This window comes from Pezoporus occidentalis, unplaced genomic scaffold (genome assembly GCF_034315485.1).
Source record: "Pezoporus occidentalis ecotype Australia unplaced genomic scaffold, CSIRO_AGI_Poc_V1 ctg108, whole genome shotgun sequence".
Lineage (NCBI taxonomy): Eukaryota > Metazoa > Chordata > Aves > Psittaciformes > Psittacidae > Pezoporus > Pezoporus occidentalis.
This window is the reverse complement of record NW_026912865.1, coordinates 4,038,617-4,153,448: the sequence shown is the minus strand read 5'-3', so window position 1 is coordinate 4,153,448 and position 114,832 is coordinate 4,038,617. Positions and strand designations below refer to the sequence as shown.

Here is a 114,832-nt window from a genome sequence, read left to right as displayed (position 1 = left end):
GAAGGAGCAGCTACTTAGGGCTGCCTTGTGCTTCAGTAGCTGAAGTGTGAGGTTGCCTCAAGATGAGATAGTGCTGCTTACGGCAGGGGATGAAGAAGCACAAGGAAATACAGTTCTCTACAGTTCTCTGCAGTCCTCTTGGAGGATGATGAAACCAACTCCGGGGTTTCGCGTTTGTCTGGAGAAGCTGTTTGCTGTGTAGAGGCTAGCTCAAATTTGCAGAGGCCTTTATTACTGGTGTGGAACAGACTCAGGCTCCTACTGAGGGAAAACTGGCAGCCCTTTTCCTTGTCTGTGACTAGGGCAGTCAGCAGCAGTATGCAGCCTTGCCTCTCCTAGGCCCTTTTATACAGGGAACAACACACAGTAGACTGGTAGTGATTGTAGTCATTGCTGAAACTAAGGTTTACAGTACAAGAATGTCACCTAGGTATCTTCTAGTAAGACACTGAACTATTGTCTTTGCACTGTTTCCTCACCCATTAAGAGCATCTTGCCAACTGCGATCTCTTAGGCTGATCAGTATTGCCTTGTTTCCTTCTGCTCGCTCCCTTCCTGTTCATCTTCTGTCCTTTCTCTTAATCTCATTCCCATTCCAAAGAGCAGACAGTCTCTCTGTGTCCGGATGTTGTATAGCTCCTTGCACAATGGGGCCCTGTTTCAAGATGGGGGGGGGGGTCTTAGTGTTACACAGTATTGCTATTAAAATTGAGGGCCTAGTTGTTGATAGCCATAAGGCTGTCAAGTTGGAGGGACTCAGCAAATGCTGGCTGTTCTGGTAATAATGGATCATAGAATGGTTTGGGTTAGAAGGGACCTTAAAGGGACCTATCTAGTTCCAGCCTCCTGCCACAAGCAGGGACACCTTCCAGCAGACCAGGTTGTTCCAAGCCCTGTCCAGCCTGGCCTTGAACACTGCCAGGGATGGGGTATCCACAGCTTCTCAAGGCAACTTGTTCCACTGTTTAAAGTCATTCCCCCTTGTCCTATCACCACCTGCCCTTGTAAAAATCTTTCTTTGCAATGAATCTTTTCCTTTTTAGAAGACTTTCATGGCATCTGCCCTGGTACCCAGGTCTGCCTTGCTTATAGACAGCTCCGTGGCTGAAGCCGTGCGATCCGTAAGTCCTCGGAGCAGAGCCGTGCTGCCCGGGCTCAGGGATGCTGCGGGTGTAGGGGCGGGCAGCATTGCGGCAGCTCTGTTATGCTGACGAGCGGTGACTGCGGCTGGTTGGCCACGAGAGGGGGGCCTATAGTCGAGCTGCTCAGGTTTAAGAGTGCCTCTCTGGAAACCCTGCAGTTTGGGTCCCTGATGGCTGCGTGTTGAGGTGCCTTATTTGTTTCGTTCAGCAGGCCCCTTAGTCTAGCAGACGAGTTGGCTGGCAGATTCCCTTCCTGTGCTTATAATTCCCAAACCGGGGCATACGAGAAGTGAGCATCTAGGGAGCATACCCTGGTTCCGCACAAGTCCCTGTTGTGCTGCTCCTGCTTGCCCTTTTGTTTTCCAACAGGCAACACATTTAAAATGCATGAGAGGAAGTTGGATTTACAAATGTATGATTAACCTGCAGCACTCTTTCTCGGGAGACTGAGGACAGAATATGTGTTTAATATGAGCAAACAACAGCATTAACACTAACCAGATTAAATATGTTCTCTTAGGCTTTGAGCCACAGATTAGACATCGGTCTGTGAGAGAAGAGGGAGTTTTAAAGTATGGACCAAGAAAGCAGAATTGAGCTGATATGCAGAGGGAACTGATGTTCTGTCTTTAATGCTTATTATAACAAAATGGACTCCTTTTATTAACTGCAGACACCACTGGCCTTTCCATAGATCCTGGAGGGATGGAAATTGGCATGAGTTTGGCTGAGTTGCAGTAGGTGACTGGAGCAGTGCAGCGGTTCCAGGGACAAGAGGGCAAAAGGACCATGATGCCACCCTTAGGGGGCAATTGTCCTGAAGTGGTCCCTGCACAGGTGATGGCTGCCTTGGGCACTGTCTTCATCAGGTTGTTTTTGAGTAGAGGTGGCAGTTGGCAGTGTCAGTAGCCTATTGGAAGTATCTTTGAAAGGTGCCCTGGGAATGTCTTTCTAGGAGCTGGCTTTACTGTCCCTCAGCCCCTCTGGTTCCTATTCCTGAGCATGGCAGAGCTGCGATTTAAGTGCAAAGTGGCAGGATTTCAGAGGAGCCACATACCAAACACATTAGTGAGGTGTAATGCACTTGATGCTGCTGAGCCAGCTCAGGCCTGAGACTGACCTTGACAGATCTGCTACGCAGCAGTGTAGGGAGCAGAGAGGAGGGCATCAGGTCAAACATTGACAGCAGAGGGGAGGGGGGTGATAAAGAGTCATGGGGCTAGTGCTGGTGGACCCAAAAGGCATTTTTAGATTCTAGTGCAGAAATGCTCATGGATCAGAAGGCATTTCTCAGAAGGACTCCCACTACTGAAGTGCTTGGTTCCATGCTGGAGTTTCAGGGTTGTGTGATGAGGTCGCCTATGGAGATAGATAGAGGATCAGAATCTGATGAGTTTGTGGTGTTGAAGTAGAAGTTTATAAGAGGCTGAAGGGTGCTGAGGAAACGCACAGCTCCTCCTGATCCCTTTGTCTAGTTGAACAAGGTCAAAGTGACAGGCAGCTGGGATTGAAAGGCAACAGGCACGTGCTCTGCAGATGGACTGAGGAAAGCAAGAGCTTTTCTCCTTGTCCTCCTAAGGGTACATAAGAGTGTGACATGGATGTAAATAATGAAAACATCCATGGTTAAATAAGATTTAAAGCAAACAAACCTTCCTGCTTCAAGGCCAAATCCTGCCTCTGACAGAGAGAGTTAGAAAGGAGCTTGCTTGCTGCTTCTCTTGAAGCTAGCCACTGTCCTGTGCAGGATGCTGACCTGGAGGAGTGTTTGGCAGCTGGTGGCCCTAGGCAGGAAGAGGAATGCTGAATCTGCTTTAATCCTGTCATAGATGTCATGCTAATTAGGGCTGAGCTAATTTAATACTAGAATAGGAAACAGACAGATCCTTCACAGAACTGGGTGTTAACAGCTTTTCTAGAAGCCCTCTCCCATTTAGGAGAAGGCCACCCTCAGCATCCTGCTGTGCCTGTAAGAGGTGCACAGAGAAGGGGCTCTCCCTTGTGCCCTGTGGTTCCAGTGCAGCACCTACCATGTTCCCCATGGGTGTACCACTGGGTATAGAGCCCTGCCAAATATGGTAGAAATCTTTCATGTGCTTCCAGAACTTCTAGGTGTCTGCTATTAGCCAAATTTTGGTAGTGTTGTTTTGTTCCCTGGATAGCTTATTTCCTTTGTACTCTGAGCTGTTGGATGGATGTGAGGTGATGACAAAGCCTGAGCCTGGAAGGGAACTGTGTTGTAGTGCTGGGCCAGGGCGCCCCATATCTGTGTTCTTACATGTCCTAGAGCTGGCAGGCTCATGGCAGGGAGTGTGTGCTGCTCTGCCCTGCCAACATCTGCCCTATGCCCTTTTCAAACATGAACCTTGCTTGTAGATACAAGAGCACCTTTTTCCCCTCTGTGGCCTCAGCATAGCACAGACTCAGAGGAGGAAGAGAAGGGTTGTATCCCAAAGTCCATCTTTGGTGAGCCCCATGGAGAGGTGGATGCAGCCCTGGTTTCTTTTCTGCCTTCTCACCTTCATCCCTCTCCCTGCATCTCATCCCCTGCCCTGTTTTCTTCCACTATCACTCAGTTTGCCCATGTGGCAGTGGAAAAGACGAAGTGCTCTGGTGCACTCTGGCTTGGCCTTCTCCCTTCATTAGAAACCTTCACAGGGAGAGCTCCCTCCTCAGTTTTCTCTGGCTGCCTTTTGCCTTTCTAATCAGTCATGGTAATTTACCCTGGCACTGTTTGGCAGGGGCCGTACCTTGGCATCATGAGAAGCCAGGGTCAGCTGTCAGCCTCTGAGCCATGAGCCTAATGCAACAGAACAGATGTAGGTATTTTTTCCAAGTTTTCCCTGGGCAGCAGGATTAAAATCTCTGTTCTCAGCTGGGGTCCCCGGTGTAGTCACTTCCCTCTGTGTTACACAACACCCTATTAAGAAGAACAGCACAAACATGTTCATTGGGATCCCTTCCCCCAACCCTGGAAGGCCAAGGCACAAAGGCAAGGGAGGTTTCCAAAACCTGAAGAGCTTATTTGGTCTTGAAGCTCTGGGATCCTCCTGCCTGGGTTTTCCCCTGTGAAAGGACCCTGCCACTCTCCACTGTTCTCCATTCTTGTGCTGCCGGGGTTAAGAGGAAACATGGAGGGGAGATGGATAAAAGAGCAGTGGGGTGATGTTCGTACATCCCTCTGACTGTGCGCAAACCTGAGCGAGTACCAATGGGGGAAGAAACCATGCGTGCAAACATACAAACAAAAGGGAGTGAGGAGACACCCCATGGGGTGTCTCAGTGTCACGAAGGGAGACAGATGTGGTTAGGGTGCAGTCTGTGGTTCAGACAAACTTTCTTGCTTGAATTCAAAGGAGTTATGCCCTTAGAAGACCCTGATGTCCTGTGATGGCCACAGAGGTACTGGGGGAGCTTGCTGGAAACAAGGAGGCAGCATTCTCTGTAGGTGATCCTGGAGCAGCTGGCTGCAGCAGGGGCTGAGGGCTTCCCCAGTACACCAAAGGAGCAGTCAGGTCCATGTGAATACACATAAGGACCTGCTGCTTCTGTGCACCAATTACGTGCTTTAGTGACAAGAGACCATAAATGAACAAGGGAGTTAATTAGGTGTGCAGCAGTCCAGGTTGGAGGCCTGCAGGGCTGAGAAGTCTGGAGCTGGTTCAAAGGTGCAGGGGGAGGAAGAGGCCCCAGAGCTTTGTGTAGCAAAGGTGCTGCTGGTTCTCCCCCTCGGGGAGGGCTGTGAAAACCCTCTCTGACCAGAAAGATGGTCCCAGGAGGGGGGAGACCAGCTCCTGGCAGCATCTGTTTGTTCAGGCGTCTGATGAAGGACTTCAGCAGCTTGTTAATTCTCTCCTTTGCCCAGCTGCAGACCCTTGGTCATTGCATGCAAGCCTCCAATGCAGCGTGTGGAGTTGTGAGCCAGCTCCTGCGGTCCTGGTACTCTCTGTGTGCTGGATGATCCATGAGCCGTCAGCAGGGCTGAGGGGCATGTTGCAGCTGTCTGGCCATCTCTAGTAAAACACTTGCAGCAGGTCCTTTCCATCTGCTCTGGCCCAAGAGTGACCCTTGCAAACCTCTTCTCCCTTGTAGTCGCCTCAGCAGGTGGTGGGAAGGCAGATGGGAAAATCTCCAAAGCTGTAGCAATAGAAATGCCATGGTACCTCTCACTCCAGCACCCAAAGGTACTGGGTTCTTCCACTGCCACCCTAACCCTTGGCTTCCCTGTCTCTGCTCCCACCCCTTGGAGCACCTCCTACTCCCTTCTCTGGACCTTGGTGGAGGCTCTGGATGGCATCCAGCTGGAAGAGAGCCTGCCCAGCTCTGCAAGCAAAGTAGGAAGGGGCACCGGTGTTATGAGGGGAGCTCACAGCACAGCGAGAGCTGAGAAGCACTTGTGCTCTAGATGTTGTGCTATTGGGGTCTTGGGGCCTATGAGTTTGGGGGTGGGAGGGTGTCTGTTGTGGTGAATCACTGCAAACCACTTTTGGGCTTTCTTGACTCCACCTCCACTTGCACCGTGGGTTCATAAAGTCTGCTTTGGGGGGGTGTGGGGATGTGGGCAGAGGGTCCTCCACTCACCTGTAACTTTACCAGACTTCAGGAATTTGGCAAGCTTGGCCCACACTGGAGTAAGTTTCAGCTCAGGAGAATGGTTGGTATAGCTGAGCTGTGCATCGCCTGCAAGGCTGTACCAGCTGCTCTGGAGTCAGGACTCAAACCATGACCAGACCTGGTCCCTGTTCCAGACATTTCCTTCACCTCATTTGTTAGCAGCTTCGGATGCAGATTTGGTGGCCAGTATGCAGAGGCCTCGCTGGCTTGTAGGGCTCCTGTCCAGCTGCCCTCATTCAAGCCTCCTACCCAGCAGGCCTGCTTGGATGCAAGCACTGCAAAGGTCTCGGAGGGAATGTGTGAGGTATCCAGGTTATAGCACTGTCACCCTTCCCCTTCAGGTGACAGCAGTGGTTGACTTGGGCAAAAGACAGGCACCAGCAAAACAGATGTGTCCAAGTACAACACAGAGGTGCAAGGTTTGCCTTGCAGAGGTGGTTCACCCTGTCTGGCGTTAGGTATGATGCAGATGGCTTATGAGAGATGACCCTTCCTCCTGCAAAATAGCTTGTGCAGGCAGTGTGGGCAAAGAACAAGAAGCAGCCTGAAATGAAATAGGAGGATGGTGGAGAGAAGCTTGGAAAGGTCGCCAGGCCTGCAAATGCAAAGATGTCTAGGGGCCATGTAGAGGGGCTCCACTGTAATGTTTGGTACTATGCCCAGCCTGACGCTCTAGCACCATTTAGTAGGTTGGACCAGCCTTGGCCTCGGTCGTGTTTGGCTAGATGGAAGCAGTTGTCATTGTGTCCCAAGTACAGTATCATTGTCACTCTTTAATTCCTCCAATGAGGTGTTGTGAACAGATACACATGTGTTATAGCTGTACTTTGGATTCGGATTGCCTCGTGGGACAGGCAGCGATAAGTGTTAATAGCTGTTTAGATCCCAAACTGTTGTGTTTCTGAACTGGTTTCTATCAAGAGCAGAAGACGGGAGGCTAGGGAAGAGGCCGCTTTCCCTGCCAGAAGCATCCCGCTGGCCTGGGGAGGGACCCTGAGCTGCTGATGCCCTCCATGCAGCTGGGGTTAATGATCAGGCTAAGGTTATTGGGGGCGTTACCTTACAACTGCTAATTTGGTTTGCCCTTGTTCGGTGCCTGCCCCTGGGACTTCCCCTGGCAGCTGCAGGGGCAGGTCTGGGTCTGTGGAGGCAGGTCCCTTGGGGAAAGAGGCTGCTGTGATTAATGATCAGCGATGAATGAGAGGAAAAGGGATAGGAGGAGCAAGCTGCTAAGGCTTTAACTCTGGTGGGTGCAGAGGTGCAATCTGGTTCAGATCTGCTGGCAGGTGGGGAAGTGTCCTTGGCCAGCCAGGGTGTCAACAAGCCAGAGGTGAGCATGGGTGACCAGGGCAGCCATGGCTGTGTTGCATAAATCAGATTTAACACACCAGAAAAAGCCTCCAGGGAGATGAAATGTCTCAGAGTCATCAGCTCTGCAGAGATAATGAGAACCAGAAAAGCACCGGGAGGTAAAACAGCACAGATCTGTGAAAACAGGCTTGTGGGTCCAGGATCCTCATGGATCCACGCTGACTGCACACCTGGTGGTGGGGGTGGCCATGGGGGAGCCTGGTGTTTATGGAGGGTCTGCAGGGTTAATCCTCCTCAATCTCAGAAGCAATAGACTCAGAGAAGAAAGCCTTCCTGCCAAGTGATGCTCCCCACCTCCCCCCCCCCATACTTCTTCAGTTGTCTTGAACAGAATGGAAGGAAATGGCAAAGGCTGGATCCACTAGTGGTGTGTTTGCATGGTGAATGTGAGTGAGGGGGACACCCCACTTTTGTTCCAGGCTTAGCTTCTGGAACATGGCCCTGTAACATGGGGCTTGAAAGCCTCCCCTTGGGGACTGGAGCCAGGAAGCACAGCCAAGAATGTTGTGCAGGTCCATAGCTGTCATGTCCCCAAGAGAGGCATCCCCCACCTCCTCTGGTAGTGACCGAATACATTGCATCAAAGGTGGCTGATGGCCACCTGTGCTAGAGGCATGATCAAGGTGAATGATGATGGAGCAGGCTGCTCAGGAAGGCTGTGGAGCCTCCATCCTCGGAGGGGTTCAAACACCCAAGCAGCAGCATCAGGCATCCTGGCCTGAGCAGGGGTCTGGACAGGACCATCTCCAGAGGTCCTATCCCACCTTAGCCAGTCTGTGATGTGTGGGAGAGCACCAGTGGATGCTCTTCACTGTCAGTGCCACCTGCTTGCTTGGCCATAGCCAGGAGGCTCATGGCTGGCTGAGACAAGGACAATAGGAGCCTGTTTCCTCCTCACATCCAGTGCGAAACCAGTGATGGGGTCCTTCACTGTTCCCTTTCCCGCACTGCTCCTTGGAGGGCTGTGACTGAGCCCTGCAGAGTGCCTCCTGGGCACAGCAGAATGCTGTTGGAAACCATCTGAGCTGCTGCCTCTGGACACTGTGGTGGTGAAGCGGGTTTGCTTCCACTGCACCCTAAAGGAGGCAGAGCTGTAAATGGAAGTTAGGCACCACCAGCCGCTTGGCCGACTTTGGCATTAGGCCTCAACTACTGGGTACAAGGCAGGGTTATTTCACAAAACAGGGATGAAGTATGTGGTGGGGGGTTGTTTTCCTGGCTGCCTCCTTGCTGGTGCCCCAGGGCTTGTGGCAAAGGGCATATGTTTGGTCTTTCCCCTTGTATCTGTGCCCCAGGCGCGCTCCTCATCTGCCTGCAAAAGGCTGTGTTCCCAGCCTCGGGAGCAGCTCTGTGCCGGCTGTGAGATCTCAGCCTGGATTAAGTGGCAAAGGCAAATCCTCAGCTTTGAGAAGAGTACACTTGACCTTTGCCTCTGTGGAGTTACATGCTCCCTCGGGAGGAAGTGTTGGCTCAGCCGCCGAACAAAGCACTGGCTGTCATGGGCAGGACCTGCCTGCCTCGGGGAAGGAGGGCCTGGGGTGGGGGTCAGATTTATGTGCCAGGGGGAGGAAGAGACAGCAGACCCGCTGACCTAGAAACTTAGAGGTGACCGGCTCAATTTACTGAGAAATGCAAAGCTACGCTGCCTCCTCTGTCAGTAAAAATACACCATCTGGGATGGCCGGGGCAGATGGTCCCACTGGCACATCCAAATGCAAGAGGGGACTTTGCTTGATCCAAATGAAGTTGTGAATCTCCTTTCCTTACTTTCCAACCTGTTTTCCTTTGTCATGTCTTGCAGTGCCTCTCACCCTGAATTGCTGCTAACACCTTTGCAGGTTCTCCAGATCCCATGGAAGATGTATCCAGTAGCAAACTTGGTCCTGGCACTGACTTCAGACAATATGTACGTGCTCAGTGATGTTAGGTGAAGCTAAACATGTTTTCCCTAGCAGCGGCATGTGTACAGCCCTCACATCAATTCAGATGTTTTCTCCTGCAGCACGTTCTCTGTTTTATGCATTGTGGCTAACTCTAGTGCCAGAGGGCCCAGCAAGGGATATGGGCAAACACAGAGTGGGTGTGTGGAGAGGTCTCTTTTCCACTTTGTAATTGAGAGCTGAAGATAGGTGGTTCATCTGAGATCACAGAAGCTTGTGTCAGTGCTAGGTCTGAACTGGGGGTCCGGCACCAGCACTGTGAGGCAGTGCCCTGGTTCTGTTGTCCTGGGCTCTGTTTACAAGTTATCAAGTGTCTCTGTGCTGATGCTCTTCCCTATGTTCACCTAGGTAAGGTTGCTCTTACTTTGAGGACATTTTGGGCAGCTCTGCAACACCAGCACCACAGTTTTGAAGCAGACACATAAGGATGAAGAATCTGGCCAAGTGCAAAGTGCCATAGAAATGCATTTGCATCTCCATCACTGCAGGTACAGTGTTTGAAGGTTTGGTGTTACCCCAGGCCTCCATATCTTCCTCTCTCCCCAGCCTCCTCCACTGAAATACTCTAAGCTTGGAATCCCTTTGAATTAGTGTGAATGTGTCTCTAAAGAGGTAGCTCAGTATTCCTGAGAACACATGGATTAGATAGGGAAGAGATTGACCCAGGTGGAACTGATGAAAAATCCAGGTGCGCCAGGCCTCCAAAGGGCTGAGAAGTATAAATACATTTATAGCCTACTGCATTGCAGAGAAATTAAGAGATTGATCTGTCTTGAGAGCAAATCGTCTCCTTTTGTGCCTCCTTCGCTGTAGATATTTGTGCAGTGCTCAGCCACTTGATTAGAGTGGTTTCTCCTTCAGTGGTTTTGGCTGGGATAGAGTTGTTTTTATTTCTAGTAGCTGGTACAGTGCTGTGTTTTGTCTTTAGGGTGATGAGAGCACAGCATGACAATCAGTACTGCAGGACAGGAGCACTGCCTTCACCTGTAGGTGGACCAGCAAAATGGAAGGAGGTGAAAGGAGACTGGCAGCTGCCAGCCAGGCTGTTGCGGGGTAAGAATGAGAGGAGGAGCAGTTTGGAGAGCCCATCTGTATCTAGCACTGCTTTGCTTGACTATCAGGAAGACTGTTAATCAGCTGCTCTGAACTTAGACCGTCTGAAGATCTTGTGGGAAGCAGCCACCACCATGTTACCAAAGCTCTCCTGCACGCTGGAGGCAGTTACCTCCTGCTCCATCAGCTTTATAGGTCTTCTGTATCTCTTGCCTCTGTGTCACTCACACCCATAAGCATCAGCTGTGTTTCTGTTGGCGGAGGATGGCTGGGAAGAGACCAAAATCAGAGTATGTTACTGAAGGCTTATGTGGGAGGTCTGTTGTTAGCACGGGCGTGAGAGCTGCAGATCTGAGAAACTAATACGATGAGAAGGGCTGCGCACGTGAAACAGCTCAGGGCAACAAGCCATGTTCCTCCTTTAGATCTGCTTGGTGCTGACAAATCCATTAGAGGCAGCTTGATGCTGCTGCTGATCAGGACTTTGCTGAGAGCAAAAGCCCTGGAGGCTGCTGGCGGCTGAGCTCTGCACAAGACCAAGCTGATGGAGTCAGTTATTCCCTCTCAGCACATATGGAGCAGATTCCTGACCAATTCTGTGAGCAGGCAGTGTTTCTGGAGATGTTTGGCTGAAGCGTAGGCTTGGTGCAGCTGTGTCAGCGGGTTCTGGGGTGGGAAGGGCACCGCATTTCATTTCCACATTTCCCTTCTAGAGCCTTGCTGACACAGCTTCCTGGACCACTAGCATCAGGAAAAGGCAGCTCAGGTTCTGGGGTGTGCGCGTGTGCATGGGGCTCAGCCCAGCCCGCACAGGGCGTGAGAAGGGCACCAAACTGGCCTTCCAGCCCAGCTGCTTCCTCCACTAAAGCATCGAGACAGAGCCTCTGCCATACCCGGACTGCTTGGAAACATGTTGATAAACTTCCAAATATCTATTTTACAATCCAGATGTGCTAGCCTTGGCCATAAACCCTCATCTGAAGAACAGGTGTGCTGTAATGCTTCTAGCAGCGGCCCCAAAGCCAGCTGGAGGCTTGAGCTGAGCAGGGGCCAAGGGGCTGGTGCCATATAGGATATGGATACTGGGGTAGGGACAGGTGAGGCAGGGAGCTGTAGGTCAGCTGTAGTTCACTGCAACACAGAGTCAGACTGTGAGGGAGGAAAGGGGCAAGCCAGAACATCCCTCAGCCCCCAGCCTCTGCTTAGCAGCACTGGAGGCTATCCTGGTTATATGGGGTGCTCCTCAGCCTTGGTTGGATCTGTCCTGGTGAGGAAGCCCAGGGCTAGGGCTGGCCACCAGCCTCTGCGGTGTTTCCTGTAGCTGCCTTTGACCTTCCCAGCAGCTCTGTGGCACTGCAGGTCACAGCAATTCCCCACCGGCATTGCCAGGGGAATGGAAATGGGGCAGCTGCTTCCTTGAGCCAAACTCCATGTGTGCCTTTGGCTCAAGGAAGCAGCTGCACCCTCTGCCCCAGGCAGAGGAAGGTATCCTGCTGCTGGGCCTGCATCTGGCTCCCCAAGGCTGTGCTGGGGAGAAGCGCAGGCCCGGTGGGAGAGGCAGGCACCAGCCCTCTGGTGCAAGGAGGACAGACAACCCTGGATGCAGGCTGGCAAGAAGCCTGGGGATGAGGCAGGACACGAGGTGCTGGTACCACACTGCCTTAGCAGTGCTTGCAGGCTCAGAGGTGAGCACTACGCTGATGGTCTACTCTCCTACCCCCCTGAAACTTACTCATATAGAATTTAAGCTCCACTGGTACCACTGGGTGATTTGTGTACCCTAAAAGCTTTGTTGGTGATTTTCATACCCTCCAGAAGCCCCACGGAGCTGGACAAGCTTGCAAGGAAGCAGGGTCTGACTGGGCGCAACGAGATAGACAAAACATGCCATAGGGGCAGCCACCTTTGCTGAAAGTGGGCAGCAAGGCAGAGGTAACTCCGGCCAGGGACAGCACAAAGGATAGCCAAGGGCCCTGTTGCTGCCATCCCCTCACAGTGAAGAAGACCAAAGTGATGCTGAGGGGAGTCCCCAATCAGGGGCCACTTCCTCCTATATCTGGGGTGGCTCTGGCCATGTATTCAGCATCCCCTTGTCCCTTCTTGTGGGCATAAGGCAAGCTGGTGCTGTTGCTTCATTTTCACCTGCTCCCAGATTGCACTCCTGGCTGTGCAAGTACCCTTCCTGGTCCCTACCCCATCTGCCTGCCTTTCTCCTGCTTATCTGTGGCAGGAGCTGCTTGTAGACCAGCCTAGCCAGCACAGCCTCAGAGCGGGTAGTTCTGGCCTAATGTTGCTGCTCCTGTGGGGATATTCCCCAGGGACAATGGGAGATCCCTACTTCCTACAGCCCTGCCACCCTCCAGGATGTGCTTCCCTTGGCTCAGGGATGCACAGGGCCAGGCTCTGGGAAGGAGGGAGGAAGGAGAGGGTCTCTGTGATGCCAGCTGCCTTCTCAGCCACCACCCCTGCTGTGAGGGCTCATCAGCCCCAGGGGAGCACATGCAAGCACTTGGGCTGTTGGCAGTTCTGTGCACTTGGGCTGTGTGAGGCTGCCTTGCCTGCTCAGCTCGGCTGAGAGAGAAGGGGAAAAGGAGAGAAGGCAGAGGCATGGTCTGAAAGTGCATGCCAGAGCTCAGCATGGAGCCAGAGGTAATCACTGCAAAGAGGGCAGCTTACGTTGTCCTTACTGCTGCTCTGAGCTCCAAACCCGGTGCTGGGAGAGGCAGGAAAATCATGAGTGCCACCTCTATAATCCTGTTCTGGATTTCTGTTCTGCACCTGGCATGGCCCCTGTCCGGGTGGGAAGTGTATGCTTCCCCATCCCAAGCTCCTTGCTCTTCTCAGAAGATGATGACCTGATGCAGTGAGGCATGGAAAGGGGCTTTGCTCATCTCCTCTGCAGTTGTCTTGTGTTTATGTCCTCGTTAAGCTCTCATTTCTCGTTATTCTTACTTCCTGTAAGAGTGGAAGCCCTCTCTTAAAGCTGTGTGTCACACCTATGTGTAGAGTGGGTGACAGCAGAGTCAATGTGGCTGAGGGAGACTGCTGGAGCTGTGATGTCACCAGAGAGCTGCATTCCCAGCCTGTGAAGTCATAGGTGGGAAATTGGGTACTCAGCCTAATCCCAGTAATTACCCAATGGGACTGTAAAGTGTCAATGAACTAGTCTATTGCTTGATGACTACTTTAGCTCTAACACACGCCACCTAGTAATAGCCACTTCTTTGCAGTTCCCTAAGATTCACTTTTATTAATAAGCTATTAAACATCCACTTGAAATCACTGCATTGTAATGAGCTGAGGTCACTGCTCACACAGCCATTCCAGGGCCAAAAGTGGTAGGAAAACACCTAAAATCCTGTGATGGGGAATGGGCCTGCAATTTCAGGATGGCAGAGTAACCAAACTAAAATACAGATATAACATCAACCCCACCGATCATTCCCAAACAGGATCTATGTGGCCATCAGTTTTCCTCTGACATGCAAAGCTGATGGATAGGCTGAAGGACTTCCAGTCCAAATTCCCCATGCCCCAGGCAGCCAATGTGAGGGTCTTAAGGAAGCAACAGCAGCTTGAAGGAAATTACAGTTGTTGCTTTTTAGGAAGACTGCTTTGGAATCAGAAATTCAATTGCTTTAATCCCAAATGCTCTGCAGAATTCAAAGGTTGATTCAGGGTTGTTTTTTTCTGTTTTTTTTGCTGTTTAAGAAAAGGCAAAGGAGATGGGGTCCTTTGAGAAGTTCAGTGTGGGAGGGATTCCTCGGGAAAAGCTGCTTTGGCAGTCCTGGTTTCTTCTGCCCTTGTATTGGGTCATCTTGCCTAGATCTTTCTCTTCTGCAGGTTGTGGGGTCCTTGGGAAGTGCTGCCTGTGAAGTGGTACCAGACACCAGGAGAGGAGACCTTCCACTGAGGAGAGCGCCTCCACTCCCTCTGTATCCTCAAGCTATTGCTCCTGCTTCCCTTCCAGGCTGTGACAAGCTGTTGTTCAATGGCCACTTTGGGGAAAAGCCTCCCGGTGTCAAGACACCAGTAGAAAAGGGAATAGAAAGTTATGGAAATTCACACTATCAGGGCCCTTTCTACACTCAACAGTACCCCATCACGTGGGAGAGTGTTCCCTCTTTGTGGGTCATTGCCCTTAAAAATGGCAAGAAGCTGTGCTTCCTTCTTTCCTTTCCTCCCTTAGCGAGGACAGCTGACGAATGAGTGCTTCAGTTGAAGGCCCCCCATCAAGTTTAGGCCCTGGGCAGGCTTGGTCCTACAGGGAATGTGTGATGGAATGGGTTTCTTGGTCAGGGCAGCCTTTGTGCTCCTCAGGGACGCTTGGGCTTTCCTGGTTTCCAGGCCCATCTCCCCGCCACGTGCAGTTCCAGCCGCAGGTATCAAAGCAGCAGCAAGGCCAGATCAGCCTCCTGGGGAGAGGGGAGATTGCAGTCAGATCACTGCAAGCAGGACTTCATTAATTACAAATGGACAGGTTCCCCTGAGCTGCTGGAGCTCTGCATGAGCCACATCCTAGCTGAGGTTTTTTGTTCTGATTTGTTTTCCTCCTGAAGATTTGCTGAAGGGGCTTGAAATAATGTGATGGATAAATAAGGAACCAGCTGTGCTCTGCAGCCAGCCCCACCAGAGCCTCTCTGCAGCAGTAGCCCACAGCAACCCCCTCTCTGCCTCACTCTGCACTCGCATCCCTTGGGTTCTGACATCTGGTCTTGCTCTCCAGGTTTCTTCTTCCTAGTGGCATGTTTTCGTCTCCTGTTGAAACCTATTTTCCAGCATGTGGTCTCAGCCCTTGGTGGTGCACAGACATACGCTTAGAGAACAGCACGACCAAGGAGTCCAACTGTGGGACACCCACTTGGATATTCTGTGCCTCCCTCCTCCATCTTAGAGATGATCCTGGTTAAATGGAAGACGAAGGAACAATAAAACCAGCAAACCTTGGCTTTGGACTAGGAGCTGCTGGACGGTTTCTCTTCTGTTTTCTGACAACAATTTGTCACTTCCATGGCTCTTGGCTGCCTGCTGCTGGCCACCTCATAGGGAGGGCCAGGATGGACCCCAGGGCTCGGAGGGACACACCAAGAGTGGGTGGAGGTGGCTGGAGGGCCAGGCTCTGCGTCTGTTTGGAGCAGCTCATCTGTCCAGTGGGAACGTCCGCTTCCCTGGGTGCTATGAGTGTGCCGAGCTGCGTGTACCTCATAGCAAAGGCAGGGGGTGGGAATGCTGTCCATGGGGGATTTGTTGGCTGTGTTCACAAATTCAGAAACTGCTTTTCCTGCCTCTCTGGTGCCCATGGTTACAGAGGTCCTCTCCAGAGGTTTCTCTGCACTGTTCCTCCAAGTTTCTCCCTCCAGACCCCCAGGGCTGCTGTGTCCTCCCTCCTGGTGCAAGATGGCCGTTTCCTGGGAAGCTGTGACTTGTACCTCTAAAAGGCTGGTTCCACACCCTGATTTTGTAAGTCAGTGGGGCTGGCCAACCTTCTCTTGCCCTTCAGCCCCAAGCAGGGGGGGGAGTACTCCTTCTTCCTCTGCGGGAGCTATAGGCAGCTTCTGAATCTATGGAATGTGTTCCATCTGCAGCGCGTTAGGGATCTGCTCATAGCAGAGGAAGAAGCACATGTGGGTTGTGAACCCTTCTGAAGAGGAAGAAAAGGGGCTAATTAATCTAAGGGATACAGTGCCAGCAGCCACATCTGCGGGCCAACTGGCCCTGGAAATGTGGCTCCCAGGTGCTACAACCCCAAGGGGGTCTTACAGAGCTCGTGTGGACCCAACACGTAGGAGAATGATGGTGTGAGAGGTCCTGGTGCAGAGGGACCTCCATCAGCACAGTCCTGAAGAGCCCTTTCTCCCTGGCCTTTGAGAGGACTCAAGAGAGATGAGAGATGACTTGTGATTATCTCTCCAGAGCAGAGCTCACCTTCAACCCTCTGTCTCTGGCCCCAGGGCTTCAATCCTCAGCTGCCCAAGCACCCCTCCTTCTCTTCTGTAGTGGTGGCAAGTGAGAAGTACCACACCATCAGCACAGCGTACCCTTACTCCTAGTCTCTTCAAGGTCTGTCAAGTCCTTTGCTTTCTGTGCTGGCTCCCAGGTCTGCCTCACGCATGTTGGTGCCCTGACCCTGGAAAGCATGGACTGGGAGAGGTGCCGCAGCTGTGTCTGCCCTGTCTCTTCTCTGATACCATTGCTGCTGCCTGAAAGTTTGTGTGGTGAATTAAGGGGAAGTGAAGGCAGCAAGGAGCACTTTGAGCTGCCCATCTGCAGTTCACTGCCTGGGAGGAGCCCTGTGCTCCCTGCTGATGGGGGCCAGGCTGTTGAACCCCACTTGTCAGCTTTCTGCCTCCTCTTCCCTCCACTGCTGATCCCTCTTTCCAGGTGCAGGTTTGCTCTTGGTGACAAGCAGCCTGACTGTGCTGTGCCTGTGTGAGTTCCTGAGACTGAGATATTTCATGTTTTCCTGCTGAGCCCCACTGAGCAGCACACTGAAACCCAACCTGTGCTATGACTCCCCATGCACCCCCTGCTTCTTTTCTGACAGGCCTGGTTTTGAGATGGGAGGCAGTGAGCCCAGGAACAAGAACCTGCACATCACTCACCTGCACTGGGATGCAACCATTCCCCCAGCAGGATACACACACTCTGCTTCCAGGAGTCTAAGCCTACAGCCCCTTTTGCCAGGCAGCCCTGAAGTGGCAAGGCTGGAGCTCATAGAGCGACTGCTCTTACATGGGTCAAACGTTGCTGCACACCCCTGCAAAAACAGAGGAGTGTTTGCATGTGTGAGCCTGGAAGGAGTTCAGTGTCCAGCTCCAGTAAACAAGTTGCAAAGCTGATTGGAGAGGAGATGACAGCTCTCTGGGCCGGGCTCCAGAGAAGCCAGGGGCGGGTGGAGAGGTACTGAAGGGCTGCCGATGGCGCTGTTGGATTTGCGCATCTCTTTCCCCAGCCCTGCGAGGGGCTGCACAGGCTCCTGCAGTCCCACCGCCGCTGGGGCTCGAGTACAGGCTGCTGTGGAGGTGCGGTCCCCTGGGGATGTCAAGATCACGCTTCTTCCCTGGGGTGACCTAGCACCTCAAGGGAAGAGGAATGCGCTGTGCCCCAGGGTTGCCTGCTCTAGCTTTGAGTACTGCCCAGGCTCTCAGCTGCTTTGTTTATAGCTTTGTTTATGGCATTGCCAATTTTCTTGTGTCAGGTTTAGGCACAAGCATTCTTTCCACTGCTGCATAAGAAAATAATTAGGTGAGGATGGAAAGGACATTCCTCTTTTTCAGAACAAAGGAGTGAGCCATGGCTGTTATCAGGCACTGCTCACAGCATCCAGAGCCATGCTCCTGCCCAAGCAGTGGCTCTCCCTCAGCAGGGCAGGCAGGCAAGCTGGTGGTGTCACAGGAAGTGCCAAAGCACCTGCTGGTGTTTCCTCTGACACTGCTGCCCCATACGCCAGCTGCCAGCGCCAAGGTCAAAGCCTGAAAGCACTGAGCTCCGGTGCTCCGGTAGCACTTGCTCACCTGTCAGGTTACCTTCCCTCTCCCCTGGTTGCAGGACCCCAGCTGGACGGGGTGTGCTGGGGTCCTGCTCCACTCCAGATCCAGTGTGCTTTAGGGAGATTAATTCCCTGTGCTTCTGCGCCTTTCCCGGCTTTTTTGCACCCTGGAGGGTGAGTAGCAGGGCTTCCATCCCGAGGAGGGGGGAGCCGTGATCTGAGAGGCCTGAAAGTCAAAGGGCAGGAGCCACTGGTTTCAAATGGGAGAGACTTCAGGAGTGCAGAGACAAGGTACTGGGGGAGCTGGACTCCTCTGCCACGAAGCTTTTGGGAAGCAGATGGTTTGGTGAGGGCCTGGGGACACAGCACCTGCAGTGGGAGAGGCTGAAAGAAGAGGAACATCAGTGGGACAGGGTGCCGTAAGGGCCTGGGGAGCAGCAGGAACAGGAGGAGAGCTAGTGCTCTATGTAGGAGCCACCCCATGCATCAAAAGGGGCAAAAGAAATTAGACAAATTCATGAGCTGATATGACAATTTGCCTTTTCAACCCAGCGGCTGAGCTGCAGCATCTGGCTGAAGGTGCCCCTACCCTGCGGGCTGCTGAAGACGTGAGGGCACACCCAAAGGATCACTCTTTGTTCACACTGAGTTCCTCATGTTCTCCCGCAGGCATCCAGGCACAGCGCTCAGGGCTGGGATGTTGAGTGAGGTGCACCTTTCATCCGCCTGAGCTTGGCATGATGAAAACAGGCTGACAGATGTTACTGGCTGTACGACCCGCGGCAGGGACATATGCCAGTGTACATCTGCTTCCTGTGAGTACCTGCAGTGCTCTCCTCTGCCTCCTGGCCCGCAGAGGTGCAGCGAGAGGTCTTTAGCCACCCATCAAGCTCACAGATGCTGGAGTAGGCCAGAAAGAACCCACCCCAGGTAGACCCTGTTTCTGGACTGACACAGCCTGCACTCCTCTGGGAGGCTTCGCTCCCTGATGGAGATGGCCAAGAGCAGCAGACAGCAGCAGAGATGTGGCAGAGCTGAGCTGATGTGTGTGGCTGAAATGAGATTTGGGTTCCCTACTCTCCCTTGCCCTATTCTTCCCTCATAATTTCTCAGTGTGTATAGAGCAGTCATTTGAAGTTATCCCTCAACCTCCAGGTGCCCATGAAGAGACAGATAGGGGGAAGGATGAACATCCACTCTAAGTTGGTGGGATGTCTCCTAAAAGATCTCTCTTAGCTGAAGGACCTGAAGCTTTTAGGTGGGTCCTTCTCTAGCCTGGACCTATACAAGGAAGAGTCTAAAGCCAGAGTTGGGTTTAAGAGCATCCGAGAGCTCTGTAGCCAGGGTGGGATGGCAAATAAGGCTCTTCCCATTGCTGTGCCCTTCTCCTGTGAGATGCGAGCAAGAGCAGCGAGACGGCTTAGTAGTGGTGATGGAGCTCCACAAGTCCCCAGATGCTGGGGGGCGGCGGGGTATTCCTCCGGTATCCGCGTGTCCTCCTCCGTGCACCGCACACCCGGGGCTGCTCCACCTTCCCCGAGCGCTTCCAGATGCTGCGGGAGCCGGCGGCAGGCCAGGCAGCATGGAGGGCTCCGGGACCGCACGCCGGCATTCGGGCAGGCGGCGGACGGTCTCCCCGGCCAGGCAGGGGTTAAGGCTTCTCTGTTGTAGTTTGTTTCCCTTTGCCAAAGTGGGTGTTGCTGGAATGTCTCCTCTCCTAAGGAGGGGGGGCGAGCCGTGTCCTCTGGAGAGGGGGGATGTCAGCATCAAAAAGAAACAAAAGGGGGAGGTTTCCAAAAATAAAACCCTCCATCCCCTCCAGGCGCTGCCAGTGCCAGAGGCAGGCGCGAAGGTGCTCGGAGCTGCCTGCGGAGCGCGGGAGCTCTCTGGGAGCCCGGCAAGCGGGGCCGGCTGCTTTCCCGTTCTTCCTCCTCCTCCGGTCCGCCCGGCAGCCCGCGCCCCTGCCTCGGCACCGCTGTCAGCGCCCCGGGCCCCGGTGGGCGGCAGGTCCCGGCTGAGCCCCGGCGCGGGATGGGGCGGTGAGCGGAGAGCCAGCGGTGCCCTCTGCCCCGCAGCCACCGCACGATGCCGGTCGGGCGCTGAGCGCTCCGCGCAGCCCGTCTGCCCCCGCTACCGGCTGACACCATGCGGGGCGCCGCCGCCAGCCTCCTCCCGCTCACCTTCGCCGTCCTCCTGGGCTTCGCCGAGTGCCGGTCGGACTCCGCGGCCGGGCTGGAGCCGGAGCGCGGGCGAGCCGCGCGGCCGCGGGGTCGTGGGGCTGCTGTAGGGATGGCGGGCGCGGCGCACAGCCTGGCCCCGGCGCACGGAGCGCCCCCGTCGGCGCGGCCCCTCCCCGCCGCCCTCCACGTGGATCGCGGCTCCGCGGCCGCCGCGGGGAGCCCGAGCGGAGGTGACGGCCAGAGGCAGCGTCCACACCGCCGGCTGCCCGCGTCCCTGGGCCAGGCGGGCGACGAGGGGCTCGGTCCCGGCCCGGAGCAGAGGAACAGGCAGGACCCGTCCCGCCAGCGGCAGGGCGGCGGGCTGAAAGCTCGGGTCGTGCCCCGCTCGAAGGAGCCAAGCGGCAGAGGGAGGATGGTGGGGTAAGTGCTGCGGCCGGACCCTGCCGTGGGTGCGCGGCGTGAGCCGCGGCTCTCCCCGTGCATCATCCCCCGTCCCATCCCCGCGGGCGCTGCGGGGCGGAGCTGGACCCGCGCTCGTGCCGCGCGTCTGACCCGCACGTGAGGCCGGCCGCCCGTCGCGGCGGGCCGAAGGGATGCGGGGCCACGGGAGGTGGGAGAGGACGGAGCGGCCTCGCTGGGCGCTGCGGGACGGAGCGCGGCCGCCTCTGCTCCGCTCTGTCCAGGTACCTGGCCTCTTGGCGCTTTCCTCCCATTGCGGGCCCCTCGCACGCAATCCGTGCCGCCGCTTCCCATGGCTGCAGCTGGCTCGGCCGGGGGAGGCTTCCTATGACTTGCCTGGCAGGACCGCTTCCAGCTCCAGCCTCTGGCTGCTGGACGTGGAGGGGAGATCGTATGGCAAGGCCAGCTGCTGTGAGGGCAGCCTGCGAGCGGGATGTCTGGTGCAGTCTGACGTACCCTTCAGCCCCGTGTCCTCTCCTCTGGGCGGTAGTGCCCTCTCTGCTCTGCCGTGGGTGATGCCCCTTGTGATGAGCTCCTTTGACAGCTCGGAAGGGCCACCAAAGCCATGGTGCAGGCAGTTTGACCCACACATGTGTCAAAGTGTGTCCACTCTCCCTGTGAGCCCTGCCAGTGGGGTACTGAGGGTAGGCTCTGGGCTTACTACTCACTGACGCTGGCAGAAATGCCCTCTGCTAGCATAGGGTGGGGAGCTTCACTACAACACAAAATGCAGCTCAGTCTCTGAGGTTTATCTCTTCTGTAATCACTTCCTTGCAAAATTTCACGATAAGAGATGTTCCCTGTGCCACTCTGTGTACTTTCCTTCAACAAATCCACAGAAGCACCAAACTTGCTCCTCCTCCATTATGTTTGATACATGAAGTATTTATCACCAACAGATAACCAGTGGAAGGTAGGTCTTGAGCAATTTGAGCTTACCCAGTCCATTAGCCTGGGTTTGTCAGCTGCTCAGAGCGAGAGTCTTGGGAAGATCCAGCCCTGCGCAGTCAGGGTTAGGCTTTTTGGGGCTCAGAAGGATTTTACCCTTTCTGCAGTCAGAGTGTTAGCATTGCTTTGGGGTCACAAGGCAGTTCAGTTGGATTTGAGTCGTGTGTGATGTAGCCCGTTTCCTTCTATGACTACTCTTGAATGGTCTCCACCAGGTTTTCAGGCTGCAGCTGCCTCCATTGTCAACAGCCACCCTGTACTACTGTCAGAAGGGGCGGGCAGCCCAAAGGCTCAGGCTATGTTCAGAAGAGTGCTGAACCTCTTTGCAAGTAGCTTTCTTTCAGCCCTTAATCAAGGGTGTAACCAATGTTTGGTCCAGGTGTTACCGACGTGATTCGGCTTCCTGGGGTATTGGAGAGTGCTGTTGCCTCCAAGCTTAGAGGCAGGAAGAGCTGTGCCTCAGTGCTGTGTTCCCCACACAGGCTGTGCTGCGCTCTGCCTCTGCCCTGCCCTGGAAGATGAGGGCTGGGGGATACGGAGCTTGCTCCAGTCCCCACAAACTTGAACTCTGGAAAAGTGCATATAATGGCTTGTCATCAGTGGCTTTCCATCTCTTCTGGAGTCCAAATCGGCACTTTTAAACTTTTCTATGACCTACTGTCTTTGGAGTGTATGAGAAAACCTAGCTGCAATAATTGTCCGTGAGTAACCACATGGCATTACTCCTCATGGAAAGCTAGCGGCTGCTGCCTCCATCCATTCAGTGAGACTCCGTCCTTCCACCTCATCCATCTTCTTACGCCCCTTGCTGCACTGGACACATTTCCATCCAGGAAACTCAGGGCCCCTAATAAACATAATTTCATGATGTTTCATTTTTCTGCCAGGTGGGATATTTTCTGTTCTGCTATTTACACTGAACTCCTACTACTCTCTAGTACGGCAACCTTCATTTTCCCTTACTCAGGTAGCTTTGCAGGCTGCATTAAACCCTGCTGCTATTTATTTATACAGTAACTTTGGCTTAAAATCTCAACTTCTGTGTGGGTTGCCCTCCCTGATTCCCCAATCAGACCTCTCTGCTGGTACTTCCAGGGGGTCTGCACAGTCCTGGGGATGAAAACCCCATTTATTAGCGCTACATCCTTTTCTGGATAATTATTTTTTTCTCTTTGTTTGACAGTGGCATACCCAAGATTGAGTTTCTTTCCTGGGGACTGTTTGGATGTGTCTGCCATCCGGCTCACATCTGACCTTGTTGCAGATGGGACTTGCTCGCACCTTTCCATGAGTGCGTCCAACAGCAAGACTTGTGAGAGATGGGTTTTAGTGTTTCCTCCTGGAGCCTCATGTGAGGTGACTTCTGACACTACAGCAAATACTGCAGAAAATTACTGTCTTCTGAGTGAGGAAAACAATCCAGCCCAGGGAGCATCTCTGCTGTGCTGTGCTCTGCTTAGCACACCTGTTTCTCAACACCTCACAACTAGAAAGATTTTCCTTCCATGTGTCATGGGGTAGGGAGCTCCCATGCCCTAATGTGTGCCAGCTACAGTTGTACTTGTGTGCCAGATGCATCCTAGTTAGGGCTGTCCAGTCCTGCTGGGAGAATACTGTATGTGTCTCCCTCCACCTCTGTGTTCCCTGGGACGTGACACCCTCGTTCCTCTGCCTTGTGGCTGGGAGGGTGAGTCCCAGTGATGATCCTCAGGTGATGTATTCAAAATCAGAGGAAGGTGGGTAACAGGGGAGCAGTCTGGGGAAGCCTACGTGCCTGGGTAATTTTCAGGGGCATATGAGGCTGCCCAGGTAACAGGATAGGAGTCCCACACTCTCTCTTCCTCCCACCTTCTTTTTGTGTATTCTGTCCCCCAGTTCTTGTTTAATTGCCGTTGTAGACACCATCTGTGGCTATTTAGTCCTGCTTTACCCAGGCATTGTGGGATGTAGGTTCTTGCTGCAGTATGTGCATGTTGCTGCTCAGGAGCAGAGGCAGTTAACGCTGATGTGGACTTGGCAGAGGATTTTCAGTGGCTTATCGATGCCAGCACCCTTTTGCTAATGTTCTTCATAGGGTCCGACTGCAAATGTTTCATACACAGTTGGATAAAGTTCACTGTCCTGCAGTAGAAAGGCAGACCTGATGATCTAATGGTCCCCTGGCCTTCTGTTAAGATGCTGAAAATGACCTGAATGGAGCCAGCATATCTGGCAGCACAGAGTGCTGCGTGAAGTTGGAAGATGATGCATATATTGCCTTTAAAATAAGTAGTGAAAAAAATAGTTCTACTGCATGGTTCAGAAACAGTATGTGATCATTGCTGAGGCTGTGCACATGTTGAAACTATGTGAAGCCACAGTCTTACTACTGTTTTCTTGTTTTCCTTCCCCCTAGCACTTGTTAAAGTTGTTTGGCTCTGGTTACAGATAACCCCGCAAGCTCCTGCAGGCTTTTCTCATCCTGGGTACCACTTTGCATAGTGGGGGCCTGATCCTTATGGTATTGGTCTTTGGCTGCTGCAGCAAAGCCGGTGATGAAGGACTGGCTTGTTACAGCTCCTCTGCCCAAGCTGCAGGTTGGGCTGGAGCATGCAGTCAGGGCTGTGAATGGTACTTCTGGATGTAGGGAGAAGCTACATGGCTATAGCTGTGAGGAGTGTCAGGGAGATGTCTGTCCCAGAACAGGAGCAGGCAAGTGAGTAACGCCTGACATCCACCTCCTGTGCACCAAGCTCTCACAAGGTGCCAGGGACTATACCTGGGTGTGGATGGTACATCCTAGCAGCAGAGTGAGAAGTGAGCTTGGTCTGCAGTTGCTTACTGCTGCCTGTGCTGTTTGGAGACCTCAGGGTGTACCTGGCCCTTGAGGGGCTGAAATGCGGATCCAGTGCCTCACCCTGCATTTTGCCAGAAAGGCAGTCCCAAAGACCCATGTCTGCACTAGTGAGCTGTACCTCAGGGCTTTCTCTGGCACTGGGGCTATTCAGCTGCCTGAGCTCTCCAAAAAGGGGAATCAGACTATTGGAAATGGTCTCTGTCTGCTCCAGTCTGAGCTGAGCTGGGAACTATTTTGGAAGGTGCTAAGTGGCCCATGAGCCCTATAGCAGCCCAGTGTTACAGGCAATCAAGCCCCAGTGCCTGAGAATGTCCCCAGCAACATTTTCTTTCCTAGGAAAGATGTGAGCTAGCTGGCTTGGCCCTTAGGAAGGTAAATACAGTAACCTATTCCACTGGTACGAGACAGATAGGAAAGACAGATGGTTTTCCCAAGGCTTGTTTTGGCATCAGTGGTAGGGCTGGGAATAAGGCATCCCTGTGGAGCGTGACCTAGTTGGGTGTGGTCAGTGGGACTTCAGTTTAGGACACCTGTGTGAGGACATGTCTTCTCTTTTGCACTGATCTAAGGCTGTGTTGAGCTTCTTTCCACCTGGGAGAGTTGCTGACCCCTTCATGTGCCCACCAATCCTCTCGTCGTTTTGCATCCCAGGCTGCAGGGTGAGAGTCCTCCCCTCACTGCTGCCAGGCTCCCAGTTTCACATGGTGGGTAAGAAGGAGGCAGCCTGGGTGCTCAGCCTTGCACAGCTGCTGAGGGCTTCAGAGTTAGGAGCATGGCTTTGGCTCATGTCATTGTTAGGTCTGCCAGGGGCTTAGTGCATCATGGTACCAGCTGGTCTCCTTGCTGGGCAGCTCCACCTGCTGCCTTGGAAACCCCCATCTCCTGTGCAATGCAGAGTGATCAGGGGCTGCTGAGGGTGTACAGGTAGCTCCACAACAGCCACCCTTGGGACAATGACACCAGACCTGGAGGGACCCTGCCACTTGTTTTGCAATCCAAAAGCAGTGCTGGATGGAGAGACCCGGGGTTGGATGCGCCCTGCATGTGGCTTACTCCTGATCCATGTCTTTACCCAAAGTGTTGGTGATGGCACGTGCAGGAAGACAAGCACATCTGGGGTCCATTACTCTCAAGCACCATCCTTCCATGCTGTAAACATGCTGTGCTCCTTAAACCTCCCGGGATTCATTCTGAGTTCTTTGTAAGACAGTGAAAACCACATGGCTTTCAAGCCATGCAATTGTCAACTAAAAGCTTTAAATAGAACCAGACCTGCTCATGACTGCGTCCCATGCAGCAGAGGCCCCATAGCTATTTTCCCACTGCTGATGCTCTTGCTTTACCTGGGGCCCCATGCTCTGTGAGGTCCTGTGCACTGGGCTTTCATCATGAAATAATTGTGGTCCTTCTCTGCACTCCAGTACCACATGCTGCTCCTCCCAAGTGCCCACTTCCAGGCCTGGAGATCCTCCCTGCCTCTGTCTCTGATAACCTCTCATCCAGGAGGTTGTGGAAGGAAGGGGCACTCCTGTCCAAGTACTCCCTCTGCCCCTGCCTCTGAGGGCATCCCTGCCTGGTTGCTCCCTTCTCCACATGCTGGGCTGTCCTCCCTCCAGGAGCATCACCCTGGTGCTTAGCATCTCCCTTCACCTCGGGTTGGCAATTCATTTCTGGAGTTGGCAGTAACACAGAGCAACTCTGTTAATGAGAGGTTTGTGCTGAGCCCAGCAGGGGTTTCATGCCATCAAGAGTGATCTTGTCTGCTCAAGCTTGGGCCCCTGTCTCTTTTAGTCTCATACCTTTCTTCCTACAATCTCTGGCTCACTGTTGGTGTTGATGAGCACCTAGAAGTATGCTCCCTCCAGCATGCATGTGAGACATGCAGATAAAACTTGAACTTTAATCCCACAAAGGAATTAAAAGAGTGTGATTCAAGGCCAAAACAGCTTCTCTGGGGAAAGCAAAGATGTTTATGCTGCTGCTTGGAGTGGAGTCCCTCAGTAGACCTTAATTACCTGAAGATCAGCTCCAGCCCGGTAGTTTTCTCTCTTTACTGATCTAGATGTCTTTAAAAAGTTTAAGGCCTTTCATGGGCTCTTATGCAGTAAGTAAAGGAAAGTTTGGTTTCCTTGGATACTTTCTGGGAATGCCTTAAAGATGAGACCCATGGATCTATTTGGGTTGACAGACAAAAAGTTGGAAATTGGTACTTTAGCCCAGCCAGAGCAGATGTGAGTGGATGCAGGAATTACTTTGGCTTGTTCTGTTTGCAGGAAGTCACACCAAGGGAATCTAAGTGCTTTCTGCCTGTAAAAATCTACCCAGGTTAGTAAAACGTTGATTCTGAAGGTCTGGATAACACTTTACAAGTGATGTGGCTTCTCAGACCACTTCCCCTTCCCCTTCTCTACAGGCAGCTTCATTCATGAACACCAGAACAATCCTTGGCACACCTGCTACCCACTGTCTTTGGCTCTCCTAAAGCATGCGCCCCACAGCTTGAGCTCTGGCACTTCTGGAGTCTCATCTCATACCATGTGGGTGCAGCAGTCACAGGGATACAATTTCAGAGCAGGATCATCTTCTGACCCTGCTGTGTTCATGTTAAAGCCAATCCAGAAGACTAATATGCATGTTTCCTTGGTTTCTGTAAATTCTGTCAGCAGCTCTGACTGCCTTGTCCAGAATTAGAAATAAACCATACTCCTCACTTCATTTCCAGAGCCTTTCCAGAGCTTTCAGCCTGCCTATTTCTAACTCTCTACCTTTTGATGACTATACTCTTCCATCTACCTAGGCATGGAAAAGTTACATATTCCTAAAACTTTCCCTCCAAGGTGAGTAAATATGCTTGGAGACCACCCTGCAACTTGTTATTCCTTCTCATTTAGACATATGAGGTGTGATAGAGGAAGCAAGATTAGCTGCCTGCTTGGGCATGGCAGAGCACCTCTTGGAAGCACAGCACTGCCTCTGATAGCTGTATGTTGGCAGTGATCAGTACCTGAAAACACGTAAGGGAAGAGGTGGGGAGGACATCATTTATGTAAAGGTAGTCAAAAAGTTGCTGCAGCAAAGTGCTGGAGTTAACAACCATGAGATGAGATGAGATGAGCATCTTGGAATTAGTGTAGTACTGTGCATGTCAGGTAGAGACAAACTTCATAGCACTGGAGAGTCCCCAGGTCCTGGGGTCATGGCACCAGAGGCAGATAACAAATGCAGGACTGGGGTGCTTGCAAAGGGAGAGCAAGCCAGGAGTGGCTGGTGTGGCTGCTGGAGGGCTGTCCCTCTTGGGGTAATGATCAATGAACAGCACCAGGCAGCAGCACTTAGGTGGAGAATGAAACACTGTCTTTGGCCGAAGCAGATCCGGACATTTGAGGAGGCGAGATGCTATGACCAAAGTTGGAGTCAGGCCTGACTTACACCCCAGTGCCATGAAGTGCTATGAGATCTTTAATGGTCCCAGGCTACTGGCCTCCAATTGCTCCCGGGAGAAAAATGGTTTCTCTGAGCACTGTGCCAGGAGCCCAGCATAATGCCAGTTGGGCATTATACTCCCAGAGGGATCACTCACACTGCAGCATTCACATAGCCCTTGGGGGTTTCTTTCCCAGGCACTTAAACAACTCGGCCCTTGTCCCATTGGTTTTGATCTCAGCTGCTGGTCCATTTGGAAGGAAATATCACATGCTGCAGGAAATAATTTTACGGGTGACTCAGAGGTGCTGGCTGCAGAGAGACCTCAGCTTCCCCTTCTCCTAACCACACTGCTTTGTCTCTCTGCTCAGGCCAAATGTTTGTGGCAGACAGTGTTGCCCAGGATGGACCACGGCTCTCGGCACAAACCGCTGCATCAAACGTGAGTATGACAGTCTCAGCTGGTGTGCATCTCCTGATGCACCCCTACAAAATGCTCGGGTATGGCTGCAATCCCGAACATGCCCCCTGCGCTGTGCCAGGGCAGGTGGATTGTGGGGTCCCTGCACGCAGTCCTCCAGCCTCCCCATGGGGCTGCCAGGCTGTGGGTCAGCTCTCCCCACCTGCTGGTTAAGTCTGAGCATGCTGAGTAATTATGGCTTTACTTTATTATCATTATTAGTGTCCATCCCTAGCAGGGTCTTGTTGGGGCAGGGCATTGCAACGGCATGTTCATGGATGAGTTTCAAGCCCTGGGCTCTCATCTTCCTGTTTGGAGCAAAAGGCAGGTCTGTGAAAGTCCCAGCAGGTGGGAGCCAGCAGTGTGGGGTTGTGCTCATGTGGGCGAGCAGTGCTGATGCTGAGGGGCAGATCAGGGCTGCAAATTACCTGGGTGCTATTAAGGAAAGCACTTAATGGAGCTGGCACAAGGGCTGGGCTGGGTAGGGCTGGAGGGTGGTGCAGCATGTGGATATGTGAAATGGCAGGAGGTGCAGAGTGGGAACTGCTGGGGCAGGGCCCTCCTGCCTCTCACAGAGGGGTTAATAAGGGTTCTGTTTTTCTGAGGGCCCTGTCACAGCCCTGGGGCTGAGATCATTTTGGGCTCCCTGACACAGCACTGAAAGGGAAGGGGTTTGGGCAGGCACAAGTGCCGTGCATGCCAGGGGCAGCTGCACTGTCATCTCCAACCCAATAGCTCTGCAACCACCGCCCAGCCCCTGCTGGGATCCCTGTCCCTAATAATGGGGCTACACCATCCAGCTCACCCATGGTCCTCTCCAATGCACCTGCCTGGTCCCAGGGAGGCGAGAGGCTGCATGCAGTGCCTGGGCAGCTCAGAGGACAGGCAGCACACAGGCACTGGGCAGGCTTTCCGGATGGGAACGCCCTGCCCGGGATCGCGAAGAGCATCTGTGTTCACTCTAGTGGCAGCAGCTGCCCAGATGTTTAGCAGGGAAAGAAGCTCAGCTTTGTTTGCTGCGGGATCTCATGGACCTTCGGCAGCGCTGGGATAATTGCATTAGCGATCGCTGCTCGGGAGCTAGGGGCCAAGGGCTGACTCACCTCCCTTCTCCCTCTCCCCCCTGCCGACAGAAGCCAAACGGTAGAGAGCGTTCTGTGCTGCCAGACAGTGTCTGTAAACAGAGCGCGGGGCCAGCAATGGCAGCATCTTTCTCTCGTTAGGGATTTTCATAGGAGCAGTAGATCTGGGCTCACAGCCATGCAGGCTGTCTAGCAGTTGCTCAGGTGCTGGGCCCTTGTCCCCATGGATTCATTAAAAGGTCCCCGTCAACATGATTGGGCCTAACAGTGTCCCTCTGACAGGAGATGGTAAATCTCAGGCAGGATTTAGGGGGGGACTGGTGATGTGTAAACATCGTTTCATTCCCAGCTACCTCCCTCGCAGGGCTTTTCTGCTGGAGTTCAAGCTGCTGGAGATGTTCCTCTGTTTTTAAGGCTGCCGAGGCATGCTGGACAGCCTGTCCCAGTTAGTTTTTGCACTGTAATGCTGTTTAGTGTCTGATCCCATGGTTTTTTATATGGGCATTTCAGGGAAGTTATCAGGGTAGAAATGCAGCCAGAGGGAACCTCTTAGAGTGATGGAGCAGAGAAGAAGTTGGCATTTGGGTCTTGGGCAGGACCTTGGTTTTCATATATTTGAGCTTGGGTACAAGAGAGACAGTAGGCCAAATTCTTATCTCCTTCCTATCATCTACCAAGCATGGTGATTTCTTCCTTCTTCACCCATGCTTCTCCAGGGACTTTTCTCTTGCAATATCTCTTGCATATGACTGAACTCAAGCTGTGGGCAGGTGTCTCTAGCCTTTTGGCTTGTTCTAGCTTTGAGGACCAAAGTGCAGTGTGAACTTGGGGAGTTATCAGAGTATCAGTGGCTGGGAGGGTGAAAAAGAGTAATCTTTCTCTTTGGGACACCAACATTTCTTGGGAAAGTGGAAATGAGCTGAGGGGGTTTAGCAGGAAGACCTCACCCGCTTGCAATGGGCTTGCTTTCTACCCACATGCTGCCAGCTCATCATGCGAAACTGCATACAGGGCATCCCGCAGGAGGGGACATTAGGGATAATGAGCTACATTTGTATTTGGGTCTGAGGAGTTCATCCAACCTCCTGCCTGTTTAACTTAGAATCATAGAATCAATTAGGTTGGAAAAGAGCTTTAAGATCATCAAATCCAACTGCTACCCCAGGACTGCCAAGACCACCACTAATCTGTGTCCCTGAGGGCCTCATCTACACAGTTTCTGACCACTTAAATCCTGGGGTGAGACTCAGGCCTTTATGTCCTGGGTTTGGTGGAGAAGAAACCCGTACGCACAAGCTGGCCAGAAGCCGCCTTGCGCTCTTCATATTTCAGGGACTGCAGGGGCTGTGGTGTGCACTTGTCAATAACTTAGCTGCTGCCTATTAGCTCATCATCCTTCCCTTCTGCTTAAGAGCAAAGGAATCCTTTTGCTCAGCCTCCCGACATTAGTTCATCCGCCTTTACTTTCATCAGCATTATTCACTATGGTTATTTGTTACTTCCCAACACAGCAGCCTGGGCTGGTAATGTAGGGTGAGATTTTTTCCTGACATGGATATTTTAAAGTTTAAAAGAAACATTTTAATCAGCATGTTGGGAAGGAATAAACCTATTAATGTGCTTTCTAATCTCATACAGATGGTCTTGCAGTTAAGATACAGGATGAAGGCACAGGGACTCCAGAATGAGTCGCTAGCTCTACTGTGGTCTCACAGTGTGTCTTCAGACAGACACATTAGCATCTGGGGCTTTTACACATCTGCAGAATTAAGGTGACATTCACATGGTCTCTCCTGTTGGGTTTCTTCTGTACAGTGACTGTACTGTACAGTCACTCAGACTGACTGTACTGTCTTTTGAGCTCAGACTGGTTTTCATTGAAGTTCTGTTTTCCCTTTATTATTCCTTCATCGCTGTTGTTATCCCTGCCTGTCAGCCTGCACAGATCTCTCGCTTGTGTTAAATTATCCTCCCCTTCTGGGTGTGCTGACATGATCAGAGCTTTAAGTTAGACTGAGATTACATCTCACTCTGCATCAATAAGCAAGCTTTTCCATGAGAAAGTGGACTAAATCACCCCAGTGGTACAAGCCCTTCAGCATCTTCCCAGTTTTCCTGTTGATGCCTAGCTGAATGGACAGGTTCCCCTGCATTTAAATGGGACTGAGCAGGCGCTGCTTACAGTGAAGATCTACACCACTCTCCTTGGCCTAGAGCATGTGCAAAGCAACAGGGGCACAGTAGTTGAATGTCACCTTGCAAAGTCATTGCTCAATCCTGGGCGAAGTGTGCCTGCAAGGTGATGGAGATTGCACTTGGTGGCCTTCCCCTCTGAGGGTCCTGACTGCCTGGCCTAAGTGAGTGGTCAGAGTCATGCCACAGTCATCCTTGCAGTGTGAACTTGCAGGGCTAGACAGCACCAGACTTGATCTGTGAGGGTATTGCTAGATGCTCTTGAACAAACTGTCATTGCTACTAATGATAATTCAGCAGTGCTCCAAAACTTATCCTCTTATTAAGAGTTTTGATATGACTCTTTTTGCTTTCCCTAAAGCCACAGGTCCTGGAACAGGTGATTACATGGGACTACAGTGAGAAGACATGAGTGGCTGTTATCTTAACAGAAACTGTTCATAGCCCCCACAGCTGGGGATTAACATCTCAGAGTAACCCTTGGGCTCAGAAACCAGAAAGCAAAGAGAAAGATTCCAAACAAACTGTCTTGTTTCTTCTGTCATTGTTATGGTTTTGGGGATCTGACTCATGATTTTACACACTTGGCTTTGGCAGTACTTCCACTGAACAATCTGCTCTCCCTACATTGTGGAGCTGGACTGAGTGAAAACCAGTGACTTTTTAAAGCTCTTTCAAGTGCTGCCTGAGTCTGCAAAGGCAACTGGGAAGGGGATTAATCCTAGAGCTGGAATATTTCTCTTCTCTGTGTCAGTTGCCTTAAGGGCTTTTTAGAGTGCCTGGTCACTTATCACTGCCATCCTGCTGAAGGGCACAGCCTAACACGACTATGAATGTTGTTAGTGGGAGAGGCTGTGAGAACTGCTGTAGTCCCAGGTCCTGGCGTCGCGGCTCTGCAGTATTTCAGCACGTGAAGCAGTTGTTTTCAGTGGCAGGCTTCCTGGGCTGGTGGTGTTTGTTAAAACAGGAATTTATTGCGAGATAATAGTGGGGACTGGCAGCCTATTTATATCACAGCTGAGTTTTATATTATAAATTACATCAACTTTTGGAGTGCCAGACTTCCCAGAGACACGGTTAATTCCTGCCTGACTAGGACCCTGTCTCTGTTCCAGAGTCTGCAGTGGTGGCTGATTTATTTTGCTGGGGGATTTCATCAAAACCTCTGGCTTTAACCTATACAGCTCTACGTGACTTGGGTTCTCCCTTGTCTTGAGATCTTTCTCTCTTCCTGAGTGTTAACATGGTAATAACAGTCAAATGAAGTATTCCAGCCAACATATCCCTGATCTAGTTAGGAAAAGCTGATGGCAGTCCAGTTTTGGGGTGAGGGAAGGGTTGTGGTGGTGATACGGCTGTGAAAGGACCTCAGAGTCTGAACAAGGACTTCCTTTGCTTGGTGACAACAGGATGGCACATGAGGCTAGAGCTCTCTGTGTGTTTGTTGTCTAGAAGCAGTGTTTCTCACAGGTGTGCTTGGATCCCATGGGGATGGAGAGCACAGCCAGAGAGGGAGGAATGTGCTAGGAAAGCCCAGCAGCCGCATGCGAAGATGGTGGGATGTTGGATGCTCCTGCAGCCTCCTGGGGCTGTCCTGAGGAAGGGGTCCTCAGCAGAAGTGATGGATGCATGTTTCAACCCATCCACAGGGTTCCCATGCAGCTGGAGTTTAATGTCCACCTTGTGTTGTCGAACAAGTTTTCATTACTCTTTGGCCAGACGGCCCTTTCCTTCTTTGAAGGATGATACTGTTTTCCAGTGTGTTTCCTATTAGTCTTGCTCGGAGCAGTGAGCCTGGTCCTACCTGGGCAGGCTGTGGTCTCCTGGCTCTTGCTGTCTGGGCTATAAACAGTAATTGGCATTTGTTGACTTGAGAAGTGTTAGGGTCCAGCATATAATTAACAGCACTTTCCTCCCAGGGTGCAAACTGAAGCTGGTGTGCTGTAATTAGGAACACACACAGGCTCAGAGTGTGATTTGGGCATGAAGTTAATGAACTGTAAGTCCCCATAGCTGTGGAGGAATTTGAGTGCAGTGACTCCAAAATCAGCTGTGGAGGGAGAGCTGGAAAGCTCTGGGGGGGGACAGGCCGCAGTGGGGGAGAGGAGGATCATGCAAATCAGACCCCGAAACAGAGGTAACCCAAAAAAAGGTAACGCTCGATCCCTTACTTTGGGGTTGACGTCCTGTCCTTGCCCGGAGTGGTGTGGGCAGGGATAGGCCATACGTGCTCTACAGACCATGCTACTTATTTCTGAGCTTTCTGAAATGAGTATTGTTGGAGAAGAGCTCTGCAGAGGCCAGTGAAGAGAAGTGGGAGCAGAAGCAAGTCTCTGATGGAGGTGGCCTTGTGTTAGGGACCCATGGCAGCAGTAAGTATGTGACTTTGAAGGTCATCTGCCTGCAGAGGAGAGATGGAACCACTCTTGTGCTGCCCCAGACGGGTGCCACCACCATGAGGCTGAGCCCCATGACCACTAACTGCCTTTCTGTGTCTCCTCAGCTGTCTGTGACCCGCCGTGCCAGAACAAGGGCTCCTGCAGCCGGCCCCAGGTCTGTACCTGTCGCTCAGGCTTCCAGGGCTCCCGGTGTGAAGAAGTTGTTCCCGAGCAGGAGTACCACCCACCTGATGCCGCTGCCGCCTTCCAGCCCTCCGTGAGCTCCCTGCGGAGGAGGACCAGCACGGCAGGGAGGGATACATCCGTGCAAGGGGCTCAGGCACCCGTCCCACGGCACATCCCGACTGTGTAAGTTAAACCCAGTTCCTGGCAGGATGCTCCTCCAAGCCCACAGCAGATAATGCCATGCTCAGTCAGGCCACAGCCTCTGCTTCGTGAGACCAGGCACTTTGGCTCCTGAGGGAGGCTCCTTCCTACCCTATGAGAGCTGATGTAAGGGGATCGGGTCTTGATGTCCCTCCAAGGGACCTGGTTTGTCCCCAGCACTGTGTTATGGTCCCCAGGCACATGCTGAAATGGGACAGGCTCACAATGGTCCCATGCGGAAAGAGTACTGTGAAGTTCAGCAACTTTCCCATGTCCAGTTGGTGAAGAGCCTCCATTTGGTAGCAGCAGGGTGGATGGACGAGTGCGGGTTATATCTCTTTCCCAAGAGGATGTGTTTAGAGCAATAGTAGTACCTGCAGAAGGGTACATATATCTGAGGTGCTGTTAATCTGTGCTATAAGCGCTGGTATGAACAAAGCGATGATATTCAGAGATGTCTCCTGGCAGACTCTAGCTGTTATTGAACCATTCATTCCGTATTTCTGTGCCATATTTCAGTGCCACCTTGGCAGATGCCTGTTTATTGGGTACAAAAACAAAGATGCAGCTGATGGAGGTTGCAGAGGCCCATGCAGGAGGTCCGAGGTGTCTGTTAAACTCAGGATGACAGTGGTGACATCAGCCGGTCATTTGGGTGAGGAAGAGCTTATGGTTTCAGCTCAGCTGCCTCAGATCAGTGCTGAGGTGCTCTTGTACCCAAGCTGCAACTCCTCCACGCTTTGGGTTTTGTGGAGTCCTGCTGGAGCTGTGGGTATTCTGCTGAGAAAGGCAGTAAAGGTGGGAAAGGTGCCTTTCTGTGCAAGCACTGCCAAGCACTGCTGCTTTGCTGACGGCTCAGTGGAGATGGAGAGGTGGGAATGGTGCCTGCTGCTATACAACAACCCACACATGGTGATTGGTTTTGGCTTTGTTTTGGTCGGTTTTTTTCCTACATCATCTCTGCTGTTCCGTAAGGGTCCACGGCTACGGGAGCGAAGTGTTAGGATGCACCACCCCTAAAGGCCCATGTCTTTCTTGCTGCTGCTTGCACAGTTGCTGGGCCAGAATGACTGGTTTTGTTGGTAGCCACCATAGCAGGGAACTTATATGTGGCTTCCAGCAGAAGTCCCTCAGTCATAGTCAAGAAAACATTACAGCAAATTCCAGGTGCCTAACCAGGAGATAACTTCCATTCTTCCTTCTGTTTTCTGAGCTGTTTTGACTTTCTCTGTCAGTGCCACTTAGAACTGCCTGAGGAGAGAACAATTTGGCCTTTGTTTTTCTCTGTTCCTGAAGTTGATTTTAACATGCCTGTTGCACCTAAAGTAGCTGTTGCCTTTCTGTCTCTTCTGAAGCAGAGGCAATTCGTGTGCTGGAGACATTTCTAGACACTTACTTTCAGCCATCTACAATTTTGGAGGGGCTCAAATGACTGATGGGGAATTGACTGACACGAGGTAGTTCACTGAAGCTGGCATACCTCAGTGCCCAAATGAAAGATAATCTGATGGGAACCAAATTCAGTCAAGGCAGAGGTGATGCTGATGGGGAGAGGTGGCCAGGCCCCTGTCATCACTGCCCTGAGAGGGGCTTGGTGCCCGAGCAAGCACGCAGCCCTAGCACATGCCTGCAATCCCAGCCATTGCTGACGAGTTTCCCCACAGTGGTGACCTCCTCCTACCCCTGTGTGCCATGGTGTGTGGAGGGGCTGCAGGGGACGGAGAGCGGTGCCCTTCGAGATAGAGCACCTGTTGAAGGCTTTCCCAGTAAGGAACATGACCTCAGGCTCTGCACAGAGGACAGCGGGCTGTGCCCGCACTGGCAGAGCATTCCTGTCCGCACAGTCAGACGCGGTGTCTAGCAGTCACTGAGCTGGGATTGCTGAATGCCCAGCTGCCTGCGGTACCTTAAATCCTCTGGCGCTGTCCCAGGGAAATAGGACTCCATTAAGGACTGTGCCGTGCTTTTCCTCCTTCCCTCCCCATGGAAGCCATAGAACATTGCCTTATTCCACACTTCAGTGAGAGCATTTGACGTCCATCCTTTGCGATGGCCTCAAGTAGGACCCTGGGACACATCCACTACTGGCTACTTTCTCGACCCATCCTCAAGGGTTTGTCAAGGCTGCTGTGCATGTCTCCAAGGGGGATTTCTCACTGCCCCTTTGGGTACTGTGCTTCAAGCTGCTGCCTTTCCTGCCTGGGCATTGTGTAGCAGCCCTGCTTTGTAGGCTGGTGTGGGGCTATCTGTGCCCTGGAACTGGTCAGCATTGAAATGCCTCACTGCAGCCCCTGGGTATTTTCCCATACAGTTCAGTTGCTTTGGTTTTGTCTGTGGCCTGTATAACATACTGCATGCAGCTAGCATGACCTAAAAGTCTTGTTGCTGTTAAATTGGTTCTTGCCCAAATATATTGAAGTGGTCCCTTCAGCCTGCCAACTTCTGTGTTAGCTGTGGAGCCTGTAAGAGTGAGCATCTGCAGCCAAAGTGAATTCTTGCTGTTAGTGCACCTAGCCATGCCCTCCCACTCCTTCCCGTGCACTGGCATTAGTCCTCATCTGGCCCTTGGGTGAGTTGGCTCAGTTCACATAGCAAAATTAAGGATAATCTTCTGCCACTCCATTGGGCTAAATTGGCTCATTGAAAAATCATGGGGACCAGGAGAATTGGGCAGAATTGCAAGAAGCACTTGGGTGTCTTGGTGGATGGACGACACTGGTGGTTCCAGGTCAGTTGTTGTGAGAAGACTGTGAAACCCAGGATGAGCAACCAGTCCCCAACCTCCTTGCACATTCACATTGCTAACAAGGGGGAATTGAGCAAGAGTGGGAGCTTATAGACCTCTAAGCTTCATCTTGTTGCAGCAAGGCAGGAAAATGAATCCTCACATGGGTACATTTGCTTTCTCCTTTTGCTTATTTATGTGTATATTGGCTTTATTTGTGTTTGTATGGAGCTAGCAATCAGAAGCTCTAATGCAGTGGAACAGCTGTATGAAATGAAACAAAAACCATGAATCCTCCCCAGAGACCTGCTCTCTAAGTAGAGATGGGGTTGATTTTGGTTCAGTGAAGTTAGTCTTCAGAAAGAGTTAGGAGAGCAGCCTCCTGGGTTATTCAGGAGCTTCCTGGACCAAAATATTCCCCACTTGCCTGAGTGGGTAGGTCTGCTTTAAAATGTTTTCACTTTCTCAGCTAGTTGAACTTGCTGCTTATAATGACTGCCTCTTCACTGTGGTGAGTAGCTTGATCTGCAGGTAGGAAGTCTTTTGGAGTCTGGAGAAGCCTATAAAGCCTTGGTGAAGAGCATGACTAGGCAGTGCCTGTCTCCATGGCCCTGTTTCTGGTACATATGCTCAGGCTCTCCAGAGCTCACTTACACCTGGAAGCAGAAGCTGTGGTGCCTTCTGTGGCTTCCCTGCTGGGAGAGCCCAGGAAGCATGCCTGACAGCAGAAGATTAAGTGACTGTCAGTCTTCTGCCCTCAGCCTTGGTGAGGAGTAGCAGCACCTTGACAGTAGGGTTGTACTTGTCATACACAACTGGTGTACCAGTTGAGATTGAGAGGTTTTTTAACCTGGCAGGTGTGGAGGTTAGGAAATGGATATGTGGTCATTTGCAATGTAGCTGTCATAGATCCATTTCTGGGCATGCTGGCAGTCCCAGGAGGATGCGGATGTGGGCATCAGCCAGAGTGTTGCCCAGCCAGAGTGTACAACAGCTGTGCTGAGCACAGGTGTCGGTGCTGCGGTGTTACACATAGCCAGTAGTGCCTCTGGAGAGCTGCTGGGGAAGAGTCACTGCATCCTTGCCTTGCCCTTATGGTGCTCACCGTCTCTTCCTGAGACTGAAGAGGGCGGCATACCCAGCCTTACCTGAGGTCAGCGTTGCCCAGGGCAAGACATGGCTAGGAGAAGGGTATCTCTGAGTTTACTTTGATTGCAGCAGAGGTGAAGATGCTCAGACTTATCCCTTGAAACACAGGCTAATGAGTACCACTTCCCAAGTTCCTTCAGCAGGCCATGGTTCAGCGGAAGTTTAGAGTTGGGTGTCTGAGGGAGCCTGTGGGGCCTTGTTAGCTGCTGCAGAAGCTGGAGGCCCCTGCACTGTGCTGTTTGGAACAGGGAGTGCTCTGGAGAGTAAAATCCTGGGGGTGTTAGAGGCCCTTCCGGCATGGACTAGCTGCAGATCCTTCCTCCTCTTGATCTCAGCCTGAATCTCTGCCCGGAGAAGCAAAACCCCGACGATGATTGTGCAGGTGGAGCTGCATCTCGGTCCAGAAGCCGAGCTAAATGGAAACAGCTTTGTTTTCCTAAGGCTGGAGTATCAGCAGAATTCCTGTTTATTTAGCAGAGTGGAAAAGGTTTGTGCCCCTGCCCCTCACCATCAGGATGGACAGCCACTGCCTTTGATTCCAGGCAGCATGAGAGGAGGGTCCTGCCACTGCCACCCGACAAAGAGCCCCCCTGCAGGAGTGCCACACGTACATCTGTAACTGGCATTGAGACAAGGGAGCTGTGCTGCCCAGATGGGGTGTGTGTCCTGGGAAGCAAGGCATCCTTCTTCTTCACAGAAAAGAAGCAATGACTGGGACCTGCAAAGCATTTTCCTGGTAACCCAGGCAAGGGAAAAGGATATAGCTGTGGTATAAGGTGCTGAGACACTGTGCAGACAGCTTAATGCAGCTAAGGTCTTGAGGGCAGGGAGCTTCCTCTGAGAGGGCTCTGTTTAGGCAAGGCAGTTCCTGGGAGTTGCCTGGTGTTTGCAGGATGGAAAAGGAAGAGGCTGAGTTGCAACATGCCTGCCCCATGGACTCCTGATCTCAAGAGACTCCTCTTCAACACCCTAGGAGAGACATCTCCTCCCTTCCTGATGAGAGGAAGGGCTATATACAGCCCTTGAGGAGTTGTGGCAAGAGCTCCTGGCCTGGAGACACCAGGAACCACATGCCAGCAGGCAGGCTCTGCCAAAATGTCTATTCTCTCTTCTGGAAGTGAAGGATGAGAACAGCAGGGAGCAAGCAGAAGGCAGGATCTTGGGTGTGTGGCAGAGGTTGCTAGATGAAGAGAGTGTATTTCCCCCCTTTTGAAAATGGGCTGAAGCCAGGTTCCATTCTGGTGGCAGACAGATGGCTAGCACAGTCCTTTGCAGAGGAGAATGGGGCCCATGAGTGAACCTAAAGGTCTCCATCCTGAGGTGGCCACCAAAAACATGACACTGAGAACTGTCTTGGCAAAATCACCTTGATCAGCTTGTCACTGAGGACTAGTAAGTGAAATCAAAGTTCATTGTGAGATCACTTGATTTTTAAACATGCTGCTCCAAACAGACGGATTTGCCTTAATTGTTAAAGCAGGATCTGGAGTCTCCTGTCTTGCCAGCTTTGAACTTTTCCATATTCATGAGAAAAGGGGAAGATTTTTACTGCCTTACTTGTGTTGCTGCTGACTGTCCAGGACTATTTGTCCAGGGTGTGCATAGTACTAGGAGGGGGTCTATACTAGCCACATACCTACTGAACACACCTCCTGTTCTTCTGCTCACAACTGTTGCTCACTTTACACTTACGAAGGTTACAATTCACTACTACCCAAATAGCAGAGAAAATAAAAGCTGAGCCTGGCTGAGAAGCACCCGCCAGCCTAAGTGCGTTCCCATGGCGTAGACTGTGTCAGGTTTCCTACTTTGTTTGGGATAGAACCAGCCCAGAAAATCCTTAGCGTGTGATGTTAAATTCCTGGGGTAAACCGCTGGTGCCAGCCTTGCCTCTGCTACTGCGGGGTCTTTATGCTTGTTACCTGAATGATGGATTTCCCCGGTGCAGATAAGCCCTAATTGCAGCATTCTAAGGTGCTTCCCTTTGGCAATATAGTTTTCACAAGGTGGCCAAGCATTTGCGTTCCTTGATCCAGAGCCAGCTTTCAGTGGATATCTGAGCCCTTGTTAAAAAGTTGAAACTAAAAATCTAGTGCCAGGCCATGTGAGAATATGTGAGAAGAGATTCCACTCAGCGCAATGAGATCTCCATAAGCTCCAGATCCCAGCCCCTCTCCTGCTTTGACACAGTTGAAAGCCCTTGGCAAGCTGGCTGGGAAGCCTAAAGGAAAAACTCAAGGTACCCAAGAGGAGCATAAATGTCATTTTTCTTATATAAAATACTTCTGTTTTTAAATTACATGATAGACCTTCTCTAGCCTGGCACCAGATACAGTTGCTCTACTTTTTAGTGTTTTAAAGCTGTCAGCACCATTCTGGTTTATGTGTTTTATGTATTTACTTTCTAGGGGGTTGTGTACACTTCAGAGCAGCAAGAGGATAGCTGGCTTTTCAGGCTCCTTTTAAATTCCAAATATGGTCTTTACATTAGGCTTGGTTCTTCTGCACCTCCTTGGGAGCCATTCCTATAGTTCAATTGAGCCCCTAGTATTTGGGAGAAAATGTTCAAATGCACTATCCTTTCTAACTGAAAGAAAAATGCTACCGTTGGCATAGTCTGATACTACCTGCAAGAGAGCAGGGTGCAGGGCAAATGCATTGTACATGTGGTAGGTTAGGTAGTACAGAAAATCCAGTTTATAGCCTATTTTATATACTATACATCTATCATTTGAGACATTTATGACAATACAATTTATAAAGCAGTTTTGTAAAAAAGAATGATGTTAGGAGAGTGCTAAGGCCACATGATCAAATGCTGGAGAGATTTTCCCGCATGCCTGAATTAGGATTGTCATCCAGCCTGCTTTCAGCTCCCTTGTGCGTATGGATTATGCTGCGGTTTCTCACACCTGACTGTATGCTGCCTTATTTGGTTTAAGCTGGTACTAGAACAAAATCAAAGCTGTTCTCTTTGGTTTCGAGTGTTTCCCATAAATCACCAAGTGCTGGCAAGACAAAAGGGGTGAATTGAGGCTGATTTGAAACGATTGAAATGGAGATGCAGAAGTTCCCATATAATAGATGCTTTTTTTCCTCTCCTTTCTTCAGAAGCATCCTGAGAAAAGCTGCCCTGAGTCCTTGGTGCTGGATGGGATTGGTACCCAGCTCTCCGCACCACCTCATTTTTGTCTCACTTGCATGGTGACTCTCTTCAGGGACGTGCAGAAATTAAACATATAGGCAGGAATTAAGAAGAGATTCAGGCTGGAAAAATATCTGTTACAGCTGAAGGGAAACACTTCTCCATGGGAGGAAGAAATCTGGAAGAAGGAGAGGCTGAGATTTTGCAGAGTAGGAATGAACAGCAAGTTAGGCACCAGAGAGTAATGCAGCTCGGCTGCAGTAGGACCTTTGAGGCAAAAGACCTGAGTCTCATGGGTTTTTTCCTCTTCACCCTGGGGTCCTGCACCGAGTCGATGTATTCCTTATTGCCAGAAAAAGATCTTGACAAATTGGAAGGAATTCTGAGAACTACAAAACGAGGGAGGGAGGGAGCTGAGGGGAATGGTTAACAGACCCACATCTGCAAAACTGAGCCAAACACTGGCCTTGAAGAATGGAGAGCATACTTGGAGGCTGAGGCTATCTGGAGGGGGCAGACAGGGTGTATTAGGTTGCCTGTAGCCTTGGCAGGGTGGCCATGCTAATTTTTCAGCTACGAGTCTTTCTACAACAGTGAAGTGCCAAACACTTCCAGGGGTGTAATGACAGGTTAATAATGACACTGGAGCTCTGCCTTCTCCATTGCTTTGGAGCTGCACTGCTGAGGAGCTGGGGCCCAGGAGCTGCCAAGGCAGGCCTTTCTGCCTGCTCCAGACCGCTTCCCACTGGGGATGCCACGAAACCTGCTTCCTCCCTTGCTGATCCTTGGTGTGGATATTGAAGGTCACGTGGGAGAGGTGCGAGAGCAGATTCATGGTCATGGTACTCCTGGAGCACTGGCTTTGCTATCAGGCATCATGCATGTGTGGCCAGGAGCGCTCCTGGTCCCTACCCAGGCTCTACTCTTATGGCTAGTGAGCAACTGGAGCGATGGAGGCAGTGCAGAACAGTAGAGCATAGAAATCACCGGGATGCTCATTGATCCCCAACAGGGCTGAGACTTTGAGAGCAAGCAGAAAAATGTCACATCGCAACACAGCTCTCATGGCTTGAGTGTGGGTGAGGAAATCCTGCATGTGGCTGGAGATGGAGAGATGTGACCTAGCTACATCAAGCCAATAGATCCAAAGGCCAAGTCCTGCTGGTGTTCAACAATTCTTTTAGCTTAAGATATGTCTTAGATCCACAGTGTTCCCAGGGTGAGTGGGAGACCTCCCAGCACGTCCTGCTGTAGATGAAAAGCCTTCCCTTCTCCAGATGAGAGGACTACACACATCTCCTTTCCACCCTGTTGTTCTTGTGCCCTCTGTGTGTGTCTGCAGCCGCAAGCTCTTCACCTCATTCACACGCCTGGGATGAGAGAGGCTTGCCTGCCCTCTCAGTCTCCCGTGTAAAGCAGGGGGCAGGCAGCTGCCTCCCCCCACTCCCCAGGGTGCATGTGGGTGTGAGGATGAATAGGCTGAAGTGTTTTTTCAGGGCTTTGAAGCTCGCAGCCTGGTGGAGGGGGTGTTTCTAGTCAACAAGATGGAGATGAAACAAGAGTGCTTGTTTTCTCTCTACTGTACAGGGCAGATGAGTGACCTCCCCGCAGCTGGCAGGGAGGTTTTCACTGGCTGATGCCTCTGCAGCAGGTTTCATTAGACAGGGACTGGGTCCTCAGCTCACAGTTGTGTCTTGTGGAGACACAGGGCTCTTTGGGCTGGGGAGCTGGGTATGCCTGTGGGCACAAGGGCAGGTTGATGTGCTGTCCTCATCTCTTGTGTGCCTCTGCGCTAAATACAGGTCCTTCCCCTGCCAGGCAGGACCTTGCTGCTCACTGTGCTGTGGAGCACAGGGAGGAGGAGAGGGGCAGCAGTGGCATTGCCGTGGCTGGTAGTGGTGGCTGAACTCTGTGGGATGGTTACATTGCACAGTGGACATCCCAGCTCTCCAACTGTGCCAGCATCTTACACCTGGTTTTGGAACAGGGTAAAAGCTGTGGCTGTAGGTTAATATCTCCAGTAAGGTGGTGGCACTGATGGAGACCCTCATGTGGTGGCAGCTGTTAAGATACATCTGAAAGGGTCTCACCAAGGCATGAGCACAGCTGTATGACTGTGTCTGCCAGCAGTGCTGCGACTGCTGATTGCGCTGCTGAACACCATCCCCTGCAAGCAGTCAGGGGAGCCAACCAGAGCAGTATTCTCACTGCTTCAGCCCAAAGGAGCATGCGTCTGTGCTGGGGAGAGGAGGGCTACACAGTCACCCATCTCGCCTGCTACTCTCTGCACACAACACAGGCCAGCCTGGGTGGTTCTGCCAGGGGGTGGAAGCTCGCCTGGCCTCCCTCTAAATCCCTGGTTTAGCGTATGGAGTGTGCAGAGTTTGGCCCAGATGTGGCATTTGTAATTGAGTAGCCTGGCTTGGTTCTTCTGCTTGCTTCACTGGAATCTCAGAGAGGTTGTAGGCTACATTTTGATTTTCCTGGGAGGCACCGGCCTGCATTTGAGCTCTGGAGACAGGCAGATTGCAAACAGCTCTTCGTCATGCTTGCCATTTGGAAATCACAGTTCTGGACAGGTTATGGGTTAGCACTAGGGTCTGACAGATCCAGCCAGGGGCATGATCTCCTGCTCCTGGTGACAACCCATGTCATGGCCTTGCACAGGACATGTTTCTGCAACTTTGCTGGGCCAGGCAGGTGCTGTTCCCATGCTTGGAGAGCTGGACTTCTTCCAGGGAGTCAGTTGCTCACTCCCTAATACAAGAAAGCAAAGAAGAGCACTCCCAGAGTGGCGGGTGGCATGAAGGGCATTTAATGTCAGCAAAGAGCTGTGTGGGGATGTGTGAGCACCACTTTGGCTAAGAAGCAAATTAGATCCTCAGAGACTGGTTGAAAAGAACTTGTTAGCTGTCTGTGTGCTTAGAGAGGGTCACTTATGCAGTGTCTGGCAACTCCTGAGCAGATAAAAATAGAGTTCACAGCCCATCTCCTTCTCCCTCTTTGTTCTGATGCACTACATGGCAGGCTGGGAGCCAGCTCGGGTGTCCCTACAGCACCAGCATTGTGTTGGGGGCCAGCAGAAGAAAGATCCCAGGGAGGTGGTGATGGTGGGACTGAGCTTGGTGGCATGGGGCATACATTCAGTGACTTTACTGTGCCACAGACTTGCACTTCTGTTGCTGCAGTTTGTAGTGATAGACCCAGAGAAACCTCAGCCAGCCCCTGGCATGTATGTCAGGCGGAACAGGGAGAAGTTGCCACTGCAAGATGGCATAGGAGAGAGCCCAAACTGAGAGCCGTGTGGGCTCTGTGACAAGCCATGTGCTAGCTGTGGCAAGGGATAGTGGTGCTGGGCTGACACGGCTCCTGGGCATGTGCCAGCAGCACTGTGTGCATGTGGGGCAGGGAGCCCGACACGCTATGTCCTGTCTGTGCAGCCCCACTTTGGCAGTGCTTTCTGTGCCCAAGGCAAGGGGTGTTGTCAGTGGCACCTCTGCCTGTGGGTGCTCCCCAGGTCTTGCAGTGAAGGAAGGATTTGGATGACTCCCTTCCTGCTTGCCCCATGACCTGACTGTTTGAGCTGTGCCTGTGGCACTGCGAGGTGAATGTGCAAAGAGACACCTTGGCAGATGAGCTCTGTTATGATAAGCAGTAGGGTTGCCACTCGCCTTAATGTCCCTGTGATGGTCCAGGTGTCTGGTGTCTCATTTGGCGTGAGATCTGGCTGCAGATGAACTGGGCATGAAGGTACCCAATGGTCATTCCTGTGACCTTCATGGTACACAGGTCCTGCTTGGCCCAGCTGGGAAGGTCTCCTGCCCGTAAGAGGTAGGTGACCCCTTCTTCTGGGCAGGACAGCTTCCCTTGCCTTCCACCAAACTCTGGAGAGCAGGGCTTTGGACTTTCTTGTGTCCCTGACTTGCATGGAGGGTACCAGGGCTAAAGGCAGCTACAGGAGAGACAGTGGGAAGCCCGAAGCAGGCAGGTTTCAGAGCTATGTCTGCTCCTCAAGGGGAGGATAAACTGAGACAGGAATTATGGGCATATTGTGGGTGGGCTTGAAGTCAGGTGCCTTGTATGGTGCGGTTTCCCCCTTCCTCCCCGAGTCCTGACAGAGCTGTCATCCTTGTCAGCATGTTTGTGAGCTAATTGATAATAAACTTGATTGCTGTCTAAGCTATGCCTCTTTTGTGCTCCGGGGCCTGCAGGCTGAGCCATGAATCCTGTCTGCCTGCTGAGGAACCTGTGCAGAGTCCAAGAAAGGGGAAGTTTCTGGTCTGCGGTCAATTTGCTGCTTCCAAGGCTGGCTGCTTCTCTCTCCCCTGTAGACACAGACTCTGGTGTTGAGACTGCCCATTCTTCTGTGATGCTTTAGTGGAAAATCAACAACTGCCGAGCATTACACAGGGGGAAGTGAATCACTGATTTTGGTCCCAGTGGCCCCAAGTGGGGAGGGCGTCTCGCCAAAGGGACAGGCAGACGGACAAGACAGACACCGAGTGCATTGTTCGGCGTTTAAAAACCAGGGGAGAACCCGCCTGTTGTCCTGGCTGGTTATCAGGGCTGAGCATGACTCAGCCCCTGTCCTGGCTGAGCCCTCCCCTTGGAGCTGCGTGCGCAGGCGGAGGGTGGAGGAGCTGGGGTGGCCTTACCCCATGCTGCAGCAGCTCCCCTCCGTGGGACCCTGCTCCCAGCCCCACTGCCTCTCCGGGTGGCTGGAGGCAGCAGTTGCATCCCAGGCATCCCACTGGTTATGTTTGGAGAAATGGAGCTTGTTGAGTTCAGGCCTTGGGATGGAGGTGTCTGAACTCTCGGAAGATGGTTTCTTTTCTGAGGGCTGCTCATTTCAGCTTCATTTTGGACAGTGCTGTCCCTCTCAGTTACTGCCTTCATGGGAATTACTCCTTAGGTCTCCGTGGTCTTTATCATCTCTTCCTCACGCTCAATGGGGCACAGATTTGTTTCCAGCTGCAAAAGTTACTCTGCAATCCTCATCTGACCAGCCCTTGCTTACCTAGGGTTAGCACCCCTCTCCGCTGACCACACTGTCCAGGATTCACTGCCTCCACAGTGCCTCAGGCCATCCACCCTGTTATGGTCAGTCAGGCTTTGGCTGAGGAGAGGGTGAGGCAGGCTGGATGAAAACCCAGTAATGCTCCTGTGGCACTTGGCTCTGCATTTCCTTTGCACAAACACAAAAAACACTGTTTCCCAGCTCACTGGCGATCTGGCCAAAGTCAACAGTTGGATGAAGAGCAGTTCATAGAAGCTAAATCCAGGAAAGACTGAGGTGTTGCTGCTGAGGGAGAGAAGTGCTTTGAAGAGTTTGCCACCTTTGCCTCCAGCCACAAGGAGCATGCCTGGCCTTAGGTCACTAAGAGAAGCCACAGCTGTGTACCTGCCTGGATTCCATGAGCTTTTGCTTACCCAGAGAACTATAGATCACAAAAAGTGATCAGAGATTGAAAAAAATGCTTTCTATATACAGTGGGTTAGAAAAACAGTACTGTTTTGTGTACCACATGGTCTCTGTGGTTTAGACTTAGTTACTGTGATTCTGTGTACCTAGTCCTGAAACTGCAGGCTTAAAAAAAACATGTGGTTGATTCAGAAACCAGAGGTCCTCACGTTCAGCTGTGCAGTTGCTGGAAGCCTGCCAGCTTGGTCTTCTGCCTGCTGCCCTCAGCAGGGTGAGAGGTAGCTCTCACCTCCTCTGGGCAAGGAACAGAGACCTTACAGGTTCAGCTGGGACTGGGCAGGAGACCCGTCGTATACAGGGAATACAACACTTCCGTACCTCTTCTTGCCTCCTGTCTCTAAAGTAAATATAGAGCAGAGTGCAACCTGTAACCAAACTGATTTAGAATAAAGTGTTTGTACACAGACAGAGGTGCAGTGGCAGGTGTGGATGTCCTTGCTGGATGCCATACAGGTGTCATTTGGATCCTGCAGGGGTGTATACCACTAGAATATAAGGGACCAGGTCTCCCTCGGTTCTCCTAGCATGTCTTACGGGTTTATGAGGAGTCCAGGTCGACCTGCTCCTCAGAAGAGGGCAGCTACAAGTGCTTGTGGGTAGTTATCTACTGCTGCAGGTCACTCTGTCTGCACAGCTCCATTCCATCTCGAGTATCTGTTAATTTTGATTAGCATGTCATATGTATAGGAGTGAAACTTTCCATGTGCTGGTGATGGAGGTCTCTCAGCCAGTGACCTTTCAGACACCAGTCTGGTACAGATCCGCAGGAGCACATACATCCATTCTCCTGTAAGGAGAATGCTGCTCCCTCCACCTCCTTGACCAGTGTTCTTCCTGTGGCTGCTGCCACTGTTAGCCTGACACCGCAGAGGTGAGTGCCCCAGCACAGCCCAGAAGGAGAGGTGTCCTAGAAGTCTGCATGCTGGTTTTGCCCCACAGGCTATGCTTGACATGGAGAAAGCTGTCAGCAGCTCTGACAGCTGAGGAACAGAGAAACCAGCTGCTTGACACGTGGTTGCTATAGAGGAAGAGACCACTGCCTCTTTGCAGAGATCTGTGCTGCCATGTGCCTGGCTGAAAGTGTGGAAGTGAGTAATGCTGTGCTGAGGGAGTCTAAGGCTGAGTAAATGTGAAGCCCTGGGACTTCAGCTGTCCTGCAACATAGTCCTTGAGGTATCAACATCCTCTGTCCCTTCAGTGCCTCTTTTTTGAGCAGTGAAGGTACAGAAAGTTCTCCAGTCTGCTCATTTGGAGCCACCACATCTATTTTCCATCCTCACTCTTACCCCGAGGACAACCGCACCAGTGAGAGAACTTGTGGCAAGGAAGATCTCTGGGAACTGAGCGAACTCCAGCCAAACATATTAAGATCCACCAAATGGTTAGGGGTTGCTAGTGCCTTCCGGCTAGGTCTGTGCTGATGTGGTGAGCTCAGGTTAAATTCCTGAGACCCTCCTAGCAAGCCAGTCGCCCTCTGCCCAGCAGAGACTAATGCTGAAGGTTTGGAAGGGAAAAGCTATGTTTTGTATTCCCTAACCATGAGCCAGCTGCTTGGCGTGACTTGGGGATGGATTGGGGCTGGCAAACTGAGATGGAAAGATGCTTTTGCCATTGTGGCCTGGGGTAGGATGGTGTTACTCAACTCAGTCCACAAATCCCAGAGCTCATCTGCCTCGAATAGAACCAAATAAACAAATTAATTCAAAGCAAATCTGCCTCCCCCCACTGCGGCACACACTGGGATGCTTTGCCAACAGGATCCCAGTAGGATGTCTCTTCCTCAAGTGTTGCATGCTATGGAGTAATGTTCCTCCACCATTTTTCCTTTGTGAAGTTGGCACTGCCCCTCACAGTAAGTGCATATAATCCTTTCTATATATATTTTTTGGTAACTGAAATGCTAATCATTATTTTATTTAAAGTTCTTCATACATTGGTTGTTTTTGTTTTTTTTTTTTCTTTTACAAAATCTTATGATCCTGGGAATGACAGGAACTGTACCTAAAGCCAAGTTGTGTAATTCCTTCAGGCAGGCAATTATTAGTGCCCAGCCAGGCCCTGTTAGCATGTTCCCTTCCTCAAGGATGGGTAGGATGTGGATACTTTCAGGCACAGGAGCTGATATTTCTCTGTCTTATGCCATTGGTCATCTTTTCACAGCAACTCTTCAGAACTTGGGGCTGAAGTTGCCCTCAAGTGACCAGCACTAGGACAGTGAAAATTGCTGGGCTAGGGAACTCTTAGTTCTTTTCCTTGGGTGCTTCTGTATATGCAGTAAAAGCTTTGAGCCTCAGCCACACTCGCTCATAGGACTATGCTTGGGGTCTGTCGTCAGAGAGCAAATGTGTCTGAGCTTCCAGGTCTTGGTAGCTCTCACCTAGCCTCTGCAGAGCTCCATACAGCTTTTGCTTTGTCACTTACAAAACCAGGAGTAGCAAAATAGGTAAAAAAGCAGTAGGTGACAGGCACCAGAAGTTCCTTTGCTGGCAGCAGGGTTGAATTAGTAGCTCAGCAATGTGTGGGCAGGTCGTGCCTGGCTCCTATGGTCATCAGGAGTAGGTGGTATTCTGCAGAATCTCAGGAGAGCTTCCGAAAGAGGCTGATAGGGACTAAGGTAGGGCTGATGTAAAATGCATTTCTCTGCAATCATTCTGGTTAGTTCTTGCTTGTCATTGAAAAACAAGAGCTGTTTGCTGTCCTCATCCTAGTTTACGTCTTGATTTTAACAAGACAACAAAGATTTTTATCAGCAGGCAATAATTTTGTGAACCATCTGTGCTCTTTGACCAATCCCACTTGCTGTGTCTGCATCCCTGAATGACCTGTAGCCAGGCTCCAGACAGCATATGGACCTTCAGCCTGCAAAGCTGGGTGTCTGTCTAGCAGCATGGTTACCTGTGCAACTTAGCTTCTTCTCAGGACTCTTGTTTGTGCCTCCTTGCAGCAGCTCAGCCCTCATTTTCAGGGTTTTCCTATGTTAGAAACAATTAGGTAATGAGTATCTGCACCAGGGACTTCTGTCTCTGGGATAAAACCATTCATTCTTGGATTCATACAGATCAAAGCCAGAAACAATCAACAGATCAACAGATACCTAAAATCACCTCTGGGACAGCACAGATTATGCATCTTTAGTTACATTTGCACTATTGCAGTGATATCTCCCAGTGGCACATTTTCCTCTCCTGAAGCAATTGTATGGGGACTTGAGGAATCCAGTACTTGGGGTGACGTTGCAGAAGGGAAACAGCTCTACTGCTGCATGTGGGCATGATTTGTAGTAGGGAATCATTTGGCTTTGTTTTGCAGATGTTGTTTCATAGTTTGCTTTTCTTGGTTAGATTACAAGGCTCTTTACACCTGGTGTTTTGTTCTTGTGGAGAAACCTGTGCCCTGTAATCAGAGCACCTCTTCATCTTCTCTTCGCTAAATTGAAGAGATGGAGTACTTCAGGTTTCTTACAGAAAGGCATTTCACCACGCCTCCAGTTATTTTTGTCATGTTTTTTCCATATCCTCTCTAGTTTTCAGCATCCCTTAGAAGATGTGACATACTTCACATCAGAGCTAGATGTGATATTTTAACATACATACACCCTGCTGGGATGAGGATGTGTAGGGAGGCAAAAATACCATCCTGTTCCTGCAGTGTTCCACTGCCCTGATGTCAGGGCATTGAACTGACAGTTAATACGTAATTGCTCGTCATTACCCCAGAAATCTTCTCATAATTGCTGTTTTCCAGGATTGTCTCCTATCTGCAGCTGCCGCCTGCATTCATTCTTCATAGAAGTGTAATTCTTCATTTAGCTTCATTAAAACCCCATATTGCTTGGATGGATTTGCCCTCCACAGTGATCCAAACTGCTCTGTGTGATTGCTCTGTTCTCATCATGATACACCACATTGCAGATCTGTGTGTCAGCAGCACACATTATCAATGTCAATCGTATGTTTATTTCGAAATAAAAATATTTATTTCCAGATGAAATCCTTGAATCCTGCCAGGCCTCGTACTATTCATCCTGGAACCCATCTAATTCCCTCCCCAGTGACAACTGCATCTTGTGTTCTGTCACACAGCCAGTTTGTTATTCATTTCACATGTGCCTGATTGACATTGTACTACCCTGTTTATTGTTTTTTATTGAATAGCATGGGCTCTCAGACTGTCGGTGTGCATGTATATAATTTCTATCAAGTTATGAAAATAGACTCCTTTGACAAGAGTGGTTCTGCATAAACCCCATTGATTTGACCTCACTTCTATTCTTTCCTTTAGTTCCCAAATTATTGACCTGTGCGTCATCTTTTCCGTTGTGTTGCGCAGGGCTGATTTCAGGCTGGCTGGCTGACAGTTACCTTGTGTATTGTATTTGACCTGTTTGAATACCAGCACAGCACTAGTTCCCTTTCCATCTCCCCACATCTTATTGGTATTCCAAGCCAGGAATGTCAGTAAGCCAGAGCTGCTGTCAGCCAACTCTTGTTCGATCATCCAGACTTGTTGGGTTTAGAAGTCTGTGTTCCCTGTAGACACAGTAACACCTCCCCTGTGCTGTGACAGGGAAGATGGTAAAAGCCATAAAACGGGATGGATGTCTCTGGTGGTTTGGATGTTTCTGATGGAGGTTTGGTGGGACAGAGCTAGCTTCTTTGCCCCAGCCATTTGGTCAGAGGTGGAGGTGTTGGGTAGGGTATTGCAGAAGACCTGTCTGTACCTACATTAGGATGCAGAGCAACCCAAGCTGGGACTTTCAAAGAAACTCAAGGGGCATATGGGCAGCCAACCTGTTTTGGCTCCTGGGGTACTAAGGCCTTTTTCCTTGCAGGTATTGCAGGTGAGAGTCAGGGAGGCATTTGCTGCTAAGCACAGAGCACCCTCATGGAGGCTTAGTGCTGCCATTTAGTAAAAGGGAATGGAAGCAAGGGCTTTAGAGCAAGATGTGCTGTTTTCCTGGTTTAACGCAGAGAGCTCTGCCTAGCAGTCTACATGGTATAAGAAGCGTGACCTTGTGAGCTGGACGGCTTCTCCATGCTTAGTCCCCAGGAAACACCAGAAACCATAAATGTAGTTACTGCAGAAAGTTGTAACTGCAATTACAAGCTTGAGTTCTTGGTCATTCTTTCTTGTTTGTGACACTCATTGGCCAAGATTTGTTTATTTGCTTGGTGTGGCTTCTCTTCTGACTGCCTTGCTGTTTTTTTCAGTGCTCCTTTTGGGACAGAGAAGGCAGACCCTGCGAAAGCTCCCACCATAAGAACAAGTTTATTTGGGGCTGCTTGTGTTTGCTGTGGTGGGGCAAGGAGCAGCCCTTGGGCGTGATGGGCAGCCGAGGTCAGTGCAGTTACTCGTGAGGAGTATCGATTCACTTTTTCTCTTCCACAGGACTCAGAGCAGAATTGGCTCTCCTGTCTCCCCCCAGCATGCAGGGCCATCACGGACTGTCCGGCGGTACCCAGCCAGCAATGGCCAACTCACCTCTAATGCACTCCCCAATGGGAACGGACATGAGCAGGGCAGCTCTGGGCCACACTTGGCTTCCCAGGAGCACACTGTGCCTGCAAGGGGTAAGGCCCTCAGGGCTGTCACTGTTTCAGGGCTTCTTGTTGGGGTGTCATGGGGAAGGGCAACAGTGTGAGTGGGGAACCTCAAGAAACCCTGGATTCCCACGACTGTGCTGCGGGGTGGGATGGAAAGGGAATTGCTGGGATTGGTGAAGAAAGAGACCCTACCAAAGGAGGACAGACCAGGGAAGCAAAATGCTGACAGCAGGGGAGAGGAGCCAGGGGCTGTGACAGATGCCTCCCAGAGGTGTTGAACATCACCCCAGCATGCTGCCTCAGTCAGGGTGATTGCCTCAGTCTGCAGGAATGGTGTCTCCCAGCTTAATCCTCAATCTGAGCAGCCCTCAAGGTCAGATTGTGCAACCAGCATCTAGTTCTTCCCTTTGGCTGCCCCCATGGTGCCTTCTGACATGAGCAGGGATCAGGCCAGGCTGCTGGGACGTGCAGTTGCTGAGCCTCAGCACCTCCCCAGCTAGGACAGATGCAAGTTGTCTTCTGCAGCTTGGCTCCCCCGAAGCTGTCATTCCTCAATGAGGCATCATGTGGCATCTTAGCCCTTCTGAGCAGGACAGTGAGCCGAAGTGAAGCTGTAATCTGGAAGTGGGAATTGAATGGGATAGTGGGGGTTGAGCACAGCAAGGGGGACACCCACAGAGACAGCTGTGTCCGTGGGCTGGGTTGGAGGGCTCTGGTGTTGAGCAAGCTGGTTCATGGTTAAACAATAGTTCTGTCTGATGCCTGTTTTATGCAAGCCCCTGAGAGCTCTGAGTGTGATTTCCCCCCATATCTAATGTGAGAATCGTGAGGGTCCAGGAGGGGACCACAGGTAACTGCATGAAGCCAGGGGACACCCGTAGGGAGACATTGGTTTTCTCAAGTCCTGTGCTTTACTTTATGGGTACCAGTGTGCCTGTGCATGTGGGAAATCTTCCAGTGGCTTAAGGGCAGCCAGTCTCCTGGCTACTGACATGGCTGTAGAAGGAATACTGCCTAAAGAGTAAAATACGCTCTCCATGCTGGGGTTAGTCCATATGTGTCCCTTCACAGGGAGTTATGCCACTCCAGCTGGGCAGGCAGAGAATTTTTCATGTGTTCACAAACCCTTACTGATGCTGGAGCAGGGGGCAGGCTGGAGTGAGCAAGGGGCATAGAGACACTGCCCTGCTGAGGGACACACACCCCTCCCTGCTCTGGGAATGCTTTGGAGCTCTAGCTGTGAATTACTGGTGCCATGGCCTAGAGATGCTGTTTCCACTTAGCACTGTCCTTTTCATTCATAGGGGCCAACCTGACAGAGAAGATCAGGAAGATAAAAATCGTCTTCACGCCCACCATCTGCAAACAGACGTGCCGGAGCGGGCGCTGCTACAACAGCTGTGAGAAAGGAGACACCACCACTCTCTATAGCCAAGGAGGGCATGACCACGATCCCAAGTCTGGCTTCCGCATCTGTGAGCACCCCGAGGCTCCAGCCCACCTTCTTTCTTGTTCCCCCACTCTCCGTGTCCTGCCTTTCCTGCCTTTACAGATTGAGGGCTTGGGCTGCTGTGGAGATGGGAAGAGATGGCCTCTCAGTGCCTTGGAAGATGCATCCTGGGATCCTTGGGGCTTACTCCATCTGTCTCTGGGGGAGGAAGACAGACCTTGCCTCATTGCTCTCTTTTCCTGGGCAAGCCACTTCTGTTTCCATGACACCCCAGGTAGAGGGGGTGCGTGTGTTTGAGGCAGGCCTGTGGCCAAGCCTCGCCACCCCCTCCTTCTCAGAGCCAGCTCGCTGCTTTTGTTGGCATCCAGTCTTGGGGCTGACTTTCATCACCTAATTTCCTCCTGTTCTCTCCTTTCACTCACGTGGCAGCCAGGAAAGCTGTCCGCAGGTTGCAGGCTGTTCTTATAAACAGGCTGGCTGAAACCTTTGCTCGCCTTTCAGAGCTGCTGTGATTGCTCATCAGGTCCCTGGGATGCCCAGCTATGGGTTGGGCACATCCTCTTGGAGCCAGTTGGTGGGAGCAGCCTGCAGGCCCTGGTGGGACTTCTCCTCTGAAAGCCTCTTTAACTCTCAAATTCATATAACACTGAGTGTAAAGTCTGGCTGTTGTGGACACCAGTTGATGTCAGAGGAATTTCTGCCTTCATCTGAGTCCAAAGATGTGTTTCCTCCCACAAAACTGGTTGCTGGGCTTGGGCAAATGAACTCCAGCAGGGTGAGAGCTCATCCCCTGGGATGAACCTGACAAACCATGCAGGGATGTGCAGCAGCAACGTTGCAGCTCATGCTGAAATGAGTCAGGATGATGTGTCAGGGAATCCCATGCCTTGCCTGAGTGTTGCTCACACTGAGGGACACTCTGGAGTGCTGCTGGCATCTAATGAGGCCAGAAAAGACATGACTTTGGTTTTATCTGTGGATGCATTTCCTGAGGCTGTACAGATGAATTGCTCCTGATTCTTTTGTCCCACTCCACAATTCTCCCACTTGAGCTGCTGGCAGGGCCAGGGCTGGCAGTGAGACAGGCTCTGAGGACGTGGCTCTCTGCCTGTTCTCTCCTTCTGCATCTCCCATCCCCGCTGAGCTCTCTTCTGGGCTGGGAGTAAAAACCCTGCCAAGTGGGGAAGGGGCGATGCAGGAGAGAAGGAATTGTGCTGACTTGGCTTCTTGTTCTGACTTTGAGCTGCCATAGCTCCTGCCCCACTCTGAGGAATCCTGCTGTGCCAGAAACACAACCTTGGCTGTGGGGGGCTGCCCCGCAGGGTGCTGGAGACCCAGGCTGGCCGGGGTCCCACAGCCCATCATCTTCAACCCATTACTCCATTCCTGAGCAGAGCTTGGGCAAGATGGTGGTGCACAGCAGGGACCCCAGGCTGCATCCAGGCTGCAGTGCTGACCCTAGCCCGGAGCTGGACGTGCTCCTTGAGCACCGTGGGGCTAGTGCTGGCCTGGATGCAGCTGTGTGGCCTCCCGCAGCTGCCCCTTGGCTAGAGGCAGTATGTCAGTGTCTTGCTAAGCAGGCCTCTCTCCTCTCTTTACCTTGCAGACTTCTGCCAGATCCCCTGCCTGAATGGAGGGCGCTGTGTGGGCCGGGATGAGTGCTGGTGCCCCTCCAACTCCACCGGGAAGTTTTGCCACCTGCCCGTTCCCTCTCTGGAGAAGAAGCAAGGAGGGAGAGCCCCGAAGACCCTGGCTGGCAGCTCCATGAAGCACTCCACCTACACCCTGCCCTTGTCCAACCAGCTGGGTGAGCGTGGCTCGTAACTGCAGACCCTGCATTTGTCTTCTACTTTGGTGCTCCTCAGATCTTCATTCACAGGCCTGAGGAGGCCACTGTCTCCTATACTTGGCTTTTCAGGCCAGGTGGTCAGAAAAGTAGTTCCCCTGGTTTCCAAAGGGCTCGGGTTGCTGGGGGAAGTTTTGATAGGTTTATCCAGGTTTTGGGCAGAGAAGTATTTTAGATGCAGTCTTACCTTTACTAGAGTTCTCTTTGGGGTCATTCTACCTCTCCTCCCTTGTGACTGTTGATGGCACGATGCTCTTTGGGTGCCAGATTGTTGCCAGATTGTCACAGCTGTCATATAAACTCATCTTCCAGCCTCCCTAAACCCTTCCCTGGTGAATGTCCACATCAACCACCCTCCAGAAGCCACCGTGCAGATTCACCAGGTGGCCAGGGTGCGGGGCGACGCAGAGGTGTCTGAGGAGAACAGTGTGGAGGCAGCCCTGGTGCCTCAGCTGGCTGCCATGCCCTGGTACACCCATGCCCACGGGAATGGCAACAGCATTGCCACAGAGGGCATCCAGCAGCAGCAGAGAGCCCCAGGGCTGCTGGGGAGGTGCTTTCGGGAGGCTCTCCATGGACAGGTAAGGGGTCACCTATCAAGCGCTGGAGTATGTGTAGATACGTTTCTTGTTTTGGGGTGTGGGTGCATCGGCTGACAGGGCAGGGAGGGTGGCCTTTCACTGTGTGAAGCATCAGCATGGGCATCCCCCAGGTGCTGTGTGCATGGGCAGCAATGCTTTAGTACTTGGGAAGAAAATCCCTTGGTTTGGCCCAGCAGGGAGACCTCACTGCCGTACCCTGACCAGGCTGTGCCCTGGGGCAGCGCAGCCCAGACTTGATGGCTTTCACACACAGCCTCTTTTAAAAAGAGTGCCCTATTTATAGCAACATTTACAGCCACGCTCTGCGATTATTGTAGGAAACGTATAAAACATAGGAAAATTCCTTTCCCTCTCAGACGATAAATGAAAGTCTGATTTCCATGGAACGACGCCTTCCTGGGCAGCTCGGCTGGGGCTTGGGAAGCAAACGCACGTGAGGGGCTTTCTCACCCCTGTCCCTCAGTCATCATAATTTCTTATTTTGTCTTGCCCCATATGTTTCTCTTGCGTCACTGGAAAAGCATTGGAGGTTTTTGGCACCCACAGGAACACCTGTGAGCTCCCCGGAGCAGCTCATGCTCAGTGAGATCTGCCCCTGATAGGCAGCCTGGGACCCAGCCCCCTCCCTACTTCACCTAGCCCTTTCTGGGGGGTTGCTCCCAGTTCCCGTCCCATCCCTCAGTTGCTTCATCATGTCACGGTTTCTAGCAGGGTATGTTCTCAGCCATTCCCAACAGTAAATGAGATCAGCCCCTGGGGCAGAAAAGCTCCTCTGTAAGGAGACAGCAGCTCTGTTCCCCTGGGAGCAGATGATGGTGCACAGAGATGCTCATGGATGTCCAGAGATGCTGCAGGAGGTGCTCTGGGGGGAGCAAGGGGGTCGGCAGGGGGTACCCTTGCAGTGCTCACACCTCACTTAGCCGGGGTGATGCTATGCCTGGGAGAGGGTGAGGAGCCCAGCGGGGAGTGCTTGCCTCTCCCCAGCTCTGCCGCAGCCGAGCCGATCGGTATGCGAGCACTGGGCAGGCGGCCACGCACGCCTGGACCGGGGCCAGCTCTGGCCTGTGGGCCACAGCAGCTCCACTCTAATGGGGAAGCCTGTAATCCAGAGGGCCTTGCCGGGGGGGGGGGGGGGGGGGGGGAGGAGGGGAAGAGAGGATTATTAAGCAGAGGAAAGTGCCTGACAGCAGGCTCCCGCCGGGCTGGACTGGTGCACCCATTTCACTGGCTAATCAGCCAGGCACGGGGCTGATCCCAGGGCTTTGCTGGGTGATATCATCTCTGGTTCATCTATTGTTCTGTTTGATGTCCCCTTCCCCTCTAAGGGGTGCATTTGATGGAGTCTTGTGTTTTTCTGTCTGCACAACTGTTTACTGTCTTAATCCACATCCCCAGTCCTGCTGTTTCCCAGTGGGGAGCTGTGCAGAGAGGGCTGTGCCAGTCTCTGACCCCAAAATGTCATTCCCCATGCTGGCTCTGCTGCTGCCATGCCTGCCACCTGCAGTGGACAGGTGCACATCCCCTCCCTGTCCCACAAACCTCTGATCCTCTGCTCCTTTCTCTGCAGTGCACCAACCCGCTGCCAGGGCTGACCAAGCTGGAGGACTGCTGTGGCAGTGTAGGGCTCTTCTGGGGTGCAGATCGGTGCCTTGCCTGTCCCCCCCGGCCAGGTGAGTACTTCCTCAGCCTGGGACAGCAAGAGGGATGGCCAGCACCATCAGCAAGCAAAAATGTCCCAGGCTGCCTAGTGTCAGCTAAGGAAGCACAGAGCAGAGCTGTGGGTCTCCTGCCTTGGGGCTGTCTCTGCTCTTGGGATGGGCAGTGTGTCTGAGGCAGCCTGCAGGGCCATGCTGGCTTCCACACCAGCCCATGCACCCCAAAGCACCACTCTGGTTTGGGTGCTGGGCCCAGGATCAGTGCTATTTCCCTAAACCACCCCTCCAGTGAAGTCAGCAATTCCTGCCATGCTAGCCCGACTCAGAGGGAGAAACAGGAAAAGAGCAGCCGTGGTTTTAGGAGGTGCAGTCCTAGATTGGTGGAGGAGGCTTCAGACTCAGCCCTATAGAGTTACGGGCTTGCTCTGGGCCCGACACGGGCTTGGCAGGGGCTCTGGAAATAACACTACATCAAACAGTTGGCAGGAGCACACCCGTGGTCCATTCCAGAGGCATGGGCGTCCAGCCCTGTTTCTGCTGCGCTTGGGAGCTGGACAGACTGATCGCGCAGGAGATGGGGATTCCTCGTCTGCTTTGGTCGGGGTGCTCCATGACAGGCACGGCCCCTCGAGCTGTGGCCCCATCCTGTGTTGTGGTAGAGAGGCTGTGTTGAAGGGCTCCTGGCTTTGGGGGGGAGGCAGCCCCATGGGCACAGTGGCTCCCGCAGCCGGTGCTGACCAAGTCTAGTGCAGGGCATGGTGCACGCATCCAGTGCAACACAGGCAGGGAGCTGCACACCTCTGTTGTGCCTGCCTGCCCCCTTTCGTCACTGCCAGGCAGCTTGTTCACATGCCTTCACTACATCAAAGGACTAAAGCAGACAGACCCCATGGTCTGGGAGACTGAGAGTGGAGGTGTCCAAGGTGGCAGGTTTTGTGCAAGCAAGCGTGGTGTTGCTGCCTTCTAAGCTCTGCTGCCCAACTGCTGTGGCTGTCCCAACTGCTCACGCACATGCTTGCAAGAGCTGTTTGCATCTTCTTGTCTTCCCTCAGTTTGGTTCCTCCTCAGCCAGGGGTAGGGCTAGCTGGAGCCAAATTCCTCACAATCGCAGACAAGGCTGTCAGCATCCTGGAACCCAGTGCAGATCTGAGGAACTCTGACTGCTGTTGTCTTCAGGCTTTGCATGGCTCTGCCATGGCCATGCTGCTGCTTGCCTGGACTCGTGCATATGCCAACCCCAAGGGAGCTATGGGCACATGTGGTGTGGGGGTGACCACAGGGTCTCCAGGTTCAGCACAAGCAAGGAAACGCCCCAGATAGGCCTCAGCTCTCTCTTCTTTGTCCCTGACATTTGCATCCACAGTCATGGCTTTCTCCTCCCCGTCCCACACCAGTCTCCCCGTTTCCCACCCTGTCCCTCTGTGATCCCCTCCATTAGGAAACAGGAGGTGATACTTAACACTTTGGTTAGTCTACAGATGGCTGTGAAATGTCTGCACCTCCTTTCCTTTTCTCCATGCCAGAATGCTAGGTATCACTCAGCAGCCAGAGCTCCAGCAATAATTTGTTCTGCTGTACTTGGATCTTCAGGCTTCAAAATGTGTCTCTAATCAGAGGCTTCCAAAACTTGAAAACAGGCACAAAATACCCCCATGTGCTCCATGTAGTCATCTAGCCAGTAGAGCAGATGAACTTAAGAAAAACCTCCTAGCTGCCAGCAGGTCCCACTTTCACAGCTCAGTATGTGCTCGTGTCCCAGCAGCATCTGAAACTCAAGGGAGGTTGTCACTGATGGTCTACATTGAGTGGACAAATGCTTGTCTGAGGTTTTTTTCCAAATTAATTCCATGGGGATATTAAAAATGTATCCCATGGATCTCCACCTTCCTGTGCCACAAGAAAATCCCATTCCCTGTCTCTCTGGCTTTGGGAAATAAAGTTCCTCCTTGGAGACCAAATAGCTCTTGTTGATTTTGGCAGGAATTCAGGCTATCCGAAGAGGCTGTTTTCATCTATTTAATTGTGTGCAAGTATCTTCCTCCTTTGGCTACCTCTGATTGACTGCCCCGTAACCAGCCCCACATGCAGGAGGCCACACAGTGCAAGTAAAGGGAGCCGTAAGGCAGACGTTTGATGGAGGCAGCCTAAGGGAGACCGGCTGTGCAGTGAGAAGCCCAGGTGGCTGGCATGCTTTCCTCTGGCATGCTGTGTTCACATGAGATCTTGCCCCAGCATGGAGCAATGGAAACAGTCCTTTCTCCATGATCTACCTGCTCCATTGGAGCCATCGAACACTGTGATCTCTCATTGCCCCTTACCTCCTCTGCCAGGGCTCCCAGGTCCATGCCTGTCTAGTGTGAAGTCATCACTCCACATCATTCCTGCCTGTAGACCACATCCCACAATCACATTCCTTGTGTCTTGTAGTCTTGCTGGTTTGTGTTGTGCTCACTCACTGGGCTGTAGTTCAGTGACCTGGTGTCTCGTGCACAGAGATAACACATCCAGTGGATGTTTCCAGCTTTCTTCTTGGCACTGTGGTCTTCGGAGAGAACTTCTTGCACTCGTGTGTCCCAGGGAGGCATGCACCAGATCAGACTTGACAGCGCTGGGAATTTAATTCCAGCAACCAGAGACAGAAATGGCAGAAGCTAGTTCAGTGTAAACACTTATAAATGTACAGAAGTGCAGCCAGGCAATAGCTAGACAAATGGAGAACTTGTTTGGATTGACTGTCTGCCCGAGACACTGATTGTTAGTAGAGGCTGGATACGTCCGGATGTCTCTGTCGACTGCTGCTTTCATGTTTGGTACGTGTTTGTGTGCAGAAAGACATCAGAGAAGGAGAAGAATTGGAGGCAGGCGTCTGTCCGAGCAAACCTGTCATGACCAGTCCCCACTATTTTGTGTGTTTTGTCCAGCATCAGGAAAGCCAAGGCACTTGAATGCTTCATCTGCATCCTAAGGAGAACATGTTGAAAGCTGAGTTCAGAATTAAGGTAGGGGTGAGGTTGACCTGGGCAGGACTCTCTGTAGTGGGTGTTGCATTAGTCTCACAGGTTTCCTTTAGGCTCTGTTCAGGCCTTTGGCTGCCTGGTTTGCTGCTGGGAGAGTCTATATTGTTAGGCCACTTAAGAGAGGTGGGCACAGAGGTGGTTATTCAGGCAGGCTATGGAAGTCATTGGGAGATTGCTGTTGTTCATGTAAATGAGAACTGAAGATGGGAACCCCAAGATGCGTCAGAGACAGCCCTGGGAGAAGAGGGAGAGCTGAGAGCTTGCTCCGTGAGCTGTGGGGCAAAAGCTGTCACCCAACCCATGAAAAAAAGAGATGAGCCAGAGGCAGAGCCATGGAGGGTGGCAGGACACCTGCGTGCTATCATGCAGCTGCAGTCCTTCAGCTGCAGCTGAAGATGGCTGGGTGAAATGTGCTTGCATTGCAAGGTAGGATAAATCAGATGGAGACATCCAGTGACCCTCCTGGGTCTGTAGTACTCAGAGGAGGCAGAGAAGCAGTGAAAAGCTAGAACAGAGAGGTAGGAACAGCTACCTGAAAGGTAAAACTTGGAGAAGACTAATAGTAGCACAAGGGAATTGGAGGATGAGGAAGCAGCTGAAGTAGAGACACTTGGACGTGGCTGGAAGGAATCTTAACAACTGGCAGAGTGTTTGAGCAGCACGGGTGAGAAAGCTGCATTGAAGCAATGTCCTGTCCCATGGCAAGCTCAGGATGTGGGGCTGGTACAGGCATACTGCTGGGAAGAGCTACTCCTGCTTCCCTGCCAGGCCATATGCCATTTCAGGGCATACAGTAATCTGTGGAGAAAAACATGCTGGTACAAGAGATAGTCCGTGAGAGCTAAAACCAGCAAGACCCAAGATGCAGGTCTACACAGACCCCAGTGCAGGTGTGGGTTTGGACACCAGTTCCCCTGAAGGCTTGGTCCTTGTCAGGAATGTGGGGATAAAGAAAACTGGTAGCAGAGAGTTCTTGCCCTCCTCTTCCACCTCCTCCCTGCCCCTGAGACCACACACATCTGTGCCAGCAGTGCTCCAGGACAAGCCCATACTGGTGATGGGCACCATCTCTGGTGCTGCCCAGGAGCTACAAGTCTCACCTTTCTGTGGGGGTTTGGGGGACTTTCTGGGTGCAGCAGTAAACCTGCAACTTCCAGGTTCTGTTTTTTTCAGGGCCCCCTGACCCTTATTTCAGACTGCAAGCCAGCCTGAGCATGGGCTGGGCTGTGCACCCGCCAATTGTGCTCACTGCAGATCTTCCTGGGCTGCTTTCTCTCCTCCTGCCTATGGGTTTTAACTGCATTAAGAAACAAGTCTTTGAAGGCTATTGTTTTGTTTTTATTCCCACTCCCCGTGTTTTTTCAAGTTTTTTTTTTTGTCCTAGAGAAAAGTCTGAATTTCACTGGAAAGTTGGATCTTGTAATGTCTGGCTTGGCGTTCGCAGCACTCCCCAAACAGACCTCCCACCACGAGAGGGGTGGCAGCTCACCCATGGAGCCGTCATCATCAGAAACACTGAGCCGCTCCCCTGTGCTGTGCCTGCAGGCTCTGAAGCAGCCACAGGAAGCCCCTTGAAAATCAACTGCCTGGCCTGCTCTTGTGATCAGACTGGGGAGGATACGGGGAAAAAAGCCCTGGAAAGATGGGAAAGAGGCTACAGAGGGGGCTGGTTCTGCCACCACTACACCATGTGCCACTGGGAGTCTATCTGGGGCAGCAAAGAAGGGCTGAAGTGGGGAAAGAAGCTGAAACCTCTGTAAGGTTGTGGCGAGACCACAGAGAGCAATGCTTAACTGGGGAAGCACAGCATTTTCAGGACTGCCTTGTTCTGCAGAGTGGGTGTTTTGCCCGTCATTCAAGTGCAGCATCATGGTCTCAGCACACAGCAGCAGTGTTGCAAAAGTGGTTTTTTTTAGGTACAGGTAAGTGTTGTCCCAGATAAAAGCTACTGTAGGAGCAGGATGAGGTTCTCTCTGTTGAAACAACCCCAAACACCAGAATCTTTTTCTTTGAAGCATCTTTTTCACCTTGTAGATCTTTATTGACCATAAGCAGAGCAGAGGGCTTAGTTTTGTATTGCACATTGGCACTGATGCATGCCCTCCCCACCCCTGCTACCATAGCATTTTAGGGGGCATTGGAGGAAGGCTTGCTGGAGCATGCCTACCACAGACTACCCGGAGGAGAGCAGGCATGACAGATATGGACTGAAGGATTTGTGTCCTTTCCCTCTCGTCCATTCTGGCTGGGAACTCAGCTCATCCCCACAGCCACAGCCCTGCCTTACTTCTTGGTCTGGTATCTCCAGTACTTCCTCTCTCAGGAGGCTGTTGTGGAGTCCAGGCTGCTCTGCTCTTCTGCCAGCAAGTTCAGCAGCTGAGATGCTCTCTGCAGCAGGGGCTGATCATCTCTGCTTCACACTAAACCAGTGTGAGGTTTGACTGGGCCCAGCACTCTACCCCTCCAGGTGCCATGAGACCATGAACTCTGGCTCCTTTCATCTCCCATGTGCTGTAAAACCCAGGGTAAGAAGAGGCACCACAGCCACTCTCCTGACTGCATGCTCTGTGCCCACTGCAGGCATGGGGAGATGCCCGCCATCCCTCCAGAGTGGTGTTTCTTCTATGGAGCTGATGCAGGGTCTCCAGAAATGTCTGTGAATGCTGAAAGTGGCAAAGGAGTTCAGCAAGGCAATGTTTCTCAGAGAGATAATGTCTTTTGTACGATAAATGAAAAGAGTTGAAAGAAATGGGCTAGCTTTCAGCAGCCAAGCATTTCCTCACTTTTCATCTGACCACAGGCTTGCCTCTTCCCCTTTTAATAGAGTGATTTTGGCTGGCCTAATGAAATGTATTATCTCACCCTACAAACGTTACCTCACTTGGGCCCTTGTGGCTACCACCACTAGAAGCGCTTTCTTTCCACTTTACCATGAGGCTGAGCGTTTTCATCCTGTCTTCAGTATTTGGGGAATCAGGGCCCTTAGGTAAACCTTCTTCTCCTCGGAAGTGATGGAAAACTAGCCTAGCTGCTTAAATCATCCTGCTAGGCTGCAAAATCCCTCTGCCCAATTTCTATGCGTTCATTTCCCTTCTTATTCTCCTCTGCTCAAGTATTGCTCTAGCTGGGGACAGAGGTGCTGCTGGGAGTCCTGGACTGTGGTTGCTTCATGCTCATCTCCTTTGTGGGTCTGTGAGCTTACCACACATACATACTCCTATGTGCAAGCCCTGCTCCACCAGGGATGCACAGTGCCTGTAGAGCTTGCAGAAAGCAGCACCAGAGAGTGGGATGAAGCAGGGATGGAGGGAGCAATGAGGAGAGCCAAGGGTGAGTCCCACTGCACAGGTACCTGGTGAGCACATAGCTTTGGCACAGTGCCTACAGGGCTAAAGTGCCCCCGAGGCGAGGCACTGAAATCACACCCCTGAATCAGGAGCCAGAGCTCTCTTCCCTCCGCAAGCCTGAAATCCCTCTGCCCAACAGATGCAGCTCAGCTGCTCCATCCCCAGCCTCAGGCACTGGGACAACCCCTTCCTGAGGAGAGTGTAGACAGACAGACAGACACAGGAGGCTGGGACTTCTCTGGCTGTGAGTGCTGGCAGGTTTCTGCCCTCTCCGACAGGCCTTTTCCCTTTGCTGGGTTTCAGAGGAATAGCCTCCAAAGCCATTCTCCCACTTCTAGCAGCTGCAGGGGAGAGAGTGGATGCTGATCCCTTTTGCAGGAAACTCGGATGTCCTGGGCTGGTTTTTCAGAGGTTTTTGGCCATCTCCACTGTAGTTCGGCAACATAAGAACTCGTGGAAGGAAATGGTCCTCTGCTCGAGTAACCAAGTACAAAGCTGGGAGTTAATAGCTTACATCCTCCTGCAGCCTCACACTGTCTTCCCTTGCGGCCAGGTCCTGGCAGAAAGAGAGCAGCCTCCGTCCAGTACTTCAGAAACTGTCTTCGTTACCCTTGGTACAGAGAGGTCTGCTCACATTTCATTACAGTTATTCTTTCCAGGGAGCACAGGTTTCTTTGCAAAATTAAGGCATTTGTCCGCAGCCTCACAAGCGATTTGCTGCAGTAACAGGCCGCAGGTTTCTGCAGGCTGAGTGCTGAGGTGGCACAAGACCTGCACGCTCACCCCTGTCACTGGTATTTTTTTGCCTTGCCCTCTCCCCAGCAGCATCTGGCAGAGGGATGGTGCAGGATCTGTTTCTCCACAAAGGCTTTTCAGAGAGGGAGTGGGGCTCTGACACATGTCATCACTGTTTGATCTCTGGCATGCTTGGCTCCCCTTCGGAGGGCTCACACATAAGGATGCTGCTTCATTTCAGCATCTGTTATCACATCGTGCTGAAGCTGACAGATGCTTCCAAGCACAGTTAATGCCTGTCAGCAGTCCTGAGCCCACAGGCTGTAGTGTGAGAGGACCTGGAATCCCACTGGGGCACTGAGCCTGGAGCCTGTGAGCCAGAGGTTGCTTTTCCCTTCCCAAGAGGTTGGAAATATACCCAGTGATTTTCAGTATCAGCAGCACACCCCTTGCCCCTAACATCCAGATATCAGACTGGGGAGGAAACAGGAAAAAAGCCCAGGAAATATGGGAAGGACGCTGCAGAAGGGGCTGATTCTGCCACTGCTACACCACGTGCCACTGGGAGTCTGTCTGGGGCCGTAAAGAAGGGCTGCCCACAATTCATGACTGAGCTTTTGAAGGGCATGAATAGATTGTTTTTGTCTCAGTCGTTCACCCAGCTGCTAAGGATCTCTCTGCACCCAGAGAACTTTGTAGCTTCATTTAATATACCTGGGGAAAACAGGCTTTCTATTCTAGGTACAGGCTGGTGAATGAGTTGTTTTCCTGTCTTTTATTTCCCAAGCACATTTATCCTAGGAGTCTGGTCCCTAACTTTTGCCTTTCAAGAAGTGTCCTAGAGTGGCTTTAAGCTGCATTACAGGGTCAGAGGACCAGGACAAAGAGTCACGGATATGTGTTTTCTCTGCCTCCAGCACACTGTTTGTGTTTTTAACATTTGCAGTCTCTTTCTGACCATCTCCTGATGCAAGGATGGTCTCAATTTGTCCCTGGTTCTCAAAAGCTGCAGTGTGTTAGGGTTCTGCCAGATCCTTACTATTGCTATTGCCATGGAGGCCTTTCCACATATGACACCAGGGTGTGAGCTACTGATGCCAAACAGGAGGAATTGGAACATTGGGAATACAGCTGGACAGGAACTTAGCTGTTACACGGACTTCTTGTTTCCAAATGTACAGTCCAGAAAATGAAAAAGAAACCCCACCCTGGGAAAATCCCATCTTTAGGCAAAGCATCTTTCTTCCTACCCCACCCTGCGCTTACTCACTTCCCAGCGCATCACCTCCTGTATTCCCTTTCCCTTGCTCCAGAGCACGGTGCGTAAATTTGACCTCCTTGGAATGTATGGGAAATATTTTACTTACCTTTAAAAAAATGGGAGAGATTTAATTGTGGAGTTTATAGGCTATTTTGAAACCCACAAAACTATTTTAAGCAGAAACCTGAAATTGTCTCTTATGAGAATGATTGGGGAAGGAAATCACATGCAGTAAAAAACAGGGAAATGTAATAAACAGGCCCTGGGCTGTTACTTCAGCATCCTGTCGAGGACCCCTGTCATTGCTCTCATGTGTGATGCCCCTTGCCATATGCCACTTGGCTATCCAAGCTGGCCCAGGAGGTACCAAGGTGACATAGTGATAGATATGAAGCACAGACAGCACCTATGGGTCGCAAGGTTGGCACTTGCCAACCAGCAGGAGACACTGCTTGGGAAATGTGTTTGCTCCCATCTTTCCCCCTGCTGTGGGAGTCATCAGAGGCCCATCCAAGGCAAATTACAACCCTTTCCCCTCTGCAAGGAGGGCAGGGAGAAGGTAGAATGCTGATGGCTGGCTCTACTGCTAACATCCCACACTGTTTGCTTTCTTTCCAGTGCACCCTCTGATGGAGAATGGGCAGGTGGAGTGTCCCCAGGGATACAAGAGGCTGAACCGGAGCCACTGCCAAGGTAAGGATGCTGTTTACGTATCTCTCTATCCTTCCCACATCCACTGTCAGAGTTGTAAGTATCTACACAAGTAGAACAGAATTATCTAGCTCCCTGATACAGATCTGCAAAGAACATGACTTAGAAAAATCTCTGTGCTTTCATCAAGGATGAAAGAAAATCAGGTAACACTGGGCTGTATGGCTCAGCTGTTAAGCTTAGTCAGCACATAGTGGGGCCAGCCCAAGAAAACTCACCTGTTAAATCCTTCTAAGCAGCTAAGGACATGTGTTGCTGCTCTGCTAAGTGTTGAATGTAAAAACAGTTCTCCCATAGTCTGAAGCGACAGAAATTCTGTTGCCTGAAAACATTTAGGAAGGTTGTCAGCTTGTTCAGTTGTTCATTTACTAGTGGTAGAGTGCCATAAAAGCAATTCCTTCTGTTCTGAGTGTGTCACTTGTCCATGCTGCCAGGCTGCCTTGCCAGCTCCATGCTGATGGGGTCTGTCCATTTGTCACTCCCACAGTCCCTCAGTTCCACATAAGCAAGGTGCTATCTCTTCACTTTTCTCTCTGATTAATGTGTTTGGGCGTCTCTTGGACCTACAGTGCTTATGTTTTTTCTGTGCTCTGAAGTGGAACTTTATGGTTCTCTTCTTGTGATTCACGGTAAGCTGAGAGGTGTCATCTTGAAGATACAGCAGGGAGCCTGGGCACCAGCCATGCACATCCAGGCCTGGCAATCCAATGACTCATCTCTTTTAGCTGGGACTTTCCACCATGCTTAATTAATGATTCAGCCTCCCCACATCGTCCTGGGGGAGAACTTTCAACAATAGAACAGCTTCTATTCTTGGTGCTCAGATCTCATCCCTTATGTGGCCACAGACAGTGCTGTGGGTGTGAGCTACCAGAGAACATCGAACAGGAGTCGGCAGAGCAGAGCAGCTGCAGGGACTCAGTGTCAGCAAGCAGAGACCTGCAGCAAATGCTCTAGATTTGTGTCCCCTCTGGAGCAGAGAGAGGCTCATAGGAGCAGAGGGATCTGGCAGTGTGGACTTGGCTAGGAAGGTGGTTTTGCACTGGAAAAAGCGTGAACCAGAGTTGTGCCTCTGTGTGCTCTTTCATAAGCTGGGCTAGTGAAGTACCATTCTGCAGATACTCTAGCTGACTCAAGGTGCTTTTCCCATCTCTGCTGTTGCAGCGGGATGTGTGTTAGGTAGCCCAGCACTGCACTTCAGGGTCCAGCGTGAGCACTTTGGCTGATAGACTATGGGAGAGGCTACATGGAGCCTTCTTTTGCCAGCCCAGGTAGGAGGGGAGCCAAGGGGCTGGACAAGGGCTGATGGCTCCTGAGACCATTTGCTGTAGGAGAGGAGCTGAGCTGGAAAGGAGCTGAGGCCTGGTTTTGCAGGCTGACATCAAGGCACAGATGAATGACTGGAGAAGGGCCTTGGCAGAAGCCCACTTTGTTCTGTATGGACAGAAAGGGCTGCCTCTAGTGTCTTCCAGCAAAGAAACAAATGGCTCATTTCTGCCAGATCTCCTTTCCTTTCCTCAGCTGCATCCCATTGAGCAGGAACAAGGCTGCAGTGAGTCTGAGTTGAGAGGAGTGCTGGCAGACTCAGTCAGGGAATCTCCCGGTGCTGCTGGGCCCAGCAAGAAGGATGGCACTAGAAGGGGTAATGTGCTTGCTAGATTTGAGGCAAAGACTGTCTTGGGGGCTCAGTGGTAGGGAGGTGTGCAAGCAGTCACTGCACAGGACACACACCAGCACCGCAGTGTCTGTATATACTTGGTGTCTGCTGCTGACAGGTCCTTTCTGCTCACCGAGCACCAGGAACCAGCCTGCACCTTTCCAACACAGGCCTGTCCCAGCCTGGCTCTTTCTTTGAAGCACCAGCAGGCTTGTGTGGGGTGGGAAGAAGCAGCTGAGGCAGAACATGGATCTTGGTTTGTGGTCCCTGAGGCCTCTTCTTGTGGGCTAGCCATCCCTGGCATGCTGCAGGAGGTAGGAGTGCGTGGCCCTGAGCACACCTGCCTGCTCCTGTTCCCTGTGGGGATTTCCACTGTGTGAGTCCTCTGCTGCCAATGGAATAGATGGGGTTGGACTAAGGCTGAGATGTACGTGGCCCAATTTTAAGTTAAGCTCATAAAACCTAGCCCTTGGAGCTGTTTGTTTTGTGCTTTCATTGCTCTAATGCCTTCAATCCCTTTGCTTATGTGGAGGCCAAACGCTTGTCCAGTTGATGTGTTGGAATGAAATGGTGCTCTGACCATGGCAGGGAGTGACAGGGATGAGCCCTGAGGCTCCTCTGGAGAGACAAGCCTCTTCTCTGAGTGGGGTTCCCAGTACATTTGGGGTCTGGCCATCGGTTGTTCTCATGAACTCTGTCCTGTGCTTGGTATAGAGTAGGAAGCCATTAAATTACTTAGCCAAATCCCACTGCTCCCAGGCTTGCTGCACATCACTGTGGCATTGGTAGTTCCAATTGGCTTAAAATCATGGCCTGGTCTTGATGGCCCCTATGTGTCTCTACCGTTTGTGGGACAGGCAGGGTTTGTGGGTGAACAGCAGGGTTTAAGAGCGCAAGACTGGGTAGGATCTCTCAGGTCACTGCATCTGAATTCCAGCTGTCATAGGTGGCTTTGTGACACCTTCACTTCCACCAAGCAGTAAAGCTTCAGCTCTGAGGAATAAGGTAGTGCTGGGAAAGACATTCCTGGGCCTACATGCCATTGGGCAGGCTCTTCCACTATCTCCATTCTTCTGAGTGTTCCAGCAGCCCACCTCTGCACCCCTTTCTTATACCTTGAGACAGTCTCTAGAACGCAACTCGGTGCTCTCGGGACACCTGAGGTCTCACCAGTACCTTGTACACTGGCATTGGGACTGCCATTGTCTTTGGAAAGTGTTTGGTGTGGTGTTGCCTAACATAACATTGACATTTCTTGGTCTTGGCAGCTCACAGGTGCCCTATGAGCAGCAAGTGTACCCATGTTCCTCTCGCTGCCTTCTTCCATCTCTTAGCTTGTAGCATATGTTCCTGTGATTTCTTCCAGGGTAGTGCTGAGGTTCATCCCACTCCTGCTGCTCCATGTTCCCACTTCTAGTGCCTCCTGATACAGAACCTTTCAATAGCACACTGGCTTTTCTGGGCCAAGCTCTTTAGTGGGGATATAAAGCTACTTCAGTCCATGAGGAGGACTTCCTCCTCACTCTCCACCATGAAAGCTGCCCTTAGCTGCCCCTTATGCATCTTTTGCCAATCCTTGTCTTGCCCACCTTAGCTCATTCATTCCTACATGGTGCTGTAGGAAAGGTTTTATTGCAAGCCTGATGAGTGAGCCTGGTGGTGTTTCCCTGAGATAAGCCCAGCTCCCTACCCAAAGGCTGGCTCTGATGCCTGCTGAGTCAGGGGCATCGCCAGACCTTGAGGCAAGGCTTGAGCTTAGCAATGTCCTGCTTGCTCAACCTCTTCCTAGAAGAAGACACTACAGCACTGAGCCACAGCCTGGCCCACCACCCCTGTGTCTCTGGAGGGGATCAGTCACTGCCCTCCCTCTGTGCTGGCACTGAGCTTCTCAGCAAGGGTCCTCTGCAAATGATGACTCCATGTGAGCAGGACCAGGGATCAGGTGGAAGGACAGCCAGGGTGGCTCACTGTAGGGACCACATCTGTGTTCCACAAGGACTACAAAGCAGAGTAGTCATTCATGAGCTACCCCTGCAACTGCAGTGAGCGAGCTCTCTGCTGCACATGTGGGACTGCTGTTGCCACAGAGGTCCCCACCATGCTTCTTGGTGCAGAGGCTCTCCCAGACACCAACCTGGCTGAGACCCCTTTGGTCTATGGCACCTGAATAGGAGGCACAGGGTACGGGGTGCAGTTCACCCCTAGCTTTCTCACATCTCACCACATCTTGCATCTCTCGTCTGTCCACAGATATCAATGAGTGCTTGATGCAGGGCCTTTGCAAAAATGCCGAGTGTGTGAACACCCGTGGCAGCTTCCGCTGCACCTGCAAGCCTGGCACCATGCTGGACCCATCCCGTAGCCATTGCATCTGTAAGTGCTCCAGGGAACCCCTTGGTTTGGGTAGCCATTGCATCTGTAAGTGCTCCAGGGAACCCCTTGGTTTGGGATGGGACCCAAGCAGGAGCCTATGGCTGAGTGGAGGCTGCAGCCTGCGTTCACATCTCTTGCAAGTGCATCTCAGTTATACTATCCTGCTTGTGTGCAAGATGGGTCCCCTTCATGCATTGTTCTCCATGGATATGGAAAAGAATGGCCCCTACAGAGCCTGGAGGGGACATGCCTGCAGTGTGGTAGCAGAAGACACAGCCTCCTGGGCTGAGATTGCTCCCACAGGAGCTGGATTTGCTTGGGTGTGGCACTGGTGGGACAATTGCCTGATGGCTTGAGTCTGGAAGAGTCTGGGAGAGCCCCTCGGACGAGACATCCCTTGGAACAGGCTGGAAGGCACGGGCAAAGAAAGGCCTGATGGGGAGAGACTGAGTGTCCCCCACTTTGTCTGGGGAGCACAGAGCTTGACCTTTTCACTCAGCCTGCCATTGTGTTTCAGCGGACAAAGCTGTGTCGATGGAGCAGGGGCTGTGTTACCGTTCAGCAGCTGGTGGCGTGTGCTCCTTCCCCCTGTCCCACCGCATCACCCAGCAGATCTGCTGCTGCAGCCGTGTTGGCAAGGGCTGGGGGAAGAACTGTGAGGAATGCCCTGTGCCTGGCTCAGGTGAGTGTTCCTACCTTGGCTTTGCCTCTTTGGTTAGAGTGGGGTTTGGGCTTGCCTGAACTTGCTGCCGCTCAGATGGCTGCAGGACCCAGAGCTGAGCGGTGCAGATGCTGGCCTGTGAGATGGGTACAACAGCCCAGGAAGCAGGCCTGGGTAATACTGGGAAGATAGGGAATCCCCTGATGGGAAACCACTCTCTACCATAGGAAGAGCACAGCCACATCTGTGCCTGGCTTTACTTGACAACCATTTTGTCCCTTGTACATCTGCTGGGATGAAAGCCAGGTGAGGATGAGTTTGGCATACCTCAGCATGGGATTGGGTGGAGGATAAAGCACTGAAACCCTCAGGACTGGAAAAAATCTTCAGGTGGTTTGTGCAGAGCATCTTGAGTGATGTGCAAAGTGCTCAGTGCTGAGGTACCAGGGACTCATTTTTATTTGCCCCCTTGCTCAGCTTAGACCTTTCTGTGGCATGATATCTTCCTAGCAACACTGACACAGGGAGGGATTTAGTTTTCAGTGTCTGGGAGCACCACCCAGTGCCTGCTGGAAACCCACCCTGCCCTATGAGCAGATTCATTCTGCAAAAAGCATCCATCCACTGCAGCCCAGATATGTTTCCATAAGGATTTAACCCTTAGAAGTCTCCAGAAAATAATAGGATGGGAGAAACTGGTACCTGCATTCGCATACATGCCTGTGCATCTTCAGCTCCTTTCTTCCACTTGCCCCACCATCATGCCTAGGTGTGGTAAGCCAGATGATCCCTGCACCAGCCTCTTCCTAACCTCTGCCCTCTAAAGCTTGGATGTGACTTTCCCTTACAGAAGCCTTCAAGGAGATTTGCCCAGCAGGACATGGCTACACCTACTCCAGCTCTGATATCCGTCTGTCGATGAGGAAGGCTGAGGCAGAAGAGCTCCCCCTCAGCTTGGAAGAGCAAGGGGAGAGCAGCAACTGGACATTGGACTGGGTAGCAAGGAGACAGCAACTGCGGGACAGCCTGCGTGGGAGCATCCTGGAGTCATTCCCCCACCCTGGGATCTCGGCAGGAGAGGGTAGTATGGGATCTACTCCTTAAAGCTGCTCCATCTGGGCCCCTAGCAAGGGTGGGCAAATTCCCAGGTCCTGCATGCCTCCGTGGATGGACTTGCAGCTTTTAAAGGCCTTCTACATCTGTATGAATATACAAGGTGCTCTTCAGCCCTACTAGAGTTCCTGGGGCATGAGACATCAATTCTTCAAGCCTTTGGAGAGGAGGTCGAGTGTTTCAGGCTCCTGCAACCGCATCTTTGCAGTTGGTGGTGGCTAGCCAGGCTGCCTCCACTGGGAGCCCAGGTCCATGTGGCAGCCCTGGCACTGCAGTCCTTGGGCTTCTGTCCTGAGGTCTGTGCAGTGCCCAGAGAGGGGTCTGGCTGTGTTGGCTTTGGGAACAAGCTCATTTGTTGTTGGAGGAGTGCTAGGGACTGAGCAGCAGTGCCTTAGAGGTGGGGCAGCTGGGGTTTGGGAAGGATGCCTGCTTGCTTTGTCTGTACTCACTGTGCACTGTTTCACTTTCCAGGTGAAGTTTCTTCTGCTGCACAGGTGAGAAAGGTTTGCTACAACCATGGCAGCTAGATGGGCAGGAAGGGGGATATCATATAAATAAGTGAGGTGTGAAATTTGGTAACAGAAGGCACTAAAAAGAGCAAGTAGCTGCTGCTAGAGGCAACATCATACAAACTGCAAACCGTGCCACCCTGGCTGAGTTGTAGTGGCTGAAGGCCATGTGCCCACTCAGCCCTTCCTAAGAGGCCACTAGCTCAAACAGCTGGAGCTGAGACCTTTGCTGCACTAGTTCATGGTGAATGTTGACTCCAGCTGGTGTTCGCTGGGCAGAGGTAGCAGCCCTGGCAGATGCTGAAGCTGGCTGAGGTGCAGGTGCTCCCTCCCTGCTGGCTGATGGGCAGCAGGAGGAGTAGCGGCTGTCCTCAACCCTCCAGATCCACCGGTGACAGTGGCGGTATTTACCATGCCACCTTGCAGGCATACCTGCCTGGTAGCAGCGCCTTGGATCTCACCTGCGTGGCTTGCTGGTATGGCTCCTCGGTGGGTAGCCCCCGGGCACGGCCAGGAGCTGTATTTTGCTCAGGCCAGCGCACTCAGGACAGAGTGGCTTTGGCAGCTTCTCCTCCCAGGACATTGTCTTGGGGAGCAAGAGGATCTAGGAGGTGGGTGGGAAAACATCTCAGGGATGCTGCACCCCAGCTACAATCCTATGGTTTTGTCCCTCAGGGTGTTGCTGTTGCCATTGCAGAGCCTGCCATGCGCAGAGGTGAGTGCTCAGCTGGCAGGAGGGCAGGGTGCTCATGGGGAGGAGCACAGGGCAGTGAGGAGGGAGGAGAGCAGAGGCTGGGAGCTGCCTCTTCTACACAACAGACCCCAGCACTGGGCAGGACAGGCTGCTGGCTGGGCTGGCTGCAGATGGCATGGAGGACCCCCAGCACACTGGGGTGGCTGATGTGTGGCTGTAGAGGTGTGTGGAGATGGTGGATCTCCAGAGATGTGAAGGAGGCTGTGTTAAATAACTAGATAATGAGGTTGCTGCAGCCACCCTGTGGCCCCTTCACATGTGCTGTGTTGAGGCAGTGGTTGCAGGGACACCCAGCACAGGTAGGCCTTGGGCAGGCACCTCTCTCTGGGGTTGAAATCTGGACCTCACCTCTCTACTTCTTCCTCAGCAGATGAAGAAGAGTCCTGGCATGGTCCTCCCCAGCCTGGCCCCACCGCCACCTGGGATGCTGCTGCTCCTCCAACACAGATGCCAGCACAGGGCTCAGGTGTGTATCCACTGCTCTCAGGGTCTTTCTTTCTCTCTCTTTTTGGGGGAATTATGCCCTAAGCTCTGCCCTGGGTTTCTCCCCTTTGCCCAGCCTGCTTCTCTTCCCATATCCCCCCTTGACTTCCCAAAGAAAAGCTCCTGCCCTGCTGCCCTGAGGTGATGTCCCAACCCGGTCATGGCTGCCACCAGCCAGGGAAAGCTGGCCGGCTGTGTGGAGGCACGAGTGCACTCCTGTACAGGAGCAAAGTGTTTGGTTTTCTGTGCCCTTCCCCGCCTGCAGCTCGTTTGTCCAGTGCAGCAGTGGCTGCGGAGCAAGGGGATCACGCGCTCGTTCCGGTGGCTTTGGCCCTGTTCCCCAGCAGTGCAAGCTGACTCATCGGGAAGGGGGAGTGCGAGGGGAGGCATGTGGCTCCCAGGGCGGCTTGTTTACTGTGCTGGAAACAAGGATGCCGTTGTTCCAGAGTTGCTTAAGTGTCTGGGAGTGTGGCCCCTGCCCTCCGCCGGGGGCTGGAGCACCTTGGGGAGCAGGCCTGGCAGAGGCACCTTGCTGAGGAATGCATATTCCTCAGTAGACTTTTGTTTGGGGTTGGGCTGTCCACACACACGCACACATCCCCCGATCCAGCTCAGTGACAAGGGGTGTGTGGTGCCTCACTGCCCCACCTTTGCCACCTGCAGGGCAGAGGCAGGGAGCCCTGCTGTCACCCCAGAACCAACCCCCTACAGGCTCAGCTGCCAGCTCTCCTCCAAGGCATGGGGCTGGCAGGCTTCCTCACCACCCTCTTGTGGGGCCAGGGTGCAAGTAAGCAATGCAGGGGAGATGGGCATCCCAGATTAGCTCAGCCCAAATGAGGTGGCAGGGTCTGCCATGTCATCCCTGCAGCCCTTTCAGTGAAGGCTGCCTGAAGCTGTAGAGAGGAGCAGGCTCAGCATCACTCTCCAAGATGTTAAGAAACAGCCTCCCCAGAGGCTGTCTGGGACAGAATGCAGACACTAGAATCCATGCACCCTTCTCATGCTGCCACCAACCCCATGCTCTCTCCTCCCAGAGGCTGGCAGCTGTGCCTCTTCACCTCTGTCCTGTGGAGCCGGTGCTTGTGTGCTCTCCCCAGAAGGATACAGATGCTTGTGCCACCCCGGCTACATGCTGGACTCCAGCCGCCACCACTGCATTGGTAGGTTGGCACCTCCTCTGCCTGCTGGGCCTTTATGGACCACTCACTCCTTCAGGCTCCAGTGAGAAGGTTTCCCTGCAGCCCTGCTGAGCTCCTGGCTGCACAGCAAAGCTGGCAGAGGGCTGGCAGGGGGCTGGCAGGGGGCTGCAGGTGGTGAGTGTGTCTTCCATACTTGCACATCCTTGGGTACAGATGAAGATGAATGCCTGAAAGATCCTTGTGCTGGAAAAGGTCACTGCATCAACAGTGTGGGATCCTATTTGTGCTTCTGCTACTCTGGGTACACCCGGGTTGTCTCGGAGGGCAAGCAGAGCTGTGAGGGTAAGTGGTGTCTGCTTGGCACAGGGCTGCCACCTCCCCAGGATGTCCCCAGTCTTCTGCTGTTACCCTCTCTCATACGTGTGCACATACACATGCACACACGTACACACCTGCACAACCTCCCTTCCTGCAGGCCTGCCCTTGGGCAGCCTGATCCATGGGGATCGCTCTCTCCTGCTCACTCAAGGACAGGACCTTGCCCATGATGATCTGGGCAGGAGCCTGTGATGCCAGTGCTGATCGTTGCTTCAAGGGGATGCTAGGACCGATGAGGGATGGAGGAGAGCCCTGGCATGGGTCCCCAGGGCAAAGCCTGCTGCAGGTGGAGCAGCACCTCTCCTGCATCCAGCCTTCCCAACTCTGGAGCGGGAAGACTTCAGGACTGTCTCCCTGCCTGTTGCCAGATCGAGATGAATGTGAGCAGCCCTCTATCTGCCGAGGACAGCAGTGTGTCAACACCCCTGGCTCCTACCGCTGCGAGTGCAAGGCGGGCTTTGCCATGGGACACAGAGGACAGTGTGAAGGTGAAGCTTGCTGCTGCCTGTTCCCCTGCCCTGTCAACCCACCCTGTGCAGGGCTGAACACCTTCTTTCCACATCGGTCCTGTTTCTTCTCCTGTAAGGGAAGAAGGACCCCCTCATGTTTGTCAGCCCTGTGCCCTCCCTGAGGGCTGCCTGTCCTCTCCTCTGCCTTTAGAAGGGACAGGCTTTCCTGGGCACAGAGGGGTAGTTCTCCCAAGATTCTCTCCCATCTCCCCAGGGAGATCCCCCCACAACCAGCCCATGACAGCTTTCCATTCTGGGAGGAGATGCCCGTCCATTTTCATGCCACCTGGATTCTGTGTGACCAGACCTTTGTGCTGGCAAGCAGACTGCAGGGAGAGCATGCTGCCTCAGGCCACCTGGCCCCACAGGATCCCACTCAAATGGCATGACCTGGGCTTGATCATTCAACAATGTGCCTGATTGAAGATTCCCCTTTCTCAGTAGCTCGTCTCCAACACAGAGTGGGAGACTATTTTAGGAGGCAGTACGGGAAACAGGGCATGCCCAGAATGGTGCTCCCCCTGCACGGCCTCCACAAAGCACTTGACTTAAGGATTTCCTGAATTGGAGGCTGCATCACAGTCATAGTTAATGAAAGTCCCTGATGAAACAGCCCTGCACAGATGTTCTCTGATCCCCCTCTCTGCCCATGCACATTTCTGGTCTTGGCAACGTCCTGCAGCAGTGAGTTTTGCTCTGGATTATGTCAGCCCTTAGGTGTGGGTGTAGGATCCTGACTGATAAGTGGGACTACAAGAAATGTTACCCGAGCCTTGGGAAATGTGTCTCGCCTCCTCTTGAGCATCACTGCCCTCCAGAAGGAGACTGAGGATTCAGCTGGATGGAGCATCATGGAGAAGGCTGCACTGTTTGCCTTTGGGAGCCTGAAAGGAGTGTATTTCTTGGCAGATGTCAACGAGTGTGTGGATCCCAGCCCTTGCCGCAGCGGGAAGTGTGTCAACACGCTGGGATCCTACAAGTGTGTCAGCTGTGGGGACGGCTACTGGGCCAGGAATGGGAGATGTATTGGTGAGGAGCTTGGGCTGTCTTTGGGCAGCACCCCATGGCAGTGCTCTCTGCAAGCCTCAGAGTGAGCAGGGGCACAAGCAGCACCCTTTCCCTGTGGGCAGCCAGCCTGCATGGCTGGGACACAGCACCCTTGTGGCTTGGGTGGCAGGGATAGCCCTGAGCACCCTCCTGTGCCATGTTGCCCTCTGTTGTGTCACGCAGATGTGGACGAGTGCCTTGTGGAGGGGACTTGTGCTCACGGACGGTGTGTCAACCTGGATGGCTCCTTCCACTGTTCCTGCTACCGGGGTTACGAGGTGGCACCTGACAAGAAGAGCTGCCAAGGTACTAGGGTGCCGTGGGTCCAGACACTCTGAAGAGTCACACACCCAGGCCACAGGTTTCCTTAGGCTCTTCCTGAGGGCTCTGCCAGGGTCCTAGCCACCATATTGGCTTGTTCTCTCAACACATCTGCTACCAGACACGGTTACTCCACATGCTTCCCACTCATCCCGCTCTCCCTCATGTGCCTATGCAGACATCGATGAGTGCACATCCCAGGCTGCCTGTCCCTCTGGACTCTGCCTCAACACCGAGGGCTCCTACTCCTGCGTGGCTTGTGATGCTGGCTACACCGTCTCCAGAGATGGCAGCACATGTGAAGGTATCCCTTTCCCAGGGACAGAGGAATGGGTGCTTGAGGAAAGAGACATTGCCATAGCTGGGTTGTTGGTGGCGCCTGGGGACTTCTTTAGCCTCAGGATCCTCAGGATCCTCAGCTCTTTAACTCTCTGATCAGTAGAAAGGGGTGGGGGGGGTGGTGGTGGTGGTGGTGGTGATGGCTGCCTGGAGCAACCGGAAGGTGAAAGGTGATCTTCCTCACACAGGAAAGAAATGGGGCAGAAGGACCTACTGATGAGAACCTGAACTAATGATGACCTGGGGAATGCTGACACAGGCCAGAGCGTGGGAGGCCTGGAAGCATGAGCAGAGAGGAGTTGTGTGTGGTTCAGTTCAGAACTGTGTGCCTGGGAGCACATGCCCCAAATGTAGGTCCTCAACAGAGGGAGAAACCTTGAGGCCACAGACAGTGGATAGACTGTGGGCACCCAGGTTTCATCATTTTTCTCAACCCCTAATGTAACTTGGTTTAAAGAGGAAAGCTTAGCAAGGGCTCTGCTGTGCCATGTATGTGTGGCAGAAAGTTAATGCCGGCATCGATCTGTGCTGCTTGCATTGCTGAGACATGAGAGCTCTCTGTCCCAGCCTTACAGCCCGACTGCCCTTCACAGGCAAGGAAACTCCCCCCCCCCCCCCCCCCCCGGTGGCTGCCCCCAGGGGACATCCTGGGCTTGAGATGGCTTGATGCAGGCTTCCTGTTTGGTGTAAGGGAAGGGAGAGGGCAGAGCTGTCGAAGGCTCTTGTTTAAAGATTGGCCATGTGCTGTGAATTTCTCTCTGGAGCAGTGCAGAGCTCTGCAGCCTGCACATAGCTGGCAAACAGAAGATACTACTCTTGGAAGATTCCCCTGCATAGGGGCCTCCAATAGAGGAGGAGAGAGAGGCTTTCCTCTCTGTATTTTCCTCTGTTTTGGTGTCTAGGAATGCCAGTGTGAAATTAGTTTATTTTCCATGTGATTTTTTTGTGCAATGGAAGGACCATCGTTTGATCCCTTCCATCTGCCCTCCCCCTTTCCCAAGACTCCACGTGAGCCCCCTCTCAGCCACCTTGCCCCAGCTGTGCCACAAGGACACCTTATCAAGGTTCGATACTGTCTGGGTCACACTGACCCAAACACGCATGGCAGGATGGCATGTTCTTTCCTGCCCTGGCTGGTGTCCTTGTCAGTGGATCTGGGTTTCATATTTGAAAAATGATAAGGGTTTCATGGTAGTTTTGTGATAAATAAACTAGGTTATGGTTCATCTCCAGAAGGATTCAAGAACATTGCTACTTGCAACCCTTTGAGATTGAAAAGCTCAGAACCCTCCCCTGAGGTGGTAGGGAGTGATGCTCATTTATAGTTGTGGCATGATTAGTGCCCTGCAAAGAGGAAGAGAAGGTCCCTGCCCTGCCCATGGGAGCTGCTAGTCTCAGGGCTTTAGCTCTTGGCAGGAGAGGAGGGCAGGACCTGGCTGCCTGCACACCAGCCTATCCTTCTGGTTAGCAGCATCCCTCAGTGCCCCCAACCTCATGGGCCTGCAGGCAGTGGCAGACTGCTGGCATCTGGCAGCCTCTGTCAGAGGGAAGGTACCCCTCTGTCCTCTGCTGTGAGCAAAATCCTCAATACTGCCAGCAGACTCTGGCCAAGGCCTGGAGGAGTTGGGTGGGAGAGGGTTTGTGTGGAGCTCTGCAGCTGAATAAGAGCTGATGTAGGCCCCCGTCCAGCTTTGCCAGGACAAGGACGTTGTTTGCAAGTCTGGCAGGTAGGAAAGCAGAGCTGCAGAAGGTATGGCTAGTGCTGGGTTACTTTCCTGGTGTTTGCTCTTGTGCAGTTGGCTGAAGAGAGGGTTTGTCAAGAGCTGTAGCTCTGCACTGGCCTCTTGGTGGTTGTGGTACCCAGTGCAGAGCTCTGCTGGAAATGGACAGAAGGGTTAACAGTATCCCTGTGCTTACAGAGTCACAGAATGGCTGAGGTTGAAAGGGACCTGCTCAAGCAGCACCACCTAGAGCTGGTTGCTTAGGACCATGTCCAGATGGCTTTTGAATATCTCCAGGGAGGGAGACTCCATGACTACCTTGGGCAACCTGTGCGAGTATTCAGTAACCTTCACAGTAAAAATGTGCTCCCTCATGTTCAAATGGGACATCCTGTGTTTCAGTTTGTGCACATTTCCTCTGGTCCTGTCTCTGGGCACCACTGACTTGATGCTTGGATCCTGTTTATCCTGGTCCCTATAATAGAGGGAAGTGAAGGGTCTGGGCTGAATCCTCACATCCCTGTAACAGGGAGTATCTGCCATCATATTGCTGCGACAGGATGATGTGGGAGAGCAGCTCAAACCCACCTTGCAGGGCAGCAAGCTGGGTGATGGCTTCTCTGGGCGGGGATATTCTCTAGCAGTGGCAAGGGCTGGGGTCTCACTCTGTGCTGTGTCCTTTCTGGCAGATATGGATGAGTGTGAGGACCCTGCTGTTCAGTGCCTGGGGGGAGAGTGCAGGAACACCCCAGGCTCCTACGAGTGCCAGTGCCAGGCTGGTTTTGAGCTCATCAATGGCACCATGTGCACAGGTACAAACCCCATCCCTTCAGCCCTCTGAGCCTCCCTATGGATCCTCCTTCTTTCTTGTCAGGGAGGATGCTAGGGGCAAGGCAGGTGATGCCAACATGCATGGCACATCTGTAAGGTTGTAGCCAAATGCAGGATCACCACGAACAGGGAAGATCTCTGTCTCCATGGCGAGAAAACCAGGGTCCAGGTGCCCTGCGAGAGCTGCCTGTTAGAGACTGGGGAGAGGAAATCCATGTGGCTTTGGTGAAGGATATGTCCCAGTGCTGGGTGCATGGTCCTGACTCTGCTCCCTCTGCAGATGTGAATGAGTGCCTGAACAGTGAGATCTGTAGTCCCAGTGGCAAGTGTCTCAACAGTCATGGATCCTACTTCTGCATTTGTGCTCCTGGCTTCTCAAACGTGGCTGGCGGTGTCAACTGCCAAGGTGAGCTGCAGGATGGCAGGGACACACCTCAGGCCCTGTCCTTTGCTCTCTTCCTGGCTGCAAGATCCAGGTTGACACTTCTGGCCTGGTTCTGCAGATGTGGATGAATGCGCAGACAAGTCCCGGTGCTCACAAGGCCAGTGCCTGAACACAGAAGGCTCCTACAGGTGTCTGTGTGAAAATGGGTTCAAACACTCCCAGGAGACTGATGACTGCGTGGGTGAGAGCTCATTTGGGGAGATCAGGCCCCTGGGATGTGGGGGTGGTGGATGCAGAGAGTGCATGGGGGAGGGTGGTTCTGTTCCCAGCACCCAAAGTTGCTGGTATCTTGTAAGAGGGACTGAACTTGACCTGGGTGCTGCAGTAAGCAAGCAGAGTCTCCATGTGACAATCCTCATCCCCTTTCCCTCCTCCCTGCAGATGTGGATGAGTGTAAAGAATATGGGGATGCCATCTGTGGCACGTGGCGGTGCCAGAACAGCTTGGGCTCCTACCGCTGTATCATGGGCTGTCAGCCTGGCTTCCACTGGACCCCCTTGGGTGACTGCATTGGTGAGTACAGCCCCGAGTGTCCCTGTCCCTCTTCCTGGCAGGGACAGGGTGGCTGTGGAACATCTCTGCCAGGGGCATGGGGGAGAAGGAGGAGGAGGAAATGTGTGGCTGGTGGAGAGGCAGATAATGCTGAGTTTGTTTTCTTGGCTGAGCTGCCTGCTTGTGTCTAGACTTCTCTCTTCCTGGCATCTGGAACAGACACTGCCTTGTGCTGCTTTCCGCTCTGGGAGAGTCCTGGGCAGGTTACAGCCATTCCATGCTTGGGGCTGGACCACAGATCACTGTAAGCTGTGCTTGCTGGGGCTTCTGCCTGTGCCAGTCACCTGCCTGGCAAGGCTGGGTGAGAGGAGAAGCTGCTGGTACCACTCTGTGCTAGGCTGAGTCTGGGTTTGGAGTTTAGGCTCCAGCAAAGGGGATTCTGCAGTTTCCAAGGCTCCCATCCACAGCTCGGGTAGAAGGCTGCAGCAAGGAGGAGCTGTTGCCAGCTACTGGGCTCTGGCCTGAGCCAGGATTTAGCATGTGGAGCTGCTCCTGGCCTTAGGAGCAGCAGGCTGTGGGCACGCAGCTGCTCCAACTGCTCCTGGGAAATCTCCCCCATGCAGAAGTAAGAGGGGAGCAGGATGCAGCCAGCAGGGCTGTAAACCCTGCAGAGGACCCAGTTATGATTGTCCAAACCCACCAGGCTGTAGCTAGGCAGAGATTACTCCCTGGCACTATAGCAGCTGGAGAAGGACCAGGTCAAGAACAGGGCATGAAGGTATCATCCTAGGTCTGCTGATCTGTCTGCACCTGCCCCACACGTTTCAGTTGCACCCTTGTATCTCCTCCTGATGTGAACTTATAGGCTCTGTGTCCCTTTACTCCTCTGCAGGAACCTGTGCTACCCTCAGTTGCCCCTGCCACCCACCTCCCACAGTTGCCATTCATTTCCCATTCCCACCCTGCTCCTGCCTCTCAATCCACGTGGACCCTTTGCAGCACTGGATGTTGCAAGAAGCTTCTCTTGACACACACACAGCAGTGGAGTCCCTCACATCAAGGGAATGCTTGCCTCATCCCCAGGTCTTGGGGTCAGAGCAGAAGGGCCTGGGTGGGGGGAGTCCACTTGGAGAGGTGGGGTCTAGGGCAATCCCTGCTCTCTGTTCTGCTGCAGACATAGATGAGTGTGCCAATGAGACGCTGTGTGGGAGCCATGGCTTCTGTGAGAACTCGGATGGCTCTTTCCGCTGCCTCTGCGACCGTGGCTATGAGATCTCGCCCTCTGGACACTACTGCGTTGGTGAGTCTCCTGCGATTACCCCACCAGTCAGTAAGGAAAAGGCATAGGCAGAAGCCAGGCTGGTGACACATGCTGCCAGAGCATGGATGGGGACTGCATCTGTGCATGGAGAATCCCAGCCATGGACTGGGCAGCTCATGGAGCAAAACACCAGGCAAAAATAGGTGCCCAGGGAGAATGGGCAGCATGAACTATTAAAAAAAAAACATTTTCACCATTAAGACAGTCAGGCAATGAAACAGATGCCCAAGATGGCTGCGCAGTTGCTGTCCTTGGAGGTTTTAAACGCCCAAGAAGAAAAAGCCCTGAGCAGCCTAGTGGCATCTCATAACTGACCCTTCTTTGAACAGGGTATTGAACTAGAGACCTCCACTGATCCCTTCAGAGCTGGATGATTCTGTGACCCAGTGACTCGCTACATGCTGTAGTTCAGGCTCCTTGAATCCATTGAAAGCAGGGCAGGAAGTTCTTGCCAGACTTGTGTTGAGCCATGGTGTGAGCACAGCTCTGAGCTTGTCCCTAGCAGCTTCCATCTCCCTGCTGAAGGGTGACCCCGTGCTGCAAAGGGTGTCCATGCAGAGGGAGGGCTTCCGCTGCCCACCACTGCCCCTTCCTTTGCAGATGTGAATGAGTGCGAGCTGATGGTCGCTGTGTGCGGGACTGCACTTTGTGAGAACGTGGAGGGATCCTTCCTGTGCCTCTGCCCCAGTGACCATGAGGAATACGATACAGAGGCAGGGCAGTGCCAGCCCCGAGCAGCCTTGGGTGAGTAGGCAGCCAGAACAGAAGCATGAGTATCAGCTATAGCAGGAGTGTGGTAGTCCTGGCTGGGATGAGACAAAGCTGTACAAGCCCATGCAGGGACAGGCAAGCTTTCATGTGGGAGGAACTGAGGAGCCTGAAAGTGAGCACCTGGGAAGGCCAAGCTGCTGGTGATGGGTGTGCTCTGGGACCTCCTAGGTGTGGGATGCTGCGTTGGGGTGCCAAGGACCCCATCCCATCTCTGCTCTGGTGTCTTCTAGAGGGCCCTGAGACACACACAGCCCACCTCTCTGATGGCACAGAGCGCAAGCAGTGCTACTACCACATCAGCGATGTTCACCTGTGTGACAGCGTCCTGGCCAAGAACATCACCAAGGAGGAATGCTGCTGTACTGTGGGGGCAGCCTGGGGTGACAACTGTGAGACTTACCCCTGCCCCATCCCAGGCACAGGTAGGACTATGGCCGCACCACACCAGGCAAGACCAGTGCTCTGCCTTCGAGCTCCACCTTGGTTGCACTAACAGGCTGTTTTCTTTACTTCCCATCTCCCCTTGGCATCTGCCTCCTGGCCAGTGGAGTACCAAGAGATCTGCCCTCTTGGGAAAGGCTATATTCCCCAGGAAGATCCACTCTCAGGAAAAGTCTCTTTCACAGGTACTCTCATTTAGTCTGGCGGAAAGAGGGAGGGAGTGGTGCAAAGCTTTGCCTGGAGATACATCCACAGAAGTATCTGTGGGTATTCTGGAGTTATGGATGGGGGATGTGGTGGGGGGGTGTGAGCATCCTGCTGCTGCTTTCCTCCATCCAGAGAAATGCCAAATTGCCAGTATCGCCAAGCTGGCAATGCTCCTTCTTCCAGTCTTGCCTCACTGAAAGCAGTGGTTCTTTCTTGGTGCAAATCTATGCCCATTTTGAGCCAGGGATGGGGTCTAGTGAGACACAACACTTCCAGTTACTAATCAGATCTCCCAGTGGCCAGCTGGCTCAGTCTTTTGCACATCACCTCCAGGGGATTGTGTTCTCAACCTTTCAGAAACATACATGAATTTCCTACCTGTGAAAGTATCCTGCTCCCTGTCATCCCTCCTCCTGCTCTGCCTGTGGATGCTTCCCTCTCTGCTCCCAGGCATGGGGCCGGTGGGAGAGGTGGGGGCTCACTTGGGTCCCTGCCAGTGATCCAGGCCAAGGTGCTGTGCCAGCTTTCTGCAGATACAGCACCTGGGCCACCTTGCTCCCATGGCTCTGCTCACTGAGATGCTCTCTCGTTCCCTCCATTCTTCTCTCAGACATGGACGAGTGTGAGATATTCGGCTCTGAGTTCTGCCGCAATGGACAGTGTTTGAATACAGTGCCAGGCTATAAGTGCTTCTGCCGTACAGGCTACTTCTATGACTCCAGCAAGCTTGAGTGTGTTGGTAAGACGGCCTCAAAGAGCAGTGGGCACCCCACTGCACATGGAGGGACAGCTGTGCTGCTGCACCCAGAGTTTTCCCTGCTGCCCATGCTACAAGGCCAGGTCTGGGTGACAAGCTTCACGGGAACCTCCTGGGGAACAGGGGAGAAGGTGGCAAGAACCCCCAAGATCCCTGTTTAGGCAGGGAAAGGGCTGCATTGCCCACATCTATCAGTCTGAAATGTTGCTTTGTCCTTGTGTGTGGGCAGACCAGGACGAGTGTCAGAATGAAGTGTACTGTATCAACGGCGAGTGTCTGAACACGGATGGCTCCTACCACTGCTTCTGCAGTCTCCCTCTCGTGCTGGATGCGACCGGCAACCGGTGTGTGAACCTCTCCAGCAGGGCAGGTGAGCCCCCGCCCCTGTTACAGCACACCTCCACCCTGACATCCACCCTGTGGGTCAGTCCTCTGGGAGAGAGCACAGGGTAGGATTTTGTGTCAGACTGAGGTGTGCCAGCAGCCTCACATGTACAGCCAGGGCAGGGGGTGCAGGAGCTGGGGCACATGGTTGTCCCTCTCAGGAAAGGTGAGGTGGCACTCTTCTGCATGATTCTCATAGCCTCCTTTGCTTGTGTCACTCGCAGATGCCTCGGAGGAGTATGAAATCCACCTGGATGTCTGCTGGCAGACCGTTGCCGACTACATCTGCCAAGACCTGCTGCACGGCGAGCAGACCACGTACACTGAGTGCTGCTGCCGGCTTGGTGAAGCCTGGGGCCAGAACTGTGCGCTCTGCCCACACAGGTCCTCCGGTGAGTGGGGTGGCATAGGCAAGCATCCCCCAGCAGAGGTGGGGGAGGGCTGGGGTGCCACTGGTCATGTCCTGCAGGGTCAGCCACATACAGCTGCAGCAAGAGCTCCTTTTGTTACCTGCATTGCCAAAGCCAGTCCAAGGAGTGGGTGAACCCCCTGTTTCTCCACAGCTGTGTTGCACCCATGGATAGGATGTACCTGAAATGGGTGCAAGGAGTCCAAGGTGTTTGAGGGGAGAGTTGCTCTGTGCATCCCACTGCTCCTGTGTAGCTTAGGAGAGGTGAGGCGGTAGCAGGCTGGGATGGGAGCATGCTGAGAACTGGAGGTTTTGCTGCTCAGGGCCTTGCTGGCTCCAGACAGGAACTGGTTTTCTTGAAGATGGGGTCTCATCAGTGAGCTACAGAGCTGCAGCTTTGGAGGCCATTGAACAGAGGCCTGGCTCTGCTTGCCTGGTGTGGATGTACACTCTGGCCATACCAGACCTACCTCTCTTGAGCCAGGCTGCACTGACCCTTCCTTTTCTCTCACCACTTGCAGCTGATTTTGCTTTCCTGTGTAATGGGGCCAGTGAAGACAGTGAGAGAGGGGCCGAGCTCCGAGAAAGACCTAGGTATGAGTATGGACCAGGCTTGGAAGACCCCCACTACGGCCTTGCCAGCCCAGATATGGGCCCCTACTACAACTACCTGGAGTCTGAGTATGGAAATCCAGATGGTGGTTTCCCTCGGAGGGAACCCAACAGCGAGTTTCGTGGCACCCCTCTCCATCATGGCCCAGGGCGGTCCCCACCCCACTACCTGCCCAGCCAAACGGGTGAGTACTGGGAGACACAGAGAGGTGGTTTCCCACCCAGCCTGTGTGGGCACTGCCTGGCAGCTCCCACCCCAGGCAGATGTTGGGAGCTGCCAGCTCAGCGCTTCTGGCTGCTGTGTTAGTGCTGGCCTTGCCAGTATCATCTCACCGTGTGCCTGACGTCCCTCCACACGTGGAGGGTCACCCTGCTCTAACAGCACCTTACCACCCTCCAGGCCTCTACGAGGGCTTCGAGGGGCTGCAGGCTGAGGAGTGCGGGATCCTCAACGGCTGCGAGAACGGGCGCTGTGTGCGCGTCCGGGAGGGCTACACCTGCGATTGCTTCGACGGCTTCCAGCTGGACATGACCCGCATGGCCTGCATGGGTGAGCGGGGCCGGGCCGGCAGCGCGGGCAGCCTGGCCCCTCATCCCTTGGCGGCTGTCGCTCCCTGGCGGTCCTGGCCGGGACAGCTGCCGGAGGAGTCCCTGCTCCCGGGTGCTTCCTTCCCTTAGGGCTGGGAAGACCTTTCTGGGGGTTCAGCCGGCCACTCTCTGCTGGCAGCTAGGTCAGCCGACTCTGTCCGCTGCGGGGAGCAGCTGATTGACAACTTTTTGGCGTAGCACCCTTCTACATCACCAACCACTGCTACCGTATCCCGGTTTAATTTCCCCAGCATTCATCACTGCCCTGGTGAAATTCCTCGCTTTCTACCCTGCCCTATGAGACACGGTCTCTAAAGCATCTCTTAGCACTTCCTCTACATCCCTATGCCATGCCTCCATCCTTTTCACAGAGCAGCTCCTCAAGCCAGCTGAGGCCCCAGGCACTCAGCAGATGAAGACCCTCTTTTTCCTTAGGCACAGCCCTAACTAGCTCTGAGCTTCTTACTGCGTGACATGGTCATGCAGCTTCTTTGTACAAAACCCATGGTCTCTGCCTCCTCAAGTGCTGCTGGGCAGAATGGCTGCCTGAGCTGTTACTCCCCGTTCTGCATTTGTGCCCTCTGTTTCACTTCCCTTGGCCACAGGATTTTTTTGTATTTGCCTTCAGGGAATGTTCTCTGGTTGATTTTGGATGGCTTCTCTGCTTGATTAGAATGAGTCTGAAGGCTGCAAAGTGCTTGCAGCCTGGTGTCACACACATACATTTTACAGGCAAGGGAATTCTTCCTTTGCCCACCTTAATGACAACATTTAGATGGAGCACGGGTCAGGACAGACTCCTGCAGGCTGTGCTTTAAATGTCTGTTATTGTAGCAGACAGGTATTGCTAATTACCTTTGGTGTGCAGCTTTGCAGCTCATTGTGCAATTGCTGCAGTTTCATCTGGACTGTATTTTCTCAGTCTGCTTGAGTGTGTCATGTGAGACCGTGTTGAAATCCTCACCTTGGCCAAAGCACATCATATCCACCACTTCTCCCTTATCTGACAGACCAGTTATCAGGTCACTGAAGGGAACCAGATTGGCTTAATGTAATCAGACCTTAACAGATCTGCACCAGCTATTTAATGACCCTGATATCCTTTGGAGGGTTATGACCTAATCACTCACAAACCTGGTCTGCTTACGGGAATAGGGGTGAGCAGTCTGTAATCCTGGATTCTCCCTTCTCTCTTTTTGAAGATAGTCACCAGATTTACCCTTCCTCGGGTCTCTGAGACCTCTTTTACCCTCCATCTCAGAGAGAACATCCAGCTTTTCAGGGACTGCAGGAGCACTAAGATGTAAAGATGAGTTGCAACAAGCCTTTAGCAATATGGATGTAACTGCTTTATCTATCTGATAGTCAGACCTCTCTATCACAGTATGGCCTTTCCCACCCTGTGCTCTTTCACCTTATTCAAACACTTCAAATGTGGTCTGCACCCTGTCTAGTCACCATGAGCATTTTTGATGGCTGGAACAAAGCCCACACCAGCTGCTGCAGCCAGCTCGGCTGTCTTTTGTTTCCTCACCGATAAGGACCAGACCAACATTCCCCAGCGTTTCCTGCTAATGTATTTATGGAGTGTTTGCTTGTTGCCTTTTGTGTCCTAGACTAACTAGCACTTATTTTACACTGGAGCCTATCTTGGATTTTTCCTTTCAGTTCTCCTACTTGGTGCTTAGTCACCCCTGAGTTTTTACCTTGCTGACCTCAGGTGTGTAGAATACTCCTACAGCTGCTTCAGTGCTTCACCTCTCCCCTCCCTGTGGGGATAGCTTGCCCTCACCCTGCAGGGCTGCCTGCCTACCTACCCCTGCCTGCATGGGCAGGCTCCAGGGCTTGGTGCACACTGCTAGCACTAACTCTGCTGCTTCTGGCTTTCAGGTGACTGAGCTAAAGTAGCCTTGTTTTACTTCTTTGAATTCAGTGACCCACAGCCAAACCAGCCTGCCAGCTCTTCACCCATTTACCTTTCCCTGGAGACCCCAGCAAGTCTGTCTGCTTCCCAGGCTGTGGAGCACATCTCCCTTGATGTGCTGCCTAACATCCCTTCTTCGGGCTTCTGAGCAAGCCCATCCTTGGTGATGTTCTGGTCCTGAGGTTTAGCCCAAGTTCTCAGTGCCCATTCTACCATTGCTTTGGCTGTATATGAAGGCTGCCGTGTTTCTCAGGCTCTCATCTCACCTTTCCCCTCTCCTCCTTCTCACATGACTGCTGTGCTTCCTTCCACCTTACCTGAAGGAATTGCTTCCAGCCTCCTTCCCTGGGGTTGCGCTTCTCTTTCTTTGCCAGATAGCCCCCTCCACCTGAGCTAGGGACAACCTGAGGTCCCAGGGCGGCAGAGCTTTCCAGCCCTCCTGGAGTCCATCAGTCACTGCCTGGGCCTTCACTCTCCCTTGCATGGCAGGCTGAACCCATCATTTGCTCCTCACTCCTGCTTCCTGCTGATACGTGGGGGGTGAGGCTGGAGTTTGTGGTCAGAGGGTTTGGACCTGCCGTGGCAGGTGAGGATTTGGGCTCTTGTGGTCCTGTGAGTGCAGACAACGGCTCTGGGGTGCACAGGGATGCTCTGCCTAGCTGGTGGCCTCACCGCAAGTTGGGGGTGGCTCTGGCAGGATGTCAGGGAAGTGCATTTAGCAGCAGGGCAGCTGCTGTAGGCTTGCATGCACACTAGCTCAGCCACAAGCCAGCCAAGTGAGCCCTTTCACACAGTTTGTGGGTTAATAAAACAAGCCCTTGTTTGCGTAGCACGAGGTCCCTCTTTGTTCTGGTCCTGGTGATGATGATCCGCCGCTCAGGGCCACCATCATCTGCCTTGTCAGCCTTGTGGATCAGGAAAGGGCATTTTCCAAGGTTGGAGGTGGTCTTTCTCCCAGATCCTGTGCTGCTTTCTAAGCAGCAACTTAGATGAATCTGCTAACCCAGAGGCGTCATGAACTGCAGGACACCTTATCTCTTGTGCATTGCTGGGGGTGGGGGGACTCCCTCCTGTGCTGGTCGATGCTAAATGCTGGGGATGTCACCCTTGGGTAGTAAGGGGGCTCTGTCGGTGTGCTGAGGGGTGTGGGGAGGCTGGAGGGGTCATGGACATCCTGGAGGTGCAGGGGGTGGGAATTGGGCACCTGTGGGGTGGCAGGGGCACAAGGAGGTGGCTGTGGCTGGGAATGCTCGCTGTGCCACTGGCTCACCCCTGTCCTTCTCCTTGCAGACATCAACGAGTGCGAGGAGGTGGGAGGCCCTGAGCCCCTCTGCCAGGGCGGCACCTGCGAGAACACGGAGGGCTCCTACCGCTGCCACTGCTTGCCAGGCTACATAGCCCTGGCCCAGCCCCACCACTGCGTGCCCCAGACAGCCCAGAGTTCAGCAGCAGCGTAGCTCTAGGGGAGCAGGGGTGAGGGTGCTCCCCTCCTGCACGGAGAAGGGCCCCCTGAGGCTGCGGGTGTTTCAAGGCTCTTTGCTCCTTCCCCTCCAAAGTGCACAACTTCTCCACCACCTTCTCTCTGCAGGTGAAGGGCTGATATCCCAGCCTCTGCACCCCCTGCATCCTGCCAGCCCCTGCTCCTGCTGCAGCAGAGCCCACCCCGGCTCCCAGCATCCATCGCATCACCCCATGCCGTTGAAACTCACAGGACACTTTCCCCTGCCACACAGCCCCAACCTCCCCACTTCACCCTGCAAGAAAGGGGTTTCATCTCCCTGCTGCTGCTGCACTGATCTAGCAACACGCCTCACCCACACCGTGGGTGCTGGCCCTGCTCCTCGTGAAGCATCCAGCCCTCTGTCCAGAGCTTTGAGAGGGGGTGACCCCAGCTTTCTAAAACGGCTGCCTAGCCCTGGGGTGTGGGGAGAGGCCGGAGGGGCCCCAGAGCCAGCTCTCACTGCTGGCCAGCCCAGGCGCAGCCCTTAGCCGGGCACATCCCTCTGTGCCCCACGCTGCTGGGCAGGGGGACAAGCGCGGCTTCCTTTGTGTAAAGTTGTTGGTGACTCTCTTTTTGTTTTTTTGTGTGTTTTTTAACCGAGTCTGTTGGAAACTTCTCTCATGTTGTTAAATAAAACATTTATTTTGGGCCCCTGTGGCTCAGGACACTGGGGCTGCTCAGAACTATGCTTGTCTTGCCTCTGCCGAGGGGGTACTAGATCCACATCTTCCCTGTGGGTCCAGCCCAGCAAGGCCACCACACTCTTGTAAGCCAGCTCTTATCTCTCATGCTGGCACCCAGCCTCCTCCTGAGGCAGAGCAGAGACTCTTGCCATGCCAAATTCTTGCTTATCTCTCAAACTCAGTGCCAGCAGCAAGAGCCAGCTCCATCCCCACAAGACAGCACGGCAGTTGCTGCTGCTCAGACCTTGCCTTGTTCACACACAGGGGGGCTGGCATTTAAGCATGAGAGTGTGTAGGTTTCTGCAGTTGGCAAGTTTTGGAGCCTGTTGGTCCAGCCCCAGAGCCCTCACTAGAACAGCCTTTACCTATGGTGCAGCAAGCAAGGCCATGACCTCTACCACCACCTCCTCAGGGGGCCCTTACACAGTTTCAGGGCAGCACAGGACCAGCAAGGCAGGAGCACAGCCAGGCATTGCCAGATTGACACTGGCAGCCAGCAGCACAGACAGGCATTGCCCGATTGACACTGGCAGCCAGCAGCAGAGATGCCTGGCTACTCACACATCACCCGTGCTCAGGCCACCATACCTTCAGCTGAAAAGCAAGACGAGCCCAACCCCAACTAGAAGATGCTCAGCCACTCTGCTCCTCTCCACTCACAGAAGACACAGAAGCAAGTAATATATAGCATTTATTAAAAGGAAAGTTATAAAAAGAGGTTCAGGAGCTCCCAGCAGCTCCAAGTTAGTAGTAGTGCAAACCATTGATTAGAGAAAGAATCATCCCTGCAGAGACGCCAAATGCCATTTGGCTTTGCATCCATAAAGAAGTGTTCCAGCTGCAGTCCTACCGGCACAAGCGGGCCCAGGACAGAGCAGGCTGCCAGCTCAGGGGAAGTCTCCTCTCCTTCAGCTGCATGAATGGCAAACATGGGTCCCAGGGGCATCCCAGTCGTGATGTAGCAGGAGAAGCACAGGAGGGTGGATGTAGCTGGCATTCTAGAAGAGGCACTGAAGGGTTACCAGGTAGCAGCTCAGATACTAGCCAGGTTCATCACAGAGAAATTCCTCTGAGAGAACACACAGCTCCATTTCAAACAACTAATGTGCCTCCACAGAGCAGCTGGAGAATGAGGCTCAGTCACTTCTGCAGCAGGCACTGCTCTCCCTTGAGCTGCTGAGAACACTCAGGGGACTCTAAAGGGAGTAAGAGCCCTCTGCCCATGGCTGACCTTGCATGAACACGGTACTGGCTGCTCAGAGGCTGCAGAGCTCTGAAGGAAGCAGTAAGAAATGCTTATTATATAAAAGAATTTGGCCTGTGTTGTCTTCTGTTTTTCCCCTCCCCAAGCCCTACTAAAGGGCTCCTCAGCTGGTGATCTGGACTGGTATCTTCCAGCAGAACAACATCTGGTCTTGGTCATCCACCAGCTCCCACTTCACAATCAGTTTAATCTGAAAGCAAGAGAAGAGCAGAGGGAAATGAGAGTGTTCAGGGAACTGCAGGGCAAGGACATGGAGAGGAGAGTTATCACTTCTGTGGAGCAAAGAGGTCTTGGGAGCTCTGCACAGAGAGAACAGAAGTGGGGTATTGCCCCTGCTGCAGTAGGTGGGCCATGGTCCTGCAGCAACACCTGGAACACCTTACATGGATGGAGGGCTCAGCTGCGTGACACAGATGTTCACACAACTGCACTCAGATCCTCACTCTCTAAGCAGAGCGGAAACACCCTGCAGCCTCCCAGCTGAACTGCACCCTGGAGCCAAGCACCCCCAGTTTGGGAGAATTTGGCTGAATGCAGCAGGCTCTGCAGGGAGGCATAGTACAGGAGGATACTTGGGCAGCTGAAGCCACTTCTTTGCAGCTGGAAGCAGGCTGCTTCCTCTGCTGGGTCTATCCCAAAGTGGGAACTTGAAACAAAAGTCATGCTCACAGCAGAAGTTCAAACGTAGTCTAAGGAGTCTTCTAACCCCTTCCCTAACACCACAGGACAAGGTGTTCCTTCAAGGCAGGGGGAGGACCTGGCCCATGAAGGTCAGTATCCCTGAGGAGCAGGCCAGCTGCCTGCTTACTTACACTGGGGTACTCGCTCTTCACAGGGAGTTTATTCAGGTAGCTGTAGGAATGGCCCTTCTGAATGGGGCACTGGATCCCCGACTTGCATCCATCAGGCTCAGGAATGGGAAAGGGGATGTCCACGTGCAGCATCTCACCGTACACCCTTGCTTTGCTGCCCTGGCTCTCAATCTCTGCAGAACACGGAGAAGTGTGAGCACAGCATCAGAGCAAGGAACCCATTTCTACCTTATACCCTCCCTTCCACGTAGCCTAGAAGCTGCAAGAACACAACTAAGGGACGCTCTTCATCACCGGCCACTTCTTCCCACTCAGAACCCTTTCCAGCCACCCTTCCACATTCCCCTCCACGCAGTAGGACCGAGGGGTCCCCCCCCCGCGCAGCCCACCCGGCACCCCAGCTAGGGCGCCGATGCTCACTGCTGGCGAAGGTCACGTTGATGCTGTAGGACGTTCCCTTGTGGAGCAGGCACGGCTGCGTAGGGCACGGACTCACGTTCACCTCCTGGATGCTGCCGTCTATGGAACCTGCAAGGAACAGCCGGGCTTACCGAGCCTTCTCCGCCTGCTGACCCCTCCGCCACCCGCCGCTGCCTGCAGAAACTCACCGCAGTCGACGAAGCGGAGGGGCTCGGCCAGGGCAGTGGCGGCGGCGCCCAGCGCCAGGAGCAGGACGAGCGGGGACGACACCATGGCGGCAGCAACAGCAGCGGGAGCTGAGCGACGGCGGCAGCAGCTCCGCCGCGGTGTCACATGAGAGCGGCGGCCCCGCCCCGCGGTCAGCTGGGGAGCGCCCCGCCCCGGTGCACGTCCGCTGCCCCGTGCGCTCGGGGGCCGCCTGGGGGTAGGCTGGCAGAGGGTGGCGGGCGCGGGTGCGGCGCTCCGACAGCCAGGCCCCGTGCTGTGGTAGACAGGCAGCGCCCAAGGGCAGCAGCTGAGGGACGCGCTCAGGTACAGCCCCGCGATGGGCTGGGGGGCACCTTCGAGGAAGCCAGCGCAGTAGTCTTACTCGTTACTTACTCCATACCTCATCATCTACATGTCGAAAGCTGAGTAACCCGAGTGCTAAGAGTGACATGTGCTCAGTAACGTGGTGGTTGCTGCTCATACAAGTTAGTCCCGCTTCTCAAACTTGTGAAATGCCAGAGACCTCCAGCTTTGTGCTGCGGGTGCTGGGACGAGCTAGAGGACAATTAAGACACTTCAGAAAGCTTTTGAGCCAAGCTAAAGTTTACAGCTTTTCACCAGTTTCACATGTTAGCAGCGCTACTCGTAACAGGGTCATGCCAGGGACACAACAGAGGAAGCACATGAGTGCTGATTTGGTAGGGGCACGGCAGCGCTGACACAGCTTCCCCACCGCAGCAATCTGTCCCAGCCCGCTGTGTGCACACTCAGCCTCAGCTGCGCTGCCAAGTGACTCAGGGGCAAAACTCCCACGCTTTGCTCGGGCTCTCCACCATGGGTGTCACATCAGAAACCCCAGAGGTGCTGACAGGAGTGAGCCAGTCTTGCTCTTGTGCCTCTCTGTTGAGCAGGTTAGTTCTTCAGGAGAGACCCTTTCCTTCAGAAGGGGGAGTAGATTTTGGGGGGTTATTTTTCTTATATTTTTTTCTGAGTAAGCTTTTGGTTTGCAGAGGCCTCAAGCAAGCAGACCAGAGTGCTTACAGCAGCCCTATCAAACCAAAAATCAACCAAAGACCCTACTAAGACCAAGCCCTGTATTTAAGCCTACCCAGCACTCTTCATAACTGACCCAGATAAAGGCTTTTCCTTGCACACAGGAACTCATGCCCTTAGAACATCTTTCCTTCTCCCTGTCCTTCAAGTCTTACAGCTGGTAAACAAAGCCACCTATCTGACTGCTGGGAACAGGATCACAGTCAGCTCAGAGCAACACCATAAACTCCCGTCACACATTCACGGGATAAGCAGTGTCACACTCGGGAGCAAATTCCACAATGCATTAAATCAGGATGCCTTCCCGTGAAATGGCTCACCATATATCTCTGCTTTGCAGACGCTTTTGCACAGTAGCAGTGGCTGCATAGATACAAGTCTGCAAGAACTAAAAATTGAAACTAGGATCAGAATTAACACATCTATTCCTCCCAGACCTGGACTGATAAAAATAAACTAGTACATGTAAGTTTGTAAAACTACAGCCAAGGCCTTTACATAAGAAAGAGGCAGAAACCTTCTACCCAAGGTTTTTAGCTGGTATCACACATTAAGAGTTTTGCAATAACAGCACTAAAGCATGGGTTCCCCAGGGCAGCATAAGCATCACAGACCAAACAGACCTTGCTTTTAGGCACATGCCCCATCTGACATCTGTTACAAGATGTGGGCCTCCAGGTCACCTTGGAGCCCAACATTTCAACATACTCAATTCAGCTGCAGACAGGGTTCTTCCCAGATTAACAACTTCACAGCAAGCTTGCGCTGAAGTCTAGAAATACCAGGAGAAAAGACTAAGCAGGCCAACAGATAAATTCTTTCCAGCAAGACGAATACTTGAGTTCTTCATTTTGGTAATCTAAACACCTCTATTACGTGAGGAAAATGTCTAAGGTTCCGCTTCATGAGCTAGCTACACCCGATGAATCCAAATCCCTCTGACAGCATTGCACTTGCAGCTTGGTAAACAGATGGGCTTGCAGGCACTACAGCCGCAGTGAATACAAAAGTCAGGTTCTCAAGAAAATCCACATACAGAGACTAATTAATTTTACTGTTTTCTCAGCCAGAACATACTCCTTTTGCTGCAGGTCATCAGAATTCACATTAAAATGCATCACAAGCCGCTCTCGCATTCAACACTACACCAGAGGTTTTATTATCACCTGTTTCTGAAGCGCTGAAACAAGCTCGGTTTTCCACCAAAACAGATACAAGATGATTTAAGCATACACATTGCAGAGGAGAATAGCACAATTCTCAACTCACAGCAAATCTCTTTAACACAGTGTGTTTGAGGAGAGCTGAAGGAACTCCCCAAACCCAGATACCACAGACCAGAATAAGAAGGGGAAAACAAAACATAGCCAAACCTAAAAACAGATTGCATCAAGCTATTGGGAGCAAGGTGACCAGCAAAATCACAGCCCAGGAAGGAAGAAAACCTGGAGTGCCACTCTGGGTGAGATAAAAACCATACCACAAAGCTGACAGGAGGAAAACAACAGTAAGTAATAAAGAGGTGCAAAGGCATAGCTGTTCTTAGTTACTCCCACTCCTCCTAGCCACTCAGAAAATCAGCCCCAGCACCTGAGTCACTCCTCAGCATAGTGGATTATGAATTAGATTAAATTAATTGAGGCCAACTGGCCTCTTTCTCATTCTTTCAGTCTGTGGTAACCATTTGAGCAATATCCTGAGTGCCTTGAAACTACCTGTCACACTTCTGACACGGAACACTGGTAAAAATGAAGGTGTTTTAGCTGGTATCACGCACTAGAAAGTAGAGTATCTAGTTTCTGGGGCTATACCTATTATCCAAAAGGTGCTTGGAGTGAATGGAGTCACAACATGAACAAATGCAGTGGGATTGGTCTAATACACTCTACAGGAGAAAGAAGGAAAGCCACTGTGATATGGAAAGCAGGCGCATTTTCCTGCTCTGCTTTTGAGATGCCACATTAATAATAACCAGAGAAACACCCCAATATGCTCTCTTAAAACATAAACTGTTCCAATATGCCTGATGAGGCTTCATCAGCCATTGCAGGTACTTGCATTAATACCATCCCCCTTGGACCCTGCCTGTGATACATTCCTGCCTTTATACTAATGTCATTGGAATTGAACGAAGAGGAGGCAAAAGTAAGCAGGTCAAACCAGGTTGTATTTACATGCTCAGGGTGGGAGAAGTAAGCAAAAGCTTATGGTTGCCGGAGCATTGACTTGCGTGAAGCAGGATGGTGAGAAAGCAAGCCGTCACTGTGTCCCGAGGTCCCCTGGCGCCAAGTCAACCCCTCCTGCTGGGATGACTGGTTTTCCTCCACATCCCACGGCATGACTCTCCACAGGCCTGGCCCGGGTTGAGGAGCAGGATCCCTCCCCCAGAACCACATGAGGAAGAAAGAGATAAAGACTTAACTGCGGGTGCACCTGTGAGCGACCAGCCAGACCGCTGTCACATGTCAGATCATCCTGCCCGATAAAGGAGCAAGGCAGGAGAGCCAGGATCAAGGGAAACCACTACAGCCCTGCTGCCCAGGCCCTGTGTTTGCTGCTCAGCTTGTCTAACTCTTCCACCTTGATCCCCCTCCGAGCCTCTGGGTTCCGCTTGGTATAACAACCCAATTCCAGGACAAACACGTTCTACATAGAGTGCTGCGTTATTTATTACTATTTATTTTTGTACTGCTTTATATCCCTCCGTAAGCACTCCTGGTTGTGCGAACAAACACCTCCAAGGACAGACGGCAGCTTCGTGCCTTTGTACAGAGCTCCATCGGTCTGGGGGGCTTTGTCGAGCCAGCAGCCGACCTCTGCACGCAGCGGGACGCGGCTCCGCACGGCGAGGTGGGCCCGCTGGGGCGGGCAGCGCGTTGCCTAGCAACCCCCGCCGGCTCATCACTTCCGCTTCAGCGGGCGCCATTAGCACCTGGCCGGAAGCATGGTCGGCGGCAGCCAATGGGAGGGCGGGGGTGGGGCGGGGCGCTGGGGGGTTACAGGGGTCAGAATGGCGGCGCCGGGGTGTCTGAGGCGTTGGTGGATGTTGGCTCTGAGCGGCCGGATGAGGTACCGCTCCGTAGTGGCTGTGGGCCCGCTCGGTACCCTCGGCGGACGCCCGGTATCTCCGCTGTGCGGCAGGGGTGGCGACTGTGGGCATGGGGACGGGGCCCGCTTTCATTCCTGGCGGTGTGGCAGGGACCCCTCTGAGGCTTCCCTTTCCTCTCTTCTCCCTGAGGCAGCTGGTGTCCCGCTCCGCTGTGCCGAGGACGAGCGCTGCCAAAGCCCCCGGTGGGCCCTGCCTGTGCAGTTGGCCACCCCCTGCGGTGGGCAGCGTCCTTCTCTCAGCCAGGCCCGACAGAGAGTGAGCCCAGCGAGGGACAGATCTTTCTCAGTGAGAGCTGCGTGAAGGTAGGGACGGTGGGAGGCAGCTCGGGTGTCCCTGGAAGGGGTTTCCGAACTGTGCTCTGTTAGAGGCACGTAGGGGAGGCACCTGAGTGTTCCCTAGTTTGTCAGCAGGTCTTTTAATTCTTGTCCTTTTCTTTGCAGAGGCTGTTGGAGATCACAGAAGGCTCAGAGTTTCTCAGGCTGCAGGTTGAAGGAGGTGGCTGTTCTGGATTTCAGTACAAGTTTTCCTTGGACACAGTTATCAATCCTGATGACAGGCAAGGGCAAAGGGGTGTAGTGGTGGGCAGGTGTGACTGTTCTTCCCAAAGGTGACAAGAAGGGTGTGCATGACATGGATAGTATCTTGTGCAGAAGGAAAGAAAACTGTGAGATGAAGAAAGTGCTCGGGCTGTGCTTCTCTGTTGGATCTGTAGCACAGCTAATGGTTAAATATTCTGCTTTTCTGTAGGGTATTTGAACAAGGTGGTGCCCGCGTGGTTGTGGATGTGGACAGCCTGGCCTTTGTGAAAGGTTCCATGGTGGACTTCAGCCAGGAGCTGATTCGCAGCTCCTTCCAGGTGGTGAGCAACCCCCAGGCAGAGAAAGGTTGCTCATGTGGGACTTCCTTCTCTGTCAAATTCTGATCAGAGTTCCCATGGGCGGACATAATCTTCGGACACTTCCTGGCAGTCTTCAGAGGTTTTTTGCTCATTCTTTTCCCAGCTGCTTCCTCTCATCTCCCTTATCCTGTAACGCAGCTGTTAGAGATGACTCCAGCTGTGTGTGTCTGCATTCAGCCTATCTCCAAGACTTGTTGGTCTTTCCTTCAGAAACATGAAGTAGCTCTGAGCGTCCACGTGGGAGCATTTTCAGCACCTTGTGAGCCACCCTCCAGGTGGTGCTGACTTGCCTAACCTGTCCTGAGCATGGAACCACTGCACTGCTTATCTCTGCAAGGGATGGCTATATATATATATAATATATGTGCATGTGTGTCAACTGAAAGTTCTTACTAAAGAAATTCTTTGAGATTGATGGGTATTGCTTGTACATTCCCATGTGTTGAGAATCTGGATTCTTTCAGGGTACTCTTATCTGTTGTCTTCCAGCCAAATGGGTCTCAGAGTTTCTCTCTTGTATACTGTCCAGTGTTGCCAAGTCTCCAGTCCCCTACAGTGGGCTTTTCCAGATACTTTGCTGGTTTCTTACCCAGCAGGCTTCTCTTAGTCCCAGGAAGCTACAGTGTTTTTGCTGTCAATCCCTGGAATGAAAGCTTTTACTTAGAGTAAGCAAAGCTGAAAAATGGAGGTAGGAAGAATTAACATCTTACTAATTTTATATAAAAAATAACTTCTATGTATTTATATATATATAAAAATATGTGTGTATATATGTATAAAAAAAACAAAACACACAGCCCTCCATCCCCCAATCCCCCACTGCTATTTTAGGCTGTTCCTAAATCACACAGAATCTCTGGTTTCCACATGTGTCTGGTGCCTTCCCTTATCAGCAGGAAGGGAAGTTCAGGTGACCCAGGCAGGGGAGGATCTGGAGTACTACTTAGTGGTCCTCAAGTCCTTTTGACTTAGTTGTCTGGGAATCTTTGCTTCATTGTTTAATCTCTGTCTAACTTGTGCCTGGTTTGATGAAAGAATAAAATGTCGTCTTTTCTGAAACTGCCATGGAATGGGTAATCTAGAAGTTTCCAGGATAACATCCTTTTGATTAGTTGTTTTCTGTAGATTTTTATCTGCCACTAGATGTCTTTTAAATTGGAATGATTCACCTGCTTCTGGGTGAGAGATGGGGAAGCTATTTTTTTCACCTGTCTTGTGTTTTAGTTGATCATAACCAAATTGTCTAAGACTCGAGTCTCTCACATGAGTGTGGGAGCACTGCATGACTTTGGTCTCAAGGAAACTGCTTATGGGAAACAGCTTTTTAGGACTCTGTGCCACAGGTGTTTTTGTTGTTAAGCTTCCAAAACACCTTTCTCAACTAATCAGCAGTGCCTGTGTACAGCACTGATTTGCCTAGTGATTTTTAGTAATCAGAGAATTCAGTCAGCTAGCTTCAGTTTCATCTGTAGATGTTATGGGAGTTCATATATGATCTGCTGTGGCTTCATCCCATGAGGAATATGGATGGGATTTGGAACAGCAGCTCTTTTGATTTAGCTCTTTCAATTTCTTGCAGTCAACAAGATCTACGTAGCTATGTTGCTGTCAGAGGGGGCTGGATGTATACTGTGCTATTTTGTAAAAGGGAATAAAAGGATGTGATTAAAAAAACTTCTCTAACCTCTTGCAGGATGTTTTGGCCAGAACTGCCTTTGAGAAGTGTAAGACCTAAAAGCTTGTGTGGGTAGAAGACAATAAGTAAACTCAATTTCTTTCAGCTGGGATAACTGAGCAATTAAATTTGGCAGGAGGAATTGCTTTCTGAAACAGGAAGTTTAGATCCATTCTTGATCCATTTCATACAGTCTGACCTTAGGCAAGAGTATTTTGGGATCTTTTAAAGAAAAGTGCATCAGTAACGCTGGGGAAGTAGCAAACCAGCAGCTATCAAGGCTTCTTTCCCCTAAACTAAAGCCTGCCTTCAGCCCCTGTAAAATCTGCCGTGTGTATTCAACCTAGCTGTATTCAAACTCCCTTCACTTACTCTACGCTAATGAAGTAAATCAGGCAAGTTCTGTTCATGTCTAGTGTCACCTCTTTCAGAGAATTTGCCTCTCCCTCCCAGGTACTATACAGAGCTTGAGGCTTTGGGTCCCAACCCCTGCCACCGGCAGTGTTGCTGGGATTGGCCGGCAAGCTTGTATGTGTGGCTTGCTCTGCGTGCGGTTCTGGCAGTACTTCTCTAACTGCGCTAGGTGGACCCCTTACTCCTTGGGAGTTGCTGAACTGGGCATACACGAGTATTTCGACATATATCTGGGATGAGGTTGTATCTGCTCCATGCAGGACCTAGGCGAAAGTTTCTTTGCAGCTGCCTGTTTTGGAGACGGGAGCTGAGTTTGTCTGGTCTCTAGATCAGAGAAACTGCTAGGAGCTGGAGAGGTTCTAGCTATGCAACCCATTTCTCTTGGCCTCCTAGTGCTACCTTATGGGAGCAGCTGTAATGTACTGGCTAGAGCTATTAGCCTCCCAGTTCCCAGTAGTGAATGGGTGCAAAGGGCTGTGTGTCACCTCCAGAGTCCTCCTGACTCAGTCTGTCAGTACATGGAATACTGAAAACTTGTGTCCATGTTAGGAAGTCAGCAAAGTGTGTCCTGTTAGCAGAGGGGGATGAAAGCAACCTGGGCGAATTTTTCCTGTGCATGCAGAAAATGCTAGATCTGGTTCCTGTGGAAGAAAAAGAAAAAAACCACCAACCTGTTTAGGTTTGTACACTGAAGGATGCAGTGATGGCACCACACTGTAGGCTGTGGAGCAAGACCAGTGGTTCCAAAAGAAGGGTGCAGAGGATTAGATGGGATTTGGCCCTGCCTGGGCTATGAGGGACTGCCAAGGCATGCCTGTGAGGGGTCTGCAGTGCGGGGATAGGTGGGAGCCCTTATACTGAAAAAAACAAATACCAGGAGTACAGAGCTGAAGGTGCCGCCTTCTCTTCATGGCAGATGAGAAACTGCAGCGGAAAATCTTTTTCTGCTCCCACATGAAGGAGGATTCTCTCAGTTCACCCACCTGACAAGGAATGAATGATCAAGAAAGGTTTCCATAAATACCTCTATGTTAGGATGAAACTTCAAGGGAAAAGGGCAAAAATTATCAGTGGCACTGACAAGCGGGTAGAAGATGGAATAGAAATCCTCACTTTGGTGAGGGCTTGTTAGAGCTCTGCAAGGACTTGTTAGTAAAGGACCAGCATGTCTTCAGCCTGTGATTCTGGATCTGTTTTTCAGGTCAGGTATCTACCATTACCTGTGGGTCTCTCTTTTTAAGCTTCAAGCCAAGCAGTGGTAGAGAAATGACAGATTTTGTCGTGCCCCTTTTCCTGTATAGGGATATGTATGAGAATGCTGTGCTTGGAGGGCTTCTGTGTGGTATTCCTTGCTATGGCAATTTTTAGGGCACTTATTTTAGGGCAAGTGGCTCCTATAAGACCGAGGGCCAGACTAAGCTGGATGTTAGGGGAACAAGTGTCCCTCTCACCACCATGTTTTCACCTGCAAAATTTCATTAAACTCAGTCCTTTCTCTTGTGAAATTGCATCTGTACAGAATTGTTGGGTGAGTCAGTACAGCAGCTGGGGTGAGGAGCCAATACCCCCCAGATGACACCCACTGAGGCTTCTGCTTCCCCACGCAGTACTGCATTTCCTGCTGCTGTGGGGCTTGCCTGAATGTATCAGCTGGGGGAGGAATCACTGAGTGGTGGAGGAGGCAATGACAGTAAGGCATAAGTGCATTAAAGGAAGCCTCTCTTGTCTGTGTCCCATGCTGTGAAGGCAAATGCTTTTGTATCCAAAATGTCTTCAGCCTTGTAAGCGTTTTGAACATCCACTGCCAGCTGGAAGTAAAAAGCCAGAATTGTATAGACACCACTATTCACACCATTAGGTGGGACTGTTCAGAGGAGTTAACTAAATTCATAGCAAGCATACTGTATTTCCAGGATGAGCTGCTACAATATATGCTGGAGGACCAAGCTGCACAGTCCTCACTAACAAACACAGTAGTCTGGTTCATTAGCAGAGTGTGATAGCATGTGCACCATTCCGATTCTTCATTCTCTTTGCCTGTTTTCATATACACTAGTAAAGCTCTCACCCAGCTTCTCTGGAATGGGCTGTAGCTGCTGGAGAGGCTGGCAGCAGAGAAAAGGATAACCTTGTGTAATCGTGTGTTTGATACAACTATCAGCCAGCCTGAAAATAGAACCCTGATTCAAGGAGATCAAGCATTGGCAAGAGCAAGCTGCAGACACCTGTATTGTATCAAACTCTTACATTTGGGTCTTGCTTTTCTGTTTTTAAGGGGATGAGTCCTTGAACCAAACACTGTTAGGGGCTAGGTATAGGATTAATGGTGCAGTTTGGATCTTGCTGGGTTCTGAGGAATATGTTTGCTCTGCATGGTTCCCAGGATTAGGCTGCAACTGGCTTTGATCTGTGCAGATACCTGTCCAGGAAACAGCTCAATAGATCACAGACTTGGGGTGGGTTTAGTATCCAGCTGTGGACAGAAATGCCATGGTGAGGCAGCTGAAGCTGTTCATGACAGCAAGATGGGCCATCACTCCAAGACTGATTCTCCGCCCTGTGGGGAGCAGTTTGTGCACAGAGCTTCCTGCCTCTGGCCTTCCCAGCACTTGTATGGTCTTAATATTTCCTGCTTGAGCAGTAAGAGTTTATGGCCCTAGTCTTTGTGGTTGATTAGAGCCCAAGTTTGTGCCCCTGTTTTAATCAGTGCTCATTTACCTTTGGCATTCTTCAGAGGAGCAGAATGGTATGTCTTTCAGTTGCCATGGAAACAGTGAGACTAAATGCATATTTCCATGGCAACCTGCCATTATCTTCAGCTCTATCTGTGGGTCTCATTTTCTGACCATGGGGGTGGGGTGGTGAAAATGGAGCTTCATCTCGTAAAAAAACTAAAAACAAACAAACAAAAAAACCCCCAAAAACATGAAAAGAAAGATGCCACCACTACCACAGCCATCACCACTCCTTTTCTTCCTCTGGTTTAGGCCTGGGGCTCAGAGAGGCCTGTGACTACTGCCATCATCCCATGCTCTGGGCTTCCAAGGTATTGTCTTCAGCTTCTTCTCTCCATCCTTCTAAAAATAGAGACGTTCAGAACAATTTGATGACAATGTTCCAGCACTGCTCTGAGCTCTTTGTTTCCTCAACTAATGCTCCCAGAAAAGGTCCTTGAAGTTAATTGAACTTTCCAATGGGTTCCAAAGGTCGTTGTGTCTCAACTCCTTTTGGTCCAAAGGGCCAATGATTAATTATAGGGTCTAAGTCTCTAAGGAGAGGCTTTTGTCTGCTGGGACAGGAGGCACCAGGGCACTTCAACATCAGGAGCAAGGGATCTTCTTGCAAGGGAGGCAGCATGGACAGCTTCAGGAGGTCATCAGAGAGTTAGGGATCAAAGGTGATGTTTCTCTGTTTTGTGTGTGACTCGGGATGCAGGGCAGAGAAACCAGGTGTTTGCTGCATTGATGATGGGTCTGCAGCCCCCCCAGCCAAAAGTGCTCTTGGCCACTGCTAACATCTGTACCTCCCGCAGCCACTGAGTCAAAAAAAGGACAGAATCTGCAGTACTTTGAGCAATTACACACAGCTGTTCCTTAAGCCTGTGTTCATTTTTCTTGTTCTAGCTGGCTTGACCTTTAGCTAATTCCTCTTACTCACAGTCTAATCTTGGTTACTGAGGGAAGAAAAACTTGTGTCTTGCACTGTTCTAGCCTGATGTAATAGAGTCATCCATGGAGAGGATGTGGTAGAGCTCTCCTTCCGTATCTGTCCCACTATCCTTTCATAGGTGCTGAAGCAGAGGATGATGAAGTTCTGCCCACTCAGCAGTTATCAGGGAGGCAAATGTTGCTTCCAGAAAATGTCACAGGTGAGGCAAGTGCTGCTCAAGCACAACTCTTTTTCCTTCCTGTAGTCTACCGCAGTGCTGATCGCACATGCTAGCTGCCACAGCCTGGGTTCATGTTGTCTCATCAAGGGGAGAATAAAGACCAAGGAGCTGTGTACATTGATGAACTTGCAAGACTTAACCCTGGAAGAATTACAGACTGGTCACACTGCCAATGTTTGATTGGGAGCTACTATTTAGAAGACACTGAGAATGGCCTCTGAGATGTGGGAACTTCCATCTTGAGCTGAGGTCCTGAGCACTGGGACAAACTCTGCATGGTTTGCATGGCCAGAAATTGGCTGGAGGATGTGCTGCTGGTGCTGGACCAGGCTGGCTTGACTCATGAGGTGCAGAGGGTATGGAGGAAGGTTTGCTGCACATGCTCCATGTGCAAAGTGGTGTCTCTACCCTTCAGCTGGCATGGTGAGCTGACCAGCTGCAAGGCAGCCTGAGGCCAGTGACAGCCTGCAACAGACTGATGAACAGCAGACTGCCGTGGGCTAGAACCATAAGAAAGTTTGCCTGCGGGCTCAGTCATATTCTGCTGCTGTGGCTTGCAGAGCTGCACAGCTGGGGTGGCTTTAGGCTCTTCCCCTCATGTCCATATCAACAAGCAGGCATCGACTGAGGGAGTGAGACAGACCCTCATTCAGGTTCTCCTTGGCCATGGAGTCAGTTCTCCTGGCCAGCATCCTGCACTGTGTCTAAGCAAGGGTGTCCATGCTCTGGCCCAGGCTGTGTGGCAGGCTTCCCTTTGCTCCCTCCCTACTCACACATGCCTGACATGAGCTTCAGACCTGGAACATTCATGTTAAATATAGAAACTTTTCAGAGAAGATCTAGCAGCATTTGGAAAAGGTAATTCATCAGCTGCCTTTGGTGATAAAGGCAGAAATAATGGGGCAATGCTATTGTTAGCAGAACTTTATCTAACAGCTCCTGCAAAAGCTTAGTGTGGAGCAGGAAGGCAGTGGGACTGCGTAGCAGATCCCTTGGACACTTAATAAAATGCTTCCCCCAGCTGTCACTGTCCTATGTTTCCAGATAACAGGCACAGGCCAGAAATAAGACTGCCATGGTGAAAGAAGTTGCTTAATCCTCTTCAAGCTAAGCAAAAATTTATCAGTGAAGAGCCAGTTCACAGGGCAGAGCTGAGCTACTTGGGAGAAAATTGTGTCTGCTAATCAAATAGAGCTCCAGCACTGTGGGAGGGTGAAGACAAAGCAGGCTGGTATGGGAGAAGGGGGAATAGCCCAAAGAGATGCTCAGGGGTGCAAGGCAACAGGAGGTATTTGCTGAGCCTCCCCCAGCTCTGCTGCAGAATCACATGTTTGTGGGCAGATGAGGTTATCAGAAGGTGGGAGGGCACTCACAGCTCTCCAAGTACCATAAGAGGCAAAAGAAGCTGATGGGACCTGGGAGCTTCTGAGAAGACAAGGATTGGTGAAGAGATGGGTTATAGTTAATGTAAAAAAACCCAAATGGGATGGAGGAACAAAGAGTAGGCAGCTAGACCAAGGGGTTGCAGGAGCTAAGCAGAGTACATACCTGTGCCTGCTGGGCAGCTGTCCGCCTGAGATAACAGCCATAGGGGTGCCAGATCCTTGGCACTGGTCTGCTTTGCTCTGGCTGAACTTTGGATGGTGACAGCCTGTGGGGACAGAGCCTCAGAAAACAGAAAGTGATGAAGCTTCAGAGATAAAAACCAGACTGGCCAAATGACTGGAAAATTGCCTGCTTTTCAAGGACTGGGCCTCTCTGGCCTGCAGAAGAGGCACCAGATATGAAAAGCAAGGGTGCACAGAGAGCCTTGGTCAATGTGTTATATGCTTAGGAGCATGGGCTACTTCTCCAAATGAATAAAGGCTCCTGTTGTAAGGAATTGAGTAACAGACTTCTGCTGCTTGAGGATGGCCTCTTCTATGATATGCTGGGTGTTGCAAGTTGATGTCCTCTCGATCCTTGCTGAATATGATAATTTTACAGGACAGATGAGACCACTAGAAGTGTCAGACTGGGAGCGCTTCCTAAAGACTAGGGCTTGGGAGAGATAGGGGAGGTCCTTGGCCCCCTGAGGCTGGTCCAAAGACAAAGTAGTTCAGCAGAAGGACAGCTTTTGGGAGTTGTTTGTCTCAAGTAAAAATTAGAGTATACCTTGGACAGCGTACACTACAGCGGGCACAAAGAGGTCTCAGATACTGAGCTCCTCACCTAATGCTCAGGTGCAAAGCACTTGCTACGCATGACCCTGCAAGCTTCTTCTGGCCCAGAGAAACCTGATCACATCTTTCCAGGGATGCTGATTGTGTTGGTTTTGTATCTGTGCCCCCTTTGCCCTCTCCTCTCCTGCTCATGTTTTCCAGATGCATTTGATTTATACGTACTCATTCCCTTCCTCACAGGAATGAGTTTTGGTGTGTGTCGGTGTGACAGAGAAAAATTGATAGAGCAGGCTGCAGAGCAAAGCAGCTGGGATCTTTCTCAGGAGAGCAGCAGTCATTAATTATAGGAGTCTAACTAAACGCCGGCTGAAGCAAGAAGCATTTTCTAGATTTCCCTCCTTTCTTTTGTACCTCCCTGTGCAGGTTGTCACATCAGAACCAGTATTCAGGGGCAAGTCAAAATGACACCCACCTTTTTGAGTAAAAATGGGATGCCAAGTGCTGGGGAGCAGCTCCCTTTCTGGCTTCCTCCTCTCCTAACCTGGTGCAAGAGGCACTGAGCCTCTCCCTAGTGGGGGCTGCAGATAACATTTGTCTGTCCCTTAAGCTTGCTCCTGCTTCTTCCTGGCCTCAGGCAGTGGTGAGTCAGCTGCTGCTTTACTAAAGCCTCTCAGGTCTGATCTGAGCACCAGCCTCCTCACCCTGGCTCATCAGGTACCTCAGAATGGCAGGTTCTCCAGGGGTCCATTCTATTAGAGTCACCACAAAACTGGGTATTTTGGTCCCAAGCAGCTTCATGGGTGCATCACAAGCAGAGCCAGCAGCACTAGAGAGGATTTTGTGAGTTCATCCCAGGGGAAGGAGAGTGGGGGAAGAGGGAGGAAACAACTTGAACGTCCTTAAACGCGTAATACTCCCTATGTGTGTGCCTCTCTGATATGTTTCTGGCTGATGATCCCAGTACAGGCCGTGCTGTTGCCCTGTTTCAGGTTGCCTAGACAGATAACCTCATCTTAACATCACTGGCTTGCTCACAAGCTTTGCTCATGTCACCTCATGAGCTGTAGTACTGAGATAAGAGCGCTTGCCACAGCAGGAGCCTGCCTGCATTAACAACAAAGAGATACTAAGAGGAAAGAGGGCTACGAACATACCTAGGATAGATAACGCTGATTTGGTCTCTCTGCGGAAGAAAGTTGTTATGTGTTTTCCTTAAAGTTTCAGGGGGCTGCCAGGAGATGTGTGTGCCTAGCCAAGGGAGGTACTGTCATCAGAAGCTAATATGGTGCCCCAGATGGATGCTCATGGCCTTCTGCTGGGGCTTGGGCAGAGGAAAAAAGGAAGGGGGGCACTGGCTTGCTAATTAAGAGACTTTGCTGCCTTTCTGCTGCTCGAAGGGGGAGGCAGAACTGATGAGAGCCTCTTGCCTGTGCTGGGACCTCTCTTAAAAGCTGCTAAACATTAAAAAAAAAAAAAAAATCTGTGAGCACTTTGATAGTCCTCAGAAGAAAGTGAAGCAGAAGAGCCTTTGAGCTGCACGTATAAGAAAAACCTCTGTACATCGCTGCGGGAAGAAAGGCTGGTGGAGCCAGAATCTGGCAACAGTCGCCAGCTGGCGAGGGACGTGCTTTTCTGCCATGATCTCCTGTCATGACTGATGCAGAGATGGAGAGAGGAAAAGTGCAGGATCCTCTGTAGGGAATAACTGCACCTCAAACACTCTAGGGTGTCAGTGGGATGGGGAGGACGAGCCAGCACTTGTCGTCTGCCTCCATTACAGGGCTTGGTTCTGGGCTTACAGTAGCAGAGGCATCCAGCCTTGCCACACTGCATCTCCTCCTGTGGGACCCCTATTAGCTGTGGGAGCCTCCCAGCCAGGCAGCATCCCCCTGCTCCTCATTCCCAGGTTTCCATAGCAATAGGTGGTGTCAGCTATGCCAGGAAGCCACCGCAGGGAAATGAAGATTTCTCCCTGTCTGGGGCCAGCAGTGTGCTGGCAGGAGAAAAGGAGTATTCTGATGCTTCTGATGAAGTCAGCAGCACCTGGCCTGCCCCAGTTCACCCCCAGCCAGGCCAGGGTGCAGTGGGTGTGTGTAGCCTCCTGGGGCTCTGCAGGGCAGGTTTTAGGGGACTGCATGCACCCAGAGCCAGCTCCACACAACAGCTGCCCTGCCAGGGGCTACCAGTAACGAATGGATGCCACCCCTGATTTTGTGTCCTCTAATCCCACAGCCTCTGTCCCTTCCCTAACCCGGCCTGCTCCCTTTTCTCCCACTTGGCACACTGTCAGTCAGTGAAGTCAGGAATTAATCTTTGGCTTTAATGGAAAGCATGTTGTGGGGGTCAGAGAGGCACAGGCAGCCTTGAAAGCAGCATTTTCATTCCCAGGATGGGGGAACAGGGCACTGAAGTAAAAGCCAAGGGACGGAGAGGGGGGTCAGACAGTGGAGGGGAGTACAGATACCCAAGGCAGTACCCCAGGAAGAAGAGAAGGAGGGTCCTGGGGGAGCTCCCTGTAACCTCAGTACTACAGGGAGAGTGGATTTCATCATCTGCTAACCATCCCCACCTCTCCCCACACAGACCGGAGGAAGGGGAAGACCTGCCCATTTGAACAAAATAGAAAACTTGTGGGGATTTTCAGAAAGTAAAATAATGCCAATTCAAACTCCAAACATTTCATGTTATTTAGCATTTGTTAAAAGAAATCTTGGAAGATAGGTCAGCTTTGAGCTGGAACTGTCATATTGAAAAAAACCCAAGCTACTTCATTTAGAAAATGTCTAAACAAAATGTTTTGACATTTTCAGGAAAAAATTATCCCATACATTTTCAGACAAAACCAGCTAACAAATGTGACTGAAAATTTTGGCGTCCTGAAAACCTCATTTTGAGGCAAGCTTGACATGTGTCAAACATATTTCATACGCTTCTGGCTGCAGCCCAGGTATCCAAAGTGCAGTGGTGCAGGGCAGAGCCTGGAGTGCTGCCCAGGTATACTCCATGCAAGCTGGGCAGGTCCTGGCCATGCCCAGGGCAGCTCCATGTGGTTGCCTTAGGGTTTCACCTTGACCCAGCTCCTGCCAGGACCTCTCTGCCCACAGCAGGAAGGATGCACAGGTCAATGTGCCTGCCCCTGCCTTTGGCTCAAGTCACAGCTCTGCTGCAGGGGTGAAAACTGGGGCCGGATCATTTTTGGCATATGATGGTGGGGAAAGGAGCTATAAATGTGCCAGAGCCATCCCTCAATGTCTCATGCATCATGGGGAAGAGGTTTCTGGCATAACCACATTCCCAAAAGGGGTTTCTTTGAGAGCCTGAGTGCATGGTTTCCTGATCAGGAAGAGAGGAGCAGGCACACGTGCACAATACTGCATCTCTGCCTGGCCTATTGAGAAGTGTACGTGCTTTTCAGCAGCAAGATTAGATGTCAGGAGGAAATTGCCATTTGCAGTGTGGCATACCATTGTACACCAAGACCTCCAGTCTCACGCAGCACCTCTGTGCTGGGCACCAGCCGCACTATGGCTTTGGCTGCCTATACCTCTCCCCGTTTCCCACCCCAGGCCCCCAGCAGGTCAGAGAGCCTGAACTCTGACCTGGGCATGTGTGGAGGGGGGGAGCATTTCACAATTGTCTTTGCCAGGTTGTGCTGTCTGGCCTTGTTTCACTCTCAGTAAAGGAGACATGTACAAGTTATGCCCTTAAGGTGGGAGGGTGGCTAACACCAGTGCCAGGCAGGACCCTCTGCATCTTTTCATGGCTGAAATAGCTAAGCAGTTGCCCATCTCAACAACTTGTTCTGGCACACTGGGAGACCTGGGAATCTCTGACCTATTTCTATGAATTCAGGATTTTCCCATCTTTACTTCTGCTCCTGCAGCCCGGAGAAGGGAAGGAGGGACTTGGTAGAGGAAGTGTGTGGAATATGCCTCTGCAAAGGTAGGAAAGACAAAAGCAAGAAGCAGATGTGGCTTGAGTGTCTGCAAATGCCCAGAGGGACTGGAGTGCTGCTGAAAGCATCTCCTCTGAAAGCTCACTCTGTGGAATGCCTCATCTCACTGCAACAGGCTTGACACCAGTGGCTGTGGGAAGCCAGTGGGAGCACGGCATGCATCCTGAGCACCTCTCAAACCTGACAGCTGCCAATGACGTTTTCCTTAAGTCAAAGCAGACTTCAGGGTTAACATCCTTCCTTCCCTCTGCAGGGTTGAAATATCCCCCAGGCCTGGCTGTTCCAAACTAAGTCACATGTAGCAGCAAGAGACTGCAATAAAACTTCACCCCGGGACACAGGCTTTCTCTCTGTAGTTATTCCTGGTTTAATAGAAAATATCCCAAGAAATAAGGCTGGCTCCTGCCTGCAACCTGTGCCAAGGCTCCTTGCAACAACCAAGGACCATGCATTGGTATGAGGTGGTTGAGATGGCAGCTCTGTAACCCGAAGCAGAGATGGAGAGTCAGAGGAGCTGCGCTCACTGCCTGCCTGGCTCCCACTGCTGCCTACAAAGCTTTTCGCAAGAAAACACTGCTTGCTCTGACATTTAGAATAGGCTAAAAATCGTTACAGGCTCTTCTGGCACATCTTAGGAAGTGAAGCTATTGACTTAAAAACTCAACATCAGTTTTGTAAGAGAGGTGAGATCTCCCCAGCTTCCTCCTGTGAACACCAGCACCTGGGCTTGGGTGATGGCAGGAGGATGTTTATCACTGCACTGCCCTCCATCCCCACTTCATCTCTGCCTTACGCCTTGTGCAGGGTTGTGTGGGAGTACTCAGCTCCCCTAGAGCCTCTCAGTGTGTGGAGGGTGCTCAGGCTCTTTCATTTTGTTGATCCATTAGAGACTGGTAGTGTTTTTAGGCATTTCATGTAAATAAGCCCTAGCACCATGTGAACCTGCTGCTTTTCACCACCTACTGCAGGCACCCCTGAATCCCAAGAACGTGCCACCTCAGTCAAACCTCTGCCCTTTCCTTGATGCGGGATGCAGCACTGCAGTTGCCCCCCAGTTGCACAGTCCCAGTTTATGCTCCCAGATTAAAGCTAATAGAAATTATTTTTATTTTGAAGATATTGAAAAAACTCAAGATGCCTTTTCCCTCAGCACAGCATGGCATCCTGCTCTGGCCTATTGTACCGATGGCAACTAATAGTTTTACTGGTTTCAGTAAAAGCACAGGCAAAGGTCCTCCTTTTCATGCCTCCTCTTCATACCTGCATGCTCACCTGCTCCAGCTTTACCTGGAGAGTTGAAGAGCTGCCCAAAATTTCGCCATTGGAGCTTTGCTGTCAGCTTTGTTGTCAGCTGCCAGGACAGCCAAGACCTCCTCTTTTATTGCCAGCCGGCCTCTTTGAGAGATGAGGGACATTCATCCTACCTTTGTGAGTACATGGACTTACTGGGTACCTCTGACCGCTGCTGAGGACAGAGATACTCAAGCACGTGTGTCCCTGCCATGACATGGGTTTGTGTCCTGGCCCATCTGCAGGAGCTGGCTATGCTGTGGTGCAGCCAGTTTCTCTTGGCCCTGTGGCAGCAAGACAGGCAGACAGCAGAGGTGAGGACCCCAATCCCAAGGGATTTAGGCAATACCTCTAGTGAAGACATTCTGTCATGCCAAGATGAGGCACCAAAGACATCACAGCAGTGCCACACCCAACACAGGGTGACAGCCAAGCTGTTGCCAGCTTAAACAGACCCATGTGCCATGATGGCTTCAGCTTGACTCTGATGTTCTTTTCCAGTGTGGGTGTTTTGCACTTGTGATAAAGAAACAGAGGCGGTGAGGTACCATGTACCAGTGGCACAGGCAGTGAGGGCTCTGGACTTCCCTGTCCTCCAGGTGCTGGACAGGAGAATGAGCATCTCATGCTACCATGAGCCCCTACGCTGTGCTTACTGCCAGATGCCAGCCAGCTGTGCTTGGGCACTGCACAGGGCTCTCTGCATGTGTCATGAGCTCCTTAGAGCATCCCTGTGCCCACTGGGAGCAGGCAGGTCACCCCTGTGGTGACATTAAAAACAGCAAACCACAGCAGTGCTGAGCCCCACAAACTTCTTCCCCTGTCAGCAGAAGTGAAATGAAATTGCCTCCACCTCTGGCTCTGGAGCGAGCTCCTATCTATTGGCCCCTAATCAGGGCAGATATGAAATTTCTTATCTGCTTGGTAAAATGGTGCTGCACTTCATCCAATTATTTTTTCTGATAAGCATGAGGGAGGGAGCTGGCTGTGGGGACTCATACAGTCAGCAGTGTGCCGGCACTGGGGTCCCTGCCTTGATGGGCACCTCAAACCGTACCCCACACAGCACCAGCCAAAAACAAGCCAAAGCACAGGTTTTCCTTGCTGGCATGACCCAGAAAGGGGTCTGGGGTGGGGTGCTGTGGGAGTCAGGATGGCAGGCAGGACCTTTACAACTTGCTGCCCACCAGGGTCATGTCCAAGAATTCCTCCATGTGGCTGCATAGTGGTCACCTCTAGTGAACACTTGCCTGAGACCAGGGGAGCCAGCCCAACAGGGACAGCAAAAGCCAATGGCAATGAATCATCTTTCCCATCCTGGGTCAGAATTGAGCCCTGTCCAACAGCATCTAATGCCTGGATCATCCAGCTCCAGCATTTCTCCATTCCCAGGGAGGCAGCTATCCACCTCTCCTCTTCGTTGCCCCTTGGAAGTCAGTGGTGGTGTGGTTAAACATGAGGGAGGAGCAGAAAAGCTGACCTGGCCACATGTGGCATTGATGTGCGGGCATCTGGAAGCTCCAGATAGGGATGGGAACACAGAATCAAGGAAGGTAGCAGAGGATTAGGAAGCAAAATGGGGCTAGAAGATGGGAGAAGGGACAGAAGAGTCCTGCAAAAAGGAGAAAAGGGAGATGTCATGGTTTAAACCCAGTCAGGCAACTCATTCACTCACTCCCCCCCCTTCTTTCCCTCCCGCTACTCCCGGAGGGACAGAGAGGAGAATTGAAAAGAATGCAACTCCCACGGGTTGAGATAAGAACAGTTTAGTAACTAAGGTATAACACAGATCACTACTGCTACCACCAATAATGATAATGATAAAGGAAATAACAAGGGAAAAGAATACATCACCTCACCATCAGCCAACCGATAACTCGCCCCCCCCCCCCCTCCCCCCCCATCCCGACCAAGCACCAACCGATACCTCCTCAAACCCTGCAGTCTCCCAGCCCTTCCCGGGTAACTCCCAGTTACATCCTGGGCATGACGTGCTGTGGTATGGAATACCTCTTTGGTCAGTTTGGGTCAGGTGTCCTGTCTCTGCTTCCTCCTGGCTTCCCCTCCTCCCTGGCAGAGCATGAGACTCAGAAAGTCCTTGGTCAGACTAAAACATCCTTGTTATCAGCTCTGTTCCCAGGCTGAAAGTCAAAACACAGCACTGCAGCAGCTACCAAGAAGGAGAAACATGGCTGCTACTGCTGAACCCAGGACAGAAGATGAGCTGGAAGAAGAGCTGGTGTGCCATGCAGTGCCCAGCACATCCCAGGCAGTGGGTGAAGGGTGCTGGTCCTCCCTGCAGTCTCCTGGATCCTTCCCAGCACCTTGCTGGACCCAAATGGTTAGAATGGGAACCAAAACCCCTCTGTGGAGGAGGGGGAGCAGGCACTAGCCTCAGCTTTTGCTAGTAAACTCGGTGTTTTCAAGCAGGTGATGGTGGAGGCTGCAGCAGGCTGGAAACCAGGGACATCTGTGAAAGCAGCTCCTACAGCGAGCATCTTTGCACACCGCCACAGCAGCAGCATAAAAAAGATGTTCAGATTGAGCAAGGGAAACAGCCCCTGCTCGCTCTGCTGCCCTTCGCAAACCAACACTCTGTCACCTTCACTGGGTCCATGCAGTTGTCTGAGAAGGTGGGCAGCCAGAATACTGGGAATATAGAAGTCGAGCATCAGCTTCACAAGATGACAG

At 52.2% G+C, this 114,832-nt stretch overlaps 3 protein-coding genes across 7 annotated transcripts; 2 read left to right on the top strand and 1 right to left on the bottom strand.

Annotated features, from left to right (window-relative positions):
- Positions 1 to 19,455: 19,455 nt before the first annotated feature.
- LTBP2 (latent transforming growth factor beta binding protein 2) lies at positions 19,456 to 90,993 on the top strand. 4 transcript variants are annotated; one of them, XM_062623939.1, is made up of 35 exons: positions 19,456 to 20,209; positions 27,827 to 27,897; positions 33,694 to 33,937; positions 51,845 to 52,026; positions 53,304 to 53,474; positions 55,056 to 55,256; positions 55,608 to 55,876; positions 57,465 to 57,567; positions 66,531 to 66,605; positions 70,531 to 70,653; positions 71,171 to 71,335; positions 72,165 to 72,395; positions 72,899 to 72,921; positions 73,612 to 73,651; positions 74,061 to 74,156; positions 75,208 to 75,333; positions 75,526 to 75,654; positions 76,059 to 76,178; positions 77,109 to 77,228; positions 77,430 to 77,552; positions 77,746 to 77,871; positions 80,317 to 80,439; positions 80,739 to 80,864; positions 80,962 to 81,084; positions 81,285 to 81,416; positions 82,570 to 82,695; positions 83,317 to 83,460; positions 83,718 to 83,909; positions 84,033 to 84,113; positions 84,746 to 84,874; positions 85,122 to 85,262; positions 85,501 to 85,668; positions 86,207 to 86,482; positions 86,698 to 86,847; positions 90,100 to 90,993. In XM_062623939.1, the coding sequence occupies exons 1-35, from the start codon at positions 19,755 to 19,757 to the stop codon at positions 90,264 to 90,266; spliced, it is 5,271 nt and encodes a 1,756-aa protein (XP_062479923.1). In that variant the 5' UTR covers positions 19,456 to 19,754; the 3' UTR covers positions 90,267 to 90,993. The 4 variants fall into 4 exon arrangements, with proteins under 4 accessions (XP_062479923.1, XP_062479914.1, XP_062479904.1 ...); XM_062623930.1 differs by having other exon boundaries at positions 74,058 to 74,156; XM_062623920.1 differs by having other exon boundaries at positions 72,899 to 72,930.
- Positions 90,994 to 91,671: 678 nt separating this feature from the next.
- On the bottom strand, positions 91,672 to 93,831 carry NPC2 (NPC intracellular cholesterol transporter 2). Its single transcript, XM_062623897.1, has 4 exons — positions 93,678 to 93,831; positions 93,490 to 93,597; positions 93,070 to 93,242; positions 91,672 to 92,447 (listed from the first exon to the last, which is right to left on the bottom strand). Exons 1-4 carry the CDS (start codon positions 93,760 to 93,762, stop codon positions 92,361 to 92,363), a joined length of 453 nt encoding a protein of 150 aa, XP_062479881.1. The 5' UTR covers positions 93,763 to 93,831; the 3' UTR covers positions 91,672 to 92,360.
- A 3,893-nt stretch (positions 93,832 to 97,724) lies between these two features.
- Positions 97,725 to 99,171, top strand: ISCA2 (iron-sulfur cluster assembly 2). Of its 2 annotated transcripts, none has more exons than XM_062623890.1 (4): positions 97,725 to 97,881; positions 97,992 to 98,160; positions 98,299 to 98,414; positions 98,606 to 99,171. In XM_062623890.1, exons 1-4 carry the CDS (start codon positions 97,760 to 97,762, stop codon positions 98,778 to 98,780), a joined length of 582 nt encoding a protein of 193 aa, XP_062479874.1. In that variant the 5' UTR covers positions 97,725 to 97,759; the 3' UTR covers positions 98,781 to 99,171. The 2 variants fall into 2 exon arrangements, with proteins under 2 accessions (XP_062479874.1, XP_062479875.1); XM_062623891.1 differs by having other exon boundaries at positions 97,736 to 97,818.
- Positions 99,172 to 114,832: the final 15,661 nt, after the last annotated feature.

What these genes read in the sequence shown, in the direction of transcription:
- ISCA2 (XM_062623890.1), top strand. Translation starts at nt 97,760, where the DNA reads ATGGCGGCGCCGGGGTGTCTGAGGCGTTGGTGGATGTTGGCTCTGAGC. An exon ending in TCAGTGAGAGCTGCGTGAAG is followed by an intron (nt 98,161 to 98,298) that starts GTAGGGACGGTG and finishes TTTTCTTTGCAG; the next exon opens with AGGCTGTTGGAGATCACAGA. An exon ending in GTTATCAATCCTGATGACAG is followed by an intron (nt 98,415 to 98,605) that starts GCAAGGGCAAAG and finishes GCTTTTCTGTAG; the next exon opens with GGTATTTGAACAAGGTGGTG.
- LTBP2 (XM_062623909.1), top strand. Translation starts at nt 19,755, where the DNA reads ATGCGGGGCGCCGCCGCCAGCCTCCTCCCGCTCACCTTCGCCGTCCTC. An exon ending in AGAGCCTGCCATGCGCAGAG is followed by an intron (nt 73,652 to 74,057) that starts GTGAGTGCTCAG and finishes CTTCTTCCTCAG; the next exon opens with CAGATGAAGAAGAGTCCTGG. An exon ending in AGGAAAAGTCTCTTTCACAG is followed by an intron (nt 84,114 to 84,745) that starts GTACTCTCATTT and finishes TTCTTCTCTCAG; the next exon opens with ACATGGACGAGTGTGAGATA.
- NPC2 (XM_062623897.1), bottom strand. Translation starts at nt 93,762, where the DNA reads ATGGTGTCGTCCCCGCTCGTCCTGCTCCTGGCGCTGGGCGCCGCCGCC. An exon ending in CAACGTGACCTTCGCCAGCA is followed by an intron (nt 93,243 to 93,489) that starts GTGAGCATCGGC and finishes CGTGTTCTGCAG; the next exon opens with AGATTGAGAGCCAGGGCAGC. An exon ending in TGAAGAGCGAGTACCCCAGT is followed by an intron (nt 92,448 to 93,069) that starts GTAAGTAAGCAG and finishes TCTTGCTTTCAG; the next exon opens with ATTAAACTGATTGTGAAGTG.